The sequence below is a fragment of the Podarcis erhardii genome, assembly GCF_964252035.2.
Source record: "Podarcis erhardii genome assembly, chromosome: 6".
NCBI lineage: Eukaryota > Metazoa > Chordata > Lepidosauria > Squamata > Lacertidae > Podarcis > Podarcis erhardii.
Genome location: NC_138510.1, coordinates 33,972,131 through 34,088,222, shown reverse-complemented (window position 1 = coordinate 34,088,222; position 116,092 = coordinate 33,972,131). Strand labels below are relative to the sequence as shown.

Genomic DNA, 116,092 nt, shown 5'->3' with positions numbered 1-116,092 from the left:
GCATCAGTACCTCTGGCTGTTAACCAGAAGGTTGGTGGTTTGAGCCCACCCAGGGACAGCTTGGGGCAGGATTCCAGCAGTGCGGGGGGTTGGACTGGATGACCCTTGGGGTCCCTTCCAACTATACAATTCTATGATTATCACTTAAGCTTAAAAAAAGACATAATTCTTGGTGTGGTGCATTCAGTATCCATTCATTTTTGGTATTCCCTGCTCTATTTGGAATGAATGTTCCACAACTGACTAAGTATGAAAAGGAGGACCTCTCTTGGCAAAGGGATGCTACCTCTCCCAGAGCTTGTGGTAATGCTCAAGTAATAACAGGCCTCTGCACCCCCAGCAAAGCTCCCATGCCTTTAGCAGCTGCATGACAACCAGAAATGCAACAGGTCCATAATATGTATTGTGGCTGCTTGAATGCCATGCAACTGACAAAAGGCACAGATAATTGTTCCAGATCTGTTGTCTTTCTTCTTAACACCCAGCCAGCTAGCCCACCTTTGGAACTCTCCTGATACATGTGAAAGATATGAAGGACTGTCTTACAGTGCAATCCTATGCGTATTTCCTCCAAAGTAAGACCCGTTGTGTTCAATGGAATCAGCATAGGCTTGTAGTCTTAGCGCTTTCATTTCTGATAACACATGAGAGAGAGAGAAATACAGTGGTACCACTAGTTACATACTTAATTTGTACCGGAGGTCCGTTCTTAACCTGAAACTGTTCTTAACCTCAAGCACCACTTTAGCTAATGGGGCCTCCTGCTGCCGCCGCGCCGCTGGAGCACGATTTCTGTTCTCATCCTGAAGCAAAGTTCTTAACCCGAGGTACTATTTCTGGGTTAGCAGAATCTGTAACCTGAAGCATATGTAACCCGAGGTACCCCTCTACTTCAAACAAAATGTGGAATCTTCGAAGGGACTATTTGGAAATACTTCCTGGTTTGGTGTTGTTACTGATGGGCGACTATTTTTATTGATTAGTTAGTGAACAATGTTCTCTATCCACATCTCTTTCCCATGCTGTTCTTATTTTATTTTGTTGCCTTTGTCTTGTGTTTTGAAAAGTATTGAGCCCTAACCTCTTTGGCTTTTCTTCATGGGAAAAGTCCTCCAACACTTTGAGCACTGGCTTGCTTTTTTCTGAACCTCTTCCACCTCTATGATCATTCCATTGAAATGTGGTTTTCTTGAGAAATGCCAGCAGGGCTAATTGAAAAAAAAAAAAAAGGTGCTAATGGTTTGCCAAAGCCCTTTATGCATCTTTTATTTGAGTTTTCTTTGAAACATCCATCAAGGAACCTTGTGTACTTCTACCACAGCGAGATGCATGAGTTACGCAATGTATCTAGCCCCACCATGAACAGTGAACATTACCTAAGGAGTGCCAACAGAGAATCTGTGAGTCATTCACACATTTGCTTCTGTGGCTTATTTGCTCACTCGAGTCATTGATTATAGATGGTAATGTTAATGGCATATTAATATGAATGAGGCTACTTAATGGTAATTTGTAATGCAAGATGGTAAATGTAATAAGTGAAAAATATTGTAGTTTTTAAAGAAATAGCAGCAACTATCATATGACTAAATGCCACCAGTTTCTTGCCACCTCTGACAAAGGCTTCCATTGAGTGCCAGTCTCAGAGGTTCTAGAAGGCTGTGGAATGCTCAGAGCTTCTTTGTGTAACCATAAATAGCAACAGGAAATATATATAATAGTGGCAAAGAAAGGAAGACTAATTTCCACACTGCATTTCTGTATATATCAGCAGCCTAAGGCAAAAACATGGAATGGAACACTGATTGTGCTCCTCCTTTTTATGCAAGTTTATTATATTAACTACAGCAGCATATCCAGAAGTAATGAAATAGGAGATGATTATTCATTGACCCCCCCCCCAAAAAAAAAACTAGCACTAGAAAAATCTAGATCTGATTTAGTGTGTATGTGGTACACGGGCTAAATGTTTTATCAAAATGTTGACTTCTGATGCTTCAGTCTTGTGTATACATTTATTTGGAAATAAGCCCCATTGAATGCAATGTGGGACTTACTTCTGAGTAAATATGCAGGTAGGTATCAAACTAAATAATAGTTTAAGTGAAACAACTTCCACTTGCACAGTGGGAGGTGTATGTTACGATATTATTGTTATATAATTTATGTTATATTGACTGTTTCTCTTTGTACTTTGTTGGAGAGAATAAAAAGAAAGGAGGGATACAAAATAAATATATTCAACAAAGAAACAATGTGTATTTCAAATCTCAAGTGTTATTTAGTTGGAGAAGGTAACATGTAACATTTTCCTCCTAAAGAGTCACTGAAGAAGAATGTTGCATTGTAATATAGCTGTGAGATTTCTTCTCCTCAAATTGATAAAGTCTCAAGGGTGCAGCTGCCCCCTGGTGTTTAAGTGGTAGTGTTACACACAGTACTTAAACGATAATTGAGTGCCAGCAAGGTATTTTTTTAATTCTATCTGATAATTACCAAATAACACATGACGAAAAGAAGTTTAGAGGAGAATAGTTCATTTATTTTTCCAGCTGGATAAAGTGTATGTTTTCATTATGTTCTTTATGTTTCAATGTTTTATTGTTTTTAATCAATTAAGCTTCTTTGTGTAATCATGGACAGAAATGAGAGGTAAAGATAATAAATCCAATTGTACCAAAAATCAAATCAGCCAAGACTCAGACAAAGGTCATGAAACTATTTACATGCATTGTCTGCAGTTAGCTATATGGAACAATGTTGGAAAAGAGACAAAGATGAAGCTGGTTGATCAAAGATTGAAATAACAAAATATATATGTGGAGCTCTTCTGAAATAGTTTGAAAGCAATCCTGTTTTTCGTGTTGTGTTAGGCGGTTGACCAATATAGTGTCAGAAAAAGATCCTCAAGGACCCACTTTGAACAATGTGCAGTTGGGTGCATGTACCAAGTAGCAGCCAACAAAGAGCTGGAGTCAGGTAGCTTGACTGGAGGCTATAGCAGATGGGAAAACGGGAGGTAGGATTAGCAGCACCAGGGACAGCACCAAAGTTTGTTCCAGTAATGGACAACAGGGAAGTGTTCTTATGTTCTTATCCTGCCAGGGGCCTGATAAGTGCTTGAATTTTTACGCTTTAGCTAAGAAGTTTGCAGCCTTTCCCCATAGCAGAATTGTGTGGCCTCTAGCTATTCTTTCTGTGATCTCAGTTGGGAGCTTGCAGGTGGCTCATTGCAGTTGGGGCTTGGAATATCACACTCCAGTGCTATTTTGTTCCTCTTCCATTAGAATATCACCTTCTTCCTTTAGAATATCACCTTCACAGCCTTCAGCTCAGACCTATAGTTCCTTCTGTCCTCAGGACCTGTGAGAATTCTTAATCCCAAACTGGCTACCTTCCCTTCATTCACAGAACATGTATGTAAAAACTCCATGATATCATACTGTGATTAGTAGACAGAGCAATTGTCCTGCCCCATGCCCAACACAAACAAATGGGGGCTCTTATGCATAACTAAGAAAATGATCTTTATGAAGGCAAGAAATGGTGCAGGTTAGACAGCAGACCAAGGCATGACATCATCAGTTACAAGACTTCCTTGCTTTATGGGAAAGTCGAGAGTGCATGTGCATGTTCCTCTATAGGGAGTGGGTCTGCTCCCATCTGCAGACGTGGAATCTCATTCTAGGTGATAATACAACACCCTCCTATTCAAGCCCCCAGTTCCACTCTGTCAGCTCCTGGCTGGTGTAGCTGAGGGCTTCAAAGACTGGGCCCCTTGGGAATATGCAGGACTTTGGATCCCTGTTCCACCCCCAAATGCCCCATTAGAGGGCTTTATGCTTGCTATCCCAGGTGATAGGGCACAGCTGGAACTTCCACCATAGTGGATCCCCCCCCCCCATCCATTTGAAATGTCCCTCCTTCCTGTCATCAAAATTAGGATGTGAGTGTGTGTTGGGATCACATTCCTTGTACAGTTAGTATCAGAGGCTGCTCTGCTATAAGCACATATTATGCGCCTTTTAAAATGGCTGCCATGTTGTGAATGGGCTATTTATAGGCCATTCTATTCTAGGGCTCCCCCACCAAACGAATGGTGACAGGTAATTAAAATAATGCCCAATGATAGCTATAATGTGTGATACTCATTTGGCCAATTATTAAATTCTCAAACAAATGCCAGGAATGCTAAGAGCTAAACCACCCACAAGATGGAGCTAATGAGGCAAAATAAGTATCAAAGCAACACCTTAAGCTGCTTTACAAATCCCAATACCCTCCAAGACCATGTTGCAGAAACATGCATTATCTCATGGGCTTAGCCAAGGGGGGCGGGCGGGGGGCAGTTTCCCCCTCTAGAGCAAGTAAAGCAATATAAATACTTAACTAACTGACCAATTACGTCGGTCCCCCCCCCCCCAAAAAAAGTCCTGGCCGCCCTAACAAAAATCCTGGCTACGCCCATGCATTATCCTACACTTAACCCCACAGAAGAAAGATCTCTTTACTCCACTGAATCATTTCTATTATTCCTGTTTATGATTTATACAAGATAATCAGTTTTATCTGCTTTGCATTCTGTGTTTACAAAAGCAATTTACTCTTTCTTCGTTTTGCTGAAGCTAAGAAAAAGTGACATACTCAGCGCTATGCCAGGGAAGAAGGAGCTTTTAACGCAAATCTTCCAGCCCCCAGTCTAATTCCATTCCTCACCTCCTTAGGTAGCCATTCCTTATCCTGGTGTATAAATGCAACGAGCAGAGGAAAATGTTGCCTAAATATGCTCATGTGGCAGCACTATTGCTGCTACAGGTAGTAAGAATAATAACAATTCAGCATTTCCCCTTTGTTCAAGGCACTCAATATCTCGGGGATAATGCCACAATAACCACCCACCCACCCACCTTTCATTCCTTCTCTCACTTTCTATCTCCCTCTTTTCCTACTCTCCCGGACAAAAAAAAAAGTAACCTGGCAGACCTGGCGACGCAGAGGATCCTGGGAGGTGTAGTCCCCCCAAGGATCCCCACCGGGGCAGCCCCTCTCAGAACTACCTTTCCCATGATGCTCGGAGGCTCCGTCTGCGCCCGCGCCGCACTCAACTCCGGCGCTGCGGGCGAGAGGGGAGGGACGGGCAGGGGGAAGTTGTAAAGATGGCGGCAGAGCCCGTTCGCTCTTCCCCGGGCTGAGGCGTTCGGCGAGGGTCCCTGGTGCAGCGAGAGCGGCGAGGCGGCGTCGGCGGCCCAGCAGCAAGCGGCGCTCCCGCCATGTCTGAGCCGGGGCACTTGGGGGTGAAGCGGGCCGAGTCGGCGCGTCTGCGGCGGGCGGAGCAGCTGAAGCGCTGGAAGGGCTCCTTGACCGAGCTGGAGCCGGCGGCTCCCGTCCGGAGCCGGCGCCGCGGCGGGCCCCGCGTCCGCTTCGAGGACGGCGCCGTCTTCCTGGCTGCCTGCTCCAGCGGCGACACCGAGGAGGTGAAGCGCTTGCTGGCCCGCGGAGCCCGCCTCAACACGGCCAACGTGGACGGGCTGACGGCGCTGCACCAGGTATCCCGGGGAGGCGAACCTCGACCTGTCAGCCCCTCGGCAGGAATTGGGGGGCGGGGGGGGCGAGAGGGAGGGGTGGGCGCACAGGCCGCCCCTTCCACCCCCCCTCCTGCCCCCCCCCGCATCTTACGGATGACAGCATTGCCTCATTTCCCATTGCTTTTAGGGTAATGACCTATAGATAGGATGAATGGGGGAGAGAAGAAGGCTTGAAGGGCAGGTCAGCAGAGCCTGCCCGCTGCCTTCTAGAGAACTGGGATCAAAGTTTTCTCCATCATTCTTTCCCCTTTTCCCCCTTCCACCACCACCTCTCCAGTTTTTATTTTCCTGCCTCTTCACCTAGGATTGACCCTTTCACAGGTGGAGTAACGCTATTATTCCTTGTGGGAATAGTCAGCGGTGCACACAGGGTTGTGCCAAGGATCCATGGCATGACTCATACCCTGCAGGATCTGCCTCTCTCCCTTTCCCCCCTCCAATTTTTTGGAAGGACTGCACTATCTTTACTGGAAGTATTCTTCGGTGAGAGCTGGCTTCACTTTACGGACACATCCGCGGCCCTCACTGGGCACTGTAGGATGGAGAACAAGTAGTGCCTTGTTTTGCTTGTGGATGGCAAAGCGCATGGTGATGGCATTACAGCAGATGCTGGGCATCAGTGGAACTTGAAATCAGCTAGTTTCTCCTCTGTTCTCCTTGAGTGCAGCCTTTAAAGTCCTTGTGCCACTGAACATAGCTAACCTTTCTGTGGCTGTGCCAGTTGAATCACACTTCTCTCAGCCGTATCTCTTGTAACTTACTGCTTTCTGTCAGCACCATGCTCTTCTCATTTATTCGTTCTGGCAGGGGTTTTCTATCTGGATAGCAATATCCACCCAAATTGTGTTTTCTTTCTCCAGTTGCAGCACAAATGCAATGTTCTGCCATTTACTGTGAACACACTTACATTCTCTTACCAGAAATCCTCTGGGGGAAGATAAGACCATACAAATAAATTCAGTTAGTCTTGTCTCCTCTTTCATCCAAAAAGAGAGAGGATTGAATATATGGGCAAAACAGACTTGGCTGGAAGTCCCCCCCCCCCGCCCGCCCCTAATGAAAAGATCAGGGCAAGGTCAAACTAGTTTGGTAAGTGTGGACTAAAGTTTCATGTTTACAGTTTAAATTGTGAATTGCCTGAGGAATTCGTGTAATACTAAGCTACCTTTTTCGGTCTTGACCTACAGGAGAGATCATAACTTGATAGAATATGCATCAGTAAAACATTATCTGTCACAGCTATTTATAAGAGGGACTTCCCTTCCTTACATTCTGCCCTTTCACTTACACGACTCTCTAGAGTTCTAAACCAGGGCACTAGATTGGAAGATACCATTACAAACTAAGAAGCTCCTGGAAAAGTTATATTTGGCCTGGCCATGGTTTCAGCTTAATGTGCTTCTAAAGCATTGAAAGCTACTGAAATTATTATTGTTCTTTGTTAATTTATGAAGCATTGTCAGTAACCTCAAGACTATGATTTGGCTACTGCTTTCCATATAAGAGTTGCTGTGATACTTTTGACTTTCAAAACCTTTTCTCTTGGCAACCTTTACAGAGACCACAAGGTGCCAGGGTCTGAGATAAGCAACATAAAATTCTATTAATAGAATCCCTAATGTACTGCAAGTACCAAAAGTATCCTGGGAGGATACTCTTAAAATGACAAAAGCATCTTCATAGTACAGTAGATAAAACATTAAAGACATTTAGAAATATCTAAATAACACATGCATGATTCACTTGTCATGCAAACTGAATTTATATGTAATCATATTTAAGTGTTTGATACTGTGAGTGACTAGAACATGTTGCCTTGATATTCTTCTGCTATTTACCCTGAAATGATAGGTAAAAGTTTCATTCAGTGCCCAAAGAAGACTGGTGTGAACTTTTTAATCCATCCTGATAAGTACAGAAGAGCATAAACAAAGTTTCAGTAATGTGAAAAAGCATAAATTATGCATAATAAGCACATTTGTACTTATTTTGGCATAATTTCGGGCACGAGAATGGTCAAGGAATCATGCAGGGAATGCATCCCTGATTCTTTTTCTTCTTCTTTGGCGATCACTCATAGCTGAGTAAGATTGTCTTCCATAAACACGGTTTTAACCATGAGTCCGTAAGTGACTGTGGAGGCCAATTCTGGATCCATAAGTCTTTCCACAGTGGTGACATTGGTTTCCGGGCAGGAGTTAATCACAGTGTGGATTTGCCAAGCATGCCTTCCTCTTAGCACGTTTCTCCCTTGTGTTCTGAGTTCGAGTACCTTCAAAGTCCATGACATCTTTGGTAAAGGCTGTTCTCCAACTGGAGCACTTGCAGGCCAGTGTTTCCCAGTTGTCAGGGTTTCCTTGATTGGTGGAAATATGACTACTTATTCACCTTTGAGTTTCATTGCCCAAGAAGCATATATTTACATACTTACATAAAAGTTTTAAAAATGAAGAGCTGCTGATTTCTGATGTGGCACTAAATGTTCTGTTTGCCAGTAACTGCAGAATTCAATGGATCCTTAATGTACTAATCTGAAGAGTAGTACAGCTTGCCATATAGTCAAATCCTTTTAAGGCCTTACATGTGATGTTCTCTTGGTATACCATATTTGGTAGCAGCTTGATAATTCTTAGACTAAAAGTATTGTGATCTCCAAATGTATTTAAAACATAATTGAGAAAAATGGATCTATGCCTGCTCTTGGGGAAAAGTGGCTGATTTTGCTGCTGGTCGCATCAGGTTTGAAAGGATATGACATGTGAACAAGATCTGTGTTTTGTTGCACATAGCCAACTGTTATGTTTTGCCAAGCAAACATTTCCTTAATATTAGAAAGCTCTAGAAATGACTTTCAGCCTTACATGTGGGCTGAAAAGAAAGTGTTGTACCCAGTTGGGGGAAGTGACTGATATAATGGTGACATCCCTCTTCTTGGCTTGGATTTTTGTGTGATCCCACAGAGGTAGGCGTAAATCCCGTGCAATCTTGAGTAAACTGGAAATCATTCCATTCTATTTCAGGGAAGCGATCCCTGGGCTATGTATTGCCTTCTGCTCAGCTATTGGCATGGAATATACTCTGTTCTGTGGACTTAGCAGTTGTGCTGAATTGCTTTATGGTTGAGATCCCTCAGAAGGTCAGAATCATATGGGAACATCATCTGGAAAATATTCCCACCCCCAAATATTGTTCTGATCATTGTTCTCCTCACTGTGACTCTGCTAGTCTCAGCAACAGGCTGAGCACAAGGACTTCATGCCATGGGCTCTGCTGCTAGCTGCTCTCCATTACTGGCTTTAATACTTGGCAAGCCCACACCTCACATTCTGTGACATTGAAGCTGGGATTAGAGCTCACCATGTCCTCACTGTTTGGTGTGAATTCTTTGCTGCCATATCTAGTGTATTTTCTTCTCCCCCCCCCCCCCCACCTCTGTCAGAAATTGTGTGTGATGAGCGTTCCAAGTGATTTCTGTAGTCACATGGAAGCACTTTATAAAAACAAGCAGAGAATATCTTTTTAAAAAAGCTATCAGAATCTAATCGATTCTAGTTATTTTACAGGTGCAATTCAAAGTTCTGGTTTTGACCACTAAAGCCCTTTAGGGCTTTGTGGCTGGGATACTTGAAGGACGTTTTCTTGCCCATATACTAACATTTTCAGCAGAGTCTGTTTTTTAGGATGTCCCCTCCATTTTATGTGTGGTAGATGGCCTCATGGAGGTTGACCTACTCAGTGGCAGTGACCTGAGTTTGGAAAGCTCTTTTCATGGAGGCTTGCTTGGAATCTGCCTTGATGCCATTTCAGTACCAGACAAGACCCTTGCCCAGGGGTAGGCAACCTAAGGCCTGTGGGCCGGATGCGGCCCAATCACCTTCTCAATCCGGCCCACGGACGGTCCAAGAATCAGCGTGTTTTTACATGAGTAGAATGTGTCCTTTTATTTAAAATGCATCTCTGGGTTATTTGTGGGGCCTGCCTGGTGTTTTTACATGAGTAGAATGTTTGCTTTTATTTAAAATGCATCTCTAGGTTATTTGTGGGGGGGTAGGAATTCATTCATGCCCCCCCCAAATAGTCCAGCCCACCACATCGTCTAAGGGATGGTGGACTGGCCCATGGCTGAAAAAGGTTGCTGACCCCTGCTCTGGCCCCTCTCCAGCTTTTAAATCCTGTGTACATTACTTTTATGGTGTGGATTTAAAGAGATCATTATTTTGTACTCTGTGGAATTCTACATAGGGGGTGCCCATTTCAATTTAGTAAGAAATTCTCAGTTTTTCTTGCATCTTCATTTTCTGTTATATAACTGGAATCAGCTGCTGTTGAAGACAAGCTTGTGTCTATTTCCGAATCTCAGTTATTAGATTTATCAATCTTCCATTATTATCTCCTGGTTGATTTATGTTTACTAGTTGAGTTAGGAATTTTTAAACGTTTTGAAGTTTGCCTGCATTGGATTGGATCTTGGTGTTTTAGAGGTCATTCCTTGATCTCAAATTGAGGTGTACTGCCCAGTTGTAATATTTAATTTCAAACATTCACTTTGGCTGCAATACTAGACCCAATTACTGGATAATAAATCCCGTTATGACCTTAATGGGATTAACTTCTGAATCAACATGCCTAGGATTGTGCTGTTAATAGCTGTAGGGCGACAACTTCTAGATTTGTAAGATAGAAATTGGGCTCTTTTGCACCACAGTTTGCCCTATATTTTCTGCTCTTGTGAATTCTTTTACCTGCACGTAGGTCACCCTGCCTTGCCCCTCTACCTTATTTGTAAGTGGCAGCTGTACCAGGGTTGGGACACTGGCTCTGTGGCACTGCCTCAATGTACTAGCCACCCCTTCATGTTGCTGACACAAGGAAGTAGATAGGAGCTGTATTTTTGGAATTCTGAAGAAAGGAGGGTGTTCCTTTCTGTCAGTAAACATACCAGAAAGCAGGCTTCATTGGCTGGCATGCAGTGTCTTTCCACCACTTTTGAAGGGAGAAAATAACAGGAGACAGTACCATGGCTGCCTCATATCAACCAATAGCAGCTATCTTTTTACAGCAGTAGTTTCCCAGCAGTAGTTCCTCAATTGCTCTGGTACCCACTATCAAAAGATATGGGAATCTGTGGCTAGTGATTGGTGCCACACCAACTGCTGATGGAAACAATCCCCTTTTCTTCCTTAGTATTCTAAAGATATTTTGTAGATATTTTTTAGAAGGTTGATATGGACTCAGCTATTGTTTAAATGAAAATGTTTGTTACTTACATGGATGTCATAGTTCTGTTTAGTGGTACAATGTGACATCTTGGGCATGGTAACTTTTTCCACTTGTAAAGGATTTAAGATTCAGAAAACTTAAATTAAAAAACAATCAACGTTTACAAATTTGCTTCCTAAGGACAGTAAATAAAAATATGCAGTGGTCCAATTACAGTTAACCTCCACGTTTTACCAGGATTTGTCATCAAAATTAGTGAAATCTTTGACTGAAGAATGATCACCTGCTGTTAATCTTCTGTGTGTCAGTGGCCTTTCAGGTCCTCACTGAACTTGGCTCTTGGATATTCTGAAGTACTGAATTGATCTGACACAGCAACTGCTCACCATCCATTTCCGGACTATATGAAAAACAGGCTTCTATTTTTAACTTGTTCACTTTAGGCTTCTAAGCTACTGTTGTTTCTTTGCAGTGTCTTGACTTTAATTTGATCTACAAAGGTCTCACGAGTATCTTACCAGCCCTGTTTGCATGCAACAGTGAGCCATGTTTAGAAACAAACCATGTCTTACCACAAACAAGTAGCATGATTAAGCATTGTGTGTTTCTACACTCACCTCACTCTTCCTTTTGCCTAGTCAAGAAACAAAACCCTGAAGCAGCTGGCTCAGCATTGTGTTACTTTATGTGTTTTGTTTGGAGAGAAACCATGAGCACTGATTTGCACAAAAAGCCAAGCCAGCCACTCCAGTGTTTGTATTACTAGCTAAGCAAAAGGAGCAGTGAAGCTGTGCAATTGAGTAGCATATGCTGCCATATTGAATCTTCAATTTGAATGAGTTTAGGATTGGAGTACAAGTTCTTTGAAGCAGCAGATGCTCTAGTTTCTTAGAAGAAAGAGTCTGCTCAGAATCTTGCTTGTGCCACCGTATGCCAGGGATAGGGCATCTCTAACCCCCCAGATGTTTGGCTCCCAACTCCCATTCATTGTAGCCAGCATGGCCAGTGGGCTGGGATTATGGGAGTGGCAGTACAACAACACTTGAAGGGCACCAGATTAGAGAAGGCTACTGTAATGTCAGCATAACACTTTCTTTTTTTGTGTGATGTGGCATTGATGTGTGTCTTGGGGTTTTCCCTCCAAACCTTTTGTGCTGGGAGGAAAAAAAATCAATCTGAATGGCTGCTGTCTGCTCTTAATTGTGTTATTGAGCAGAAGACAGAAATGTGAAAGCCCTGGGGATGAGGTTTGCTTCCTCTCCCTTTTGAGGTCTGCAAAAGAAAAAAATGGAAATTAGGTGTATGAGAGAAAAATAACTGCTCTCATGAAGTATTTTCTATTTCAGAATATAAAACACTTCTCAATGTTTCACACTCCTGCAAATATTTGACACAATTTAATAACTTAACAAATGACTTCATTACTATGACATTTTACTGAATTACTAAAAAGAAAAAGAAAAAGCATACTTAGGATTGTGTGTTGGCACTGTACTTTCCAATGCTGCAGAATACAGAACACCTTCAGGTATTTGGTTCAGGATTGCAGTCTGGGTGTCTGCCAAAGATGTTGCTGATGCTGGCAAAGCCATTATACAGCATAGTCTTTGCTTTCTACTTACTTTGGATTCCTGTTCTACATTAAGGAAAAACGCTAAGGACACTTGTGTGAGGTCAACATGCCCTCTTGATCCCTGCCCATCATGGTCAGTGAAATAGAGTAAGAGGGGATTGATTGATTGATTGATTGATTGAGTGCAGGGGGTGGTTAACTACATGAGGAAGTTATGCCAACCACCTTGAAAGTAGTGGTAGTGTCACCTCTTCTGAAGGTCAAGTAGTGGTAGTGTCACCTTCCTAGACCAAGAAAAATACCACCTAGTCTTTAATATTCTCTTTCTGGGTAATGTGATTGAGAGGGTGGTGGACAGTCTTTTTGCAGGTATGCCTGGAGGAAGCAGATTGTCTAGACACATTTCAACACTTCATTCTGTCTTCAGGCCTAGAAACAGCCTTGGTCATCCTGATTAATTAATTGGGCGAGAGGGTGAATGTAGCCATGTTGGTTCTCCTTGGATCGCCTAGCAGATTTCAACACTATTGACCACAGTGTCCTTGTGGAAGAACTTTGAGGACTGGAAACACTGTACTACAGCAGTTTCTCTGCTGCCTCTAGGCACAGCAAGTAGCATCAGTGACTGTTGCTGTGTTGCTCAGGGGCTATCTACTGTGCTATTTAGCATCTATATGAAACGTGAGCCATCATCTTGGAATTTGGAGCATGGTACCATCGTTAGGTACCTGTCCATAGCTTACCCAGTTAGGTTGTCTTGTCAATCTTGTTCTGTAAATAGGGAGAGCAGGAGGGATTATACACAATGAGCTTCCTGTCATTCCTTATTTATTACATTGATTCAATTCAGATGTCATGTTCTTAGTCATATGAGCCGGGGTGGGGGACCTTTGTGGCCTGGTAGGCTGGAACTTTTTCTCCCATGCCTACGGGCCAACATTGACAAGTGGGTGGAATCGCCCACCTACCAATTATCTGCTATCATAATGATGTCAGGTGATGGACAGGTGGTTGGTCCTCTCCCATTTGTCACAGTGGGAGTGTTGCTGCCCATCCAGGATTGAACTTGACACACGTCAGCTTAAGTGAAACTTTGGGCTCACATGCTTTACCATTCTCTCTCCTGCAAGTATGGAACAGTACTTTTGCAACATTTACTTCTGCTTTCTGAGAATCCTGTCTTGTTATGTATGAACCAGAGGTTGTGATTTAAAACACTGATCAGTTTCAAAACAAGCCATGTTTAAGTTATGTGAGACAGAGCTGGCTTGTTTAGTTAGAGTTTATTTTAAACCACAATGACTGGATTGTAATAAGTCAAGATTGTCTGAAAGCAAAGCTAAACACTGCACAGATCCTTCTCCCAGGTGCATGGGAGAGGGGAGAGGTCAAGGCTACATGAAGCCTTGCTTGGGCTCCTACCAGTTTGTGAACATAGTATGAATCATGGTTTTGTGTGAATATGAAAACCAGTTCACTGCCTTTGTGCTAACTTATATTTCTTTTGGCATTGTGCATAATTTGATTCTTGTTAAAATATAAGCATTAGCCTATTGTTGGTTGCGAAGGGTAGCTTCCACACATGAGAGGTGATAGGTGCAGTGAGTTGGAGTGAGTCAGCAGAGAGTGACAAAATAACCTATGTGGACTGCACTGTCACTCTTACTTGAATGTCAGTTCTAAAGTTCACTAATGACACAGCTTTAAAATTGTTTCATTGCTCTTTTAAGGAGTTATACAAGAGTAGAAATTCAGTTTAAGAATGTTCAGGTCAAGCAGCACTTAATGTAATATGGAAGACATTAAGTACCCCATTAGAAATTGCCCAGTGGCCCACTACTGGCCTACTGTCTACCTGCTCCTTCAAATAGAAGAAAAATAACTGCATATATTTGCTTATAGGGTTGACAAAAAATGTCTAGCTCTTAGCTGCTATCTCTGGACTTATTACATATATTTATATTTTATATGAATACTCTCAGGGCACCTTATACAATAAAGCCAATAAAAATATTAAGGCAACAATAAAAAGCTTAACAGGCAAACAGAACAATGCCTGGTATATGCTTCTGGAGTGGGTTAGGCGGCTGGAAGACTACTGGTAGTGGTATTTCCTCCGGCAGTATTCTTATTCTTATTACTGTTATCTATTTTTGCCATAGGCAACTCAAAAGGACTTTTAAAAAGCACCGCTGAAATGAAATGGATGAGTGAAAGTTGGGTTGGCCGAAGATCCACTGGATCCTAAGTGACATTCCAGCAGAGAAGTCAAATGCAGGCCTTTCTTCTTCCCCCACTTTCTCCCTGGGTTGCAGGGTTGCAGAGGTGTCAGTGGCTCTGCACCCTAGTCAGAAGTTAGGATTGTTCCTAACATAGTAAAGAAAGTTAGTGGCAGTAAAAATCAGTACAATTTAAATATATTTATTCATGGGCTATTCCCTCACTTTCTGTTAGCTTTACAGCTTTGCTTCCCAGCCACATGTGATCACCATGCGCATGTACTCCATTCCCCAAGTTTCCCTTGCAGCTTGTTTTTGCTGCCGCCACCACCAAATCTTCAACTGAACACCTGTTGTTGAGCCTAGAAATAAAATGTTTCGGGTTCTGCAGTGTTCTTCTCATTCTATTGCAACTATCGCAGCATTCTGCTAATAACTCTAAGGCTCACTGTCAGTTGGGAAGAATGTTATGTTGTGGCATTGGCATGGCTCAGCGGCAGAGCTAGAAGATTAAAGGATACAGAAGTGGCAAATAGAAATGATTTCACAGTACACGTTTGGGAAAATATTTAATGAGGAGCTCACTGCAGAAATAAAGCAGTCATTTAAGCTGCTTATAAGATATTAGATGGTCAAGATTATATTTTTCCATCCTCTCAATCAATATAAAATGTTCCTTGAGGGCCTTATCAAACACTGTAGCTCCACTGGTGCAAGAGACTTATTTAGAGCATGTATACCCTGCTCTTATGCCAAAAGCCTTCCCAGAGTGGCTTACATACAGTCAGTTAAAACAAGACTTCCATGCATGCAACAGAACTTCCTCTTCCTTTATCCTTCAGCCTCCTGTGTGCTTGTAAAATTAGCTTTGGGGAGTTAGTGGACACTGTAGAGCACATTTTGGGGGCAGGCGGTGGAGAGGTTTGGATACAACCCTTCGTGTTGGCATGTGGAAGTGCTGTTAAATTGGCACCTGCTAAATGGACTCTCTAAAATATTTCTGCCATCTCTAAGACTAATATAAGTTTTGCCTAATTTATCTTGTCAGGTACTTTGTGTTTGAAAATGATACCATTTTTCTTACTTATGGAACTGTGCACCCTCATGGGCTTCTGAATATGTTTGTTTGCTTTCAGTTATACATGAAGTTCATAGACATTTCTGTCATAGGATTTTTGAGTAAGTTACAGGAAGATGTCATTCAGTTTTGCATGCATCAATATATACCAGAAGCATAAAGCCAATGGATGGACTGAAAATACGTAGTTCCAGTTACAGATAGGTAGCCGTGTTGGTCTGCCATAGTCAAAACAAAACAAATTCCTTCCAGTAGCACCTTAAAGACCAACTAAGTCAGTTCTTGGTATGAGCTTTCGTGTGCATGCACGAAAGCTCTGTGTATCTGAAATTCTGTGTATCTGAAGAAGTGTGCATGCACACGAAAGCTCATACCAAGAACTGACTTAGTTGGTCTTTAAGGTGCTACTGGAAGGAATTTGTTTTGTTTTGAAAATACGTAGTCATTGAGATTAGGTGGCCTGGCTTCCAATGATAGGGCACTCTCTAGATCACATGGAGTGCTCAGAATGCAACAGAAAAGTGTTACATCACCTAAGGGCTAATGAGCACACAGCTCATCACTTGGCAAAAAAAAAGTTACTTTTTTTAAAATGGAGGTGGGTGTCCAGGAAAAAAGATGGTGGCAATCCTGCCCGCCATTGCACCCAATGTCTTTTGACTACACAGGATTTTGTTTTCGGGTGCGATCTCTGAAACATAACTCCTGTGTAAGTTGAGGGCTTACTGTACAGTGGTACCTTGGGTTACATATGCTTCAGGTTACATACGCTTCAGGTTACAGACTCCGCTAACCCAGAAATATTACCTTGGGTTAAGAACCTTGCTTCAGAATGAGAACAGAAATCGTGCAGTAGCGGCGCAGCGGCAGCAGGAGGCCCCATTAGCCAAAGTGGTGCTTCAGGTTAAGATCAGTTTCAGGTTAAGAACAGACCTCCAGAACGAATTAAGATCTTAACCCGAGGTATCACTGTATTGCAGTCTGGGACACAGTTTGGAGGAGGCAACAACCTGACCACCCCCCCCCATCTCAGGTGCTGAGCTCATTGAGGCATGCTACACCCTATTGGTGTCTCCATTGCTTTTGCTCATAAGTTTAATGAAACAAGCTCCAAAATAGCTGGCATTAAAATAGCTATATTTCAGAAAACAAAATTGTACCACATATTTTTATCTTACTAAAATAAGTTTGGAGAGGGTCCAAGCCTTCGACCAGATTTCAAGTTTCTGAGAAAATCCTAGGTTTCATTTTATATGTGCTGTATGATTTGGGTGAAGTTTGAACATGCAAATGCAAACATATAGAAAGAATTTCCCACAATAGTCCTCCCTGTACTCATACAGCTGAAAATAATTGTAAGCGCAAGGTAAATGTTTTGTTGGGCACAGTGCCATTAAATTCTTGACTGATTTTATTTTAACAATAGCATTTTAATCCAGTGTTACAAGGTTTGCGATATATCCATAAGCCATCTGTATGTCAATGAGGTATGTGATTACCATTTTAAGGGGAGAGTGAACTTCAATTTGAGTGGTGTAATAAATGACCTGCCATTGGCAGAGGGAGGTAATATGAAGGATGACTAGTAGGAAGCATTTTGAAAGAATGGGTGTGAGATGGCTAAGACTATTGTGTCAATAGTGATATAACCATTGACTGTGTACTGACGTTCAGCAGGGGTGCCTGGGAAATGTTTGAGGCAAGTTCTGACTATCTCCTGAAAAAACATTGAGAGCTGCCTAGACTGAAAAAATATTTGACAACTGTATTCCTTTCTGTTGTTGTTCGAAGATTTACCTGACTACTTTCTGGCAGTGCTACTTCTGATGAATGTTCTGAGTGGTGAGCTCTGTGGGGCATGAAGGCAAGGGCATACCTTCCAATGCTGACAATTGCTAGTGGTGACAGTTGCAAGGCTATTTTGGGAGTTTTATTCCTTCGTTCTTTGAACTCATGTGTCTGCTCCCAGACACTGTTAACCCTGACACTGTTCAGCTGTCGGGAGGCTTGCTTTATGTGAAAGATGCTTGCCCATTCACCATTCAAATTAAAATAAAGATGTTGCTTCTTTGAGTGAAACAGAAATAATCACAAGCCCCATTCTATCACACTTTCAGTGGCTTTATTATGGTGTGTGTGTGTGTGTGTGTGTAGGCGAGAGAGAGAGAGAGAGAGAGAATTAAATCCAGATGAGTGGGTCCAGTTGTATGGATGTTTGGAGATATAGACATTTTTGCAGATATAGACATTTAGAGAGTCAAAGCATTACACTTGGACCATGGGGTCTGAATCTGCATCTAGGCCATGAAGTTCACGGGGTGACCCTGGGTCAGTGTCAAACCCTACCCTAATTCAAGGAATTGAGATGTATGGATAAAATGGGGTAACTCCTCCCATTTTATCCTGAGAGAGTGTGGGATATGAATGTAAAGAAGAAATAGAACCCAATGACACTGCTTCCCAAACCACTTGGATTGTATTTATTGCATAGATTAAGTTATATAGTCTTTAGGTTGGATGTCTTTAGGTTGGACACCAGGGCTGGCCCAGCCATGAGGCAAGGTGAGTCGACCACCTCAGGCAGCAGGATCCACAGGGGCAGGTGGAAGTGACTTTCCTGCCCCTAAAAAACCCTCCCTGAGGTTTGGATGATCCTGCTGAATGGGGTTGTCTGTTGTGTGGGTGTGTGCTGAAGATGAAGTAGAACTCCAAAACTGGGCCAAGGAATCTTCAGTGAGCAGCTGCTTATCTGGATCCAATTCTTATAATTAAAATGTACAAGGTTTGATAATCAAATGAAACATTTATTAAACAATTTTAGTGTAGTTGTTTGTCAGCAATAGTGTGGTAGCCATTTGTGGTCGCTGTGGTCAGGATGCAAAAGGTAGAAGGAATAGAGTTGTCTCCATAATTTTGACCTGATGCTAAAGAGACAGCCCATTGTTGTTGTTCTCTACATATTAATATTTAAACTGAAATGCCTTTTCTCTCCAACAGTGCAAGCTGATGCGTTGGAGACTTCAAATAATTGCCAACTATGTGGCCAGTTCTCTTTTTGTTCACACATCTTCACTGAAGCATGGTGATGAAGGGCAAATGTAGCAAGTTCTAATTCAGAGGGCTTTTAAGCATCTTACCCACAGAGGCTATGAAGTGCTAATTTAGTGATCCATAAAGAATTAACCAAAGTAGTTTCCAAACATCTGTGTTGTAGCTAAGTGGTATGAGTAGTTGATTTTTCCATTTCTTCTGAATACCTTTGCATCTCACTATTTTAAATGTGGAAAAACAGTAGCCAATGTTTTCTAAAATTAATAACACTTTTATGCCCAAGATTCCAGGGAAGTTTAGTGTCCTCTCTTCATGTATAGTGTACATCAATCCCTGAAGTGCTCAAACATGACCATTAACAATAAATACCTCTAAAGCATAGGACTACAGTTTTGTTTAATGTTTTGAATCTACTATATCCACAAATCAAGTTATTGTATTGTATATTCATTACAGGAACAGGTGGGGACTTAATTTTGTTTGTCTTCACTCCAGTTTCCATTCCTTAGTAATCAAGTGGGATATTGACTACTTATGACCAAGGCAGTAAGCGATCCAAAGGAATCTAGGCTTTTATTTTCTTGGATCTCATAAGCTTTCTTAGAACCCACTTAATCCAGTAATTTGTGGGGAGGGGGGACATTTGCAGTTCCTTTGGCTGATGACCAATGTGAGCGGCTATAGTTAGCCACAGATGTTTTGTAGTGTGGACGGAAGACACTGGATTGGATAAAAAGAATTGGGTAGAATTACTTCACTAATTAGCAGTGTTCTACAGATTCGTGTGTATTACTAGCAACAAAATCTCTGCAGAATTGTGACATGGTGTATGATCCAATTTGCAGCACATATGTGATGCATTGAGACATGGGAATTTGTTTATTTAATTCAAGATATTTGTTACTCACCCATCATTGTACACATATAATCCCATTGCTAGAAGCAGTTGTGGTGGGGAGATGAAGGGGGCAAAAGTTTTTAGATATGTTCCTGTTGCAAAGCAAGTCCTAGCAGCTAGAGTGAATGCAGGTATTCATTGGAAAGGTCTGCAGTGAGGGAATTCCATGTGCCCAACCATAGTGGTTCTTTTGCAGTCTAGTAACTTATTATGCCTTGGCTGTTAGTGTTCGCTTTGTAAATGCATGATCTGGCAACCTAAATGAAAGGCTTGTAAATGCATGAGGCATTTTTGGATTACAGTTCACTTTTCTTGTGTAACAAGCTTCCACTTTCCTTTCTTGATAGGGTATGTTTGGGTCCAACCCACTGTCTTTCTATCTATCTATCTATCTATCTATCTATCTATCCACCCATAACCTCATAGTGGTTTTGTAGCTAGCTAAAGGAAGTAGTGGTGGGCTGCTTGGTCCTGAATTCTTAGTCCTGCTAACTGCTGTTATCTTTATATGATATAAACTTACATTCTCCTTTTCTTCAGAACCCAAGTGAACCTCCAGGTGCATTCTCTATTTGGATCCAAACCATTGAAAACTGCCTGTTTTCAGTATTTGATCAAGAGATACCTGAAGGAAGGAAATACACATTGCTTATTCACTGCCCTTCCCCTTGAAATGATAAATATGAAACTGTACGCATGTCTTTAAATAACTTTTTTGTGCCAAAAATTAACGTGGTATCTAATTGCTACAAATCATGCTAATGTCTGAACATGAGACTCAATAAAACTTGGAAGTATCAGGCCTTCCACAGGCCCCAAACAATTAAAGTGTATAGCACTAAAAAACAAGTTTGAGCGGGGCGATTAAAAAATGTCACAGTAGCCAGTTAGCCAGATTGTAATGATCTTGATCCAAATTTGCAGTTATCTTTGGATTAGACAATGTAAATGTCTGTCTTAGCATTGGGCTTTTAGTAATGAACACTGACAGAGCCATGCTACCCTTCCCCATTTGAAACTTTGCTATAATGAAACTATTTTGAAATGTGTTTTAGAGAGATTTGAGAGCATATCTATGAAATGAATTAATTAAGTCTTTACTTAATGACTTGCTCAGAGTGAACAAATTTTTATTGTTGAAAACATTGAAATGTGGCTGGATCAGGTATTACATAAAGTGCTTTCACCTGAATTTGGGCAATGTCCATATCTCCACACTACAGATATTTGTACCACACCCTGCTCTATTCAGGAGGGCTCCAGTGAGAAAGAGTCTGCTAGCTCACTCTCTTCCCTTTCTTCTTCTTGCTGTTCACCTCCCAGTTCTTCCCAACTATTGTCCTCCAAACTGTGCCCCTCAGCAAACCATTGTTCCAGATCAACACTACTCCACTGCTTCTGTGGAGTTTCAGGATCCTGGCCATGAGCAGGGGGAGGGGTAGGCTCCCACCATTCCTCTTCAGAGTTGTACTCCTCAGCCTGGTCTCTGACATTTAGGGAGAGGTTGGGATGAGAAAGGCATTTGGATCTAACGCTTACTTAATTGCTTAACGCTTACTTAAATTGCTTTTTCATGGTTAAGAAAAAGCAGTTATAGCATTTTAAAAAATTCAATGAAAGTATGTTACAGCTTACACAGATTTTCTGAATAATTACCAGATATTTGTGAATTGTTAAAGTCTGATTTTCTATGTATAAAAACACCTGGTTTTTTAGGGTGAGCATATTCACAGTGCATAGGTCCATGTATTATGTTTGTTGTTGTGGACTTTCTGCTGGAGCCAAGGATTAGTAAAATTGTCACAGGGTCCTAGGATCAAGGAAGTGGCAACTTATAACTCCCCAGGATCATTTCTGGGGCCATATATGTGATCATTCATTTTTATTTTATAGTCTCTGATTATTTGAGCACAATAACTTCTGAAATAAAAAAATGTGTGACTTCACCAACCAAACAACACAAGTATTTACTTTCCGTTGACTTTTATTTTCTGATCTGCTTGGTAATGAAGCATTTCTAGCCCTGGAATGAGGAGGTAGAGTGAGGTGAAATGGTTGTAATGTGAGTCACACACACCCTTCACTTCTAATATGAAGAAACCTCATGCTGAATGCCTTGGAGCTGTAGTGCAGGTTCTGAAGGCTGAATTTCTTCTTTAGGCAACTGTGTTCTTATATTGAGTTCAGAGTAAACTTAGCTTCGCCAAGTAAATTTGGCTTATTGTAAAGTACACTTTTCCCTCCAGAGTGTGCATTGTTTAATTTCCTTTACGATCTTTGCCTTTTATAATTAATGTGATACCCACTCAGATTCAAAATAATGTTGATCTGGTCACCACAAAATATTTCTCTGTGTTCACCATGGTAGAGCAAGACAACTGATAAAAATTAAGCGATGCTTTATTTTTAATTATGAAAGGGTTGCATGGTAAGCTATTAGTACAACATTCTTTTTCTTCTTCTGTGGCTTGATATACAAGAAGCACAAGTGTCCAGTCTGCAATTGTTCTGATTTGTTTGACTGAGAATTTATCTGAATTCGTGCTTGGGATTCACTGCCTTAATTCTCGCCACATTTCATTCCATTGAGTGTGCTGACACATTCTCTTTCATTGAAGCTTTCCTGGAACAGCATGTTCCAAACCTTTCCCTGCTCCATGGAATTTCATGCCATTCCTAAAGCAAATACCGAAAGATCACTTTACGGTGGGTTCAGCCTTCAGCTCAGTGGAGGTGGGGAAGTGACGGCAAAATCTTATGGAGATGTCAGAGCGGGGCTGAAAGATAGGCAGGCTCAGTGTGGTGGAGATGCCCCTGGTATCATTTACAGTTGTTAAAACAGTAGTAGATTTCTAATTTTAACACCTTGACCTCTCTCTTTCCTTTCCTTTCCTCTCCCCTTCCCTCCCCTTCCCTTCTTTCCCCTAAGGCATGTATAGATGAGAACCTGGACATGGTAAAGTTTCTGATAGAATACGGAGCCAATGTAAATCAGCAAGATAACGAGGGCTGGACCCCACTTCATGCGGTTGCATCTTGTGGCTATCTGAACATAGCAGAGTGAGTGAGTTTCAGTGTGACCTGGATACTGGAAATAATAAATGACTTATCTCCTTTTCAGAGAAGTCGGTGTGAGGGGGGGAATGTATGAATGGTTGATGTATCCTTCTGGTTACGTATCCTTCGGGATGGCACGTGGCAAACCCGGAAGTATTTTTCTGGGTTTTGCGCGCGTGCATTCGCCAAAGCACTCTACCATGCTGCACGCATGCGCAGAGCAGGCACCTCCGGTTGTGAAAACCTTGGGATCCGACCGGAGCTCCAGAACAGATCCCGTCCGCAACCGGAGTTACCACTGTACTAATTCAAAATGACAGATCCAATCATGTGTCTAAGCAAACTATAACCACCGTAGCTCAAAAAGTATGCATATTTCCTTTGGATATATAAACCACATGAAATGTTAGCTAGCGCCACAAAACTAATAGTTTATTAGATAATAATCTGGCTCACACTGAAGCAAGAGGAGGAATTCTGAACAAGAATGTAGGATAATTAGCGAAACTGTAGGATTATCAGGCCAGCTCTATGGATGACCATCTGTTTCTGTACAAAAAGTCCATACAGTCATACCTCGAGTTGAAGTAGCTTCGGGTTGAGCATTTTCAGGTTACGCATTACTTCTGGGTTTCGCCGCTTGCGCATGCACAGACACTCAAGATGATGTCACACGCATGCGTGGAAGCGGCGAATCGCAGCACGTGCAGAGGTGGGTTGTGTTTGCTTCAGGATGCGAACAGGGCTTTGGAACAGATCCGGTTCGCATCCAGAGGTACCACTGTATAAGCCAGACATGCATACTGAGGGGGGAAAGTCCTTTTAAAACAAACTTAAGCAAAAACAGATCAATATTTTTTTAAAAAAATTGAATTATCTGGTTGTTTCCAAAATTTGAAAGTTTCATAAAGAATTGTATCTTAATTGGCTAAGCAAATTAACAGTAATAGCTATTTGCAAGGCTGGTCTTGTGTTAAGGGAGGTCATTATCACTACCTGCAAAAAATCTGAATTCAGTGTTTTGCTTTTTACTGGCAAAGTATAAACACAAAGCCAGATATTGAACTCGTGCTGTGAAGTCCAGTCTCAATCTGGCTCTCATTCATGTAGGTATCTGATAAGTCATGGGGCCAACGTAGCTGCTGTGAACAGTGAAGGTGAAGTCCCATCTGACCTTGCAGAGGAAGCAGCCATGAAGGATCTGCTCTTGGAACAAGTAAAGAAACAAGGTAAGGAAATTGTATGTCTTACTAACCACTCTTCAGTCTTGTGGGGTTGTAATAAGAAAAGCATATATACTTTGGTTATAAACGGGGCCTGGAATTTCACTTTAGTAAGTAAAAAGTGACACCACGCAAAAGTATATTTCTAAAGTAAAGCATTTTGTTTGTTCTCTTAAGTTAGGCTGTGCACAAAGGAAAATAAATATTCTGAAAACGTGTATCATCCATCCCCTCTGTATGTTGGTGGCCAAAACCAACTGCTGTTGCTTTTGTCTTGGGTTTTTGTTTGTGCTAAATGTAAAAACCCATTTTTTTGTTTCTGCTGGCAATTGCCAAAGGCCTCAACATCAGAGTTGTCATTTTTGCAGAGTGTGTGCATTTTCGATGTGTTGATCCTTGTTTGAAACAAGCCTAAGGTATGTTTTGTATTGAGACAATGTTGCTTTCCTTTTCTTGGAGTATTTACAAAGCTTAAAGTTGTCTTACTGTCATCACCCTCCCTCCCTTCCCACACTAGTTATTTTTGGCGCTTGCAACTAGACCAGCTTAATCATTCTATGCAGCTCAGTCTTTCTGTGCAGGCATTCTAAAATGCTACCCTATGAGGAGATGTGGACTTTCCTGATTGACATGTGTAGAAGGATTGATGTGCTGCTTCAGTTTTTCTTTGTAACAGCAAGGTTAACATTGCACAAACAGCTGGTCCACAGCACAGTACCTAGGTAATTTTATTTATTTGATTTGACAGTTTGGTGATAGCCCATTTAACATTAGAGAAATGTGGGAGATTGCCTGGAGGGCACACAGGGTGCTGCTGTGGAAAGTGCAGTCCTTTCTGAATGTGTTAGCATGTTCCCTTGGAAATGAAACTGTTTCAATTCTACTTCCTTCTAGCAAAGCTTAGTAACTGTTTTTATTGTTGGAGTTCACATATTAATCAAGATTTAACTTCAAAGTACTTCTGCTGTACACTGAGTGTACTTCCAGTTATGGAAAGTTACAAAGAACTTTAATTCTATGTAACTTTTTTTTCATAATCCTAAATGACTTGAAAAAAATTTGATGATGACAGATGCAATAAGAGATAAACCTAAAAAAATTGGTGAAAGAAGAATGGGAATGTTTAAATAATTATTTAGGGGACAAGGGCTCAGCAAGAAAGATCTGGCTATGTTTAGAATGATACCGCATAGAGAAATGTTCCCTGATACCAAGATGAGGGATTCCTTTGGAATGCAGATAGAGATAATTGATAAGAATAATGATCTGTTGTGAGCTTGACAGAAGTGTACAATAGATGAGCTTTCCTGCTTTGGCTCATCTTCCTTTTTCTTTTTCTTTTTTTCTTTTTTTCTTTTTTCTTTTCTTTTATCTTTCCTATATTTGCTTATGTTCTGTGTCATGTACTTCGATATTTTTTGTAGTTTTTAAAGTTGTTTTTTTTCCCATTACTATTAAGGAATTTTCCTTTGTAATTTTGGTTGTCTATATTTATATGTACCTGTTTAAAGCAAAATAAAAGTTAAAAAAAATTGATGTGCGAAAATACATGGTTGAGATTTTATTCAACTCTATTCTCAGCAGCTTTAATGTTTTTGTGGTGTAAAAGTTTTAGATAAAATGAGCCATATTAATTGTGCAATCTTAGTTTTAAATATACTGGCCCCTTCAACCCTTTGTGCAATTAAATTAATTGGCAGTACATTAAGGACGACAAAATTATGAACTCGTTATAAAACTTGTATCCTCTCCTTTGTATTATTTTTGTTCTACTTCAGGCTTTTTACACCTGTTGTCTGTTTCTCCAGGATTAGATCTTGATCAAGCAAGAAAAGCAGAAGAGCAACAAATGCTGCAGGATGCACGGCAATGGCTAAACAGGAGGAAAATTGAAGATAGGAAGCAGCCCCGAACTGGTGCTACAGCTCTTCATGTAGCTTCAGCTAAAGGCTACTCTGAGGTGATGAGGTACTGATCTGTTTCCATTGTTAGCTGTAATAAACCATGGCCTAGTGGTACTCTTGTAAAAAATGACTCTGTGAAGAGAGATTTCTATAGGTTTCTGGTACTGGAATATGAGAGTATTGGATTGGATTGGATTATGGTACTATGGTACTATTTATTCCAATAATACTAGATGTGTTTTAATACGCAGTGATTTAATGCATCTGCCCTTTCTTCTTCTGTTTGGGATTTTCAGGGATTAAAGTTCAGTAGAAGTGGGCTTTCAACTTTTATCTTAAACCTAAGTGTAAAATTACTGCGTATTCTCTTGCTAGCTCTTACCACCACCACCAGCTAAGGATGAAGTCCCAGCTGCAACATATTAGTTGTAGAGCTAGCTGTTATTTGTGAGCCCCTTAACCTGATAGAGGCTGTTGGTACACACTAAGAATTCACTGGTTGCTATGGTTTCTCCAAAGAAAATAGGAATAATAGTACTTTTTGTATGATGGACTTTTGATTAATCTTGAGCCCTTTCAAATACCTGATTTCTCCATCCTCTGGAGCTAGGCTTGTAAGGATGGGACATATGCTGTATTTCAGTTGTTTGTTTCTATACTTGTTCACTTGTTTGTAAATGAAGGTCCCCAGGATTTTCTGATAGTTGGCTTCGGTTGATTTCTTTTGTTATAATTCATTGTCTGCAGCTTTTATAAGATATACACAAACTAACAGCATGGCTGGGAAAGTGTAAGGTTTCGTAGGGTTTTTTACAGCTGGCTAATGGCTAGGATAGGTTTTTCAAGGATAGCTATTGCAGGTTAGGGCTGTAATTGCAACGTAGAGGCTTAGCTGCTAGATCAGTATTGTCTTGATCTGTGTAAGTATGAAATGTATTCATATTATCAACGTGAGGAAAAAGTACCAGTTAACTTGATGTTAGTTGATTGATGGATTTAAATGGTAATATTTGCCTGCTTTATGTTACTTTTCCAGGGCATATCTTCAGTTTGCTGACCCAGAACAGCAGTGTAGAAAAGTTTATTGAACATTACATTCCTGTGCTTACTTAAGTGTTTAGTTTCTTGGTAAGGAGAACATTTGCTAGCCAACACTTTTCAGTTTGTGTTGGTATGCTTGCTTTTTTTGTTGAGGTAACTTCTGGTAAACATTTTTACAAATGTTAGTTCTGTCAGTTTACTTATACAGCACCAATTTTTAGCTGCAGTGTTTGGATGGTATCATGGGCCTTTGCAGGTTTTCTGCACCTGGTTTCACCAGGTTTTTAGTGACGTTAATACTAAGAAATATCAGAATTCTTGGAATCTTTTCTGATGTGCTCCTTATTAAGTGATTGCACTGTGCCAATTGAAGGTGTCTGTTTTAAAAGTCTCTAAATATTTTGTAATTATTTTAAACAATAGTTTAGATCCAGACTCAGCTAAACTTAGATCCCATTGAAATAAATGTGACAAGTTGGTTGCGACTTGACACCAATGAGACTTAGGTTTTTGTAGCTTGCAGTGCAATCCTATACCTGTCTGCTTGGAGGTAAGTCCTATTGAGTTCAGTAAAACTTACTCCCAGGTAAGTTTGTATAGGATTACAGCCTAAGTCCTGGACCTAGCCTAAAGAGGTGAAACAAAGTGGGAGCAACAAGCACATATCTGCTGCATAATTTTTGACAATTCTATTGAATACTTCCTTGTTCATTGTTTCCCTGCTTTGAAATCTGTCCAACGCATCCTCTGAAAGTTCATTTATTTTCTGAGCTGTGCATTGCAGGAGTGATCAACAGTGGGATTTTTTGAAATGTAACCATAGTAACATGCAGATATAAAAGACACTGAAATGACAGCCGCCTAGTTGGATGGCAGTAGGGAAACAACCTTCACTGCCATTCACAACACAGCCTTATATTCACTTGTCTAGCCCTTCTCTCCTGCCAGGAATGTTGTGTAGGATTAACACCCCCCTCATATTCCAATATATGAAAAACATTGTGGAGTAAAATAAATGGGTGTCATTGTTTCACACTAACAGCAGTTCATCAGAGAGGAAGTGAGGAGGAATTTGGAAAAGTAAACAACATGCAGGTAATTTTCCAGTTGTTATTCTAAGAAGGAATTCATTGTTGAAGGGGTAAAAGTTCAGTGGCAAAATAGATACAGAAGATCTCCTATTTAATATGGAATCTTCAGAAGAATCTCAGTTAGGAAGGTTAGGAAATACTTCTGCCTGAGACACTACTGCATGGTAGTTAAGGAGTACCATAGTTTCTCAAACTCCATTCACGTAGTCTATAAAAAGGTTGCAGAACAGTTAGGAATATTGGCTTTGCACTTTATTTATTTATTGGACAACACAAAAACAGGCACATCATCAAAGCCAACACTATGGTTATTAATAAAATGAGTTATGTAAGCGGTTAGATTTATACTACTACTACAACAACAACAACAACAACAACAACAACAACAACAAAAGTTATGTGTCCCACCAAGGCCCCTGGGAGTTTCAAAAGCTAGATGGGCCTATAGTATAAAACTATATTGTATTATATTGCAGGCATAGGCAAACTTGGCCCTCCAGGTGTTTTGGGACTACAACTCCCATCATCCCTGACCACTGGTCCTGTTAGCGAGGGATGATGGGGGTTATAGTCCCAAAACATCTGGATGGCTGAGTCTGCCTATGCCTGGTATATTGGGTAATGGCGCATTTGCCCATACTGGAGGATGCTGTTCCTGAAACTTCTTGCTTTTCTTTCCAGGTTTGCTTCCACCCATCACTGGAACACTTTGAGCTGTCTGCTTTACCACACTTGTCTTTCTCACAGAGTATAAACCTATTTCATAAAGCCCACTGCACGTTCTTAAGCTGCATGATTGAAATGCTGCCATTCTTGCTCACTTGTTTTTCTTAGGCTCTTGATCCAAGCTGGGTATGATGTGAATGTCCAGGACAATGATGGCTGGACTCCACTCCATGCTGCTGCACATTGGGGAGTGAAGGAAGCTTGCTCTATCTTGGCTGAAGCACTGTGTGACATGGACATCAGGAACAAGCTGGTTAGTGAGCTGTAGACTAGTAAATTAATACAAGAGCCCCCCAGTAGCAAAATGTTCCTTGACAAGCCAAACATGCACTTAAATTGCACATATATAATTATTGCCTGTTACTTGGCTTTAGTCAGTTGAAACAAAACAAATTCCTTCCAGTAGCACCTTAAAGACCAACTAAGTCAGTTCTTGGTATGAGCTTTCGTGTGCATGCACACTTCTTCAGATACACTGAAACAGAAGTTTCCAGACCCTTCTGTTTCAGTGTATCTGAAGAAGTGTGCATGCACACGAAAGCTCATACCAAGAACTGACTTAGTTGGTCTTTAAGGTGCTACTGGAAGGAATTTGTTTTGTTTTGACTATGGCAGACCAACACGGCTACCTATCTGTAACTTAGTCAGTTGAGTAGCTTGTATTATGCACATATTTTATTCTCCCTGTCAGCGGAAATGTATTTTAAAAGGTGTTGTTGAAAATACATTTTTGGTGTGTGTGTTCTTTGACTACTGTGTCTATTTCTATTTTCAATGTGATAGGCCATTTGAAATCTTTCGGGCCAAAAGTCCAAATGGCTATTTTCTACCTTGTGTAATGTCTATGCATATGATTGGACTCTTATCTGGTATTCTTTTTAGCTAAAACTGATGGAGAAAGGCCTTCCCACACTGCATCATATTTTGGCAGTGTGCTAATTGTAGATGTGTCAGTTGACTTCTGTGCTAGAGCAAATGGGTGCTTCCTGAAAATTTATAGACTAATACACACACACACACACACACACACACACACGCTCGCAAACACCCAAAAGTGTATTGCCACCCTGCAGCAACTTAGAAAATTACAATTTTAAGCAGACTTTCTCAATCTTGCCCCTCCGTCATCCCTGACGGTCCTGCTAGCTAGAGATCATGGGAGTTGTAGGCAAAAAACATCTGGAGGGCCGAGGTTGAAGAAGCCTGATTTTAAGTTTCTGTCAATATCAGAACTGTGATGTCTTGCCGCCTTGCTGTGGCTGCTGCCACCACTGCTATACTTTCCCTTGCCTATGATGTCTACATTTATAGTGTCTTCTAGGAGTTAAAAGAGGAGGTAGAGTAGGAAAAAGAACCAAGTCCCTTCACAGACCCCTGGGATAGTAGACTGGGTTCTGCACTTACTCTACAGTCCTTAGAGAGGGGTAAAAAAAAGTTAGGCTTCAAGATGGAGACCAGTTACAAAGTGCTTTGGGGTATTTTGGTGGTGTTGTCAGTGCTGATAAAGATGGGAACAGTAGGAGGAAACCTTAGTTTATTTAACTGTCCTTGGTACTGATTTTTAACATGCAACGGAATGGGGTTACAGAGTGGGAATGATAGTGTGCCCCCCCCCACCAAAGGAGAGAAGTATAAGTGTAAGGTTTTGGAAGGCTGAAAATATTCTTCTGCATTAGGGACCATGGCATTGTTTCCCCAGCTATATGTAAGCTGAAATTGTTTCTATGGTGAGTTAGGGTTTTTTTAAGGGCTTCCATTAAAACCTCACTCCCAGTCTTGGATGTTCCTGGGGATTTGCCAGTCTTTTGAAGAGTTTTAGTTTGCTGCCTGGAGTGAGGATGGAGACTGACAGCATGAGATGATAAACCAGTTAGTGTGTATGGGATAATGTGGTAAACAAGAAAACCCTTGGTGAAATCAGGCCAGACAAGCGGTACCTGCCATGAGCTTTGTAGAAATGTGCAGGGTTTTGTGCCAATAGTAGTTCTTGTCTTTGCTTTTAGTGAATGGTACATGAAACATCATTTATGATATCATTTGCAAAGAAGGTCCTATGCCTCACAAGTCATATATTTCCATGCCTGATGAAATAAGGCATCTGAATTAACGCTTGCCCTAATAATTCAAAGTGGATCATTTCTGCAGCATTAAAACTGTTGGTGGAGGTAGAAAGAGATAGAAGCAGTAGTAATATTTAGAGGCACCTTTAGCTTGTATGGCCTTGATGATGTGCCTTAAAAATATTCAAGGGTCGTTTATTGGTTTACTACTGTATAATGTAAGAAAGCAGGTGGTCACTGTCATCATCATAAGTTTCCGTTTTTGGGACTGTTTATGGAGCAAGACTCAAATTTGCTTTAACTGCTATGTTTCTTGGATCTTCATTAGTCTGCATTATGACTTGGGTGTTGCTCTAAGACTGTGATTATTATTTGCCTGACAAACTCACATAGAGTTTGGTAGAAAAACTGCTTGAAGAAGGGCAGATGGTACCTCGTCCTCCTCTGATGAAGCATTAATAACCCACCTAGTCAGTCCCCTTCTGTGAGCTCTAAGAAGACAAGATGGGCCAATGGCCAGTTGCACTTCTTCAAGCAGGGGACATCCTTTTGCTAGCTTCACAATCCTCAGAAGTTCAGGGTGGGAAAGGGCATTCTCTGTGGCAGCTGCTTAGCTGTGGAATTTCCTCCCCATTGAGGTGCACTTGCTTAGTCGTCCCCCCCCCCAAATCTTTTTTATTGAGCTTTCCATTGCAAATTTAAATTCAAACATTAAACATCAACATCATCATTTAGGATTCCTTGACTCCTTTGACTCTGCTCTGCCGTTCCATGGTTACCATTTTCAATCTTTCTCAACTGCTTCACTTATTTTCTCTATTTTTCTTAAGTCATCCATTCTTACCTTATTTTTTAGTACATTGCAAGCATTACTCGAATCCTGCCAAAGTTTTTAGTTACCTTCATTGCTTAGTTTCTGCCATAAATTGAAGGCACTTTTTTTTTACCCTAGCCTTTGACACTTAAGATATATATATTGGGCTTACCCTATTCTCTTGACTGTAATTTATTTTAGTATTGTATTTTTAAATGGTTGGGACTTCATAGTGAAAGGGGGTAAGAACTCTAATTTATTCAGTTACCACCAACAACTCTATTATTATTATGCCCCATTGATCCGGTTGCCTTTGCTATAATGTTTGATAGAGATGCTCATAAAATCCTGCCCATAACTGAAAGACTAGGAGAGAACTACAAGATCATGCATTCCCTCCCCCAGTCCCTTTACTCCCAAGGACAAGCGTTCCTCTGACTGCCCCCCGCCCCAAAACATATTACATGGTTCAGGATTCTGTATGCACCAATCCTAACCATGGTTAATACTAACCAGGGTTTTAAAATGTGTTTCCAAACCCTGGTTATGAGGGATTTTAGCTAGTGGTTGTCTGGAAGTGGTAGTATTGAAAATGTTATATATGTACTGGCTCAGCCTAACCCAACTTTTTTGGGGGTACTACTGATATCAAAAGCTACATGTGTAACAATAGTACTCTAATTTTATTGCAAGATACTTCCTGATATTTTTGCCAAATTCCATCATTTATCTCCTGTTCCATGCCTCTGGCTGGTCTATCCTACGATAATCAATTTGTATAACAAAATGCATGCTTAACTTGGGAGCTAATATATAATTAAAAGATATGGCCAGTCCTTTCCCAAGGCAAAGTAGGTAAATTCTAAAGTTGCTTTCAAAGCCTTGCCAATTACTGGAATAAGAAATGTACATTATAAACTTTGCTTAATAAACATAAAGAATCTCCTTTCCAAAATAATGAAATGCCATTCTGAAAGTGTCTTTGTTTGCTAATTGCACATTCCATCAGGGTCAGACACCATTTGATGTTGCCGATGAAGGATTGGTTGAACATTTAGAGATGCTCCAGAAGAAACAGAATATGGTGAGTTTTGGGCTATTCCTTTTAACTAGTCCAGTATTCATGGACTTGTATGTCAGCAACCTGAGAGTTGCTTGTGGGATGTTAAATTGAAATGGGTCAGAGTTAAAAGTACCAATATGATGCAAATACAGTGGTACCTCGGTTTACAAACTTAATCCGTTCCAGAAGTCTGTTCTTAAACTGAAAATGTTCTTAAACCAAGGCACGCTTTCCCTAATGAGGCCTCCCACTGCCAGTGCCCTTCCACCGTTCGGATTCTGTTCTTAGACCAAGGTAAAGTTCACAGACCGGGACACTACTTCCGGTTTTGCAGAGTTCATATACTGAATAGTTCTTAAACAAAGTTGTTCTTAAACCAAAATACCACTGTAATGTCGAAATCCCTTAACTGTAGAAAATGTCTGGGTAGCTTAATAATAATGGAATTTGAGAAGGGGGATAGTGAAAATGATCTACCGGAGCCATTAGTAGTTCTTTAAAACAGCTTTCTTATTATGCTTTTGACAGCTGCGCAGTGAAGAGACAAGAAACAAGCTAATAGAAGCAGATATGAATGGGAAACTTCAAAGTGGGCTCTTCAAAAAGTAAGATCTCAAAGTACATGGTATGGGTCCCTTGCAGCAATTGATGTGAGCATTTCTGTGGGGATGGGGTAGGAAATGGGTTTGGAGATTGTTGCATTCGTTTTATTGTTTTTAGAGCATGTGTTTCAGTGTCTTATTCCATTTTTACTGTGTATTTTGCTTCAAAGACTTTATGCTATCAAGCGGCCTATAAATTTGTGAAAGAAAGTTACCCATTTTGAGCTTCTATAAGTCAAGTCACTAGCATGATCTGTAACATGGTGAGGCGCCACTGAATTTTGCAACTGATGGGGCAGTCATGTGAAGAAGAAGAAGAAGAGTTTGAATTTGATATCCCGCCTTTCACTCCCAAAAGTGAAGTCTCAAAGCGGCTAACATTCTCCTTTCCCTTCCTCCCCCACAACAAACACTCTGTGAGGTGAGTGGGGCTGAGAGACTTCAGAGAAGTGTGACTGGCCCAAGGTCACCCAGCAGCTGTATGTGGAGGAGCGGAGACGCGAACCCGGTTCCCCAGATCACGAGACTACCACTCTTAACCACTACACCACACTGGCTCTCTGGAAGCTATTACGTATTTTTTTAAAATTACCCTTTATTGAAGAATGTGTGCTCCTCCCCCAGATCAGGAGCTCATCTAGTCAGTTTCACCACTCCACTGACAAAAGAGCCACTGTGGAGTAGTGCTTAGTGACTTGCTACGACCTGGAGACTAGAGGTCAAATCCTGACTCAGTTGTGAAGCTCACTGGGTGGCCTTGAGTCATCAGCCTAACCTACCTCACAGGGATGTTATGAAGGGAGAACCATGCGCAGCACCTTGAGCTCCTTGGAGGAAAGATGTCATATAATAAAACATAAAATAAAAATGATTAAAAGAAGATGGCTGAAATTAAAAACTGTGGGGGAAACATGAACATATGTACAGATAGAAGCTTTGGACCTAAGCTAGTGCATTGTTATATTAAGGGTAGAAGTTGCTCACATTGCTTTTTAGAAATGATTCCGTAGAAAGCCTTATCTGTGTTCTGATATCGTCAGCTTCTTAAAAGCACAACATTTTGTTAACTTATACCATTGTGGTGAATACCTCTCTCAACCCCTTGTACTTCAGCAAAGAGAAGATTCTTTATGAGGCAGACACTCTGAAATGTCTAGAAAGGGAAGAAGAAAACAAAGAGTCCAGTAGCTCAAGCTCTGAGGAAGAAGAAGAAGCCGAGGAAGATGAAGCTTCAGAGTCTGATACTGAAAAAGAGGCAGGTAATATATAGAACTGAGTTTTGTTTTTGTTTCTTGTCTAGTTAAGTACTGATGGGCCAGGGAATTAATGGGAACATAATTTTCTCCCAGGTATCTTTAAAAACTTTATTCATTCTCTAAATATAAGAATCCATAAAGATAATGTGAGATTTAGGAATAAGGCATACATATAGAACTATAGAATTGTAGAGTTGGAAGGGAACCCTCAGGGTCCCCTAGTCCAACCCCCTGCAATACAGGAATCTCATCTGAAGCATCCATGACAGATGACCATCCAACCTCTGCTTAGAAACCTCCAAGAAAAAAGAGTCCGCCATCTCTTGTGGGAGTCTATTCCGCAGTCGGACAACTCTTAGTGTCAGAAGGTTATTCCTGATGTTTAGTCAGATTTCACCTTCCAGAGGAGATTGGGGGGGGGGGGGCTTGTGAGAAGCTGTAGTGGGGATGAGAGGAAGGTCCTGTTATGTGAGTAGAAGTGTACTGTAGTCAGTACTTGTTCCAGACATACAGATTCTTGAAGTCTAATGTTTATAAGCAAAAATAATAATTAATGGAAAGAAATGCTTCTGCATAGCAATTAAAAAATGAATATTTGAAACATGAATTATTTGCAGATTTTGGATTTTCTGACTTGACTATCATCTTCCAAAAAGTTTTTAACCATTTGTCTTAGGGGTTTTCCAGATTTATATTGCTACAGATGTCCAGCTGTTGCTCTTTATTTAGATGGGATGAAAATATCTTAGCGCTGTTACTTCGCAATATTTATATATTGTAGCAGTATAATAGCCATTTAGGTGTGGTGTCTGGAATGGTTTTGAAAATGTTGTGTGGCTTGTCCTTTAAAACAAAGACCACTAGCAATATATCTAAGATGAATAAAGGATCACCAAGTGGGTAGAGCTCAAGCATAGAATGTGAAGCTTTATTGCAAGATTACATGTAGCAAATACACTTAAATGTTTGTATTATGCTGATATTCCGTTGTTGCTTCTGCAGGGTAACTGCAGATGAGTGCATGAGTGGGGTTATACAGCAGAAAAGTTACTAACGGTAGAAAAGTTGAAGTTCAGCTTTTTAGCTTTGTCTGATGATCAGCTTCTGCTTTAGCACCATAAATGAGAAGGGGAGTTAAATGAGGGGGAAAGCCATGTATACCAGCTTGATCTCCTTGAAGAAAAAGTTGTGATATAATTGCAATAAGTCAATAAAGTTAGGGTGTATGAAACTGCTCTAGGACTAGGTAGTTACAAATGTAAAGAAATACAAAGGGGGTTTTTTAGCTCTATCTTTGCCAAAGAGGCATAGTCTAGCACATCCCTTTACATAAGTGATTGTGTGCAGCAATGTCTCTATCTATCTATCTGTCTGTCTGTCTGTCTGTCTGTCTGTCTATCATCTATATCTTCTATTCCTTCAGATTCAGATACAGAAACACTGCTTTTTTAAAAAATAGAAAACTCATATATATGGATCTACCCTGCATTTTTTTAGCTGTGGTCACCAGCTGGAATATATTGCTGTCTAAAAACTGAATGTGTTTCTCAGCATATATTGCTGTAGTACAGAAATAGCCAAGTACTTGGCCAGTTCTTTATGCTATTAATAGGTCTCTCAGAAGCAGAAATTACTCATCAAAGCAGATACAGTAATGTAGTCTTATCTTGCTTAAAATAATTATAGTCCACTGTCATGGACAGAAAGGAAAAAGGGAGTTCTGGGATGAAAAGTCTTTAAATGGTGGCTGGGGGGGGGGCGGACGGAGAGAGACAGGTTGCTGCTAAACATGTGTTTGGCCTGTTACTACAGCTATTTGTGATTCTCCTTAGCTGCTTGAGTTTTGCTGCCACCAGTCACTTGAGGGGCTGCATAGACACCAAGTAAGGAGACACAGCTAGACAAAGTTGCCCAGGGGTAATTATTCTTGTTAGATAAATATTTGTTTCATTTGTGCCTTAAGCCTTGAAACGATCCAATTTTTCTTTCTACTCTTCAGTTAATATATTTCACACAGTAGTATATGTGCCAGTAAACAAATGTGTTTGATCACTATCTGGAGGCCTAATCCAGATTCATTTTGGAAGTAAGAGTCTAATCCAAAATTGATCCAGGTGTTGGGCAACCCCAGGTAAATCGCTATCAAATCATGTGCCCCCCCCCCCGATTCATCAGTAACTCTCATAAGCAATTCAAAAACATACTTTTAAAGTGAGCTCTTGATTTAAACATAAGCAGAAGTATTGTTTGCAAAATCATTTGGAGAAAGAAGAGAGTTTTGTAGGGATGTGCTTAAAAATGGATTAACATTTCTTACTAGTTCAATGAATGAATTTATTAACTGCCATGGATAAGCTTTTTCAGCCATTACTGAAAAGCTATTAAGAGAAAATATTGCTAGTCAGTAGATCTCATACAGATTTTTGCATTTTAAGCTAAAGTGTCGTTTTTGCTCAGGTTGTGGGGAAATGGCTCTTGCTTAAACTAGTCATACAGATGAAAGGAACTGTGACTTGAGTATCAGGGCCACATCACCCTTTTAACTGTAGAATTATGGTATTCTATTTTGTCACTTGTTTTTTCTTGGTCTTTCATTATAGAGAGAAAGGAAGAGCCTATTGCTAATCATTCCAATCATGAACCCAGAACTCTAATCACAGAACAAGTGCCACCACCAGAGCATAACTCTTTCACTATGGCTCCTGCCAGAAAAGTAAGTGGAGGTTGACTTCAGTCTTAAAAGTAACAACTTGCTTTGAATCCTAGCTTACAATACTGTGCAAACTTGTTGTTGTTGTTGTTTAGTTGTTTAGTCGTGTCCGACTTTTCGTGACCCCATGGACCAGAGCACATGCAAACTTACTTACAAGTAAATTTTATTAAATTCAGCATACTTCCACATAAACATTTAGAGGATCGAGTGACATTGTACATAAATATTCAGCAGAATTTCTTAAATTTACTGCATGGCTGTGATCATACTGCCCAGTATCTATCTAGTGCATAGACATTTTCATCAGACATTTGAGAAGATCATCTTAAGTGTAGCTGGGTGTTGGGAAGAGGATTGTACTCAGTGCCACATCAGCAGCATTCTGCTTATGCAACAGGACTTCTTCCTTCACTCCTTTCCCCGTGTACTCCCAAATTCTGCTCAAAAGGGTCCCCCATCTTCCCAAGACAGCCACAAAGGTGAGGAGAGGGAAGTTCTATTGTGCAAGCGGAGCATCAACATTGGTTGGAACCTACAGTGTTGGATTTAGACCTGTCTGAAATCCCCACTCAGTCAACCTTATCCACTTCACCGTGTTGTTAGGATAAAATTAAGTACAGTGGTGCCCCGCAAGACGAATGCCTTGCAAGACGGAAAACCCGCTAGACGAAAGGGTTTTCCGTTTTGGAGGTGCTTCGCAAAACAAATTTCCTATGGGCTTGCTTCGCAAGACGAAAATGTCTTGCGAGTTCCTGCGGGGTTTTTTTCCTCCCCCCCTTTTCTAAGCCGCTAAGCCGCTTATCAGCTGATCCACTAAGCCGATAAGCTGCTAAAAGCCGCTAAAAGCCGCTAAGCCGCTAATAGCGCTAATCCGCTAAGCCGTCAATGGGCTTGCTTCGCAAGACGAAAAAACCGCTAGACGAAGAGACTCGCGGAACGGATTAATTTCGTCTTGCGAGGCACTACTGTAACCATATTTATGTCATCCTGACAGAATGCAAATGAGGATGATTTAATCAAGATAGATTTAGGAGGGCTGCATTAATTGTTGGTAAAACATTGAGAAGCAATAGTATTCTGCCATTTTTACTTAAAAGGGTATGTGCCCCAAATTGATCTGAGAACCATATTTCTCTTTTGCAGCGAACCTGCAGAATTGTACATTTTTAGGCTGAGGAAATTGGTTTTAACAAACTGCAAACAAAGGCCTCTTCTTCATTGTTTCTTCCTAGATGTATATCCCCCTTTCCACCACCCGGCTTGTTTTCATTCTAAAAAATGAGCTGCACACTTCAGTTAATTTTATGTTGGACATTGCAATAATATATTGTTTAATGCTTCATAAGAATCCTGGATTTCTACCTGTTTAGAAATCGAAGAGGGGTTCTTCCTGGTTTTTGTTTATTCTTGTCTTCTGTTCAACTGGAAATGTTGTCATCAAGCGTTGTGCGGTAAAGTTTTTTTTACATGTAAGGGAGTTAACAATCTTCTGCATTTTCTTAAGAGCTATGTGGTTGTCATAGCAGCAGAAATCCCAGGTTATGTAATCTTTTCCAGATTTGAGAGGACCCAGTGTGCTAAGATATTATATAACTGAAAGGGCACATTAAAATATTTAGTACTAGGCTTTTTTTCTCCCCAAGTGAAACTCAAAATATTGCTGGGGGGGGTTAACCCCTTTCTGTCTTCAATTGCTGATTGATGATAAATAAAGCTAACATAGATATGCCCATTTAAAAAGTATGGTAATTAATTTGAATCTGTGCTGTTGAACCACTAGGATGAATGATAGAAGCAGAACTATCAGTAATTCTCATGCTTCAGCTGGGACAACCTACTCCATCTTTGGAAAACACTAATGGTTCTGTTGGGAGAAGATTAAGATAGGCCATTTATCCATATACTGGTCATTTGGAAGGACTGCCTGCGGAGGAGCCTGGGCTTTCTTTTCTTGCACTTGTATTCTGTCCTTGCTGCAAGGACTCAGAATAGCATTCATGGACTTTCTTGACTACCATCAGGCAATGTCATGCTGTTCAGCTTTACTCTTCTTCATAGCTTAGACGGGGCTGGAAATGTTTACAATAACCTTGCAGTGGTAGAGTCTAGTGGATCGAAAAGGTCCCTCTGCAGTGCAAAGCATATGTATGAACAAATGTCATTTGGCCTTTAAGCATTTGCTAATATCCAACAAGTGGCTCCTCCGAGCTATGAATCATGCAAGAGAGTCCTGTATAAGCCTCTCACATGTGAGATTCCACCAGAAAAAATAGAGTTATATCATTTTGAATAATAAAGACACTTGAGTAGTTCGATAATTCCCCACCACCATCGAGTGACAATGAAGATGGTTTATTCAGGGTGGTCTTAAAAACAGGCACAAAAGAGGTGTAAAAGATGCAAGCTTATGCTTCACTATAGTCTCTAAAAATGGCATCTTACCAGTTTGCTGAGCTTTAGGATTCAGAAATTAATGCTAGATTAGTTGTTTTTCACAGATGGATGATGTGTATGCCTGGCACTTCAAATACTGCACTATTGGTAAAATTGTATTAATTGGTTTAATGTGTATTTCATGTTCTGTAGCTGAAATGATTTTAAACTGCAAGTTAATTATTGGAATAGTAAACTAATCTGGAAGCTTAAAAAGGTAAAGGTAAAGGTAAAGGTACCCCTGACCATTAGGTCCAGTCGCAAACGACTGAGGTTGTGGTGCTCATCTCGCTCAATAGGCCAAGGAAGCCTGTGTTTGTCCACAGACAGCTTCCAGGTCATGTGGCCAGCACGACTAAGCCGCTTCTGGCGAACCAGAGCAGCGCATGGAAACTCCGTTTACCTTCCCGCCGGAGTCGTACCTATTTTCTACTTGCACTTGACGTGCTTTCGAACTGCTAGGTGGGCAGGAGCTGGAACTGAGCTTAGTTTTTCCTAAATATCCTCCACTCTTCCTTATTGTCCTCTTTCTCTGTTGCAGTTTACTCCATTGCTCAACAAGTCTGAAGAACAAAAGGATGAATCTCCTTCATCATGGAGGCTAAGTCTACGGAAAACCAGCAGCCAAAACACACTTAGTGAAGGAAGCGTTCCTCGTGACATGCCAAGAGAGAAGGATGGTTCCATATATCGTTCTTCTTCAACCCCTCGGATTTCTGCATTATTAGACAACAAAGAGAAGGTGCTGAATAATCTGGCTTTCCTCACTTTGAAATGCAAGTTTTGTAATCTTATAAAGTGTTAGTTAAAGGCCTTTCCATATAACTATTTTTAAATCAAAGCTTTTTCTTAGGGATGTACACATTAGCCCCAAGGCAATGGCAGTAGTACTATATCTTTACATTAGAACAGGAACATAGCAAGAGCTGTGCTGGCTCAGACTGGTGTTTGATTTGGGTATTGGCAGTTTGGTTTCAACAGTGGCCAGCCAAATGCTTCTGGGTTACCTGCAAGCATGCCGTGAAGGAAACCGTCTTTGCTGTGGTTAGTTTCCCAGACAACTGGAATTTAGAGGTACATTACCGCTGAACCTGGGAGTTACATTTAGCTACCTTGACTTGATGGTAGCAGTGCAAGGGTGCAGGCAAAGTTGTGCCACTAGTTATCAGATGTATGGGCACTATCTGGTACCTGGACACTCATGCAATTTCCATGCTGCAGTCACAGTAGGCATACTGGAGACGAGGAAATCAGAATACAGTGGTACCTCGGTTTACAAACTTAATCCATTCGAGAAGTTCGTTCTTAAACCAAAGCGTTCTTAAACCAAGGTGTGCTTTCCCATAGAAAGTAATGGGAAATGCATTAATCCATTCCAGATGATGAAAAACAACCCCTAAAACAGCAATTTAACATGAATTTTACTATCTAATAAGACCATTGATCCATAAAATGAAGGCAATAATCAATGTACTGTACTATAAAATAAATAAGACAGTATTGTAGATGATAAAAATTAAAATTAATTTTCTTTCTTAAGTGCACTGATGGTAGTCATTGTTTGGATGGGGGGCTTTTATCCATTTCTGCAGTCACACAATCAACCAGTAGCTGAACTGGGTTCCACACAAAACAAGTCATAAAAACGAAGTAACAAGCCTCAGTCACAAGTCAGTCCCATAAAATGAAGACCAAGTCACAGTCAAAAAAATGAAAAAGCCACACAAAAACCATGCACAAAAATAGCAAAAACAAAAGCTCCAAATATCACCTCTGTGTTGTGTGGGTCCTTGGGACTCAACAGCCAACAGACTCAACAAGAAGCCTCTGATTAGCAGTGGGGGACTCAATTTACAAATGGAACACACTCAACAGCAAGCATAACATGTTCAGCTTCCAAGGCAAAGTTCACAAACCATAACACCTACTTCCGGGATTGGAGCGTTCTTATTCCAAGTTGTTCATAAACTAAGCTGTTCTTAAACCAAGGTACCACTGTATTGTAATATGTGTAGTAGGAAAGTAAGACCATTTTTGGACCACTGCTGTCACCTTCATTGATCAGGCCAATTACATTTGTACTGGAGCAAGGAGAACAAAAATCCTGACAGAAGCATTGTGATGATGGTGGAATTGTATATCGGTTTCTCTTTTCTCTAGATTTGTAAACAAAATAAATGATAACCATAGTGGACTATGTTAAACCTGATTGATTGATTGCATTTGCACCCCACACTTCAGCCAGAAAGGCTCCCAGAGTGACTTCCATAAAATCAAAACAAGACACTCCCTACCCGCAGGCTTACAATCTAAAAACGACAACTTAGCACACAAGTTGGGAAGAGGAAAATCTGAATCAAAACTCAAGCCCCAATTTCTCACCAGTTTTTCCTATATTGACTAGCTGGCACAGTTCAGAGGCTGGATGTGCCTGATGGAGTTGGGCCTCCAGCAAAGCTCTGCTTCCTCCCTCTCCCATTGAGGCAGTCTGATGGAATTTAGAATTAAACACTTAAACAGTGTATTTTGATTCACAAAGTGTTTGACAGCTCTATAATTTTTGACTGAAAAATTCACCATAATTAAGGAATTTATTTTTATTTCAACAGGACAAGGACAACAAAATCTATTTTGCTTCAATAGCCCCTCGAAGGTTGAACAGTGCAGGTGACATAGAAGAAAAGGAAAACCGGTAAGTCTCTTTGAATTTGGGGCTCAACTTTTAAAGAGGTGAATATTTACGAGCTGAATCTCTGGAAGATTCTTTCCCTCCCTCCCTCCTTCTGCATCACATACATAAGTTTCACATCATCATTCCACTTATGTTTGAAACAAAGAAGAGCTGTGTTTTGACCGTCTCCCAAATGAACTTCTAATATATTTAAGCTAAGTAAAAAAACAATTTAGCAATATACAGTCCTGTTACTTATAAGGCTTTCCTTTTTCCATGTTCCTCTATTTCTCTCTCCCTTTTCAATTACCAGATAAAGTGAATGTACCTGGTATTTCCTTTGTATAACTGGGCTGAATCCAACTAAATCATTGCATGCTCAGAAAGACTTCCATGAGTGCAATGGAACTGCTTCCCCCACTTCTCCCCACAGTGTCCCTATGCAAATCTCTCTGCCCCCCCCCCCCCCAATTCTCTGGAGTATATTTGGGGACAGTGCAAGGGGCACACGGAAGGAAGAGAAGTTTCTTTGTGCTTGCAGAAATAGTTCTTCACACACAGTGATTTACTTGGAAAAAACCCACTGTTCTTTCTCCTTTCATATGTTTCTTCTCTCTCAATCACTCTGATTAAATCTGGGAAAAACAAAGTCTTATAATTAGAGTTCCCCTTTTGGACTTTCTGTGTAAAAAGGAAATGAATTAAACTATTTGGGTCAGAATATTGGGAAAATAGCTCTCGTTTTGAATAATTTATTTATGTAACTGATGGATGGAAAATTGGAAGTCCCTTTTATTTTTCTTGTCTTTTTTGTTCCCCCTTTTTGTTTTTTTGTTCTTATTCAGGTTAGTTTCTTTGATCTTACTGTGTTATGAAAAAACTTTAATAAACTCTTTTTTAAAATTTATTTTTAAAAAGGGAATGACCAAGTCTTTTCTGCAGGGAAAGTTGGATAACAAAAAAAAAAAAAAAAAAAAAAAAATTAACATGGAGAATAAGAATTGGTTTTCAATAGCTGACATGCTTAATATCATATACTATCATGTTCTTACATCAACGGTTTTTAAATCTATTTATTCTTTGTGTATGTGATCTATTACAAATAGTCCTGTTCTTCACATTTGGCTGTATCCCCTATTACTGTAACATTCTTATTCATAATTAATTCTTAGATTCGGCAGGCATTTTATTATTTAGCTGGAGCACATAATTCTAGTTTGTGAGCATGATATTTGCTTTATATTTTTATGGTGATATGACAATATATTCTGCCATAGGAAAGGTATACTGAGCTTTACTTTTGGCCATGCTATCTTTTAGTGGTAGTTTGTTGATAATCTCAGCATTACATATGTACTTAGTACCCTTGAAATAGTTCAGAATGTAGAGCTATATTACAATTTGAACCATCTATTCACTATAGACTGGCATGTTTCTTAACATCCAGTTTGACTAGCAATAGGCTGTGGGTTGGCTTGAGGGTTTATCAGTATAGATTTCAGTTTAAGATCCCCCCACTCCTATTGCATTTGCAGAGAATCTGCTGTAAATTTGGTACGGAGTGGTTCTTATACCCGGCAACAGTGGAGGGATGAACCAAAGGGAAATGAAGCACCTGCAACTGGTGCACCTTCCACTTATGTATCTACTTATATGAAAAGGTGAGTCATGTTAAAACCTCTGCTTTTAAGATGTTGCATTTTGCTTTTCATCTAACATTTACATCTACAAAAATCTGAGAGATATTATGATTACCATGAAAACCAGTGAAAACAGAAGCCTAAATTATTTGCCAATTGCATCAGTCTTACTTCTCTTGTATGTGTGCTGAAAGATGCAGGTTTCTTATTCCTGTGTACTCACTGCTTTTCCTATATGGAGAAATCACATCCATTAGGGAAAGTGTCTTGTGTGAAGTAGCAGAAAGTGTCACTTTATCTAGAGACTTAGTAGAGGTTGGATACATTTGTGGAAACTACAATAAGGCAAGATTTATACTTTACCTTGTAGAGCATCCTGTGTATTGTCAAAATTACTCCTTACGGGCACCTTGTGTCCATAATAATTGCTCGGATCAATTGAAACAATGCACAAACACCTTCCTTTCAAATACAAAGAAACATTTATTTGTTTCAAATAATACTAATGCGAATAAATAAAAGCAAAAAGTTATCGAACACATCAATGCTGTGAGTCTGTTATGAACCAACAACCCAACTGATTTGGAGTATAGGCATAGAAAATAACAGTTCAAATCAGGAACGGAAATAATAAATGATACCTCTAATTGCTAGACACACTTCTATCTTATGCTAGTCTTCATTTGACAAAAGGTGTGGTAGCTGCTCCTAGGGTTTGATAAGACAGTTTAGATTTGTATAAGAATAGCCTTGCCGGGATCAGGGCATTCGGTCTCCCAGTTGCCAGCCAGAGAGAGGCCTGTGGGCATCCCACAAACAGGACATTAGCCATTACCATACTTGGTGCTTCTTAACAATTAGTATTCAGAGGCATATTATTGATCCTGGAATAGTATGCACCCATCATGGCTAGTAGCCATTGGCAGCTTTATCCTCCTGTGAATTTGTCTAACTCCGCTTTGAAGTTGTGCAGGTTGGTGGCCATCATTGCATCCTTTGGCAGCAAATTCCACAGTCTGTTCTGGATCTTACAACATTCAGTTTCTTTGGATGATCCTGGTTTTCCCCCCCAAACCAACCAACCACATATGTTATGATCTTTCCTCTTAGGGACATTGTTTTAGTCCCATTATCGTTTTGGCTGCATTTCTCTGCACCTTTTTCAGCTCTACAGAACCCTTTTTGAAGCCCGGTATCCAGAACTCAACACAGTATTCCAAGTGTGGTTGCACCATAGACTTGTATAGCAGCATTATGCCTGTTTTATTTTTGGAGGCCTTTCCTAGCGATCCCTAACGCAGAACATAATATATCAATTTGACAATCATGGACCTCCATAAATCCCTTAGCGTCTGAGCCTGAGTACTGAATGTGGCCACTATGAATGTTTTAAACTTACCTGTGTTGGGTTCAGTGAGCTTGATTGTATGCGTTGTGTTGCACTGTGGTAGACTTTAAGGCCCAAAATCATTCCGGGAATGTATTTGTGCTTAAATGAAATAAGTCGTTTCAGTTTTAACTGAAGTTACTGATCCTTTTACCTGTACCTGAACACTTTCATGTTGGCTATTTCATCCTTCTTCAAGCTGTACTTCAGCCATCTCTTTCTTTACTTGGATATTTCTGAGCTTTCCTTCCTACTCTGCTCTTTTTTATTTTGTTATTTTATCCAACAGAATAACCTGACATGTATACAGTATGTTCAACTGAATTTATTTTTCCATTTTCCTGTTTCTTCTCTTTTTTTCCTGTTTCCAACCTATTACTTTATCTCTCATGTTTCTTCAGTCTTGATACAATGCCTTGCTCATTTGACTTCTCCTTAGCCTAGGGAATTACGTATAATCTCCCTTGCCTTAATTTTGCTGATAGATAAACATTCCCTTGGCAATTAACCAGGGTCCTGTGCTGGTATGCAACAATATTTTCAATCTTCTCTGAAGCAAGTGATTTTCTGCTGTCTTACAGTGCTTCATTTGGTAGAAGTAGTGACCTCAGCAGTCCCTATATTTCAGCCAATCGCAATGCATCTTCTGCTACCTCACCCACTATTATTGGTTCATCTACCTCATTGGGCACAGAGTGGCAACTTGCCTCTTGCCCTTCATCTGTCAATTCTAGCACTACAGCATCAGTACACCAGTTTAACAGGTAAGGGCTCATAGTATGTCCACTGAAGAGGGTTTATCAAAGTGCCCATATTTTTTGTGTCAAAGCAGTGATGCTTTATGGCAGGCATAGGCAAACTCGGCCCTCCAGATGTTTTGGGACTACAACTCCCATCATCACTAGCTAACAGGACCAGTGGTCAGGGATTATGGGAATTGTAGTCTCAAAACATCTGGAGGGCCAAGTTTGCCTATGCCTGCTTTATGGTGTGATATTTCAGTCTGAAAATTCTTTCCAAGAGGTTCTATCTCTAGTTAGTAAAGTATTCAGAATGAATGTTTACAAACTCCATACAAACCAGTTTCCCCCCTAAATACAATGTTGAACTGTGTGTATGCCTTCCCCCGCCCCTTCCCCAGACCAATCAGGTGGCATTCAGTGCTTTAAACTTTTAATAAGCAAATTACAAAAATATTTTAACTCATATGTATTCTTTTTCAAAAGGGACGTGGGTGGCGCTGTGGGTTAAACCACAGAGCCTAGGACTTGCCGATCAGAAGGTCGGCAGTTCGAATCCCCGCGACGGGGTGAGCTCCTGTTGCTTGGTCCCTGCTGCTGCCAACCTAGCAGTTCGAAAGCACGTCAAAGTGCAAGTAGATGAATAGGTATCGTTCTGGCGGGAAGGTAAACGGCGTTTCCGTGCACTGCTCTGGTTCGCCAGAAGCGGCTTAGTCATTTTGGGAGTCATTTTGGACTCACAGCTGTCCATGGAGGCACAGGTCAAATCTGTATCCAGGGCAGCTGTTTACCATCTCCATCTGGTACGTAGGCTGAGACCCTATCTGCCTGCGGACTGTCTCGCCAGAGTGGTACATACTCTGGTTATCTCCCGCTTGGACTACTGCAATGCGCTCTACGTGGGGCTACCTTTGAAGGTGACCCGGAAACTACAACTAATACAGAATGCGGCAGCTAGACTGGTGACTGGGAGCGGCCGCCGAGACCATATAACACCGGTCTTGAAAGACCTACATTGGCTCCCAGTACGTTTCCGAGCACAATTCAAAGTGTTGGTGCTGACCTTTAAAGCCCTAAATGGTCTCGGTCCAGTATATCTGAAGGAGCGTCTCCTCCCCCATCGTTCTGCCCGGACACTGAGGTCCAGCTCCGAGGGCCTTCTGGCGGTTCCCTCACTGCGAGAGGCCAAGTTGCAGGGAACCAGGCAGAGGGCCTTCTCGGTGGTGGCGCCCGCCCTGTGGAATGCCCTCCCATCGGATGTCAAGGCGATGGACAACTACCTGACATTCAGAAGACATCTGAAGGCAGCCCTGTTCAGGGAAGTTTTTAATATGTGACATTTTTGTGTATTTTTTATCTCTGTTGGAAGCCGCCCAGAGTGGCTGGGGAAACCCACCCAGATGGGTGGGGTACAAATAATAAATTATTATTATTATTATTATTATTATGCTGGCCACCTGACCCGGAAGCTGTATGCTGGCTCACTTGGCTAATAAAGCGAGATGAGCGCCCAGAGTGGGCCACGACTGGACCTAATGGTCCCTTTACTTTTTCAAAAAATGTTGTATTTGTATTTTCCAAAGTGGCAAATAATAAAACTAAACATTACAAGACAAAATAAAACAAAGCCATGCATAACATAGACATTTCCCTTCATTATTTACATTGGGAAGTAGTAGCCTTTCTTGTAAAACTGAATGACATGGCATTGACACATTGCTATTACAGAAACGAGCATTTTATACCAAGGTGTCCTTCCAAAATGGCTCCTGTCCTGTAGGAGGCTACATTTCCTGCATACCCATGTTTACAAAAGACATAGCTAGAAACCAAATAGAGGCAAATGCATCAGGATCTACTAATCTCCTTAACATAATATTATGTGTTTAAGTCAGCACAGTGCACCATACATGTTTCACCATGCTTGCTCTAAGCTTCTAGGCCATCTTCACCACATAAATTGTCAGTATTGCATGATGCACCAAGAGTAAATTGTTTCCCAAATCTTTAGATAATAACTGGTCTTTTAAAGGTTTAGCTCACTTTGTTTCCTATACCCCCTCCTTTAGGGTGCTCTACCATTGCACATGAACCCCTGTTTCATATTTTTCAGATCCCCTTACAGACAACAAACTGACTCAACAACAGAGAAGAGCACAGAGGGCATCTCTCCTAGCATTCCATTAAGTGTCATAACAAATCTCGCTGTACCCAGTAGTGCCAATGGTGTCACAACTGCCAATTTTAATTCAACGACTGGAACAGAGTCCTCTACTGGTGATGCTAGGGATCGGAGAAGGTGAGTGAGTATTTTGGTGGTATTCTTGTGAAGTGTGTTTTGCCTTCACCTGCTGTAACAATTGATTAGAAACGTTTTCCTATGTTAGTGATCAGATTGTGCTTGGGTTACACTGAACTATCTGGACTAAGCTGTGCTGCAAATATTTGCGATGGTTTGAAATTATATTTCCTGGGTATTCACCCACTGTTGTGTGCAAGATTTCCTAATTTTTGGTATTTACAGTCAAGCTGTGTTGCAAATATTTGCGATGGTTTGAAATTATATTTCCTGGGTATCACCCACTGTTGTGTGCAAGATTTCCTATTTTTTGGTATTTACAGTCAAGATGTATTTGTGGTTAAGGTGACTTGGTCACAGCCACTATTTTGAGTTTGGATAGGATTGTGTGGGTGCGCATGTATGCTTGCAAGTGCATTTTCTTATGTATATTCTATGCAAACATATTTTATGCAAACAGTTCAAAGAAGATCTAGCATTTCTTTTAAGCTTTCCACTATCCATTGTCTTCATTCAAAGCATAGTACCTCCAGATTATAGGTTTTGCATAACAAAGCCACATGATTCTGCTCATTCAGTTTCCTTTACTATGTTTTTAATCATGCTGTTGATTCCATGAATATTTCATTGTGAGCAGTTGCTGGAATTCTCCATGGTACTATGCTGACCTGGCAGTACTGAAATGTACATTAGTTTTGCCCACATATTTTTGGAATGGCCATAGCTATCTAAAAGAACATTCTTTTATGGGCATCTCATGTTATTTTGTGGGACACGGAGGGAGATGCAGTTGGTTTCAGAATTGCAAATCTATGGGCAGGATTCAACTAAGTTGCTGCATGTGCAGAATGAGATCTGCTCATGCATTGAGACTTCTCCCTGTGTGTGTTCCCTCTGTATCCCCTAAATTTGTCTTGGAGAGTTGTTAGAGGGAACAGGGGAAGGAGAGGGAGGAAAGTCCCAGTGTGTGAGTGGACTTCATTTCCCTCATACATACTCCACTTAGTACCACATTGAATTCACCCTATATTTCTTTTTCTTTTTTTATTACCTAGCGGTTGAGCTCTGTTGAGATGACCTTGGTTTCAGATGAGATTAAAGCAGATAATATTAAATGGTGACCAATTGTAGGGTTTCAACCATATTCTTAGTAATGTAAATCTGTCAGACATTTTGAGAGGAAGCCTGGTAGGTAGCTTAAAATGAAAAATAACAGGCATTTGCTAGATACCACAATATGGGTTTTCAGCACTTAATGGCAGCTGTCACAATAGCACATTCATCTAATTCAGTGTTCTCAAAGCTCCATGTTTCTCTTAGCAACAACAACATAAACTCCCAGACTAATATTAGATCATGAAGATGCCTCCATAACAGGCAGCTCTTACTTGCCTATTTGAAGCCACCGGATTAAAACTGAAATGCATTGCTAGGTTTAGGAGGAGAGAATAAGTCATCTGGAATGTCCTTCCTTTCAGAAGGGTGCTGCTACACTGACTGAAAAGCTGACTGGAGATATGACTTTTGAACAAGTTCCCTGCATACATTTTGTTCTAAGTGCAAAAATCCAGAGGCTCAAATGTCCAAATTGTTTCTATTCAGGTTTCATTCATTATTTTCCCACAATGGTGTGAAAACTTCCATCTGATCTAATCCTACATTGGTCGAGTAACGTCTGGATGGAAGAACCGCATGGTTCTTGTGAATTGTGTTCACTTAGCCATTGTGGTTTCCTCATACAAACAATTAGTGAAGCAATTTGAACTGTACTAGGTTGAAGTGACTATTGGGTTGCTGTGGGAAATGAAACCAAGACTACAGTTGACCTATGATTAATAGCAGGTAGATTTGCGGTGTCTAACTGCAGAGTAATAATCCATCATAGAAATTAGATTTTGAAATGGAGCCTGCTTTTGTACTCTGCTCTTGTTTCAGCATTAACTGGGGAAGCCTGGAAATTTGACTGTAGGCTTAGTAGTTTGCTGATGCATTGTTCTTTACACTGAATTATTCTGCTATATTATATCAATGTTGTGCTGAGTCTGCTGTCTTAAAACCTTGTCTATTCTGCCTTAGCAGTTTGAACTTGGGTGGTGAAACAAGTTCATTTATACGCATAAGCGCTCTATTTTGATCTTGCTATTATTGTTTGCTCATCATTTATATTAAAAGCAGCGATTAAGGCACATGAATGATGGGACTTGCAGTCATATGATTGAAAATATCTCACATCTAGCAAATTTTTAGATTAACCAGGGGAGATCAAGTAAATCATCCATTGCCAGAACAAATACGTGACTGATGTCCATTTCTTTTTTATAATGTAACTATAATTTTGTAATACTTATGGAAAAATCAAACTAAACTGTTTACCTTCTGAAAATGAGACCTTTACCTAGCCAGTTTCTGAACAGAGTGATTGCATGGACTTCATTGATGTCAGTGCTGTGCTATGAACAACTGTCAGTAAGAGAGAACCATGCTGCTGATTTGTGCTATGTTGACTTTCAAAGTCCTTGAAATTATTAATAATAATTCTGCTTTTGCTGTTGTCATGATTTTCTCTCAGCTGTTTACATAAGGCTCCCATTTTTCCTAGGAGGGAACCCTTTTCTTGCAATCTTGAGCTTTGAGTTAAGCTTCTATGGCTTGTTGGGAAGGAGGGGTATAGACATGATTTAATTTTGCAAATAAGATTAATTAATTTAAAAATTATATATTATTGTATGAAGGCCAAGAACTGCAAAACAAGTGGTTGGTCATTATATTTGTTTTTGTATTCCCTCCCCCTCATATATTTTGTGTTTCTTTTTTGTTTTTGTAGGTTAAGCGTATCCTCTTAAATAGTGAGTACTACTTTTCAAAGAAGTGTGTACATTAGAGGAATCGACCACAGCCTTGCTAGTGGCGGTAGAGTAGCTGCTATACTAGGTGCCTGCAGATGTTGATGTACATGGGCTCCAGAAAACATAGGTTATTGTACCATTTGGTGTCACTGTTTGAATAGTTTCAATTGTTCTGCTAAATTCCACCATTGACTATGTGCAGAATTGCTGCCCCTTTCTAGTGTTTGCACTGATTAGCTATGATTTACTAAGTTATGAATGAAGGGAAAGTGTTTATTTCTAAGGAAGTGCTTGATAAGAGCAATCACTTCCTATTTCAAATGCTCCATAGATGGGTATTGTACTAATTGTCAAAGAGCTGTTTCTGAAATCTCAGCCTAGTTGCTTTCTGTGTTTTGGGGCACCACCTACTGTTTAGAGATTGTCCCTGCACTTGGGCCTACTCTGGCAAACATTTATAATATAGCACGTGAATCTCCAGGAGAGAGAAGCCTTAGTTCTGAAGGTCAGACATACATACAGTGGTACCTCGGGTTACATACGCTTCAGGTTACAGACTCCACTAACCCAGAAATAGTACCTTGGGTTAAGAACATTTCTTCAGTATGAGAACAGAAATTGTGCTCCGGCAGCGTGGCAGCAGCAGGAGGCCCCATTAGCTAAAGTGGTGCTTCAGGTTAAGAACAGTTTCAGGTTAAGTACGGACCTCCGGAACGAATTAAGTATTTAACCCGAGGTACCACTGTATTTTGTAGATGTTCTGTCTGCCTTTGGCCGTTTATTTTTTGATTTTTAAAAGGAAATTGCATATTCTCTGTCTGTATAACAAAGTAACACAATAATAAGATTATGATATTTCCCCAAGAGCAGCACATATGTTAGCCGTCAAGGAAGAAAGATGGAGATGGGAAATATGAGAGAGAACAGGGAATCATGTAGGCAGTGTGCATGGAAAAGTGGTGGGACTGACACAAGAAGAAATAAAAATAAAAATTGCATGACTCTATGGGTGTGGAAGGGACGCGAGTGGCGCTGTGGGTAAAAGCCTCAGCGCCTAGGGCTTGCCGATCGAAAGGTCGGCGGTTCGAATCCCCGCGGCGGGGTGCGCTTCCGTTGCTCGGTCCCAGCGCCTGCCAACCTAGCAGTTTGAAAGCACCCCCGGGTGCAAGTAGATAAATAGCGACCGCTTACTGGCGGGAAGGTAAACAGTGTTTCCGTGTGCTGCGCTGGCTCGCCAGATGCAGCTTTGTCATGCTGGCCACGTGACCCGGAAGTGTCTGCGGACAGCGCTGGCCCCCGGCCTCTAGAGTGAGATGGGCGCACAACCCTAGAGTCTGTCAAGACTGGCCCATACGGGCAGGGGTACCTTTACCTTTACCTTTATGGGTGTGGATGGGGAAGAGAGTTAAGGGAAGATTTCCACCAGGCCTGTAAATCCCAATAAGTATAATCTAAACAATGACCCATGAATGAAGCCAAGGAATCTTCATGAAATTCTTACTGACTGCCCAAATTACTGTATCTGGATTTTAGAAGGAGGTATTTGACTAGTAACTGTTTCCTGGAATCTAGATTTCTCTGAATCATTCCCATAAGCAGGCTACCTGATAGAGTGAATCTCACTAGAAAAGAATGGAAATTACTATGAAATCAGATTCATATTGGATGGGGAAAAAACACACATGAGATGCAGATTGATATTGGTTGAAGACACTCCATGTACAGGATACAAGTTTCATGTATTTATTTGTTTGTCGGTTTGTATCCCACCCTTCCTCTGACATAAACAGAACAAAACATTTATAAAAAATAATAATATAAAAGCCAGAATCACAAGCAAGCTTAACAGAGATAATCAATGACAAGCAATACCACCCCACTAAAATCACTACGATATCAATGTTTAACAAATAAAAATAAATTTGCAGTGTTGCTTCATCTTTTTATTTGACAAAGGTAGCTTGCCTTGGTAGAACTTGGTTGTTTGAAATCATTTTTCTTGTGTAACTATGAATCTGTCATTAGCTCTCCCATACTTCAGAATCATGCATGAACATATTTCAAACTGTTCTTGCTTTATCTTACCTTTCATTGCTTATTTCTTGATACCAACATGGCACAGTCTGCTTTATCCTCGTGCAATGAAAATATTTGGGACAATAATCAATATTCGATTATTCTAAGCGTGTTGTGCACAATTTATGCAGTTGTTGGTATTCAATTGTTGTAGAAAATCAGGACAGAGGAAGATAACCTTCTGAAAGTGTTAGGAAAACCTCATCTCAGATACTTACATAACTCCAAAGGGTTTTCAGGGGGCTACTCTATCTGTAAGTCAAAAGGTTGTTCAGAGCCCTTGTTTAAAATAGCATGCAGGCTGTAACATGTATCTCAAGGCTGCTGAGTTCAGTTATCATTGCTGTCAGAACTGTATGCATTGTGTGGTGACTCTTGGTCTTATATGAAATGGTGATTATGCGGCAGGTTAATCTGTTTGGTACAGTTGTAAGTTCATGCCACGGCACCCTTCATATCTCTCTCGCACAAGTGTGCACGCATAAACACACACATCACAAGTCTTAAACAGTTGCTGATTCTGTTTTTCGTCAAAATGAGGAATTATTTCATATTGAAGCACTTCATTTACCAGAACAGTCTTGTAATTTTGCAAGGCTCTGACAGATTCCTACACGAATAAAGTACTTAAGATACTATTTCCCCTTCCATGCCACATACTTGGCACTGTGTTAGGAAAGGAGGGCAAAGGCTCTCTTAAAGAAGGAACCAGTCAGCCAACACCTGCTACTAAAAGTGCTTATCAGCCATGCTTTTATAGTTTGCGATAAAGTCGTTCTTTTATAAAAAGAGCTACCAGTGCTGGTGTGATGATGTAGGAGGGGCAGGAATTCTGCCTGCTGTTTGATTTTCCTTGTTGGGAAGAGGAAAGGTTGTTGTTGCTTTATCAGGCATCAGACCACATTTTTATGTGCAAGAGGTCAGGGTGAGGGCTTGCGTCTTACCGGAGAAAGCCTGGCGACCTGTGGAGTAACTGAGCAGGTATACGTGAAAGGGTTTCAGCTGCTGGAGGGACTTCCTGACATAGTTCAAGGTGGGAGTTCTTATTGGCTCAGATTGTTGCATATTTGTGCTTAGTGCAAAAACAAAAAGCTGTGCAGATTAAAGTAGACCAACATCTAACTTTACTTACTAAACACTTATAGGCTTAGCTTGTGCTGGACTTTTAATAGAAGTGCCCAAGAGAAGGAGTTTATGTGCTAGAAATGACTTACAGTTTGTACCCAGAAAAATGGCTTTAAAATCAGGTAAAGCTGCCTTTCTCTAGAGTCTGCTTTATTCCACTCTTGCCTCAGATACTAACTGAATGTATTTCTGTGTTTGCTAATGTTCATTTAGGATGGGTGTACTTGAAGAATTCTGCTCTTAACAGAGAGCATTTATGTATATTTTCACAGAAGACTAATGGTTAAAACTGTTGTATCTTCCTTGCCTGCTGTTGGACTATGAGATGTACATACATGCCCCCTCTAAGAATCCTGGGATCTGTAGTTTAAGGGTGCTGGGATTTGTAACTTGTGAGGGGCAAGCCACAGTTCCCAGGATGGCAGTGGTAGTAAAGGTTCTTAAAATTTGTGTTGTGTGCGCAGCTTGAGTCATGAAGGGGAGTAGTCAGGGTGGAGTTTTATCACTTTCCCTTTGTTATATTCTTCCACAAAATCAGTTTAGCCATACAGCGTAGATTTACAGTTTAAATAATTTTATGCACAGTGCATGTAAGTAAAGTGTGCTAAAATTCAAGGTACAAATCTTGAAGCCAGTGTCAGCTCCAGGTTTTGGAGGGCCTTTGGGCAAGGCAACCTCCATGGACCATCCTCCCTCACTGACTCTATTTTTTCATTGTAGCAGGTCCAGTGGCTCCTCTACTGATGTGTGACCCTTGATTCATGTTGATCCTTGACACCAGCCCTCATCAAATCATATGTGTCTAATCTTTATGCCTTGCAAATATTAGTTTTTCCCATATTTTCTTGACCCATGAGGTGGTTACTTTCTAGTTTTTCTTTTCTTTTTTAAAGTTGTTTTTAAAGTCAGTTCTTTGTAAAAGGTTGGCATCTCTCTGGTGAATCAGGAAATCTTTTTCAGATGGCAATGAATTTGCCATGATACCAGCTGTCTTTTGTGAACAAGAATATGGAAGACTGTTGCTTTGTGGATATGACTGCTTCTTGTTCAGCACATTTCAGTCTCCTCTTATTAAATGTACCTTGGCTAATTAGACCTGGACTGTCTGTTCTCTTTGGAAGAGCTAAACCAGAATTGAGTTAAAGCACCACCATAGTATCTGGGTTTTGCTTTCTGGACTAGGTCAGCTGGGCTGCTCCTGCTAGTCTCTGTTGTGTGGAAACTGGCACATCCTCTCTGTGGCTTATACCTTTCTAGTCTACACATTTCCTTTAAAGGATGCAAACTTGTGCACACTTACCTGTGCATAAATCCCAATTAACTTGATAGGGATTACTTCAGAGTTAGACACCTATTTATAGTAAATTATTATTATTAAAAATATATACATATACAATATATACATATAAAATATCACATACAGATGGTTACAGTAAAAACACCACAGCCCCAGTCCTTTCCATTAAAGTAAGTGGTCCTAATAGAGAAGAAAGTTCCAAAGGGGTATGCGACTATTTATAGTATTTTTACTCTATTCTTCAGCTGGAAAAATGGTTATCAGAGTGACTTGCAAATATGAATATTATTCATTAGGCTTACACACTAAAAGATAACACAAAATGAAAAGAGATTGAGAGGGAGGAGGAAGTAAGGAAACCTGTGCACTCAGTTTTAGTTTGAGGTGTTTTTTTTTTGTGATGACCACCTGGAATGGTTGCATGTATATCAGCCTTTGCCAAATCCTGGTGTCTTCCAGATGTTTTGGACTACAGCTCCAATACTCCCTGGCCATTGTCCATGCTGGCTGAGACTGATGAGTCTTGTAGTGCAAAACATCTCATGGGCACCAGGTTGGCAAAGACTTGCATGTATATTGCCTTTAGTGAGCATTAACAACTGCCTTCATGCCTTAAATTCTGCACCCTACGCTGTTACACAGACCTGGTTTGCACATTACACTAAACCATATTAAAAACAAACAAATCATGCTTTAATGTGAAAGGGGTAGATCGCTTGTGCATTCCGCTGAAAGGTTTTCACTCCATTCATCTCCCATTTCTACAGCTGCCACACCTCAGAGAAAGAAGCTACAGTCTCATTTATTGTGATATCTGAACCTGAGGTTGTGGTTTATTTTTTTCCAAGCAATAAGTTGAGAGCAAACCATGGCTACTGCTTCTGGTTTGTAGAGAAACAAGTCATAGCCCCTGGTTCAGATGTCATAACCAGACGGACTCTGGTGACTTTCCCATCATAGTACTTCAGTACCGCTTGTTTTTGATGTGTAAAGAGGAGCTATTCTTAGGGATAGAAAGAAGGTACACTTTGCTTTTTTCAGATTTATTTTTGGAGGGGGGGAGAGACCCATGCAAGCAGGGCGCAGATGTAAAGAATCAAGCACTTCATTACTTTTTTGTGTCTCTGCTATCTGAGTTACACAAGAGTATGACCAGAATATCATGGAGGTGCTAATTTTGAAAACAATGGCTTTGGCTTGATTTCCACAGCATACTTAATGTTTTATTGATGAGACCTTTCTGTGCATTTCTAATTCAAATAAATTTTCAATCCAAATGCACATTTGATCTAGTTCTCTTGTACAACTCAATTATAAACTAAAATAATTGATTATGTGCCATATAAGAGCTTACGTGGAGTCCTGTCAGTACTGGGACCCATGCTTTTGAACTTGTTCAAAAGTGTTCTGTGCCACTGCTTGTAGCATTAGACTCCCACGGGGATTATTTCTTTTTGAAATTTTAGAACACAGCAGGATCCCTTCTAACCCTAGATATGAATTCTAAATTTTAATTCCGTTTTGGTTATCTCAGTGTAAGACAGAGTTGCATAATTGTGGGCGGCTATGCCCAAATAAAACAGCTGATATAAATCAGTCATCTTGAAATAACTTAGTTATAAGGTGGTATTGTTACTAGGTTTCTTCTATCCATGTGAGGAACTTGGATAAATGTTGGTAATCAAATATTTTTATTACGTGAACAGAACAAAAGGACTTATAAGAAAAGGCATAAAACCTTAATTTGCCTATATATATATCTATATATATCTTTATATATATATCTCCATTCTGTCCATTTCTTTTAGGTCATATCTGACTCCTGTCCGGGATGAAGAAGCAGAATCTCTAAGAAAGGCACGATCCAGGCAAGCTCGCCAGACTCGTAGATCTACACAGGTGCGGAACAATAACTTTTTATGGCCTGTTTGATGTCGGGCTATTTAAAAAATAATTATATAAATAGAATTATTTAATGCATCCTGTGAAGATGCCTAACACTTCCCCACTCACACTTCATTGCTGAGTTCTCCTTTTGAATGAAGTTGCATTATTTCTGGAAGACATCCAAGATCACACACCTGTGAATCTCCAAAGAAGGGAATTACTTCCATATTATACATTTGAGAGATAAAAAAATTGGTCTGTAAAAGCTCCTGTAAAAGGAGATTATGATTTTTTTTCTTATGGAAGAAGGCTCAAGGAAAGTGTTGTCCATGGGTAGCAATGTTGCATTGTAATGTTCTCTCTTAGAAACATCTCTGTACCTGCTATGCAATGACATTATGAACCACTGATGTTTGTGATTCTGTATTTAGCATTTCTTCCTTCTTTTAGGGACGCGGGTGGCACTGTGGGTTAAACCACAGAGCCTAGGACTTGCCGATCAGAAAGTCGGCGGTTCGAATCCCCGTGATGGGGTGAGCTCCTGTTGCTCGGTCCCTGCTCCTGCCAACCTAGCAGTTCGAAAGCACATCAAAGTGCAAGTAGATAAATAGGTACTGCTCCGGCGGGAAGGCGTTTCCATGCGCTGCTCTGGTTTGCCAGAAGCGGCTTAGTCATGCTAGCCACATGACCCGGAAGCTGTACGCCGGCTCCCTCGGCCAATAAAGCGAGATTAGCGCCGCAACCCCAGAGTCGGTCACGACTGGACCTAATGGTCAGGGGTCCCTTTACCTTTACCTTTATCTTTACCTTCTTTTAAGCTGATTGATATATTAAAGTGGTGATTGCTAACTTTCATGCCACTGGGTCTGACCTATAATTAGAAATTGGCTGAGCTTGGGCTTTGTGGAAAACGTAATGTAATTTGTGTTGAGGTGTGGATTCAGTGTAAGAGGTGTAATGTTAACAGATACAGTCATACCTCGTAATGTGTCCGCTTCAGGTTACTTTTCAAGTTGTGACCTGCAGCAACCCGGAACGGTTACTTCCAGGTTTCACCGCTTGCGTATGCGCAGAAGCGCTAAATCGCGCTGTGTGTGTGAGCAGATGTGGCACTTCTAGATGCGAATGCTTTGAGTTGTGGATATGCCTCTGGGATGGATTACGTCTGCAACTCAAGGTTCCACTGGATAGGTATAATAGACTTGACTTTCTCCCATTTCCCAGGGTGTAACACTTACAGATCTTCAGGAGGCAGAGAAAACCTTTAGCCGATCTCGGACAGAGCGGCACGAACAGCCAAGTGAAAAATTGGAAAGAACTGAAGCAACTGAGGAAGACCGTGAGAGGCAGGCACAGACTGCAGCAAGGGAACCTGGGGAGACCCGCTCACGATGGAACAGAAACTTGGATGAAGAGGTCAGTAAAACTATTGTTTTGCCAAAGTTAATGCCAAAGTTACAGGTTTGATCCCCCGTGAGTCCCTTCCAGTGTGGTGTAGTGGTTAAGAGCAGTAGTCTCGTAATCTGGTGAACCGGGTTCGCGTCTCCGCTCCTCCACATGCAGCTGCTGGGTGACCTTGGGCCAGTCACACTTCTCTGAAGTCTCTCAGCCCCACTCACCTCACAGAGTGTTTGTTGTGGGGGAGGAAGGGAAAGGAGAATGTTAGCCGCTTTGAGACTCCTTAAAGGGAGTGAAAGGCGGGATATCAAATCCAAACTCTTCTTCTTCTTCTTCCAACTCTATGATTTGGTGTCCAGCTACCTTTTTTCAAAATGTTTTTATGGCTTGATATGAGCATCAGGTTTTTAATTATTCTGCTTTAAAGGTTTTAGGAGAGATTGGATCCACTTTTTGAACGTAAGCACTGTAGCTGTCAGATGTTGCTTTGCTTTCCACTTCACCATTCATTTATTATGCCCAACAGTAAGGAAAACCTATAAGTGTAAAGGAATACAAAGTGTGATGAGAAAATCATGCTGAGTGTTCAAAATGAATATTTGTTCTTTCCAAATACTTGAACTGTAACTAATCATAGAATCATAGAATCATAGAGTTGGAAGAGACCACAAGGGCCATCGAGTCCAACCCCCTGCCAAGCAGGAAACACCATCAGAGCACTCCTGACATATGGTTGTCAAGCCTCTGCTTAAAGACCTCCAAAGAAGGAGACTCCACCACACTCCTTGGCAGCAAATTCCACTGTCGAACAGCTCTTACTGTCAGGAAGTTCTTCCTAATGTTTAGGTGGAATCTTTTTTCTTGTAGTTTGGAACCATTGCTCCGTGTCCGCTTCTCTGGAGCAGCAGAAAACAACCTTTCTCCCTCCTCTATGTGACATCCTTTTATATATTTGAACATGGCTATCATATCCCCCCTTAACCTCCTCCTCTCCAGGCTAAACATGCCCAGCTCCCTTAGCCGTTCTTCATAAGGCATCGTTTCCAGGCCTTTGACCATTTTGGTTGCCCTCCTCTGGACACGTTCCAGTTTGTCAGTGTCCTTCTTGAACTGTGGTGCCCAGACCTGGACACAGTACTCCAGGTGAGGTCTGACCAGAGCAGAATACAGTGGCACTATTACTTCCCTTGATCTAGATGCTATACTCCTATTGATGCAGAAAGCTGTATTAGCAGTGTTGTTGTTTTATTAACACTTGGAGGGCATGTCTAGATGTCAGAACTTAATAAATGGCATTTTAAATAGTTTCCATACAGACTTTCAAGGGTTGTAATATTATTAACTGACAAACAATTTTCATCTTTGTCTACAACTGTGAGATGATACTACCTAATGCAGGTTCTCTGACCATACAGTCATTTTTTTCTTTTTCCCTTAAACCACAAGGCAATTTTTATGATAGCTTTGGAGATGTGCTCATATCTGTAGGCTTTTAAATGGTTTCTCTTGCATTTAGATTGTAGGTATGGTTCTTGTTGGGCATGACTCAAACTAGGTTTGCTGAATTTGCTAATACACATGTAAACACACATGGAATCATTCGCAAGATTGGGATACATACAGATTTTGACCACAAGGTGACAGGGTGACTATACAAAGTTGTGTTGCAGTGGGGGGAGTGTCTTCACCCCTAGACACTAGATTATCTACATTTTTCCTTCTCTGAAATCATTATGAACAAAGATAGATTTATAATCCTCTTTTTCACACTATCATTATTATAAGTAAAATAAGCTTTGTCTCTTAACTCAAATGATTATTCTTGTTCTTTATAGCCACCCTAAATCAGAATGGAATGAACCTTTCTATAGGTAGTCTAACTCCATTAATAGAGTATGATTAAAGATTGAGGAGAAAACTTGTACTTTGCTAGCTGTTAATTATCTTCTTATTAAGTCATTAATTCTGCTCATTTGTCTTTCAGTCTGTTGGTCAACGATTGAGGGGCTCGGCGCAGCAAGACAAACCCACAAGCCCCATCTCTCCTTCATTAGCTCCTTATCTTTATTCAAGTTCTCACCTTCCCAGGACAAGTAGATCTGTATCTTCTGATTCTGTGAACCCATCAGACTTCCAAAGTACATCTGCTGCTGACATGGAGAAAAATGGTATTTACTATTGTAATTACAATATTGTACAAATCTTTTGAGTTTGTTTTTGTACTGTGTAATACTATACTTCATACTTGACCAAGAAAATCCAAGAATATCCAAGAAAAGCTTCTCCACCCTTAATATATAGTACAATATATTACAAAATATAGTATTTGGAATGCTGAATCTTCTTTGTTTGGGTTAACAAAGCCAGTATCAACTGCAACCAACCATGCCCTGGGCCCTCCAATCTCTCACTCCACCAGCAAAAATAAGACGCCTATCCACATGATGCTGACAAAAAAAGCATCACTCATAAACTCTGAGAAGGAAAGTTTACAGTCTCTCTCACCCCCCTTCTTTTTTTTCTTCCCTCTCCCTCCCCCACTTCTCTTACCCCTCATTGCCTACAACATAAATGTCTCAAATTGACTGTAATTGATGGGTATGAAAATATGATTTGAAAATAGAGACACTGAATGTACTCTTGTTACTTATGGAAAATCTTTTAATAAAAACATTTTTTAAAAAACAACAACAATGAAATAACATCTCTAGGAATTTGAGCCCCTCCTGAACAATCACATTAATCTCAGTTGAATGTTTCTTTGAGCTAATGGCTTCGCATCATATTAAAATACATCTGCTTTAGGGAGGATCCACTGCTTGGTCTTTGAAATTAAAAAAATAAATATAAATTGTTAGGTGTTTAGAATGGAAATCTTTATGTTGGGATTAATTTGCCTTGATTTGATAATGTTTCCATGGTATTGGTAAATCAATTTACCTGGCTATTTATAGCTAAAACTATATTTCTTTGGACAGAATACGAAGATCAGGATTTGGATGACAGAACTTCAAACAAGCAGTCGGTTAGAGAGAGGAGGAGGCCGAAAGAGAGACGAAGAGGCACAGGGATCTCTTTCTTTACAAAGGATGTAAGTAATGACATTCCTGGTGGAATTGAAGGAGGATGAAAAATTAACCAAGTTGCACATACCAATTGCTAGGGAGGCAAAATCTAAACTGGAAATGCAAGATCCAGCTGTGAAAATGAGAATACTGTTTCAATGCTATTTAATATGTAAATGAGTCAGCAATCACTGTCCTGGCCCTCAAACTCCCAGCTCTTGTTCTGCTAAATATTTTAATGCTCAGATCAGTTCAGTACATAAGGCACACAAAATGGCATACATTCTTTAAAAATGAAAGTGACCTTCAACAAATGCCCTCCAGTTGCATGAGGCTGCTCATGAACCTCAAGTTTTGCTGTAACTCATGCCCTAACCATAGTTTACTGTGGTGTGAAGGCACTGTCAATATCTGAATTGACCCTGCTTGTAATATTTTTCAAATACTTTATTTCTTTCTTTTCTAAAAAGCAAGTTACTTTTAGGGAACATGATTGCATCCCATGATGATGAAACTCACTGTTTTCCTGTTCTGTTTGACTGAAGCAGTAATTTATCTGGTGGTGCATGGTTTCAAGGATTAATTATTAGAAGCTTCCAAACTGTATAGTCTTCTACGTTCTGTTAAGATATTTTGTATAGATAGATATCTTAAAGTACCGTGTCTTGCTACCTAAACCTTTCTTACTACAAATATATAGAAAACCAGTGCTTCATTTGAAATGTTCATGGTATGATTTCTTTCCCCCTTTTTGATTTCCTAGGATGATGAGATGGATGGTACTGAAGAAGTGAAAGAGGACAGGGTAAGTGAACAATCAAAAGCATATATGTGTATTTGTTTGTTCTTGTGAATCTTTGGCCACAGGATAGTTCTCAGTTCATTTGCATTTTGAGAATATGTATGTGAAAGTGCGCTTTGAAATGTTTTTCTGGAGTTTGTACCTGAATCTAGCAATAGGCCTGGTATTCTCTTCTGGTTGCATTATCATTACTTTAAAGTAATAAAATTCTGTAGCTCTTTTCCTTGTTCATTGGACTGTAGGATATTTTTCAGTGTGTTCAGTATGTCAAAAGCAAGAGAAAACGTACTTAGGTTTGTGCTAAAATTCGAGGTGCACATTGACCACCAAGTTAGGTTTGAACCACAATTCAGTGCTTCAGAAATATGCAAGACTTGATCTGAAATGCTTTGGAGACAGACTGGTTGTGTCATAATCCAAATTCCAGTTTGGAAAATGTGAAGCTTTGTGCCTCCCCTAGTTACTAATAAGGGGAAATCACAAGATGGCTGTAATTTTTCCCCCTTTGATAGAATTGAGGGGTCCCCAAATTATTGTACAAATTCTGCCTGCCTCTTTTATAGTCTGTCAGTCTCATTATGCTTTCTTTCAGCAGCATTATAGGCAAGCATGTTCTTTTCTACAAAATCACTGGCAGAGGGCCATTCTCCACTTAAGCCAGGCCCATCCACATCAGTAGTGGAGATAACATTCCCTGAGCAACATGTGAGAAAGAAATGCAAACTTTCCCTAGGCAAAAGAACAGATGACCTCATTCTTGATCCTACAGCTAAATTTTGCACAGCATTGTTTAATGTTATGGTAGATGAAACAATTGCTCACCTAGGTAACAGGTTTAAGCAAATGTTGCAGTTGAAGGAAAAGTATGAATTGATAGTTGATGTTAAATATTTGGCTAAAATGGAAGATGATAACATTGGAAAGGACTGCAAAGATGTATTTTTGCTCCTTGAGAGAGAGAGAGAGAATAATTCAGCAGAGTTGCTGTCTCAGATCATGAAATTTTTTTTGTTATATAATCAATCTCCAGAAAAATGCACAGGGACACAGGTCCTAGGGCTTGCTGATCAGAAAGTCAGTGGTTCGAATCCCTGCAATGGGGTGAGCTCCCATTGCTCGGTCCCTGGTCCTGCCAACCTAGCAGTTCGAAAGCATGTCAAAGTGCAAGTAGATAAATAGTTACCGCTCTGGCAGGAAGGTAAACGGCATTTTCGTGCACTGCTCTGGTTCGCCAGAAGCAGCTTAGTCATGATGGCCACATGACCCAGAAACTGTCTGCGGAAGAGACAAATGCAGGCTCCCTCGGCCAGTAAAGCGAGATGAGTGCCACAACCCCAGAGTCGTCCATGACTGGACCTAACGGTCAGGGGTACCTTTACCGTAGTCAAGGTATTTATATCAATTTATGTGTAGTACTTCACATTACTCTCACTTTACTTGTACCTGTTGTGTTTAGTGAGAGGACAGTTTCAAAGTTGGAATTGATAAAAATTATCTGTGCTCTTTTGTGTCGCAAGATCACTTAGTCATGCTTATGTGTCAGGGAAGAGTTAGAAGTTTCCAGTTTATCAGAGGGAGAAAGCATTCCCCAAGGGGGGAAGGAGAGCAGTGAATCTAATAGAAGAGAGCAAGAGGAACAACAGGGAGTGACCGGCTGTTCCCAGGAAAGGCAAGGGTTAAGTTCTAGCTCAGATTCGGAGGAGGGGAGATACAAGCCAGCTATAGCCAGGAGGTTAGAAAAAAGAGCGGGGAAAACAAAGGGAAGGGCGCCTTCGCCATTTTGAGAGTGGCTGGTCACGGAGAAGCAGAGCTCAGAAGGTATCTGAAAGAAGTGACTCTGAGGAATAATATTTAAGAACCGTTTATAAGATTGTTTTGTTAATAATCAATAAAAAGTTATAAAAGAACAAGAAGCGTTCGTGTGGTGATCTGAAGAGGACAACGATCAGTGCCTGACATTATGGTTCTTGGCTTCATCTGCCCAGACTGCCATTAATCCATTTGGCTATAGTCACACATGGTTTTGTTCATGAACATCCATGACGGTGTTTCATCAGACCATCATGACATCATTGACAAAAATCTCATAGGCTGCTGCAGCCAACCGCATTAAATGGAAGGATGGGCACAATGAGGCTGTCAGGGCAAAGGACATGGAAGATGCTGCAGGGAATAGTATCAAAGCAGTGCAAATGTATTAAGAAGAAATGCAGGGGCACTTTTGGAAAGTTATCTGATGTCATGTTTTCATAAATACTGCTGGCTCTGCCAAAAATGATTTTGATAAGATTTAATGATTTAGGACATCACTGAATGACCAAATCACTTAGCAGAATTGCCACTAGAGGGAGCATGTTCTGCAGCTTTCAAAGTATGAAGTGAGAAACTAATAACTTTATGTAAGAACTTCCAGTAAGAGGAATTGGGATTCTTAATAAATTTGGACTGAAAATTGCTTCTCTTAAAACAAATAATAGTGCAGCATTTCTTCCTTCAAATAAGCTTGTCAAATATATTTGATGTTAGAAGTGAGATAAATAAACAACAGTTGGGTAGTCTTGCTGAAATCATTTATTTATTTATTTATTTGGTTGGGACTCATTTTGAATTTTTTCCTCGAACTGTAATAATTTGGCCAGATGTTGATCTTGTGTGAACCTCACATAGAATTATATGTACTGTTAGAAGCCTGCCAGATGGACAGAAAGCTAAGTACTAGCACATGCTCAGAAGCTGGCTTGATTTGAGGGTGGTTTGTGTGTGTGTAAAAAATGCTACGTTGAGGCTGTTATGAAAAGTAAATCTAACTTAATCTATTAAAGGTAAACACACTAAAAATGTAAATCTGTAATGGCTCATTTCAAAAATGTGGAAAAGTTGCACATGTGACCTTCTGCTTGTGCAATGCTCGATCCAATCCAGTTTATAATTCTGTGGTTGCAACAGGTGACATAAAATTTGTAGAGCATCCATCTGCTAAAGCAGGGATGGGGAACCGTTCATCCTCAAAATGTTGTTGGACTCCATCTCCCAGCATTCCTGACCATTAGCCATGCTAACATGGACTGATGGGAGTTGGAGGCAAGAAGTGTGGAGGGTTACATGTTTCCTGTACTTGCAGTAAAGAGCATGCTAGGAATACAAACCGAAACTGGATGTGTTTGGAAATTATGTAGTTGGAATTCACCTGTCCCGTGTCGTGAGTTGCTGATCACCTGATTGGTTCAAATTCAGGATCTTAAACTTGTTGGTGTTTTTCTACTTCTTTTTGAGAATTCAGTGAATTATCTATGCTAATATTTCAGCTTTAAAGGTGAGTTGCAGGCTTGTGCTGATCTCTTGTATATTTAACACTTGCTTTGTTACAAAAGTGCTACACCTTCTGTTCTCATCGTACACTTAACAGTTCAGCGGAAAGTCCCCCGTCCCCCCACATCACACTGCTACTCCTACAGACCTTCCATAAAATCTTCCATTCATTTCTCTGCTTTACTGTCATGGTGTTCTCCAAGAGCAAAGTCTTTTATGTGTGCCTGCAATAGCCTTTTGTTTTTCCTGGGATCGGACTACCTAATATGGTGAGGTATGCCCCAGTCAGACACTGCTACAAGTTACTTTGAAGCAATGGAGTTTGCTTGGTAGTAATGTTAGGTGAGCCTCTAGCAGACTAATATGGGAGAGCAACAAATAGTGAACAGTAACATGTTGTGCTTTTAACTATTTTTGTAAATAGAACAGTTGTGATGCACAATTCCTTTTTTGGGAATCCAAAGAGCATTGCCAGAAGGGCATTTTTCTTGTTATTTTATTTCCTAGAAGAGAGGCTGTATAGTACTTGGAAAGCTTTCATCCTGGCTTATGTCCATTGCAGTGTGGGAGAAAAGGCAACTTTTAGATTATGATAAAATAAAAACATTTAATTATGAAAAATGTTGCGGACATACCTTTGAATTACTGGCTTTCTAATAAAGAACCCTGTGCTCAGAAGTGAATTGTAGGCCTGTTTTCCCCACAGTAAACACAGTTGGCAGGATATCAGACTCGTAAGAAGTGAGGACAAAAATGACAGAAAATTCATTGAAGTTGCTGATCTATAGCAGTCCAAAACTGAAAGCCATTTATGTATTTAAGTGTAATTTAGGACACGTGATCAACCAGGATATGAGGAGCACAGTAAATTAGAATTCTGATATACGGGACCTTTTTTTTTTTTACACTATTATTTCATATGTTTGTACCTGAGTACGTTCCCATATTTTGTTCAAGCTTATGCTCACTCATAGGTGTAGGAAGTAAGTCTTCCATGCTATTTTGCAATCATCCTGATGCTGAACTTAAAATTGCTGAACTTTAAAGCCAAAAATAAAGCTAAGTGGTACCTGGCTAGTTCTGTTTAAAGGCACCTATCATTTCGGGGCAGAATGTTATTGTAAAAATTGCACACAAGTCTAAAAGTATGTCATATAAGGTAAGGTTGTGTTGGTCTTCATTGCTGCCTGTGGATAAATTATAACTTAAACTTAGAATTGCTATTGCTGAACCCTTTCCTATCCGGCTCATTACAGTTGGATGGGAATTGAAGTCCAAATGATGGATGGGAAACAGAAAAAAGATGGTCCAGTTAATGTTTCCAAACATAATTTGTGGAAGTTGGGTGAGCCTTCTCTACCTCAGACATTTAACCTGATGTACTGTGTCAGACTAATAGCCTCTGTAGCCCAGTCTATGTTCTTAGATGATGGCCAGTACTGAGCAAAGCATTTCAAAGTGTTCAGTAGCTGCAAGTCTATGGTGGAGTGGTTTGTCTCCTATAAACAAGGCTACTTAAGTCTGTCCCAAGTAGCTTTGTATGTCTTGGGGAAAATTAACTGCAAATGAGAGGGAAATCATTTATCCATTTATTTTAATTTTAAGGGGAATAATGAAATTAGGCTAAGCCTACTGATGAAATGTTTCTTTTCATATATTTTTTTGAAAAGTAGAAATCATGAGACCATAATATCTTTAGAAACTTCCTGTGAATGAAACCTATGCTTTCTAAATTACTGTATTTCAGAGTTGAATGTTGCCTTGCTTTGAATATAGTCATTCCTCTCTTTTGTGTGGACCAGGCATCCCCATCCTTTGGCCCTCCAGATGTTTTAGACTACAATAACCATCATCCCAGACCATTGGTCCTGTTAGCTAGGGATCATGGGAGTTGTAGGCCAAAACATCTGGAGGGCCACAGGTTGGGGATGCCTGGTGTAGACTACTGGGCAGCAGGGTAGGGGTAGGCCACACCTCAACAGTCCCACTTTCTCCCTAGTGTCCAACACCAGGCACAAACCCTTAAAAGTGGTATCCAACCTGATGGGAAGCCTGGAAAGGGAATGCTTCTAGACCATTGTGATATTTCCCCTGAGCTCAAATGTATGTTGATGTTGTACTAGTTAACCTGGAGGTCAAAGGTGGAAGATACCAACTCCATCTTATTTATCCTCCAAAGGCTCAGTGACACAGACCAGGTATATGCCGTATGTTGAGCATATACTCGTAAAATAAAGTATGCAATGAAACAAGTCTATCAATTGAATGGTATGAAAGTTCACTCCTTTTCATTAGCACTGCAGTGAAGTGGAAGTGTGTGAAGTTTTATAGAATAGCACAGCTCTTCTTGAAAGACACCCCCCCCCCCAAAGTACAATTGTAAAAGAGAAAATGCAGGTGTGGTATGAGCTGTCCCATTGAGAATGGAAATAACTATCAACAGCAGCTGTCTCTCTATTAAGTATGAATCAGTTAATCATTAGGAAGTTGATGGGAGTTTGGCTGCTTTTCAGGATTTTAATACAATAGACATTAATTAGTATTAGGCACATTTCATCCCTAACTCATGAGAGTCAAATAATTTACATACATACCTGCCCACACATCCAGCCTGCTGTTCCAGAACTAATGTGTAGGAATTGCAGCCTGTACCAGAGGAAGTTTCAGTACCTTCTCAGTAGTCATGCCCACCCTGTGGAATGCTCAAAGATGTTAAAGAGATAAATAATTATATGACCTTCCATAGACATCTGAAGGAAGCCCTGTATCAGGACGCTTTTAATGTGTGATGTTCTGTTGTGTTGTTGCTGTTGTTCTGTTTCTTTATATCATTTTGGAAGCCACCCAGAGTTGCTGGGGCAACCCAGTCAGATGGGCTAGGTACAAAAAAATAAATTATTACCATATTATTATTATATACCAGTCCACGTATATGGTTTAGAATAGCTACAAAGTGCCATCATGAATCCGACAATCTTGTACTGATTACTGAATTCAGACTGCCATGTGGACATTCTACCAAGACGCCTCTCATTGTCTTTCAGGCCCCAAGAATACAGTGTGGTGATGCAACTACTTTTAGTAAAGACTACAGCATCACAAATGGATTGGCAGGGATTTCAGCCCACTTGGCTTGCAGAGCACCAAATTCATAACATAATCCAATGACTAACCTGTAAAAAAAAGGTTAGTCCACAAATCATCTGCTTTCCTTGCTGCCACGCACTTCACACACTGTGCAGAAATGTGTTTAGCTTGAAGTTGTTTGCAGTAGTGATGTTCGGATTTGATGCTGACTCCTATTTATCTGGACTACTGTAAATTACACCCAATTCTGTGCATGCTTTTTGGTCCGCAAAGTTCCACTGTATTCACTGTGACATTCTTCCTCATAAGACTGCATAGGATGGCATTCTTAGTTACTTCAGTAGTTTACATGGCTATAAATTAGAACCTTATATTCTGCCTGTGTTTAAGTGATGGCTATTTTTCAGAAAGCAATTCTGGAACTAGAGGAAAGCATATCCCTCTTACTAAAACAACATGGTGTGTTCTGGTATTTGACTTATAGGAAGCACCTGCTTTGTATTCTCATTATTTCTGAAGTAATACTGTAAAATTTACTCCTTTTTCTTTACTTTGTTCTTGGTTCTTTTGTTTTAATAGATTTGTTTTTAGATGAATCTCCTCACAGTATACCAATGCTCTATAATCATGGTCTTTAGTCCCTGTCCCCCCATAAAGTGGTCAATTTTTACTATAATTTGCTATATATGTGTATAACTTGGGGTGGGGGTGCAGTAATGTGTTGGCCCTCTGTAGAATCTATTTTTTTACCTCAAGCCCAGGAAATTGCTAGTCCTTTCTATAAACAGATTACTGTTTTTAGTACATGCACATTCTGTTCCTCTTTAGCCACTCACATTTAAAAGAAACTGGCTGTTTCTAAAAGTTGCCGTCTTTAAGTATGATCAAACTTGCGCATGTGCCCAAGTAGGGGGTTTTATTGGAGATGAATGAGAATATGTTCTCTGGGTTACCATCTTTTGCTTCTTCTTTCTTACCAGCTTTATAGATGAACTGAGCAAGAACTATGGTCTGAGGCTATCTTTTAGATATGGAAGATTAGCTGGCTTTGTAGCAGGCCATATGAACTTTTGGACCCAGTACTTTATTCAACAACGATGAAGGAGATTACCTTTAATGATTTATTGTATAGTAGCTGATCAAGAAAGATCTCTGAATTACAGCTGGATTCTTCTGTATTTAATTGCTATGTGGGATCTTCTACTCTAATCCCTTTATTTCCAGGACTTGAGAACCTACTACATGGCAATAAATCAGCACTCAGTACATTGTAGGCAAAGGGCTTTGCTTGTCTTCCTTTTATGGGAAACCACTGCAGTGTTTTTCATCATGTTTATATCTCAGCCTAGTGCCAGTTCCCCCCTCCAAAAAAATGTTTTACAGTCTCTCTTACAGGACATGAGCTTGCCGTCATACATTAGAATCAAAGACATTATCCCTGTCATAATCAGGCTTGTGCTTATAACAGTAAAGCAGAATGATAGATTACACGTGGGACCTGCCACATAGTGCTGCACTGTGGAGTGATCCTGTTGAGGGTTCCAATCAGCCACGACCTCTTTCAGAATGCAGTACTCCATTCCATTCTCCTTCTTCCTTTATTTCCTGTTTTTTCTTCCCTCCATCAGCCGGCCATCATTTTGTGGCCACTGAGCATGCTCAGCCCTCTTTGGAATTCCCCCACAAGCCTGCTGAAAGCCTCCTTTTTTGAATGAATGGTGCCATCTGAGCTGCCTAAACATCCACATTCACCCCTGAACTTCTGCCACAAAATGTTTTTAAAATAAGTACTTGTTTTGTGGAAACTACCAAATATTTTGACAGTGTTGTTTGCATTTGTAATCAAAATGCTTGTAGCTGACCTTTGTTCTAGCTGAGGCCAAGTATAGGAACAAGTCAGTTCAGATCATGCGATGTTTCTTGTCATAAGGGTTTTCCTATGATTGAGGCAGTCTGAGATTTGATGAAATATTTGCATAGGGCTATCTAGCACTTTACTATCATTTTATTTAAAAGTAAGAAGCAATGCTAAAAGTACTTTTTCTGTATTGACTTGAAATGTTTGCGGATAGGATAGAGTTCTGAAACTCTTACACAATCTACATAGTGTGGAATACCTTGTAGTACCATGTGATGAACAATAAGAGGGTTGCCAACTTTTGGGGGCCAGTGAGCATACTTGGAATTTTGATAAAGTGCTGTAGAATTTTGAAAAGGCTGCTTACCAGAGTGATAGCACATAATGACTGTCCCATCTAAAAGAAAAAGAGAGAGAGAAAGCACCACAAGATGGTGCAGGCAGGCTCCCCATAGCAGTCCCGCATCAGTGGAGAAGAGACTACCATCAGCTACCATTACACTCACAGAGAGATGCCCTTTTTAGCTTTCCTCTGTTCAGAATGGGTGGTATCGATCATGGTGTCCAATGAAATGCGAGCATGTTTAAAAGGGGCTTGTTCAATGTAGTTGACATCAAGCCAGTGCAAAGGGAAACTGAGCAGGAGTCTGGTGCATTGTGAATTTTTATGGGATATTTCCTGAGACCTTTTGTGAGTACCATAGGAGGTGTTGGCTGGCACACTGGTGCCTGTAAGTGATGTGTTGGTGACCCCTGTACATAAGCTATTTTAACTTCAATTATCCTGCCTGGATCCCAGAGAAGAACCAGTGTTTCATTTGGGGAATATAAGTAACAGCACTCCCTAAATTTAAGCTAAAGCTCTGAACTGAAAGAGAGTACAAAGAGATGAAAACAACCCCATAGAATTAGAGGGGAAGGGTTATATATTCACAACCCAGAGGCTATAAGGATCTAGCACATAATTAATCTTGACACAGTATGCAAGCATGTAGATTGTTTAGGTTAGTGCAGAGAAAAAAACAGAATAGAAAGACTTTGTTACTAAATCTACCTCCTTCCATGTTAAATTTTAGTAGAGATGCTAATAATACTACTACTACTACTACTACTACTACTACTACTACTAATAATAATTTATTACTTGCACTCCGCCCTTCCAACTGGATAGATGGGCACTAGAATGAAGGAAATCAGCTATAGAGTTAGAGAGTTATTGCATTGGAAAGACAATGAGGAAAAGGTGGAAGTCTATGCTTTTTTAGGATGATGTATTTTAAAGCTGTGGGACGTGGGTGGCGCCGTGGGTTAAACCACAGAGCCTAGGACTTGCCGATCAGAAGGTTGGCGGTTCGAATCCCTGCAACGGGGTGAGCTCCTGTTGCATGGTCTCTGCTCCTGCCAACCTAGCAGTTTGAAAGCACATCAAAGTGCAAGTAGATAAATAGGTACCACTCCGGTGGGAAGGTAAACGGCGTTTCCGTGTGCTGCTCTGGTTCGCCAGAAGTGGCTTAGTCATGCTGGCCACATGACCCGGAAGCTGTACGCCGGCTCCCTTGGCCAATAAAGCGAGATGAGCACTGCAACCCCGGAATCGGTCACGACTGGACCTAATGGTCAGGGGTCCCTTTACCTTTACCAATTTTAAAGCTATGGGAAAGGAAGTTGTGAGTGTGAGGTAGCTCATATCCCATAGTTAGTTTAGCTGACACTTTGGACATCAAGAAGAAAATGATTAAGATTGTCAGGTGGAATAACCAGCATTAACATATCTTATACACATGGTTTAGGTTTCTTGACCTAGCTTAAAATAGCTTAAAAGCAGAATTATAAGCAGTCTTCCTTGCCCCTTTCTCCCACTGGCAATATAAGACACAACTATTCTGGGGGAGAAAATCATGAGAGGAAGGAGGGGTGGCAAAAATGCTATCACATGCCTGCTCCTGTTATAGTTGTGAGCAGGGATGCTGGTGAAGTTTCTGAGTGCAGCTGTGGGAACTCCTAAAAGCTCACCATAGGTACTTTAATATGACCTTGTCATGATAGAAGAGCCCTGATGAAATTTTTCACTGGCTCAGATTAAAATTCCTAGCTCTACATGCCTATCTGTTCTACCCTCCCCACCATTCTGTGATTCCCAGCACACACCCCTCTCGTCTTTTTAAGCAGCGGCAGAGGTGAGTAACAAGTTATAGAAAAGGAAAGGGATTTTGTTTCCCTCCCTCCCCTCCAGGTTCTGATGCAATTGCAGATGGAATCTTTCTGGAAGTAATCTTTCTGAGCCTCTCAGATATTAGAAAAATATAGTCGGATCTTTCCCCCCCAGAAGACATTAAATCAGCTCTAAGTTAATTCAAGGCAAGTTTCAGATAGCTTGCCTTCTTTAGTTGGGCTCTTCTTTGGGGACTCTTGTCAAAAAGTGGGTTATAATAATAATTTAGCAATGCCTCTGATGAATTCACTTTTTAAAAGCTTCATATCTTCTGTCTAACTTATGCCACCCATATTATGTTCTTACACGACTAATGTGTGGCTATGCAAGTTTACAGGAACTACCTTCTGTAGGCTTGGGCACTGGACCTGGTGAATGAGACATAACTAGTGTTTGATGCCTTATTAGTAATAAGATTACACGCAGTCACAATGTTTATGTTCCTCCTAGTGATTTGGCATTCCTACTCGGATCACTGAAAGGAAGCACGTGGAATTGTGAGTGTTGTTGGCCCAGTTACTTCAAGTGGTGGTAAAGCTGCTACTGTGGAAGAATAGCAGTCAACATCACACAGTTCATAACTATGGGTAGGCTGATACATTGGGGAAAGGTTTAGGTTTGTAGTAGTTTGGTTGTAACCAGTGAAATTAGTGAGAAGGATGGTCTAGTAAGTTTTATGGGTGATACTGATTTCACAAAGTTTAAGAAGCTCTAGATTAATTTCAGTTCCTTTTTGTCTACATTGTTTTCAGTTCCTTTCTGTTTAAAATATCAACTGTTCAAAAGGTTTGGACTTTAATTGACAACATGCAGCAGCCTAAACTGAACACCGGCATTAAAGGTTCAGCATGTTCTAAATTATGCTATCTATTAGCTGTACTTTGTCTTTAAACACACAGCTCTCCTCCCCCCTACCCCGCCCCAGCTCTTTCTAGCAGAGTCTAGCCACTGCTGATTATGAATCACTCCATTGTTCTTGGTATATTGACATAATGTTAGAAAAAAGAAGTAGTGTGTGGAATTTGGAGATCTTTAACTCCACTTTGATGTCAAGCTGGGCTACCTTCAAGTTCTTTTGTATTCTGATATGACCTCTCTTGTCATGAGGTAGGCTACTTGAATAATTTTGTTTGGGAACACAAGCGATCATGGAAGAAAAAGCAGAAGTGCAAGATATTTAAAGAAATGAATTAAGGTTGTTTTGAGATATGGGCCAATTATGCAAATAGGCATATTGGCAGCAAAGAGTTGCTTCATATGTATAAGAGACTAAAAGTAATGTGTGTGCTTATTCTTATATTCTAACTCATTGTAAGAAGCTTTGCCTAAGAAAATAGGATTTAAAGCATCTGCTGTTCCCTTTTGTATCTTCACCTGACTTGCTAATTCATAGAAGTTGTACTTGAATATGATAGTTGCTCTACTAGTTTCTTAATCAGGTTTGGCAAAACTAAATCTTATCAGTTATCTGATTACCGTACTCTTTTCACACACACCTCCTGCAGCTGCAGTGTAATAAAAGGTTTTTCCTAAACATATTTATTCCTACCTTACTGTGGAACTTGAACTTGAACCTAAATTTCAGTCCCTTAACTAATCACATAAATTAGATTTTACATAATTCTGTAATGCAGAGCCAGGCATTTATACTCGGAAGAATACACAGTAAATTATCATTGTTAGCCAACATCCCTCTTGCATATTTTCCCAGTTAAGTACCTGTATGGATATTTGTTAAGCACAGTCATTATAATGCTAAGTGATATTTTTTCATTCTCAATTGTATTTTGACTTGGAGATTATTCAAGTGTTCTGAGAACTAAATAATTATCCCTGGTATTCTTGAGTGCTAATTTGCTAAAGGCAAACTTTATTTTAGGTTTGCTTTTGAATGCTGTTGGAATCCCAAAGAATAGTGCATAGATTGTGTAGGAGATACAAAATGTATCACACCCAAACCTATTTAGCATTAGCTTTACAGCTTGTACTAATTAGCTTTTCAGTGTACTTGTTATACTTTCAGCACAAGTGAACCCAATGTATGATAGAGTTAAAAGGAAATTAGAGTTTGCTTAGGCACACCTATCTAGCAACATGTTCATTTTTACTTAGAATTCAAACTTCTAAGAGATTTTTAACTTTCTTCTCCACAAATTTTGACTGCCTGGCGGTGGCCTGAAAATGTGTGTGTGTGGGGGGGGGGGGACCTTGTTAAAGAAGAAGCCCTAAATCACCCAAACATGCTAGAAAAACTAGTGGCTGGAACTTAGACCTTGCAAGCAAGCTGAGTTGTGCTCTGACCTCATATTTCGAAGCCATCTGGGCTTTAGGAACTTTCAGCTTTCTTTCTCCTACAAGTAGCAGCCCAAATCCCAAGTTGAAAGTGAATCTATGCCTTTGGCCTCCCTCCAGCATTCCTCACTGAGCAAGTAAGGATTTGGAATGTCAGAAAATAGCAAGAGGGGAGGGTAGATAGAAGTGTGTGAAGGCGTTCCTAACTTGGAGCATGGAACAAAACACAGTTTCATCTGGACTGCCCCTTTCTGTAGCAGCATTTGTTCCTTATTTGTACTTTCTCCCTAATGATGCAGCCCTGCTCCAGCAACAGAGATCTGCCTCGACAAGGCTGTGGATTTAAAAACTTTTCTGCTAAGGCGTCTTCCTAGCTGGATAAACTAGTAATCTTTAGGCTTTTGCCAATTTTGTTACCGGATTTCGTGCCATCATCGGTTGTTTGGAAATAGTCTGGCTTTGCTGTGTGAAAGCTCTGAATAGCAGAAAATCTTTTGGAAGAGCTGAAGGCAGGTTTCAGACCTGACAGTGACATGCTCTAGCACTGTCCTCTGCCAGCAGAAGCTCCTGGGGGTCTCTCTTGTCATGATTATGGAGAACAGCCCACTGTGACATTTGTTTCTGCAGTCGTCAGCCTGGTGCCTAGAAACTTGTAACTTTGAACACTGGCTAAAATACTATAATTGTCAAACTAGTTTCTTCTTGCTTTAGAAGGCACCACCCAGCTGCACATAGTGAGACAGAGGTGAAGAGTTGGATCTTGTTGCTACTGAGAGGTGACCTGTTGCCTTGCCACCACCCTGAATGGACCATGTCGTCCTTGTATACCAGGAGTAAGGAGTTTACTCGAAACAGAAAGTCTCAGTCTGATTCTCCCCCATCGTCTCCTTCCCCGATTGCAAAGACACTCAGAGTAAGCAAAGAGCTTTTCATTTCTGTGTTATATTGTAACTTTCTAAGGGCTGATTATGTTCACAATGCCTTTCCCCACTTGAGTCTTTCTCTGTGATTCATTTTTCTTCTGAAGGTGTCCATGTGAAATAAAGCCTTGGCAAAGCTTTTCTGTAGAAGGAGCCTTCAACAGTATAGTTTTGCAGGGTCTTCTCATCTTGCTATAGTTACTGATTCAGGGATGATAAGTAAATCACTTTTTTTCTTCCTATCTCTTCACAGTCAACAGGAACTGCATTTGCTGAATATTTTTACTAGGAGGGCATAGGCTTTGAAATGAAAATGAGGCAAAACCTGAACAGCTTGTTAAACTGCTGTGTGCTTCTTATATTTCACAATATTGCTAGCATTTTGAAGTTTGGACATCTGTCTTATTTGTAAAGGGCTGATGGAATATTATGACATGTAGTACTTTAAAGGTCCAGAAAATAGCCTTTTTGTGAGAGATACTGATGAAGTTGAGATATCCATAGTTCTAGCTGGCATTATTTTTCAAAGTGTCAAGAGTTCCTGTTTGTAAGAAAGTATTAAAACCTTCTGAACACAAATTCTTTGTGAGTTTTCCTGAATCACTCTTATGACTTTTCTTTTTTTAATAAAAATGTAGCATGAGTCAATTTGAACATTCTTGCCATTTCTGATTACTTAATGGCACATAGAAACATTTCATACTTGTGTTGCCATGACCAGCAGAGACTTCATACAAATGCAAGTCTGATATTAACACTACTGTATCGTATTGTAGGTGAGAAATAGTAGGAAGATGGTATAATAATCTAAAGCGGCTGCAATGAATATGTGCTATCAAAAATTCCAGATGTTTCTTTCCATATCAGCAGTCAGCAAAGTGTAAGGAACTGGGTTAGCATTTATGGGAATTCATTTGCTACCTGAACAATGAGCCAGAGAAACTGGTGAATTTCCCCTTGTCTATATTCCTTGTTTAGATTTCACTTTGATTTTAAAGCAAGCTGACTTAGTGAGTCTGCATTATTAGTGGCAGACAATTAATTGTGATCTGGTACACTGAAAATTATCTTAGTATTTACCACGACATAAAAGCCTGTTAGATGCTCTTATGATTGTAACTTACTGTGCTTCCAAAGAAGAAAACTGGGAAGTAGCTATATATTCAAATTTAGTAACAGCTCTGCAGTACATCTTAGCTGTAACTAAACATAATGATGACTACCTATTTTATGATGCATGTCTTAAAACTTGATGTGTAAGTGGGTCATTTTGAGAAAAAAATATAAGTAATTGCATAGCATTTTCAGGCATTTGGAGTCACAAAGAAAATTTTAAGGTAATTTTGGTTAAGGATTAACTTCCTGAGAAACCATGGGGTCAATGGCAACTTTAAAGATTTTGTTTAAAGTTGTAATGCACCTTTCCTAGTGCCATTCCTTATGTCAGGGGCTCATGTATTAATGGCTAAGCAAAGATCTTCTATTTTATTTATCATCCATGGGGATACCTGCTTAGCTTTCTCATCTCTTGCACTACTTCTTCACTTGAACCCACTTTTGCTGTGCTTCACATCTCTCATCCAGCTTCCCCACTCTCACTTTTGTTCTCCTTTGTGGCTCTTTAGGTGTCAGGAAGGGATTTATGACCTCACTCATCCCTGGAGCCAGCGTGGTGTAGTGGTTAAGAGCGGTAGTCACATAATCTGGGGAACCGGGTTCGCGTCTCCGCTCCTCCACATGCAGCTGCTGGGTGACCTTGGGCCAGTCACACTTCTTTGAAGTCTGTCAGCCCCACTCACCTCACAGAGTGTTTGTTGTGGGGCAGGAAGGGAAAGGAGATTGTTAGCCGCTTTGAGACTCCTGAAGGGGAGTGAAAGGCGGGATATCAAATCCAAACTCCTCCTCCTCTTCTTCTTCTTCTTCTTCTTCTTCTTCTTCTTCTTTTCTTTTCTGCAATTCCAGTTTGAGAAACACTGGGCGACAGGCATGTAAAGGCGCCATATATAGAGAGAGGCTCCTTTCTGTACACTTGATTACTTAATTGGGCAATTTTCCTCATCTGTCAATTAAACTGCTTATTAGGATTTATTGTTAAGCAATTAAATCACTCCTTCATACTCTGGAGAGCTCTTGTTGTACTGAAACAGTAAACAAGTTAATCAGGCTTCCATCACCTACACACCTTTCACTAGTTTTGTCTTATACAAACACTAGTTCATTTCAAAAAAGTATGCCTCAGAATCCATGAAAGGCTTTTTTTTGTATGTGGGACCGAAGCTTGTTCACTTAGGTAATTAGTATGCCCGTTGAGATAGCTTTACATCTTCACAAAATAAACCTGTAATAGAAATCAATTGCATGCATATTCTGAAGTGATTCAGTCTTCGTACAACTTCCAGCATTCTTCTTAGCTCTCTGCATGTGAGTCAGTCTCTCAGACAGTTGGCGTTTGCATGAAGTTATTGCTGTTCATGCAGCAGGGTAAAGCATACAGAAAGGGAAAAACAGGTTTTCCTCATGCTCTGACTGCCGTATTAGGAGATGTGTAGGAAGGTTCTTCTAGAGCTAATTGAGCCATCACGCTGATTTTCCTTTTGCTGGTCTTTCCCCGTGGTTTGACTTGTTTGCTTCAAATGAATCTTGACACTTTGCTCTGCTAGTGTTTCTTTGCAGTGCACCTGCTTTCTCTGACTATGTAGAGCTGGTGTATGTATAGTATTTTCTTTCAGCAGCATAATGGACTGCAGGGCATTTAGTTCCATTTTCCACTCCATGATTGAAAGACTAGATATTAAATCATGAGCCTTGAAGATCTGAATTGTAGGGAGGTGACAGTTGGCTGGGAAGAGAAGCTAGCAAAAAGGATAGTTTGACCATACAGAGTGGGCATGAGTGCTTGAATTAATTATCTCATACGTGTACTCCTATAATACATTATTAGGAAGAGAATAAAACTCTTATTGACAAATTGCGTGAACAGGATTCAAGTTGTTTTCTCACAAATGATATGCCATGGCAGTGGGAGATCAGATTGTTAACTTAGTTAAGTGTCTGTTAGTAGCTACTACCAAGGTGCCAAATTTGTTCTTAGTTGCCTCCCTGCAAAAGTAAAAGTAAAATCTTACTGTACTTTTTAAACCCTGAAACACTATTGTAAGGATGCAGGGGGGTGAACAACGACATCCTCTTTTAAGTTTCCCTTGCAGAAGGTTGCCCCACTGCAAAAGCAGAAGTGTGTCTCTAAATATTCCACAATCCAAAAATGCTTCTAAAGGAAAATATTTTAGAGAGGAAATGATACCAATGCATATGCATGTTTTTGCCCCCTCTCTATGTCTACTCTATTTGCGTCTACTGATTCCCATGCCTCCTATTTGAACTTTAAAATTTAAGGGATTGGTTAAAAGGCAGAAATTTGGTGCATGTATAGAGCGCTGAAAATGGCTTATTTGAGCAGCTTATCTTTGTACTAAATAGGTTAACAATTCTAAAATACAACTAATATTAATAATAACAGTAAACCACTATCAGTTCACATTTCAGATACAGTGACTATTGGCAGATGAATCTTACACTGAATTTAAGTTGATATGAACCTTTCAGATGGTATCCATGTGAGGTTTACATCTATATTAAATATGTTCAGGTGTAGCCATAGGAATCCTGTGGCCCTTGGATGTTGTTGGACTTCATCTCTTGTCATTCCCTGATCATTGACTGTGCTGTCTGGGTCTGATAGGAACTGGAGTCATCCTGCCTGCCTGAATAGCTCAGTTAGTTAGAACGTGGTACTGATAATGCTGAGGTTGCAGGTTCAATCCCTGTAAGTGACAGCTGCATATTCCTGCCTTGCAGGGGGTTGGACTAGATGATCCACAGGATCCCTTTCAACTCTATGGTTCTATGATTCTGTGATTCTATGAACATTATGAGGGCAACAAGTTTACTCCATCTGGATTATAGGGTTCCAGCTGTTCAAAATATTTGGACAGGACTTTGGTACTAGAATACCCAGATTCAAATCTTAGATATAGATCTACATGTAGATGTAGAGATAACTCTCTACTGGGATGAAATACTCATGTTTTAATACTTATAATGGGAACAACAAGGTATTTTGAAAATCTGACTGTCAGGCTTTTGTAAAAGGACAGCATATTGCACATCTGTATATATTATTCATGACAATATATTAATCTTAAGCATATTAACCTTACCCCATTGTGATGCCCATTGTTTCAAATCACTGAAAACCTCCTTCATGAACCTATTCAGATTCAATACAATCATTTGAGAAATATCCAAAATACCTAAATAAGTTAAAACCCTGTTCACCAACAAAATGGCCAGTTAGCAAATAAGGTATTTCAGATTTTGATTAATTAATTGTATACCCTGACATTCTACCAAAACTATTTTTATTAAATAACATTGCATTGAAGACTTTGTTTCCTTTGTTGCTCTCTGCCCTGTGCATCATGGCTCCAAGACAATTCCTTTTCTACTAGTATGGCCCATCCATTCAGTTCTTAGTAATAGATAATGCAGAACTCATTTTTACTTATGGGTCCCCCCCCTTTAAGTCATTTTAAGGGGACAATTCTACAACTATAATTGACTTGACATAAGCCAGACCTAGACCTTCAGAGACTTAACATCAAAGTTCTGCACTGAGTTACAGAACAACTGTTAACATTCAAGACAGCCACTAAATAAATCTGGCACACATTTCCAGTATCCTACACTGCTGGAGGCCTGAAGCTCAGTAAGAAGCGTTAATGAATAGCCAACTTTTAGGACTGCCAGTTGTAAAGCTGAGTTTTGTTTGAAGTGCTTTTACACATCAGTTATCCTTTTTTTGTTTTTCATTTTTGTGTGTCATAAAGAAGTAATAAAGACTAACCAAATAGGTGCTGAGTGCATAGGGAAACTAGGCTCCATTGACTGACACTTCCTTTTGCTGTGCATCTCATGGCAAATTGAACCAGACTTGAAGGAATGCTTCTCTAGTGTCAATAGCAATCTGCCTTTAGTTCAAGAGGCAATTTCCAGCTGCTAGCACTGTATAGCAGAGGGCCTGGTTCTCATGATGTACATGGCTCTCCCTTGGCTCTGAGCTGTGGGCACTTACTTAAAATGTGGTATACTCATAGTAGACTTATTGAAATCAATGAACGTAGACTCGCAGCCTGGCAGAGAATGGCCTTTGAACTTGTGTCCCCAAAGAACCAATCTGAGAGAGCATACAATGACTAAAATGTTGCACTACAACAGTATAGTGGCCATCCTCATTAGATTTGAACCACCTTCCAGGAAATGTAAGTGTATTTCATTCTTCTGTAATAAAAAGATATATTCCAGTGGGTGGGATGAAAGAAGGTACATCCTTATAACTCTGAAGAGAGGCCCTGCATCTTCTGTGAATGTCTGCATTTTATTTCCTCTTGATACTGTCTTTCTGGAGAGCTTTAGATTTTATTGTCGGGTGGAATGTTTGCTCAACAGCATTTTTCTTTAAAGTGGTCAAGTAGGTAGGTTTCTGAATTCTGACCTTTTCTGAAGTTAAATAAAGTTCATCTTGATATTGTGTGTAGCGTTGTCTATCTTTAGGTTTGATGCTAATGAAGTGCAGCTGCACAGACCTTGAAGAGGCAGCTGGGGAAACTGAGGCAAAAGACAGAAATAATAAAGCCTTTTAATACTCCAGTGTTTCGGTCCTACTTGAGTGCTGTATTGGAACCATGTGCTAGTCAGATGTAGATGCCAGTTAGAATTACAGAACTTACTTCAAATTAAACAAGTTCTGTTTCTGTTGTGAATACCATAAGCTCTTCAACTAGATGGTGAAACTGCCATTCATAACAACTAATCCTTTATGTTCTAGCAAAACCAAACCAAAACAACCATGGATTTTTCTGTTAAATCCATTGATTTATAGCTCCTGAAAAATCATGCTTTGTGTTAGACATATTGGGGTTATTCAAAGGTTGCTCAGTTACCCTGGGTTATTAATCACATGGATAGGATTGGAGATCCTTGTGCTAAGAGCTGAGAACACTGACTGGGTTTGAGAAATACATTGGGTGACCTTGGCTGTCCAGTACCTTGGCTTCTAAGTTCTCTGTCAAATCTTCAGTTTTTCACAGCATAGCTAACATAAAATGACTGCTTGTCATGCCCACTAATCTTTGTCAGAATGGGCATCATTGTGCTCAGACTAGTAAATAGTAGTTAAGTTTTTACCCTTCAAAGATGGAGTTTAAAAGGAACAGGGAGTGCAGTAATTGTTCATGGAACAAGGTATGCAGTCCTTATTGTACTAATAGTAGAGTACAGTTGCATCCTGTAACCCTTTCCCGTGCAGAGAGACAGAAAAGTTCCATGAAGATTTAATGCTAAGTTATGCCATCTGTTTTTTAACATTGGCATTGAATAAAAATCTTGTCCATTCATGCATATTTAAACTCTTCTTTTCAGCTTTTGTGAATAAAATTCATGGCCTATAAAGCAGTCTTAAGTAAAATAGCATTCATCTTGCCTAAAACAAGACAATTCATGGTCTGGGAGATTACTATAATGACATGGCTTCTATGGACAAAGACCATCCTTCCCTGAAGTTTCCACCTCATCTTAGCTGCAGTTGGTTAAGCTTTGAGCTGGGATGAAAGTCTATTGTAGAAAAATTGCTCTATGTTTCAGCCAGTTTTGAACATGATAATTTTATAAGAGGTGGTTCAGCTACTTGGTCAAGAACAAGCTTGTTGGGTTATAAGCACGTGGAACTTCAGTGGATGTTACACACATAAGCAGGAGGGAAGAACAGGCCTGAAAATACATTTGCTTTTGTTTTGGAGCTTCAGGAAGTTATCTGAAAATAGTCGCTTGAAGTGAGTCATTAAGTTACTTTTCAACATGACTTAAAACTTTTCTGTGAGAAATGGAAGAAGACAGCTCGGTTGAAACTGTGGACCAAGTTGGCAAGTATTTTTGCACCTTCCAAAAGACCACCTTTGGTAACTTTTCAGTGAGTCAAAAGGGTGTAAAATTGTTCTGAGGGCAGAGAAGAGGGATCATCTTAAGGACCTAAGCCATCAATGAAGCAACAGAGCCAGTGTTCTCTGGGTTGCCAAAGTTCATGTGTAAGCAGTGAAATCTCAGTGCATCAAAATAGATTTTCTGGTCCAGGAGCAGAGAAGCAGGCTTAGTGTTCACCTATTGCTTACTGAATAAAGAGCAGCAGCTTAAATAAGATACCTGTCAAGATGACAGGCTATCAGTCCTCACTGGATCGCTTCCAATATAAAGTGTATCCCCATTCTCATTCTGTGGCTGTTAACTGGGTGAACAGACTCGGAATATAAAAGTGGTACCTTATTGACCTAAAAATGCATGTATAATGTAAACTACATCAGTTATGATACCATTTACCAGAAAAGCTCAAGAAAGTACAAGAAGCACTAGGATATCTCTTGAGGTGCAGAATGTTATCATCCTTCCCAAAGCAGTTGAGAAAATAGATTAGGTTTTTTTATGTCCTGTCCATCAGTATGTATCTTCTCATTAGTGTTACTTGGGTTTGTTTCACTGGTTATTTTTCTACTGGACAATTTTTATTTTTATTTTTTTGTTATTTTAAGTTATGTATATGTACATTTTGAGTACAGTATAGTACCACTCCCATCATCCCAGACCACTGACCCATACTAGCTGGGACTGATAGAAACTGTGGTTCAGCAACATCTGGAGGGCCAGAATTTAGCTACCTGGGCAGTAAGTGATTGATGCATAGGTGTAGGCTCCAGATCACCTGTCTCCTTAATCCAATGGGATCACTTGGTTTACTGCAGTCCACCAATAATTTCTTTGCTTGCCACCATAGTGGGGCACAACAGGAAGCATTATTTCACTTGTTCAGAAGTGGGCCATTGTGTTTTCTCTTGCCCTTTCCATTCAGAGCTAAAACAACGTTGCTTTCCCCAGTGACATTGCTACACATGGTGCTGTTGTGTTAGCTACATGATCCCTGATATGCTGGAATTATGTAGTTTGCAGGAAATAAACATTAATGAATGGTGCTGAAGCAGTTTCCAGAAAGGACTGTGAACAGGACAAGATAAGCATGAAAACCTTGGAGGAAAAAAACATTTTTTGGCGGGGGCGGGGAATTCAGTCAACCATCAATCCATTGTTTGATTTTTTTTTTAAAAAAAACTTCATTCACGCACATAAGGGCAGTAATTAATACACAAAAAAGTGAAATAGATTCTGCTGTGCAGTCTAAGTAAGTCTTATTTTCTGTTAGCTCAGCCAGTTGGAGAGGAGCATAAATGTTGGAAACATTTTTGTTTGCAAAACATGTAAATATCATACTTTCCCTCCCCTTTCCTTCCTTTTGGGGTCAGATGTTGGCCACAGAAGAAAGCATTTGCAGCCAATTAAGCCAGTTTCTCTTTTGGCTGGAGACTTCAGCTGTTCATGCCTCAGTCTTTTAAAATTGCATTGCTGCAAAAGGAGCATGGTTTTAATTACACTTACGCCATCTGTAGAACCTTTTCAGTTTAAAAGTAGGACTCTAATGTTCCATAATCCTGCATATATCTATAATCAAAATTCTATGCTTTTCCTCGCTCTTTACAATCCTTTTGTTGTCCAAATTCACAGAATAATTGCCAATACCTAACCCTGTTCTTCTACATTAAAAACAGAAATGAAGTATGTATGGTAAAAGAAAAAGCTATGCAGCAACTTATTTGCCCCTTTCTGTTTGTTTTACTATCTGCTGCTACAGGTTCACAGTTAGGTCAGCTAAGCCCAATTTTATGAAGTTTTCTCTCAGGGTATTTCCACATGAGAATTAATTCTGGAAACTCACGCATGCACATTGGGGTTTTTTGTTTCTTTGCACCATTCATATGACATCGGTGTCATCAAAATTCCATCCTTTCATCTTTAGTCATTTAATCCAAATTTATCCATTCTGTAAGAAATCTGGCAAGTATAACATATGCAATCATTGCTGGTGTGGAATCCTGTCAGCAGATTCATTAATGGGTGATTTATTATGTGTGTGGTGGGTGGCTTCTACTGTCACAGGGCTGTGTGCGCTTGCTTCTCACCTGAGCACAATCCTTTTCATTTATAGCAACGCCTATAACTACTGATTGCTGTCTGTTTTGAATTACAACACCCCAGCTAGGAGGAGCTCATGTATCCATTTTGTCCATTGTGAAACATGATAACCCAAGGCTTTGCTTTTTTTACTCTTGCATGCTTCTTGGGTTTTCTTTGGGATTTTGTTAAAGGTGTGCATGCACAAGTGAAGAAAGACTTATGTATGTGCCCAGAATAGGCAAAGGGGGAGGAGTGATTGAGGTGAAGGACAACACAAATTGGATGCCCATATTCAAGGCATTTCATGGGCATACATGGATTGGGGGGCAGGGATGGAGAGCATCAATAACCTATCTTGCGGGGGGGGGGGAGAACAGTGGAAGTGCCCCTGCTTCCACTCAAAAAACAAACCCAAGCATAGGAGATTATTGTCTTTATCAGGGGTCAGCGGGACGCGGGTGGCGCTGTGGGTAAAACCTCAGTGCCTAGGACTTGCCGATTGCAGGGTCAGCGGTTTGAATCCCCGCGGCGGGGTGAACTCCCGTCTTTCGGTCCCAGCTCCTGCCCACCTAGCAGTTTGAAAGCACCCCTAAGTGCAATTAGATAAATAGGTACCGCTTTCTAACGGGAAGGTAAATGGCGTTTCCGTGTGCTGCGCTGGTGCTGGCTCGCCAGAGCAGCTTCATCACACTGGCCACATGACCCAGAAGTGTCTCCGGACAGCGCTGGCCCCTGGTCTCTTAAGTGAGATGGGCGCACAACCTTAGAGTCGGACACGACTGGCCCGTACGGGCAGGGGTACCTTTACCTTTATCAGAGGTCAGCAAGGCCTCTGATAGTCCATGGGCCGGGTCCATGGGCCGGGTCACTCCAGTGGAGATCGTCCGTGGGCTGGACCAGCACAGCGCGACGCTGGAAATCGCATCTGCACATGTCCGTGGTGCCCCGGAAATCACTTCTGTGCATGCCCAGACACTGCAAATGATTTCCGGTATCTGCGCGTGTGCAGATGCGATTTCCTGCGCCGCTTGGTGAGTCCCTGCGCCCCTCTACGCTGGTTTAGCGCAGCACGCGGGGGACTCACTGAGCAGGCGACTCGGTTTGGAGGCAGTTCGTGGGCCAGTAAAATGGTCTTCGTGGGCCGCATCCAGCCCATGGACCGCATGTTGCCAACCCCTGGTCTTTATGATGTAATTCTAATTTCTAAAATTCACATAAAGTGTAGTTTGCACATATGTCTCTTTATGTAGTACATTTTACCTAAGTTTATTCAAGAGAGAGAGAGAAATTGAGCTCCATACGTTGTTTATACGGGGTGGTATTCATATCAGTTGCTCTTGCTGGGATTTGTTAAATGTGAGTTTCTTCAAGAAGTAGGAAATGAGTTTCTTTTCTCATCTCAAGAGGGGGAAAAAACATTTGCCAATCTTTTTTTCCTCTCTCCCAAGAAAGCTTGTAGCCAGTTGTACTGGCCTCATGATGTGAACTGCTTAGGAACCTTGATTAAAATGTAGCCATTACCAACAGCTGCAGTAATGTCAAGAGTTGGCTTTGCTTTCTAAATAAATTCATAACACAGCTGCTCAGAGAAAGTTCGCTTTTGTCCCAACCTTAGTTTTCATAAACTTAATCATCTTGGTTTATGTGGGATACAAATAGACCAAGTGTGTCCAAGGATTCCAAGTACTGGAAAAGGTCTAAGCTTTCCAAGGAGCAACATCTGAAATGTCAAATCACTTCCTGTAACTTGTTAAGTTTTTATTCACTTGGGTAACTCGACAATGCATCAGTTACAAGTCCCACTGCTTCAGTGGAACTTGCTTCCAAGAAAGTGTGGTTAGAATTATATCCTTTAGCTTAAAATTTATTATTATTATTATTACATTCTGTTTCCTGGGTTCTGCCTGGTCTTATTTTACCTTTTACATACACCATGTCTGAACTGGTAGAATGTCATTTTATGACATAAAATTGTCATTTTATCCCCACAGTGTTTTCACTTAGAATGCTCAGAAATTGGACAAAGGTCCGGTGCGATTCTGTTGGGATAAAGATTCCATATATTGTCTCAGTTAGACATCATTGAAATTGCAGGTTATGGTTTTCATTTTGCTAGAAGCGATTCATACATGACACACTTTTATTTGAATACATGGTGTACTTCACTAAAATTTGTACGAAACAGTCCTCCCCTTGCCCACAAATCGGCAATGTAACACGCATGTATGTATTTCTATCATATACATCCCTGTTTCTCCTCTCTTGCCTGTTTGAAGAGTTTCTTCATGTTCTAAAACATAAATATTTAGGTTGTAGTACTTGCTAATCTTAAAATATAGTGGATTAGGTCTACAAATTTGACTTAGTATGAAAAGCTGTCATTAAAAGAGATTAGCAGATGAATATGCAATGTGCTAAATGAATTTTGACATGAGTGACTATTTTGCAGTCTTCAGACCGGGAAAGTGGTGATAAATGAATACTTTGGACCAATAAGTAGACAATAGGAAGCAGGCTTCTGTACTACAGTGTGAATTTCTAGGAAGCAAATTACTTCCTAGAATTTGGGGACTTTCAGAATTAATTGCTAGTTAAAAGAAATACAATCTTTAGAAGTGTCTGTAAAACTAGATTTAACTTCTAAATTAGGAGTATTTTATGATGGTCCTAAGAGTTACTATGGCCCAATATGGACGAATGGTGATACTGAACTTAGGATATCTGGTTCAAACAGCTTTTTCGGTCAGACTCGTGAGGAAACCATGAGCAAGTTGTGCCTCGGCTTCAAATTTCCCAGTATGCAAAATAGAAAAAATAATGACCCGCCTCAGAGAAGAGTATTTATTATTTTATTGTTTAAATTTGTCTGTTGCTTTTCCCTATGAATGTGCTCAAAGCTGCTCACAACAGAACAGCAAAAATGTTATTTAATGTGTCATTATAGCAATCAAATACTAAATTATTTCAAAATGTAACAACACTCTAACAAATAAGTCAAGTGAATGCATCAGGCTGTGTTCACAAATCTCAGCATTGTGGTTGTGGGAATGTAAACCAAGAAGACAAAACCAAGGTTCACCCCTTCCCTTCCCGAGTTCTAATGGAATTACCGTATTTTTTGCACCATAACACTCACTTTTTTCCTCCTAGAAAGTAAGGGGAAATGTCTGTGCGTGTTATGGAGGAAATGCCTACGGGTGGCATGCCTACGGATTTTCCTCCTCTAAAAACTACGTGCGTGTTATGGTCGGGTGCGTGTTATAGAGCGAAAAATACGGCATTCAATTAAGATTTGGATCATGCTCTCACATGGAACCTAATCAATCACAAACCTCTATTAACATTAGACTAATAAATATGTAAACTCACAGACCTAAGTAAGAAGGGAAACAAGCTATTTATAGGCATTGCTAAGTATTCTGAGTATAGTGCTTCCAGAGTATAATCAATGGGACACTAAAGATGCTAGTTTGACAACTCTAACCTTTGGATCAGATGCAAGTCTGATAGCCGTGATGGATGCTTCTGCACTCACAACAACTCATTTCCGAACAGTATAGATATATTTCCCCATCTGTCAAGTCACAAAACTGCTATTACACAAACATTTCAAACCCTTTCACCAAATCCTTTGGAACCCTGGATGCCATGTGTAGAAGTTGCTGCTTCTGACACAGTTTTGTTTTTCTCATCTTTGGACAGGTTCTGAGGCACACACTTCTTCTGTTAGCTTTGATATTGCAGCCCTGTTTATGGAAGATTGTCAGGATTTATGTTTTTATTATGTTTTTAGATATGTTGCAAGCCAGCCAGATGGGCGGGGTATTATTATTATTATTATTATTATTATTATTATTATTATTATTATTATTATTAAAAATAGTGTGTATGTCTAGTTATGAATGTCCCACTCACCCTTATTGTGTGGATTACTTGGATGAATATGAATCCACTTATTGCATTTATCCATGTAAGGATGATGAGAGCTCATCTTCATGAAATGGCTTTAATTCACAATACATGCAATTCTTCAGAACAGAACTTCACATATATCAGTTTTTATATATCACATATATTAATACACACACACACACACACACACACACACACACTTTAGTGTAGGACAGTAATAAAGGTCCCCTTCATGTAAACTGTGTGTAAAAAAATTATGGAGATTGTATGTATATTTACAACAAGATTTTCCCTTGGCCTTGAATGTTTTTCAATTTATTTAAGTTGGTTCAGATGAACCTATAGACAAGGTGCAGCAATTTCACACCATTGGATTTATGGTGCAGTCACTTGTCAATCGCGTTCACCCAATTGTCAGGCTTCAGTAGCTGTTAACACTGGTATCTTTGTTTTGTTGCTAATTGTGTTTTCTTTTTTCTCCCTCTTATAGCATGAGAGGCTTTCCAGGTAAGCTATTCAGAATGTCTGCTTTTCTTAAAGCATACATTTCTATATGTTTCTTCCCAGCATTTTTCTCTAAACAGCTTATGAAGCTAGAATCAGGAATCCTGATAACCTGTCAGTGACTTAGTAGGCACCCCTCGCTTTCCTTTCCCCAAACCAAGTTTGTTGTAACAGTGATCAGCAAAAGAATATAAATGTTTTTCTATTTACTTGCAGATTCCGCCCCCTTTCTCTTTCCCACACATTTGAGTTAGAGGAAAGTATTTATTGGGGAACACTTTTTTGTCACATATAATAGGGTATCTCTCTGCAACTCTCCTTTGAAAAATAGTGATTGAGAATGATACAGGTCTGTAAGTGGTCTTAAAGTGAGTGAAGCTGTTTTTATATCATGTTTGATGCCAGGTTGGACGCAGCAAGTTCAAGTACTGGCACCAGCGATGCCTACGGGGACCGTCCCTCTGGTCGCAGTGCCTACACTAGAAGAGAGAATCGCCTGGCTGCTCTCAGCAGCAGGACAGAGGATGACAGTAGCAAGGATTATAAAAGAGTGAGTAATTGAAATGGACAGGCCTTCGGGCCTTCTTTCTTCCCCACCCCCACCCCTCTTTAATCAAATAAGCAGCAATTTCACGTAAAGCTAGACTCTGTTGGAAAAGAAGAGAAAAACAACAAAAATATATATGCACAAATGACAATACAGCATAGTCCCAACAAAGAGCCTGCTAAAGACAAATAAGCATCCACTGAGAGAGCAAGTTGGATGAGGAGAATTAAGAGCATTCAGCAGGACTTGGCACTGGTACATTTGTGTTTCTACCCACTGCCTCTTCCATAGGTGGGCTGAGCAGCCTTGGGCAGGTCACCAATCTTTCGCGCCCGTAAAATGTGGATTTGTTGCACTATAAAACTTGAGATGGTGTACAGATCTCTGGGAAGTGTCTTAGAAAACATCCAACTTTCTGAATAGGTCACTTGGAAGATCACCATTATTTCAGCTGCTAAAATATGTTCTGCCGTTTTGCATGTTACGGAGCAGAAAGTGCACAGTGCCACCTGGTGCAATTGCTTGTTGAGTTGGTGCTGGAGCAGGAACGGATTTGCTTCTATTTGTAGCAGTTTCCACACAAGATCTGCTTTAATGCTAGTAGTAATAGTTGAAAGGCAGTAGGAGTGACCTGAACGGAGTGCTGTGCATCATTTCAGATTAGGATTCATTGAGTTAACGGAGTAGTGGCATTCACACATTTAGGCGACCCTTTCCTTGGTGGATTTGCCTACATGGAATCCTTGTGTGTGGCATATTTTCAGGTTCTTCTATGGAGCGCTATTGGAGCTTGCTTTCATTTCACATGAACGGAAAGGATGTACTCTGGAATAATGATTAGATCTCTCTTAAGACCAGGCAGGATCAGTTGTTCAGCTTCTTTTAGGGAAACCTGTTTGCCATTACCAGTCTTCTAATTCAGAAATACCTGATAAGTTTCCAAGGAGCACTAGGGTTCCACTGGAAGAGAGTTGATGTTTTTAAAGTAAATATATGCAGGAGTTTGCATGAGAATTTTTCTGCATTGTTTGTTTAACTTCCTATTCTACAATAAATAGGAGAAGATACCTGATGATAATGAGTTACAGTTAGTACGGCTGCGGTAAAATCTGGTCTCCAGGATCTGAAAGCAGCAGGATGGGCATCTATTTAATTGCATTATATGACTGTTGATGTTTCAGTAGATGATACCGTGAGTTAACTCCACTTCTCTTTTTTTCTATCCAGCTCTATGAAAGTGCCCTGTCTGAAAATCAAAAGCTGAAATCAAAACTGCAAGATGCTCAGTTGGAGCTTGTCGATATCAAGACAAAAATTGACAAAATAGCCCAGGTGAAGAGACCTAGGAAACAAGGGGTGTACTGGGATTGCAGCCAGATGGAAACAGATGTTTGGCCCTGGTGATAAGGAGTTAATAGCATTTGAGGAGAGCTATCACTGCTTCTCAGACAAATGATAAAATAGAAGCAGTTGTGCTGTAATGTTATATCACTTGGTTTCATAAGAATTCTGATTTTATTTGGAAAGGATTTCTTTGTAATACTTTCTGCTTTTGTGATAACTTTGGTTTTTCATTTCAATAGCAGAAGCAAGAAAAAACCTCTGACCGTTCGAGTATGCTTGAGATGGAAAAGAGGGTATGTGTTTCTGCATTTTGGTGTCCACTTACTTAAAACTTAGCATGGTTTTAGAATGCATACTCATTTTAAAAGAGAAATATCACTACAGGAAGCTGATTCTGTTCCTCCTTCAAGAATCCTTGGGTAATCCTGATCTCCTTGGCTTCTCATACTTGTTTACAGCATTTTTGTTAACTATAAAACTGTTCATTTCGGCATCCTGGCATAATAAGATACACAGTTTGATAAATCACCACTAATGAAGCCCAGAACTTACTGTTCTAGCATGGCTGTTGATGTCATATAGTTGATTAGAGACGTTCCATTGATTGTGGTTATATTTTGAAAACATGAGATCAAATAGAGTCAATTTTATCATAAGTTAACAAAATACGCTAACTCATTGTGTTACAATTATTTAAAATGTGCAAGTTTCTTACGAAGATGAGTACCAAAAATACTTAAATTCCAGCAAAGTTTAAATCTAAAGATGAACACATAACAAGCTTAGTACGTAAGCATATTATGTTTGTGCTACTGAATTCCTTTTATCCAATACAAAGCTCTGTTTCTTCTTGGGCTTATTGGCATGTAAGTTCTTAAAATACCTTCCAAATACTTTCCTTGGAAAACAGTAAATCGTTTGTGGTTTCAGGGCCCCGTTTTGATTTTGTTTATTATTTTCTTGTTTTTTCCTGAAAATATTGCATTTGGGTTTGTTTTTTTTAACGGAGACCCTAAAACGGAGCTGTGTAAGATGTAGGATGAAAGGTACAATTGAAGTTGGAGTCCTTGGTGGCCAATAGTGAAAGCAGCACTCACCTGGCTTCTGGTTGCATGCATTGCTGCTGCAAACTGAGAGGGAGGTGGCAACAAAGCCAACAGGAGCATTGGGTTGGCTTCGTTGGTGTGTTTGCACTGGACCAACCTTACAATCACCTCCCCACTCCCGTTTTTCATCTTGGTACTTAGCAGCAAAGTGGATCAGGTGTGCTACTGCCTTGAAAGCAATTGCTCCTTGTTATTATCCACCAACAACTGGTATTCAGTGCCTCTTGCCTTGGAACATAGAGGTTTCCTGTAGCCATCTTGGCTCAATGCCATTGATTCTCGCCTTCTTGTCTAACGCTTTCCAGTATGGTGTGTGTGTTCTTTTTAAAGAGGTTTTTTCTTTGCACTTGGAACTCTCAGCCAGAGGATAAATAAGAGAGAGTAACTTGGCACACCTTCTATCTGCTATAGTAAGATGACGCTATGCCAGTTTTGTTCGTTTGGGAAATGGTACGTCCAGTACGCAGCTTTCAAACTAGTTAAATTAAGTATCCTCAGGATGCAATTCAAACTGTCCACTATCCATAGGCTGGGACTGAAAACTGAGCTCTTTTCAATGACCCCACTGGCTCCTATCAAGCTAATTACAAGACAATTGATTGTCTGTTAGGTGAAAGGAGCTGATAGGTAGTTGTGGCTAGACTAGAGCTGCAGGAGGAAACAGTAAAAGGGCCTGTATAGAGCACAGGTGACCCTTAAGATTCTGGATTACAACTCCTCTCATCCCTGACCATTGGCCATGCTCTCTAGGGCTAAGGGAGTTGAAGTTCAAAAACATCTGTTCCCCTATCCCTGGTGCAGAGGTTAGAGATGAGCTGTGGGAACACACGAAGAAGAGGTTTTTTTGACATTGTTTGTTCTTAGTGTAGGTCTTGAGATGTTTGACAACCTTATTAATGCTATTAATGATACATTTTTCTTCACTGAAGGAAATACAGCCATAGCTGTATTTCATGTAGAAAAATTACACAAAAAATGGTAATTGTGAAAATATTTTTTAAACAGGAGAAACGAGCTCTGGAGCGGAAGCTCTCAGAAATGGAAGAGGAGATGAAGGTATGAACAATTCTTCATTGATTTTCCGCCTTCTGTACATAGTAGCATAATTTTGGATTGTCACGTGACTCTGCTGGGGTTTTTTGCTGCAACAGATTAACAGGTGCCCCTCAGAAAATATTAGAATAGTGTAAGTCATTGTTAAAATGTTGGTCTTAGATTAACCATTCATGCATGCACACCACTACTAGCTATTGGGAATTTATTTATTCATAAAAATATTTATAAGCCGCCTTTCATCCCTAAAGGGCTCTCATGATGGTATTCAGAAACAAAAACAGATTTAGGCTATAAACCAGATTAAGAACAGATAAGAAAACACATTAAAACTTCTGCATACTAAAAATTCAGAGCCATGCAGAATGGAAACCGTTTTACTGCCCCCCTGAAAATAAGTAGAGAGAAGCCATTTTTACCTCCCTTGGGTGAGAGGGCCACCGTTCTGTTACTGCCACAAAAAAGGCCCTGTCTTGTAGCCACCTCTTTAGGCAGTGGAACCATGCCGCATGGCCTTAGAAGATGATTGTACACTCCTATGGGAAGAGATGGCTTTTCAGATATCCTGGCCTCAAGTCATCTAAGGATTTAGAGGTTAGCACCTTGATTTGTGTCCAGAAGCATATCAGAAGCCAATGCAGTTGGTATAAAACATAGTGAATGTGGTCTGTGCCGTGCACATCAGAAAGCAATTTGGCTGCAGTATTTTGCACCAGCTACAGTTTCCAAACTGGGACGCGGGTGGCGCTGTGGATAAAACCTCAGTGCCTAGGACTTGCCAATCGCATGGTTGGCGGTTCGAATCTCCGCGGCTAGGTGAGCTCCCGTCGTTCGGTCCCAGCTCCTGCCCACCTAGCAGTTCGAAAGCACCCCTAAGTGCAAGTAGATAAATAGGTACCGCTGTATAGCGGGAAGGTAAACGCCGTTTCCGTGTGCTGCTCTGGTGCCGGTTCGCCAGAGCAGCTTCGTCACGCTGGCCACGTGACCCGGAAGTGTCTGCGGACAGCGCTGGCTCCCGGCCTCTAGAGTGAGATGAGCACACAACCCTAGAGTCTGTCAAGACTGGCCCGTATGAGCAGGGGTACCTTTACCTTTACCTTTTACAGTTTCCAAACCCAGCAGCCCCACACAGTTCATGCTGCAGTAACTAAATGGCAACTGGTTGAAGCATGCATCACTATAGCTAGATCCATCTTCTGCAGGAAGGGGCACAGCCAGTGCACCAGTCAAAGGCATTCCTAGCAATAGCAGCAAATAGGATAATCGAGGACCAATGCCCAATCCATTAAAGCATACAAGTTGTGGGAGAGAGTACATCCCCATCCAAAGCAGACTGTAGTCCAGATAAGATTGCTGACTACAAGAACCATTGGTCTTGCTTGGATTGAGCCTGTTTGTTGCCCACATCAATCCATCTCTGCATCCAGGCAATGGTTCAGGACTTTCACAGCCTTCTTGGGGATTAGTTGATCAGGTAGAGCTGGGTGACAGGGAGTTGGTGGATATACCAAAATTTAAAGTGTGCTAAAAAGTCTGCCCAAAACTTCACCTGCACAGGAAATAGAAATGTTTCCCAGCTTGCAAGATAAACATTCCGGTTTCATGTTGCATTTTCTCTTGAATTTTGTATGCAGTGCCTTGCAAATGCCTCCTGAGTTTGTATGCTTCATAACTCTGAGGCTCTTACTCCTTTAGGGTGATACCATTTTATTATGAAGCAGGGTGAGGGTATCAGTTTATGTAGCAACGTGTGCTCTCAGTCCCCAGCCAACTGTTAGAAATACAGTGGCCACCGAGTATACAGAAGTTCACCCCTGCTTTAGTGACATCACTTCAGACACAATTTGGAGAGTGGCTTTTCCTGATGAAAGAAGGGATTTTTTTTCTTGGTGCTCTTGCCATAGGGGTAAGAGGCAAAAGTGGACACAAGCCCTGGCCACGCAGTACTGTGCATGTCTACTCAGAAGTTGGTCCCACTGAGCTCAGCTGGGATTACTTGTGTGTAATATATGATTGCTGCCTAAGAGAAGCACCCACTGCTGCAACATGCCAAAAACCATGTCTTTGCCAAACTAGTTCTTACTGTATAAATGCATCCAATGCTTTAGGTTTCTAAATGGAAAAACTATTAGTAAATGTTATGAATGGTAAAAGAAAACAGATACAACAGATTCCGTTATTGCACAGCACCTGCATGTAAAATTGCAATATGGACATAGAGAAGCCACTGCCTGTACATTGTCTGGGAAAATGCAGTCAGTTATAGTTTTTCCATGTCTCCAAACAAACCACAAGCTGTTGCCAAGGTTCCTCTTGGCTTACCGTGCATGGTTTGTTTGCAGAAAACAACCTGTGAGCCTGCGTTCAGACGTAACACTAAGCCAAACAACAGCTTAGTTCCAGGTAGTGTGGCACCAACAGAAGCAGGAGTGGAAAGAAGTGGTGGTGATTTTTGCTCTGTGTCCCTGCACACTTGCTTATCCACATTTAGCTATGGTTTGGCTTACTGTTACAAGCAGACTGTTCACTCTGTGTGTCTGTACACAGTTTGATTGTAACTAAGGCTTGTATGCTTTGTTTCTGCCAGTAATACATTAAGGTCTCTGGCCTTGAAATATAAAATGCCTAGTGGGTCAGACTTACTTTTGCCTTCCACTGGTTATAGTATCTCGCAGAATCATTCCTGCTAAAGTTAAATAAAATTCACTTTGGTATACAGATTCTCTTTTACTTTGAAACACTGTGCAGGTCAAAATGTGCAGCTGACACTTGTATAAAAAAGTCATAAGTGGAGATGTGCATTCACCTCAGACTTGTGCCTCATCTATGCTGAGGATCCCCACCTCTGGGACCCCCTTGGGATCTGAGGTGGGCACCCAAGTCATTGGAATCACCTCAGAGGGCTTCAAATGTGTTTGATATAATTTTGTAACCTTCCTCAATCTCTTTATCAATAGAAGATGACAGGCAAGTGAGGAGGCAGGCAAGCAGGCAGAAGAGGAGTTTTACAACTGAGCACTCTAGCTTCCAGTTAGGAAATTTTACCAGGCTCCTCCTTTTCCTTCCAATCACAGTACTTTTGGGAGGGATATAGGAAGAATTCCCCACCTGAGCATCCCAGCAAAGGAAATGTTGCTGCATTTCTCTAGTGCACTTGGTAAAGGCGTTTCAGCTTGTTGATTCTTTCTCTGACAGACTCCACTCTAGATTTGGGGTGGAGAATACCCTTTTTGCATCTTTCCCCCTCATGTTCACAAGTCAGGATGTATGTGCAGCAACAGCAGCAGCCACAATGTAATGGGCTACTATTCTCCCACCGCAATTCACTTGCTGGCTTATCCAGTGACAACAGCACTGTAGCATGTTGGGAGCCAAACAGCTGCTCTGCTCTGCTCTGCTCCTTTCCTGTTACAGTTTCATTGCTGGATAGGCCTGTAAGTGAAAACGTTGTGGGGAGGCTGGTGACTTCAGCAGCATCACTGCCAGGAAACCCAAGCAGTGTTAGGTGCTTGGGGCAGGGAGGTAAGTGTTAGCTCCAGCACAGTCTGCACTGGTGCAGGTCCCAGCATATATGCTCTAGTTGTTGGAATATTTTCTACCTCATGCAATAATTGTTTTGTGGGGCTTGGCGATTGGCACACTGAACATGCCAGGTCTTACAGACATCAATATTTAAACTCAGTGTTCCCTTTGTCTTCTGCTGCCTCTGCCTGCCATTCTTTCAGTCACTATGTCAGCTTCGAACTCGAAGCAGTCACTCTGCTCCAGCATGGTGTCTCCATACTGATTCGAGGAATGTGCCTTGTGAAGGCATGCACCTTGCTCCTTCCTCTGTCTCTTTCTCACTGTCTCCAGAAGTGTCTGCTAGCCCCCTTGCCTGCCTTCCTCTTATCAGGCTTGCTGGTAAAGGTGCATGCATTGCTGTTTCTCTTCCTACCTTCCTCTTATGCCAGGACTGGGGGTGGGGGTGTTGTGGGCCTTGCTGCTCACTTGGAATGCTACACATGCAAGTTTTGCCTCATGCTCACATCAGCCCTTTCTTCTTCAGCTTTCCACTTCCTGTGACTTTGGTGCAAGGGCACCTCTACACCCACAAAACCACAGAGACAGGCATGACACCTCTTTTTTTTTTTTTAAAAAAAAAAAGAACCACCACCCTCGGTTTGGTAGGCTTCATCCCCTCAGAATAGACTACAATGGAAATGTCATCCAATTCTACCAAAATATAGGTCTTCTTGATTTTCCCCTTGTAGTCAATGGGGAAGACATCGGGTGCTTCGGAAAATGAGGCGAGGCGACCCTCTGCCTTGGATCCGAGGCGAACTGCGATGTTAAGCCAAGCCACCAAGCCAAGGCAACCCCCAGTCCGAGCCAATGAGAGGTGGGTTCCAAGGCCATTTTTTTTCCTGTGCACAGCCCTAGTCATGAGGTATGCATTTTAAATCTCATGGCAGTTTTGGGCAAAACTTTTATAACTGCATTTCTTCCCACTCATTCATACTTCATGGCTCCAGAATATTGCTTGAAGGACGATTGATAGCACAAGTAAGTACATGAGAGGAGTTGTCAAGCTTCTGGTTTCCTTGCACCACCATTTGAGCTTTCTGTCTAAAGACATACAGAATGGTGCTGGACTGGGCAGGAATTTGCCTTTTCAGGCAGCTCCTTTGACATGCCATCCCTTTTTTGGACATCTGCTATAAAGAAGTGCTGTTTTCTGACGATCATGTTTTTCTGGTAAAGGCAGAGGCAACGTCTTGTGCTTCCCTGGTGACCTGAAAATACTAAGCTGGCTTCACTGTACTATATAGGTTTACACAATATGCAAATACTTCTGCTCCCAAAATGTGTCTGTTCTTTTTTCTGCCCCCTGGTGCTTATTTCCCTAGAACCTAACTTCATTTCTTGGTGGTAGTGGTGGTGGGGAGAAATGTTTCTGCTTCAAGAACAGGAGCTGCTGCACCCCTGAAACCATAGTAGTGATGAAAGCCATTTCCTGCCTTGCTGGAGATGGTTCCAATTTATGTCCTTTATGTTTTTACTGAGTGTGATAATCCTTTGAAGTCAAGATCTGTTTCGACTTGGGGGGGGGGGTTTCAAAAGCGGAAATTGCACTCCATCTTACAGCATGATCCTCAGTTGCGGGGGATGAGTTGCACCATTGGCCTCTCTAGAGGTCTTATTAAAATGTAATTATTTGAAAGCTCTTAAAGAATTAAAATGAGAATGCAGAGGGGCAAACGCAACACCACCTTGAATTCAGCTACACAAAATAGCTATACTGTACCTTGTTCTGAAGGATGATGTGACTAGCAACAACAACAAAAACAACCCTCCTAAAAACGTACTAGTAAGAAGAACAATGCTGTTGTGTTACATGTAACCAATATGCAGTAGTTACCAGGATTTTATCCTTCAGGTGTGATTGCTGAAGTGTTCGGCTCTGGAAACCCTAAAGCAGCAGTACTGATTTGTGTGAGGTGGTGAAACTATGAAAATCCTCGATAATCTTATTTACTATTTTTCTTCTGAACTACCTTTTCTAAATAAATGTAGTGCCCTTGAGTGGTCCGTCAACTTTGGGTGTTCTGCCATAATATTACAGGCCATTTTCAGCATGTCTGCTTCTCTCAAATGACATCCATTTCATGCATTACATGCCTTATCTGTCCACAACTTCTTTTTATAGCCAAAGTCACCTTGAGTTGACAAAGCAAATATGCACGCATCCTGCCTCAATCCCTCTTGTGCTGTGGTTGCATTTTGGCTTACCCCTTGTCCAGGAACTGCTTTTTCAATTTACATTCTTTCCCTGCTGTACAGTCACCTCTTTCCTTGCTGTCAGCAACTCACTTGGAAGAAGGAAGGTAAAAACCTGAGTTGGACACTGAAGCAGTGTCGTTAGGCTCTCTGGGCTGCTTGATCGCTTTGCGACTTGGCTGAACAGAGACACAGCTCAGCTATATCAGCTTAATCCTTAATCCTTAATCAGCAATTAAGCCTTTTAAATTATTGACAGGTTGGACTTTATCATTTTTAGTAGTGAAACCTTTGATGCAGTATTCAGTTTCTTTTCTGGCCCTGCTGCCCCATTTATGATCTGTCCTCCTATGCAATATAATTATTGTGAGCTTCTGAAGAACTAAATTAATGAAGCATAAACCAGGCACACCAGCATTAGGATTTCCTAATAGTCACAGCATAGATGGGGGGGGGGAATAAGGATACTGTGTTGTGTGTCCCTCACAAAAATGTTTGCAGAGTTTGCTAACCTTTTAGTGTTTTTGTCTTATGGGCTTAGTGCCCTGTGCTTAAAAAAAATAAAATAAAATGACTCTCACAGTTGAAAATTAAGTAAATTATATCCAGAGATCTGTTTAGCCAAACGGTAATGGAGAGCTTTTGGTTGGTGCCTGGATTTAGTCAATAAATCTCTATGCTTCAGTCAATGAAGAAGAGAAGAGTAGAATGGAATGCAAGCTAATGGAAGATATTTGCTTCTGCAGAAAATTCTAGGTTGCTGTACCACAATCATCCCGGAAGTAACAAAAAGGATGCTGTTCCATTGGATTTGTGTTGCCTTTTCTGCAAATTGTTGTCACATAGATGTTGTACCTCATATTTTGAGAGTCTGTCAAGATTATTCCCCATCCTACTGGCCCAGTAAAACTTTCTGTAAGGGTGTTTATATCCTCAGTTATATCTTCATCATTGTGTTTTCTTCACTGTCTTACAAAGGCATTTACTTCATGTCTCAAGTAGACAGATTCAACGGCTCAGTTATACCTTTGAATGAACACAACAAAATAATATTCCAACAGAATCCCTACAGCTTTCACAATCTGCCCATGTTGTTTTATTATTACACCATATTGAAAGTGAAATGCATTAGACATTTCCTTCTTTAGAAAATTGGGTCCTTTTAGTGTCTGCATTGGAAACCCTTCTGAAGCAATTGCCTTTGATGCTATAAAAGCAATTTCAAAGCACTTAATTGTCTGTATACTTGGCCTTTAGTGTTCATACAAGATTTTAGTCCTATTTATACTAGAGAAAATTGCCGTGAACACATAAATTAACACTTGTGTTTCATGCCAGTAAGGAATGCTGACCATTTTTTCCATACACAAATATGAAAAAGTGTGTGCTTGTATTTAGAGGGGTGTTTTTGAAGATTCTGCATCAATGGTGTTTAGTGTAAAGCTACTGTTTGGCTAAATTGTGGGGCAAAAATTCAGCACGGGGACACTTACAGACTGCACAGGCTATAAGAGTTGTGTATTGTGACAGTATTCAGCATTGTACAAACCAGTTTCCCTTTCCACTGCAAATACTACCACATGTTGTAAAGCGAAGGATAGCATTAGACTCATTTTAAAGCAATTTACTTCAGCTGCTACAACTATCCCCTTTTGCTATGCAAAGCCACTTTGGCTGGGATGTGGGTCATATAAAGCTTTTATAAAGATACTTAACTGCCCTATTGGTTCTCTTCCAACCAGCATTAGTCATCTGTCAGTACCTTGCAAAAGGACTTTAAAAGTGCTGTGCGCAAGGTTTTCCTGATGTGGTTTTCAGCCATGGTGAAGTTTCTCACTCCATTTAAGAGCTATAATTTGTCACCTTTATGGTGTTTCATTAAATTTGAAACTTGGTTAGGTTCAAGCCTTAAGAGAATGAACAGCATTCTTTGTGGTTTCTTTTTTGGTTGGTCTAGTGCTTTAGTATGTTGTCCAGCTTCTTCTGTGCTTTCACTGCTCTCCACCTCTCGTTGCTGCTCTTCTTTTTTTCTTGCTTGCCAATTGAATTCATGTTTCTGTGCTGTTTTATATTCTCTGTTTTGTCTTTGTCTATCTCCTCCATGTCTCACTTTGCAGAACCTTCACCAGCTCAAACAGATTCACACTTTGAGGCAGATGAATGAGCAGCTGCTGGCCGAAAACAGGGCTTTGACCCGGGTTGTAGCCAGGCTCTCGCAATCCGCTGAGACCCCAGAGTCAGAAGAGCTATAGCATCTCCCCCTCCAGTTGATCTCTCCTCTCCTTCCAATCTTCCAGGCAGGTCTTTGCTCTTATTGTCTGACTGAGCTATTCCCTACCCTTTCTACATTCTTCCTAAATGTGGCAGATAAGGAGCGTGACACTCAAATAGCAGTATGGAAGTCACTGCCTGTTCATAGACTAAACTTTGCATTTCTAATGCGTACAAGGTACTTCAGTCACTTCTTTTCAGGTATACATTTCCCCCATATGGGTTCTGCATCTCAGGATGATCACCAGCCTAATAATAGTTTTGTTCAGGCTTTATTTTGCCTTTTTAAAGCGTTGTTGGGTAAGCACAGGATGAATGAAAGAGGCAGAACAAACACACAAAAATCCAGCCACCTGGTTTCCATGACTGTGAAAAAGAATAATGCAGTTCTGAAGGTAAATGTAGGATATCATTAATACTAACAAAATATATGTAAGTGATCAGAACTGGGACATACGGCTCAGTGTTAAAGATGGGTTTGTATTGAATATTTTTATGAAATGGTGTAGTATCTGGTGTGAGCTAACACTGATGTAATCCAGCAATGTTAAAAAAACACAGTTTTGTCATTGGGGAGGTGGGTTGTATTCTAGCTGTGGTTTTGTAAGGATCTAAAGCTTTTCTGCTAATTGTGCATGTAAGTTGTGAGAGAGTAAGTACCGGAAACTGCAAAACAAAGATCCAAGTCCTCATGTTTGTTTATTTATTTCAAAATTTTCATACCACACGGATAACTACCCCAAAAAAAAAAAACTAAATATGGGGGGGGGGGGACAAATTAAAGAACATGCAGCATTTTTATTTAATGAAAGCCATTTTTGAATAGTAAAGCTTATAAATGATATGTGTTCATCAGAAAAAGTAGGTATAGATTTTTTTTATTTTTTTTTAAGGACTAGATAGCTTCATGGAAGATATGAGTATCAAGACCTGAGGATGCCTTTGTCAAAGGTCAGGCCTATGTGGGTGGGGGGAAAATTGAGTGGCCCCCAGTAAAGCAAGAGTTCCTCAGGTTTTCCCAACACTATAAAGATTCTACCCAGTTAGGATGGCTTTTTGCAAAGCACACATGAACAAAATAAAACCAGCTGTTTTGTTATAATGTTCTTTACTGATGCTTTGAGCTCTCCTGAAGATTTTAAGTTGCACAAGGTGTTTATTTTATGTGCTCTGTGTCTTATAGGTTGGCATGTTATGCTTGCTACATATAGCAGCTTTAATGCAAAAGTGTAAGTCTTTTTCTCTTGAGAACTTGCTTCAGTGAAGCAACAAAGCAAAGATCTAGGTCCTTTGATACTTTCTCCCTGTATGTTGCAATTCATCTGACTGAAATGTCACTAAGCTACCATGTTTCTTTGCAGATGCTAAACAAATGACTTTAATAGCATTACAGGGACATACCATTCAGGCACATTTTCTTCTATTTCACAGTTGTATTACTAAATATACCTAGGGTCTACATTTGTACTGTACATGCAGAAAAGTGCTTTTCTGGGTATTCATGGAAACACCATTAAAACTAGTTGATTCCCCACACACACATATATTTTCAAAGCTTGTGTTTAGTGTGAATGTTTTTAATGGATATCATGTAGTGAATCCTGCATAATAGTTTTGGGGAACACCAGATGTATTGTGTAGTAAATTGCACATTAATCATTTTGTCCTCCTTGCCCTAATTAGACCAGTCATCTCTCATGTTTGGGCTAATTTGCTTTGAAGGAACTACTGAAGGATGCCATTGGTCTGATGGTAGAACTTGTTCTGACACCCCGTTTTGTTAATAATCTCACTTGGGCCTTGCTTTCCTATTATAAAATGAAAATAATGGTTGTACTTGTCAAAGTTGCTTGAGACATTCTAGGAAGTGTATGTCTGACTGTTGTTTGCAGGCTCATCTTATAACATTAACTATTCACACCATCGTGTGAAGCTCAGGATGAAACTATGAAGTTCAGCTATCATTTTTATACCGGAAACCTATTTGCATATTCAGGCCCCACAAAGAGAAAAGTTGAATGCTGATTTTATAAATCCAATACCATTCCAATCTCTGCTTGCAATTTTTGCCAATTTTCAAGCAAATATTAAAGAACTCTGCTAACCTGGGATGAAATACCTCACCATTAAGGTTTTGTTGCTACTGAATGGTCAAATAAATGTGACTACATCTGTTGCAAAATGTCCTAAATTTGCAGCATCTCAGTTACCTGTAGCAAATCATAAAGTTTGTCCCTCCAGTATTGACAGTAAATCTGTGGTGGTTGCCTTTCTAAATATTCAGAATCCCAAGTACTGTATAAAAATTGAAACACTGAACAGGATTTGGGATTGTACCTCTTTACCCTTCTCATTGCTAGGCTAGGTCAAAGGGTCACCATGTTGGCATGGATGGAGGAGAGTGTGTGTACTTCTTATCCTATCCTGTGTCAAAATAGCAAGGTCAGCAAGCTGTCAGTCATTTATTCCCCTTAGCAACAGGCTCCCAATAAGTCTGTGTGCAGAAAGGTGCACATAACATAGCCCACCTCCCCCTTCTGCCATGGTTGGAGTGTCCTTTGTGGCTTTATCTTGACCTAGTCTCTTCTAGTGGTGGGAGGAAAAAATCCTAGTGGTGGGAGGAAAAAATCCTTAAATAAGAGACACGGGGGAATGATTAATGGACTTCAATGTCTGTACACTAATGCGCAAAGCATGGGTAATAAACAAGATGAGCTTGAGCTCTTGGTACAGCAAACTAAATATGACATAATAGGCATCACTGAAACCTGGTGGGATAAGTCCCATGACTGGAATGTAATAATGGAGGGTTACAATCTATTTCAGAGAAACAGACCAGACAAGAAAGGAGGAGGAGTGGCGTTATATGTCAGGGATGTGTATACCTGTGAAGAGATCCAAGATTTAGAACCTCAAAGCCAAAGTGAGAGCATTTGGGTCAAAATTAAGGGAGAGATGAATAACAGGGACCTCATTGTGGGAGTTTACTATAGATCCCCAAGCCAAATGGAGGACATAGATGATGCCTTCCTGGAACAGATGGCCAAGCATGCAAAAGGACGGGAGATAGTAGTAATGGGGGACTTCAATTACCCGGATATTTGCTGGATGTCAAACTCAGCCAAGAGCATAAGGTCAAACAGATTCCTCACTGGCCTTGCAGACAACTTCGTTGTCCAGAAACTGGGAGAAGCAACAAGAGGAACAGCCATTTTAGATCTGGTCCTAACCAATGTTGATGACCTGGTTAGTGGGGTAGAAGTGGAAGGATCATTAGGCGCAAGTGATCATGCTCTTCTGAAGTTTACTATACAGCGGAAAGGAGCAACCAAGCATACTAGGACTCAAATTCTTGACTTTAAGAAAGCCGACTTCATAAAACTTAGGGAAGTGCTGGGTGAGATCCCATGGACAGTAATATTAAAAGGAAAGGGAGTTCATGATGGCTGGGAGTTTGTTAAGAGGGAGATAGTAAAAGCACAACTTCAGGCAATACCAATGAGATGGAAACATGGAAGGTGCCTAAAGAAGCCAGGGTGGCTATCTAAAGAACTTTTAACTGAGTTAAGATTAAAAAAGGATGTGTACAAAAAATGGAAAAGGGGGGAAACCACCAAAGAGGAATTCAAACAAATAGCCAGCGCGTGTAGACACAAAGTCAGAAAAGCTAAAGCACAGAATGAACTCAGGCTTGCTAGAGAGGTTAAAAGCAACAAAAAAGGCTTTTATGGGTATGTTCGTAGCAAAAGGAAGAACAAAGAAACAGTGGGGTCACTCAGAGGAGAAGATGGTGAAATGCAAACAGGGGACTGAACTCCTCAATGCCTTCTTTGCCTCAGTCTTCTCCGATAAAGAAAACAATGCCCGACCTGAAGAATTTGGAGCAAATGATTCAGCAGAGGAAACACAGCCCAGAATAACTAAGGAGATAGTACAAGAATACTTGGCTAGTTTAGATGTATTCAAGTCTCCAGGGCCAGATGAACTGCATCCAAGAGTATTAAAAGAACTGGCAGATGTGATCTCAGAACCACTGGCAGTCATCTTTGAGAATTCCTGGAGAACAGGCGAAGTCCCGGCAGACTGGAGGAGGGCAAATGTCCCTATTTTCAAAAAGGGGGAAAGAGAGGACCCAAATAATTACCGCCCAGTCAGTCTGACATCAATACCAGGGAAGATTCTGGAGCAGATCATTAAGCAAACAGTCTGTGAGCACCTAGAAAGGAATGCTGTGATCACCAATAGTCAGCATGGATTTCTGAAAAATAAGTCATGTCAGACTAACCTGATTTCGTTTTTTGACAGAATTACAAGCTTGGTAGATGAAGGGAACGCAGTGGATGTAGCCTACCTTGATTTCAGCAAAGCATTTGACAAGGTGCCCCATTATATTCTTGTAAAGAAGCTGGTAAAATGCGGTCTTGACTATGCTACCACTCAGTGGATTTGTAACTGGCTGACTGACCGAACCCAAAGGGTGCTCATCAATGGTTCCTCTTCATCCTGGAGAAGAGTGACTAGTGGGGTGCCACAGGGTTCTGTCTTGGGTCCGGTCTTATTCAACATCTTTATCAACGACTTGGATGATGGACTCAAGGGCATCCTGATCAAATTTGCAGATGACACCAAACTGGGAGGGGTGGCTAACACCCCAGAGGACAGGATCACACTTCAAAACGACCTTGACAGATTAGAGAACTGGGCCAAAACAAACAAGATGAATTTTAATAGGGAGAAATGTAAAGTATTGCACTTGGGCAAAAAAAATGAGAGGCACAAATACAAGATGGGTGACACCTGGCTTGAGAGCAGTACATGTGAAAAGGATCTAGGAGTCTTGGTTGACCACAAACTTGACATGAGCCAACAGTGTGACGTGGCAGCTAAAAAAGCCAATGCAATTCTGGGCTGCATCAATAGGAGTATTGCATCTAGATCAAGGAAAGTAATAGTGCCACTGTATTCTGCTCTGGTCAGACCTCACCTTGAGTACTGTGTCCAGTTCTGGGCACCACAGTTCAAGAAGGACACTGACAAACTGGAACGTGTCCAGAGGAGGGCAACCAAAATGGTCAAAGGCCTGGAAACGATGCCTTATGAAGAACGGCTAAGGGAGCTGGGCATGTTTAGCCTGGAGAAGAGGAGGTTAAGGGGTGATATGATAGCCATGTTCAAATATATAAAAGGATGTCACATAGAGGAGGGAGAAAGGTTGTTTTCTGCTGCTCCAGAGAAGCGGACACGGAGCAATGGTTCCAAACTACAAGAAAAAAGATTCCACCTAAACATTAGGAAGAACTTCCTGACAGTAAGAGCTGTTCGACAGTGGAATTTGCTGCCAAGGAGTGTGGTGGAGTCTCCTTCTTTGGAGGTCTTTAAGCAGAGGCTTGACAACCATATGTCAGGAGTGCTCTGATGGTGTTTCCTGCTTGGCAGGGGGTTGGACTCGATGGCCCTTGTGGTCTCTTCCAACTCTATGATTCTATGATTCTTCTCCCTGGGCTAGAGGTTGTGCATAATTTCAATATCCCTGATCAGGCCAGGCACCTGGTCATTTATTTCAACAGAGGCCAACCTCTAGGAATTCCTGGGAGCTTGAGGGGCTGGCAAAATGTTCAGGAGTCTGGAAAGCAAGCTGTCATAATTAACCATGTGCTGCATACCTCAATTAGTAAAGGCATAAGAATTCCAGACTTAAGCCATGGCCCAAAATAGATCACTCTTGGTTGTCCTTGCCCCAAATCACTTAGCGTTTCTAGGCACCCAGTACTAACCCTTACTTTAAATGCAATATATAAATATATTGCATTAAAACAAAACTTTTATCTCGTAAATTAGTTGTTAATCAAAGAGATACTTTATTTTATTTAAAGAGCCTAGATTTGGTCTATGATCTACTGTATATTTTGATTAGTTGTTCCTGAGATCAAGAAGTAGGCTTTCATCTGCGTTGAGATGCAACTGGATGCCATTTTGAATCAAGATGCAGACGGAACCTTTCAAAACTGCTCTGGTTTTTTGTTTTGTTTGTTTTGTTTCCTGAGCAATGCCGGGTATGAAGCTGCTAGTATTTCATAATTTGCCCGAAACATAATTGGGTGCCTACTGTCCATGGAAAAACTACTGGCTGGATGTTACCAACACTTTCCAAAAGTGAATCCACCTGCATAAATTGCTGCTTCCTAAGTCACTGGTGTGGGTGGGGTGCAAGGATAGATTTGAATCATAAATGTGCATGATAATACCGAGACCTTTTGAGCAAAGTATCCCTTCTTGACTATTGCTTGCATATGTTGAAAAAGACATTAATAGAGGCACACAGCATGTAACAGAAATCCCACCCAACCCCACTGTTGGGCTGTAATTGTGACTCTGCACATGGAAGTATAATGTGTGAACCAACCCTAAGTTTTCTGAAAGTATGCAACTTTCCCTTCTGAGTTTAAAAGTGAGCGATTTCTTTTGCATGGGATTTATCCAGGTGTGAAGGAACAATGCTACAAGGCAAGTGCATTTCCCAAAGTGAAGTAAAGCGGAAGAGTGCAAGTAGCATTGTCCAGGATGAAATGCCTTTCAAGTTGTGCTAGATTGCAATTGTTCTCCAAAATGTACTTCTTTCTCATAATATTTCTGGGTATAATTTCCTGGGCTTACAAATGTCCACGAGTGTGACGTCTAACCTAGCATACTCACTCAAGTAGATGCTGCTCTGTATATATGAGAATGGAAGAGTCAAATCCATGTTTAATCTTAGAGATATGAATATGAAAAGGATACACTTTGTTGGTGTGGCTTAGTTGCTTTTGGGATCAAATCCATTTTCGATTAACACTAGAAATGCTTTCGTTTGAGTGGTCGTGTGTTTCTCCCCCACCAGAGCTGCATAGGAATTTCAGGACAACCAATACTGAATTGTTTGGATCTTGTCTTTGAACAGGTTTTGACAGAACTGAAGTCCGACAATCAGCGGCTGAAAGATGAAAATGGAGCCCTCATCCGTGTCATCAGTAAACTCTCGAAGTAGTATATTGAACATAGGATGGGCAGAAAGAGGAGATATTTGTGCACATGCTGCCAACCCTGCCACCTGCTTCTGATCTTCCAGTTGAAAGAGCAGCTGGCATTTCAGACACAGATCAGCTAGCCCCACCCTTCACTGCTCTTTGCACCTTGCTAGGCATTCCCATATTGCACAGTGCTTATCCTTCCCCCCAACACAGCATGCCCCGCCATGTTTTAATATTTTTGGAATGTTGAAGTAACTCATTTGAAGGGACAAAGACTGGGTTGGCACCGTCTGAGCTGCCCAAACGATCTGCTGTAAGCTCCATATCCGTCCACCATAATCTGATGTAAAGAAGAATCTACTGTAATAAGTGATATAGAAGTGACTCCATAGCGTTGACCCAACATGTCTTAAGATACTGTCTTGGAGTAGGAATAATGAGTGAAACTAGGAATTGCCACTGAGGATTTATCAATCTCCATTCTGGAATTTGGAAGTCTGCGGTGCTGGTGAAAGCCATGATGACTTATTTCTCTGGGAGTCTGACAACAGTCACTTGGCTTGGAGATTCGTGTTTTCCATGTGTCTCAGTAGCTAACTGATTTATTTAATGTAAGATTTTTGATAACTTAATTTGGGGATCCAATCACTGGTTCTCCTTTCTGTTTTGCTTCACTTTTGCCTGCTACCCTTTGATGGTTCTTGCTGTTTTTTCCATGGGTGCCTTCTTTGGTACTGTTTAATAATAATGTGATCTTACAGCCTCTGCATTCTTCGCTAACAGTTTGATTTTTCAAGACTTCTGGTGGAAAGAGAGCTAACCAGCAAAAAGTGCTTATTGAATGAAATTCCATAGACACAATGCCAAAATACTTCTTTATTAGCAAGATGTTTGGTTTTTCTACATGAAAAACCTCACAAAAGACCTGGGCAAACAAATCACATTTATGTTAACTTGCCAATAGATACGCATTCCGTTGAATAGGTGAGTGTTCTCAGTTTTAACAACAGCAAGGTTTGAGGGATGATGGATAGATGTGCATATCCCTGTGGAAAATGATGAGCCTCAGTCTTGGTGGAAAGTCTTTGCAGTAGCATTCTATGATGTCTGAGAATTTTGATACTGTGATCATTTGCGCAGTTGTAAGACACAAATTTGCATTTAATGAGGGCATCAACAGCAGGGCCTAGATTTCTCAAAAAGCCATTTCTCTGCATACTGGAAATGAACGAATTCATGTTTATAGGTTATCATGATGTAACTAATTTGCACGCTCTGTTCTTCTGGATACTACAGAGAACCGGATTTCATCTGCAGAACCTGTTAAGGAGTTTCCTGTCAATATGGCAACTTGCCAGTGGACTTGCTCTGTTCTTTCCCTGCATTCTTTTAATTCTCACAATTATTTAAAATAAGGAACTTTGGGATCTGAGAATAACTACTCTTGAAAGCATACAAGTGAGCAGTAGAAATTCAGACATTTCATCCAGCATTTATCAGAGGGGAAGGTGCTTTTTTGATCAGTTATGGAATCAGCTCTGAGATGAAGACAGAATTGTGCAAAGAGACTCAGCAAGACTTCATCTTCCTTTCTTACCCCTATGCACTCTCAGAATCTCCAGAGGGCCCCCCCCAACCCTTGAGCAAGTTTGAGGGCATACCAGGGACTTCAGAAGGAAGGAGAGGACATTGAAGTCCCATTGCACAATTAGAAATCTGTTTCTCTCAAATATGGAGACTCCATATGTTTGCACTCCGTTTCTGAGCAGAACTGTATGAATTCAGTTAATAACCAGTGGATATCATCTTTGCATAGAAGCATCTCAAAAGACTAATTCAGGCTTCTACTATGGTGAGCATAGCTTGTCCCTTTGAACAGAAACAAGGTAAACTCTTGAGTTCCTAGCAAACTATTGCTTAAAAAAAAAAGAAGCACCAGAAATATTTTCTGACATTATGTTTCATTTTAAGAACAGCAGATAGTCAGGATTCTGGATGGGTCAGATAAATTATCTGGTACAACCTCTTATACTCTACTAATTTTATGTGTTGCTTTTCTTACATCCAGTGCTTTTCTTCAACAGTTACCTTCCTACCAACCTTGTTTCAGAGCTAGAAAGGCTTGTGGGGGTTGTTTTATACTGGCCACAACATGCACTGATCTCTGTGAGTGGTATCTTCCAGCTCAAGCATTCTAGCTCACCAGTCTATCTGATTTTACACCAGTGAGAGTATTTGGCTGAACTTTTTCAGACTCTGCCATGAATAATCATTTAACAGCACAGAAGGAGCAAGCGTCTGGTGCTTATGGTCCATTCTGTAATGATCCCTACATTCTCCTGTTGCCAGTTCTCACTTAGCATACAGTAGGTTAAGTATATCTCACAGTTTCATTGTGTGGACCTTAAAAGACACAGACTATTGTGGCTAATGCAGCAAGGATGGCTTGCCTGTGGCCCTGCAGAAGTTGGAGGGCTCCAGTTCCCCCCAGCCCCACACAACATGGCCAGGGATGGTGGGAGTGGGACTCCAGCAGCATCTAAAAGACCACAGATGGCCACATTGATACAGCATGAAGGATGGTGACCTATGAAGTTGAGCCTTTTTAACGTTGGGATTTGATATTTAAACTTGAATTCTGTCCAGCCTGAAATTACGTGAGCTACTTAATCCTGTTGACAAGCCAAAACACTATGATAGCTAGTGCTACTGAAAGTTACTTAAGCAGATTATTTTTGGGGGTCACCGATATCAGTGTTGTCCTCCAAGTATCCTGTGTCTTGACATTCTGGGCTTCATGTCATGTAAAAGATAATCAATTTTTTATTTATTTTAATACATAGCTTTGTCTTCCTTAGTAAGACTTCCCTAAACCAATCACACGAGAACCCATTTTTATTCCAGTATTAAAGTTAACACTGGCCTGGATTGGACAACCATTTCACCTTAAAAAACTGAGGTATGAATGAGAGTTCTGCCCCCCCGCCCCCATCATGCTGTTATTTTGTCCAAGCTGTGACTAAACCAGGAATAACATGGGGGGAAGCCTGGATCTTAAATCTTAGTTTGAATTTGGTTTGACAATCCTGTCTTGTTCCAAAGCTGGTAGCCATAGTTTCACAAACTGGAAAACACTGGTAAATAGAGGCCCTTGTTGAAACACAACTCACTCAAAAGGGAGCAGCCGAGGGGCTGTGTACAGGAGCAAAATCATATCTTGATTGATTAAGCTGATATATGATTGTTCAAATGCAGGCTATTATTTTAATATAATGTTTTAACCAAGGGAGTAGACAATTCAGGACAGTCCACTCATAAGCAAATTCATGCCTGTTTTTAAGAAAACCCAGAGAGAAAATATTACTGCTACTGAATTATGATTGCTTTGTACTAGTGCGTTTTAGTGTTCCAATGGATTTATATAATGTTAGTTATAATTGTGAAGTCTGCTAGAATATCCTCTACATAAAGTACAAATTATGCGGAGAAACCACTGCAAGTTTATTCTGTGAGCTGTGAGAGCTTTTAACTGGAAGGCACTGGGTGGTTTTTCTTTAAACTCTTCTGCCTTACTGTTTTCTTACTCCCAGAAGCTTCTACAGCTCAGTGTACATCCTAAGACGTACTTGCATGTCGAAGGTCTTAGAAACCTCTTCCGCATCTGTATTGAAGTTCCAGTGCAACTTTTTTGATATAAGAAGCAGAGCTTGGAGTAAGGAAGGAGCGGGTTTCATTGCTTGCAAATTGTGAACGCGAGGTTTATGTGCGGTGGTTTGTTGGTCTGAAGCAAAGTTTCAGAAGAAACTAGAGGCATGCAAAAAGGGCCAAGTTGAAGGAAACAAATGCAGATACAGAAGTAGTATTGAGAGCTGACAATATTGCGGTTGAATGCCTTACATTAAAGGAGGTTGTGTTGTACTGCTAAAATACAACATGAATAATATGGATGAACAGCTGTCATATGCAGAGAACTCTTAACCAGTGGAATGGAAATGGAATTTTAAGTGGGGGGTAGATTTAGAGCTGCAAGAGCATGTGTACTTGATTTCATCTGTATTTTGTGACAGCTGATGATGCAGCATCTGTGCACTGTCCATATTGATTTACTGTTAATGGAAGGAATTAAAGAATGACTCTAGAGATCTGACCAGATATAATTCAGTCAGTCATCTTCAGTAAGTCAGGGTTTAAGAGTGCACTGTGTTTTATCAAATCAGCTAATTTCAGATTTATTGGTGGTTTCTAGTCCACATAGGAATAATTATTATCAGAAGCCAGTCTATAGAAATCTGATAGCAAAGTATTTGATGCCATAGGACTGACTTCTTTTAAGGGCTGTGGATACAATCCAGTCGGTGGTTGTTCATTAGCATTTAAAAGTCTTATTCTCATGGGATAACCAGGAATGATAAGACTCGCCATGATGATATTTGCCAATAGGTCAAATCGTATGCAACTCCCTGACTGTGCTTGGGAGACTTAACAGTTGTTTTTCATTAGGGAATAGCTAGTCTGCTCCCAAGGCTGGTGAGCTTAATGTATGCCTGTAGATGGTAAAGTGCAGAATGTAGTCCTTTCCCCCACAAAGGATATTGACTGAATATCTCTCCCCTGCCCTGCCAGTTCTGCCATTACCAGGTGATGGTAGGTCGCCAAGGCCTGGGATTTACTGACAGTGAATAGAAATCATGATTGAAATCAAAATATACTTGAGAGATGATTTCTACTGTATCATGTTTGCTTTCCCCCATAACCACTATAATTCTTTCTGAATTAGAGAGCTGTTTGTGAGCAGGGTCTTAGCACGTTTCTGGACGACTTCCAAATTCCCACTTTGATTCAAATGCAGATTCTCCTTAACAAACATGTCTCCAATTTTTTTTGAATGGGTGTTCATCTGTATCTCAGATTAATCATGTTTTGCTTGGACTCCTTGCAAGCGAGTCAGAAGGCAGAAATCTCTCCCCCCGCCCACCCTGAGATAGAAATTTGTCCTTTGCACTCACACTGATGCCCCCTACTTTCATCTTTGTTTTCCTTTATTCTACTTCACTCCTGCCATATTAGCCCACCTGTTGCACAACTCAAAGCCCAGCATTTTTGGATGTACTCCTTCCTTCAGCAATGTTAAGGGGCCTGTTTCAAAAGGCAATTTTAAGTTTATTTCAAGCTAGCAGACTCCCCAAGGCCTTTTCCCTGAGTGACTTAGATTTGGATCATGATCACCTTCATGTTTGAAAATCCTTTTGCATGATTCTCCTAGAAGCAGCATGTTCCATGAAGGGCTTTTTACAAAGATTAACTCCACAAGCAGCTCACAGGTGAAATTTAACCCAATTCCTAGGGGCAATTCTTTTCTTCCTCTGTTCCTTTCCCCTGACAACTGTTCTCTCTTTTCCTGGGGCAAATCGGACCCTTGGCGTATATGACTTTCAGAGTGTTCTCAGTAAATACTCTCGAAAAACAGCACAGCCCGAGCTGTTGCCACAGGGCCTCTTGTGTTGTCCCCTCTCCTTGCTTCCCTCATGTTGTTGAGGAATCTAGTAACAAGTCCCCTCTGCAAATGCTAACTCGTGGGAAAGAGTGGTGTTATGCACTTGGCTCGCTAACTTCCCAAGCTGCAAGTATTCTGTACTTACCTGTTTTAAGGAGAGTTTTACAGATTGTTGTAAATACACTACTTGGAGAAAAGACTAGCCTGTGAGTGATGAGAAAGAATGTATTTTTATGCAATTTTTTGAGTGGCCTTTCAAACTCTTGAGATGAATGGTTTTTGTTTTCTTGATTGTTATATAGTATTCTAAGTATATGTTTGAAAGTTTGGGGATAATATCCACATCTATGATGCTTGTAAACACAACAGTATTTATAAATGAATAAAGTGCTTTAACACAGCCTGAGTCTATCTTAATAGTGAGAGCATGGTCTCAGGATGCTTTGGTGAGTCACTGGGGGAAGTAGAAGTTTCCCCATCTCCTCATGAATGTTTGCTCTACTTTGAACTAAGGTTACATTTGTCTTAGTCAGATGGGAAACTTGATGCAGTGGCCGAAAATAATAGCAACACATGAAAGTCTCAATGAAACTGCATGAGGATCCAAGTGATGTAGATCCTATCATCCCCCTTAACTTAGCATTTGCTACATTTCCTTGCCATTGGAAATATGGACCAGGACAATATGAAGGGGCTGTTGAACTGTGATAAAGAGACATGTCACTGAAACAATGGCAGTATGCCACGTTTTTATATCTAATGGCTAACTTCGCAACCCCAGAGTGGGCCATGACTGGACCTAATGGTCAGGGGTCCCTTTACCTTTACCTATGCCTTCCATACATAGGAGTTGAAATTGACTAAAAAGTGGAAAGCCTTTGCTTGAGTTGAATGTTTGCCAACACATACTTTTTAGAAATGAATAGAACAGAAGCTACATTTTATGCCCTGTTGTGAGGATTTTCAATTATTTTGAAACTATTTTGTCATTAGATTAATGAAGTATTCAGTGCCCCCCCCACCACCCCCCCTCCCCATAACAATTAAAAGCTGCCTGCATATAGCAAATTAGCCACTGAGCAAAGGTCAGTCCTTTTTCCCTGGTAGTTTGCTCCATGGCCTTTTCAAAAAATGCTAATATGGGAAGAGCATTAATAGGATCTCCCCTGCAGTCTGCATTGGTACAGTGCAGAATTCTATAACAGTGGATGTAATAGATGGAATGACTCCCTACGAGCGCTGCAATTGGAGAGCAGCCTTGACCAAAGGCATCAAGGATTTTGAAGCACGAACTTGGGATGAAAGGGAGAAACGAGCTAAGAGGAAGGCATGTTTGGCAAATCCTCACCGCTATCAACTCCTACCCGGTAACCTATGTCCCCACTGTGGAAAGATGTGCAGATCCAAAATTGGCCTCCACAGTCGTCTATGGACACACTGTTAAGACCATATTCATGGAAGACAA

At 40.5% G+C, this 116,092-nt stretch overlaps 1 protein-coding gene across 6 annotated transcripts; it reads left to right on the top strand.

The window, feature by feature from the left end:
• Positions 1–5,118: 5,118 nt before the first annotated feature.
• Positions 5,119–115,027, top strand: PPP1R12B (protein phosphatase 1 regulatory subunit 12B). 6 transcript variants are annotated; one of them, XM_081866993.1, is made up of 26 exons: positions 5,120–5,546; positions 22,554–22,684; positions 23,792–23,910; positions 25,713–25,872; positions 28,775–28,919; positions 32,550–32,624; positions 33,132–33,208; positions 34,319–34,464; positions 37,062–37,174; positions 40,149–40,349; positions 42,217–42,299; positions 43,814–43,939; positions 45,887–46,069; positions 48,159–48,344; positions 57,497–57,587; positions 58,800–58,991; positions 60,958–61,141; positions 61,952–62,064; positions 62,802–62,843; positions 90,032–90,048; positions 90,451–90,595; positions 91,820–91,924; positions 92,176–92,229; positions 94,048–94,098; positions 101,973–102,152; positions 109,064–115,027. In XM_081866993.1, the coding sequence occupies exons 1-25, from the start codon at positions 5,271–5,273 to the stop codon at positions 102,105–102,107; spliced, it is 3,150 nt and encodes a 1,049-aa protein (XP_081723119.1). In that variant the 5' UTR covers positions 5,120–5,270; the 3' UTR covers positions 102,108–102,152; positions 109,064–115,027. The 6 variants fall into 6 exon arrangements, with proteins under 6 accessions (XP_081723123.1, XP_081723119.1, XP_081723118.1 ...); XM_081866992.1 differs by lacking the exon at positions 101,973–102,152 and adding an exon at positions 98,349–98,476; XM_081866995.1 differs by lacking the exons at positions 45,887–46,069; positions 101,973–102,152 and adding an exon at positions 98,349–98,476 and having other exon boundaries at positions 5,122–5,546.
• Positions 115,028–116,092: the final 1,065 nt, after the last annotated feature.

Coding starts and splice junctions, on each gene's coding strand:
- PPP1R12B (XM_081866993.1), top strand. CDS start 5,271: ATGTCTGAGCCGGGGCACTTGGGGGTGAAGCGGGCCGAGTCGGCGCGT. Junction 32,625..33,131: donor TCCAGAAGAAACAGAATATG/GTGAGTTTTGGG, acceptor TGCTTTTGACAG/CTGCGCAGTGAAGAGACAAG. Junction 46,070..48,158: donor TCAGTACACCAGTTTAACAG/GTAAGGGCTCAT, acceptor CATATTTTTCAG/ATCCCCTTACAGACAACAAA.